Source organism: Macrotis lagotis, chromosome 4, assembly GCF_037893015.1.
Source record: "Macrotis lagotis isolate mMagLag1 chromosome 4, bilby.v1.9.chrom.fasta, whole genome shotgun sequence".
In the NCBI taxonomy this organism is placed as follows: Eukaryota; Metazoa; Chordata; class Mammalia; order Peramelemorphia; family Peramelidae; genus Macrotis; species Macrotis lagotis.
Window position 1 is genome coordinate 142494586 of NC_133661.1, and position 120117 is coordinate 142614702.

At 34.2% G+C, this 120117-nt stretch overlaps 1 protein-coding gene across 1 annotated transcript; it reads right to left on the bottom strand.

Moving 5' to 3' along the window:
* Nucleotides 1-14168: 14168 nt before the first annotated feature.
* On the bottom strand, nucleotides 14169-83964 carry CHSY1 (chondroitin sulfate synthase 1). Its single transcript, XM_074234235.1, has 3 exons — nucleotides 83521-83964; nucleotides 72655-73150; nucleotides 14169-17722 (listed from the first exon to the last, which is right to left on the bottom strand). The coding sequence occupies exons 1-3, from the start codon at nucleotides 83919-83921 to the stop codon at nucleotides 16130-16132; spliced, it is 2490 nt and encodes an 829-aa protein (XP_074090336.1). The 5' UTR covers nucleotides 83922-83964; the 3' UTR covers nucleotides 14169-16129.
* Nucleotides 83965-120117: the final 36153 nt, after the last annotated feature.

A 120117-nucleotide genomic window follows, 5' to 3' on the forward strand; every position in this document is an offset into this window, starting at 1 on the left:
AAACCATCAATAAGTTCCCTAAGAAGAAGTCTCCAGGTCCAGCAGTATTTACAAGTGAATTCTACCAAACATCTAAGGAATTCCAATTCGACATAAATGTGCATTAGTTCCACAAAAATTTAGCCCCTATGTAGTAAAAACTAGGGTGCTTGGGATGTGAAGACAAAAAACCCAAACATAATCTCTGTTCTCAAAGATCTTAAATTGCCAACAATCAGTAGGATTACAAGAAACTTTTCCTGCCAGAACTCATGGGCACAAAAATTTTATTTTAAAAATAGGAGGAGTTCTGCCAAATTCCTTTTATGACACCAATGTAGTACCAATACCTAAACCAGGAAGAGTCAAAACAAGACAAAGAAAATTATAGACCAATCTCCCTGATGCTCATTGAAGTCAAAATCTTAAAATAAAATTTAAATATAATCGCAAGAAGTTATTACTAGGATAATACACAATGATTGGGTAGGATTTATACCAGGTAGGCAGGGATAATTCAATATTAGGAAAACATTCAACATGATTAAACATATCAATAACAAATATAACAGAAATTTTATGATTATCCCAATAGATGCTGAAAACATTTTTGACAAAATATATCCACTCAAAATCTTTGACAAATTACATGCATTCCTATTAAAAACACTAGAGAGTATATGAACAAATGGGAGTTTTCCTTAAAATAATAGCAGTATCTATCTAAAACCATAAATAAACATTATATGTAATGGGGATAAACTAGGATCATTTCCAGTAAGATCAGGGGTAAAACAAGAACTCCCATTATTATCATTACTATTCAATGTAGTATTGGAAATGTTAGTTTTAGCAATAAGAGAAGAAAAAGAAATTGAAGGCATTGGAATTGGCAGTGAAGTTAAGCTCTCACTCTTTGCAGATGATTTGATAGCATACTTAGAGAACCCTAGAAAAGCAACTAAAAAACTACTTGAAACAATTAACAACTTCAGCAAAGTATCAGGATATAAAATAAACACGTAAGACATCAACATTTTTATATATGAACAACAAAACCCAGGGCAAGAGATAGAAAGAGAAATTCCATTTAAAGTAGCTGTAGACAACATGAAATACTTGGAAATCTGTCCCAAGACAAACTCAGAAACTGTATGAACACAATTAAAAAACACTTTTCACACAAATAAAGTCAGATCTAAATAACTGGAAAAATAATCAATTGGTCATGGTTAGGCCAAGCCAATATGATAAAAATGTCAATTCTACCCAAATTAAACTACTTATTCAGTGCCATACCAATCAAACTACCAAATAACTACTTCACATAGCTAGGAAAAATAGCAGTAAAATTCATCTGGAGCAGCAAAAGATCAAGAATATCATGGTGGGAACTGATAAAAAAATGTAAAAGAAGATGGTCTAGCTGAACCAGATCTAAACCTATAGTATAAAGTTGCTGTCATCAAAACTGCCTGGTATTGGTTAAGAAAAAAGTTATAGACCAGTGGATTAGGATAGGTACAAAAGAAACAGGAATAAGTGACTATATTGATTTATTATTTGACAAACCAAATGGTATTAGCTTCTGGGATAAGAATTCATTATTTGAGAAAAACTGCTGGGAAAACTTGAAAATAGTATGGCAAAAACTAAGCATAGACCCACATCTGACAAAAAAAAAGGTCAAAAATGGGTACAGGATTTAGATATAAAAGGCAAAATAGCCTAATTACCCTAAATAGCCCATAGATAATTAACAGATCAAGAAATATTCTATCTGTTGGACCTAGGGAAATTGTTGGGAAACTGGAAATTAATATAGAAAAACTAGGCATTGGCCCATATCTCATACCCTAAATCAAAATAAGGCCAAAATGAATACAAGATTTAGATATAAAAGGTGATTCCATAATCAAATTAATAGATCAAGAAATAATCTATATGTTGGATCTATGGAAAGTGGAGAAATTTATGACCAAACAAGAAATAGAGTACATCATAAATTGCAAAATGGATGATTTTGACTATATTAAGTTTAAAAGATTTTGCGTTAATGAAACCAATGCTGCCAAGATTAGAAGGAAAACAAAGGAGAAGATAGGTGGTGCAGTGGATAACCAGCCCTAGAATCGGGAAGGACCTTTGTTCCAATCCAATATCAGTCACTTAATAATTAATTATCTAGCTGTGTGACCTTGGGTAAGTCACTTGATCCCATTGCCTTAAATAAAATTTTAAAACAAAGGAAAAGGAAAATAGAAAGTTGAGAAACAAATTTTCACAGCTAGGGGTTCTGATAAAGGTCTCATTTCTAAAATATATAGAGAATTGAATCAAATGTATAAGATTGAAAGTCGTTCCCCACTTGAAAAAATGGCCTAAGAATATAAACAGGCAATTTTCAAATGAAGAAATTAAAGTTATATATAAACATATGAAAAAATTCTCCAAATCATTATTGATTAAAGAAATGCAAATTAAAACAACTATGAGGGACCACCTCACACCTAGGTTAAGATGACTAAAAGGGAAAATGATCAATGTTGGAGAGGTTGTGGAAAGATTGTGACATTGATGCACTACTGGTGAAATTGTGAACTGATCCAACTACTCTAGAGAATAAAACGGAACTAGCAATAAAACTGATTAGACCTTTTGACCCAGCAATACCAAGACTAGGTCTTTGTCCAAAAGAAACCATTAAAAAATGGGAAAAGTCCCACATGTTCAAAAATATTTATGGTAGCTATTTTTGTAGTGGTAAAGAATTGGAAGTGTAAGGGATGCCAATCAATTGGGGAATGGTTGACCAAGTTATAGTAGATGAATATAATAGAGTACTATTGTTCTATAAGAAACAATGAGTGGTCTAACTTTAGAGAAGAATTGTTAAGAATGTCATGAAATGATGCTCAGCAAAGGGCATAGAACCAAGAAATCATTGTACAGATTAATAGCAACACTGTGAATTACTCAACTATGATGGATGCTTCTCCCAGTAGTTCAGAGAGCTAGCTAGGTCAACCATAGGAGACTTTGTATGGAAAACACCAGCCACATCTAGAGGGTAACTGCCCCCCATCTGTCAAAAAAAAAAAAAAAAACAACACAGAATCTGAATGAATGGTATGTTCTTTTTAAAAACTGCTCTTATATTTTTTCTTCCTACCTCATGGCTTTCTTTCTTTTCCCTTAGTCCTAATTCCTGATACACAAAATGACTAATATGTAAACATGTTAAACACAAATGTCTATGTACAACTTTTATGAGATTGGGTGCCCCGAGGGGAGGGAGGTGGCAAGGGAAGAGGGTAGAAAATGTGTAACATAAAAATGTAAGTGGATGAATGTCGAAAAACTTTCATAACATATAATTAGGAAAAATAAATTTAAACAATACATTAAAATGATAATCATTATTTGATATTAAAAATAATCTTTCTGAGAAATCTTCCCAGCTAGTTGAATGGTATCAGGGACACTTACACAATGTATATGCCCTTTGTGTGTTCATATGGCAGTATAATTTATGAGCATATTCTTATGGAATGTGACTCCATATTCATATTCTGCCATGCAGGCACATTATAACTCTATAACCCTTATTGAATAATTTCTTACTACTCTGAATAGGATTTCACTGTGCTGAGCTCCTAATGAATAATAGTCCCCTACTTGTCCTATATATTTAATATTCTTGAATTACAGAGCTTGATGAATAATAGGAAATTTCTGTATATTGGATGGATGCTTTTTGAGTTGCATAAGAAAATCCACACAACTTATGTTCAATTTATCCACTGGACTGTTTCTCTGGATTTTACTAGCAAAAGGCTAAAAGCTTTTAAAATTTTCTAACAGCTTCCAACTTTACTATACAATCAGATACAGAACATGACAAAAAATCAGAGCCAAGTAAAACAGAAGACACACTGTTCAAGTGTAGTTATGTTTTGAATGATTTCTTTTTGGTTTGAGATTTACATTAGAGAATATATTGACCACATTCCTGAATGACAAATATTGAAATGTTCATTATTTTAAAGTTTATTTTCTTATCTGCAATCCAAAGTTATACTCAAGTAGACAACTGTGGTGAAGGATGGCAGAGTAGAGAAAGAATATGTGGATAAAGGAGATTAATATAATCTTATTCTACAAATGTTTGAACATTGCATCTGTGTATTTATGGAAAAAACTGGGCTCTCAATGGCAACATTTAACCCAATTGTCCCCCTATCCAATTATTAGTAACAAGTTCACTGGCAACATACATTAACAGAGTCCACCAATGATAGAAAGGATAGGAAGAGGGTGAAAAGTAAAGTTATACTTATCTTGAGACCCACCAGTATAAACATCTTGCAATCAGCTAAATTGGTTTTTTTGTTTTGTTTTTGGCAAGGCCATGGGGTTAAGTGGCTTGCCCAAGGCTACACAGCTAGGTAATTATTAAGTGTCAGGCTGGATTTGAACTCAGGTACTCCTGACTCCAGGGCCAGCGCTCTATCCACTGTGCCACCTAGCTGCCTAACTACATTCTTAATGATTATTTTTATCTCCTTTCTTTCCCCTACTGTGGTTCCAAAAACATTTTAAGTCAGAAGATATGAGTTCTAGTTCCTAACTCCATCAAATACTAATTACGTTCACTTGGACAACTCATCTCTTTAGCTGAGCTTCAGTTTCATCTGAAAAAATGAGAGGGTTGATGATCTTGAAATATAAAATACATATTTATTTATAATGTACAATACAATCAAAGAAGGTGGAAGAACTCAAATCCTGATATATGAACAAGTAATTTAACCTCTACTGGTCTCAATTTATTTATATGTAAAATAATAATGTCTCAAAGAGTTGTTGGGGATAAGGATCAAACCAAGTATTTGTAAACTGCTTTGAACACCTTAAAATCCTGTATAAATATTCACTATTATTATTATATGAGACAAGACCCTGCTTCTTGGATTCACTATATGAACAAGTAAATAATATTCTGCATTAGTCATCTAGAAATATATAGAATTCCAGATACTTTCCATTTGTAACAGAGCCAACCTCAGGAAAAATCACAAACCATATACAATCACAGGCTCACATAACTAGAGATTTCAGAGACCCTTGAGTCCAAATCCTTTCATTTTAAAGATGAAGAAATCAGTCTCAGTCCTAACTTCATCACTTACATCCTATGTGACCTTGAGCATATCACAGCCTCCTTGAGCTTCCATTTCTTTATTATGTCCCTCTCAGCTCTATATCAATAATCCAAGAATTGTATCTTAAAGAGGAATAGAGTTAAAGCCATAGGCCCTGGTTTCAGATCCTGGTTATGCTACTTGCTACAGATTCCTTAGTCATTCTGCTTCCCAGTTTTCATCATCTGAAAGATGAGGTTTTCACTATTTCAGAGAACTATTGAGGAAGCATGTTGCCAACCATTTTTCGGAAAAGTGTGACATTGATTTAAATGTACAATGTGTGAAGTAGTTTTGTTTTGCTTGACTATGCTTATTTGTTACAAAGGAGGTTTTATTTTTTAATTGGGAGCTTGAGATTGGGAAGGAAGTTGGGACTAGCAAAAGGGAAAAGGAGAAAGAAAAATAGGAAGGGAGGAAGGAAAGAAGGAATAAATAAAGGGAAAAAAGGAAGAAAGGAGGGAAGGAAGGAAAGGGGGCAGCTAGGTGATGCAGTGGATAGAGCACTAGCCCTAGAGTCAGGACCTGAGTTCAAATCCAACCTCAGACACTTAATAATAACCTAGCTGTTTGACCTTGGGCAAGTCATTGCCTTAAAATAAATAACTCCATTGCCTTAGAGAAATAATTTTTTTTAAAAAATAGAAAAATTAAAAAAAACATGAGAAAAGTTCAGGAGACACCGATAAGCAGGGCAACTTAAAACTAATAAACAGGAGGCAACAATTTAAAAAGCACTGAAGTATAGATTTTCAAGATATTTGAAAGAAGGACTGATACTTAGCAATTAGAAAAAGCCACAGATGATATGAACATGCAAATGAGTGAATAAAAAAGATGGCATTAACTACCAATTCACATGGCAAATTTGTTTATCTCTACGAAATATTTATTAGAAGAATCTCAAAAGCATTAGACACTTTTACTGAAGAAAATGAGGAAAGAGGCAAACTTTCGTAAAATGATATTTTTATACCACCCTATGTTTACACTAAAACAACTGACCCAAAAGTGAAAAAAGATCTATTGATTCTTGATGGTTAAAGGGCATTTTACTTGATTAAGTAGAGCAAAATATAGTCTAAAAGATTCTTACTATAAAGAGTTTACATTTTAGGGCAGGACCACACAACATTCATTAATTAAATTACCAAGATGACTTTGTTTTATTCACCCTCTAACAATATTATGAAACCAAAAAAACAAAACAAAACAAGGCAACATATGTTAGTGGTCTAAAGGTGCTTTTCCCCTGTGATGGAAATTGTTTCATGGAGTCAAAGGAAGTGTATTGCCTACAGATATCTTCCAGATATTTGTTTGCTAATAATATTGGCCTGACTTCATCAGGCCCTAGAGTACTATAGGACCTTTTCAATCAAATTTCTGACTGCTCAAAAGAGTAAAACAATTCATGTAGGGGAAAAGTAATAAATATATCAAGAAAACCCAGACAACATTACATGGCTGCATAGTAAATCCATTCAGTTAAGTCAGTAAATTTATCTTGGGTAGTCACTAGGAGAATAAATGAACTAGGTCACAGAATTAAGCAGGAGGGAAAGAGTGGGGTAGCTTGTTCAGAAAATTGTCTACTTATGAGAAAAAAATCCTATCTTTTTAGCAGCATTATTTTTCTGGTGATGCCATATGGCAGTGAATTATAAACACCACAATCTCAAAAACACCAAAATTAAGGTGTCTCCAAGGACAATGGAGATAGATGCATGATAGAAAATATTTACAATGATGACTTACATGCCATAAGTAGCATAAGTTATTATGGAGGATATATTTAATTAGGAAAGGAGAGAGACCATTTAGAATGAAACTGAAAGATTAATAGGTTAAAAGTTTGGATATTGCATTGGAATCCATCTTGTAAAAAGACCTAGAGAAAACCTTCCAGTTCACTGAGCAACTTCTTCTCTGGGGAGTATTTATGGGAGGAAATAAAGAATCATATGGAAGGAAAAAACACATGGAAAAGTTGGGATCACTATCGTGAATGTCCTCACTGATGAGATCACAAATCCACTAAAATATTGGAGTATAATTGCAAAATATTATGCTAGATATTTTGAGAAAGCAAAACTTTAATAAAAACAGTGACTGCCCTCAGGGATTTGCAATCTAGTAGGTGGATAATGTGTTAACATACTCAAATATTCAAGAATTTGATGATATATATAAAGCACAAATATTTATATATTATGTAAGAAAAATGCAAAAAAGGATCAGAAAGAATCAGAGAAAATTGAAGAGATCAGAGGAGGTTTAATAGAGAAAGTACCTTTTGGACTGGGTTTTAAAGAGTGAGTAAGATTTTTAAGGTTGATGAGGATGGATAAGTAAGCTGCATTGGTTATGTCCTGCATAACCATTTCTTTTTTTTTATTAAAGATTTTATTTATTTTGTTTTACAATTTTTCCCCTAATCTTACTTCCCTCCCCCACCCTCCACAGAAAGCAATTTGTCAGTCTTTATATTGTTTCCATGTTGTACAATGATCCAAATTGAGTGTGATGAGAGAGAAATTTTATCCTTCAGGAAGAAACATAAGGTATAAGAGATAACAAGATCAGACAATAAGATATCAGTTTTTTTTTTCTAAATTAAAGGAAATAGTCCTTGGACTTTGTTCAAACTCCACGGTTCTTTATCTGGATACAGATGGTATTCTCCATGCATAACCATTTCTTAAAGAAATGATCTTAATATAGTATGTATTGCAAATCAGTTTTTCCTCTTAAAAATTAGAATTTGATGACACAGAAACATTAACCTGCTTAATGAAGTTAATATTTCTGAAGATCCATGCTTGTAGAATTGTTCCAACTGAAAATCTGTGAGAGTCAGAATGTGTAGTGCAACTATCATTTTGTGCTCAGCAAAAGTTACTATTGCTTCTCTGCAGAGGCAGTACCACAGAATGTTATTTTTCATTATTAAAAACATTTTAAAAAGCTTTGTCTGCAAAATAGAGCTAACTAAATGTAAATTTAATATGGTTCTGAGTATGTTGCATTTCAAAGAACAGCTTTTACACTAAAGAAAGCATCCTTTCTTCCCATGATTTTTACCCAAATAGCAAAAGACTCTCCTCTCCTAAGCTATTTTTTAAATAGAAGGGCCAGTGACTCATGAGAGAAAACAACTACCACTTAACAAAGTGATATTTTCTTGCCTCAAATATTTATCTATATTAATTTTTTAATGTTAAAGTTTGTTGAATTCTTGCTGGTTAACTCCTATGTATCTATGCAATTATCTACCACCATCAAAATTAATTAGTCATTTTCTATAGCATCAATTATATTTTCCTTTATTTCTCCCCTCTGTAGAATTGCTTTTATATATAGCAACACACTTTGTTTTCAAGTCATAAGATTAATTTTTCATTCTAAATGTATATCTTATGTACACATATATATATTTCATTATACATATATTTTTATTATCACTTACAAAACAGGTCATGTCAATACCCATTAAACTATGAAATTGTTTGAACTGATTTCTCCTTTCAGAATGGAAGAGGGGAAAAGATTAAGACCTACTTCTAATGAGAAGTGCCCAAGTTTGGATTTCTTAACTATTAAGAAAATATGACTGATTTGGAGATAATCTGATTTCTTATCAAATCAACTGCATAAAGAGATCCTAATGGGAACAAAAATCACATTCAATATCTCCTTCTGCATCCTCATCCTCTTTGCCATTATCATTTATGATAGCATACATAAACCTAAAGGGTTGTTTTTGAATCCTTGAGGGAGAGGCAAGAGTGTGATAGAGAATAAAGTACCTAATAAATATCCAGATAATACCTTATTGGCTAGCCATAAGTTCTCTCTCTGAAGAAATATATATTCCAATAGTTAGCAAGTACACCAATCAGGTGACTATATTTTCCATCCCTATGGTAGAACAGTGTTAGCTTGTCATGAAAAATAATGATCAAATGAGAATAGTGAGTGGATCAACATTAATAGATTACTAATACTTGGCAAACTGGTGGGCGCTTAGTTATGTCTCTAATTAGAATACTCAGTGGGATAACATAAGATTATTGTAGGAGGGCATTCAAATTTTCCGTTGCTGATAATTATTTACAGATGTTCTAATGCCAAGGTTTTAAACAAACAGTGACAGGCAAATATCATTATTTTAAAATTCAATAAGATCCACACAACCTGTTTAGAAAATGCAAATCAACCTTAAGACACATGTAGATGGATAGAGCTGGGCGAGTGAAAACTCATCTTCCTAAATTCAAATTTGGCCTCAGATTCTTACAAGTTGTGTGACCCTGGGCAAGTCTTTTAATCCTGCTTGTCTCACTTTCATCATCTGTAAAATGAGATGGAGAAGATGGCAAACCATTTTAATGTTTTTTGCCAATCCTAAATGAAGTCATGAAGAGTAAGATATAATTGAAAAATGACTTTCAACAACAAAAGATAAATATAACTTTAATGCCTTCACCTCTGAAAATGACAACACATATACCTACAGGAAAGTCTATATGTATTTTCATACATACACACATTAGGAATCAGAATTACTTCCAACATTATTGAAGGAATTCTTTTTGTAATTTAGTCCTTCCATTATAATATATCTACTTCCTTATTATCATTTTCTCAACTCCAGAATGGCAATCCTTTCATGTTGATTTAACATTTCTGTAATTTCATGATTTGGAATTCAGCTTGGCTTCAAAGTCTCTCCTCCAATTCTTTCTCTGCAGTTCTCCATGATTAAGTGCTTCTGGCATGGAGAGAAAGATGTATATGCATCTCATTCTTATATAGTCCCATCTAACTAGAAGTTGCTTCTTTTCATTCATTGGGTTATCAATGTATTCATTTGCTTTTCTCTTGCTTTATACTGATGGAAATGTGATAAGTTAATCAATTTGCAGAGTCTTCTCTTTAAAGATCTGATGTAATTAACTGAAATTCTCTGCATGGATTCTCATGATTTCACTTGAAGGCATTTACCTAAGTTGTCTATGGAACAAAAAAATGTATCACTAAAATATTCTGGAACAAATATATATTGTCATGTGCAATCAAGTTAAATATCAGAGGATTCAACTTGACAAGAATTACCACATGTCAAATTCTCTCCATCCTACCACTAATTTTGGGATTTAGGATAAAAGGTCTGTGTTGCCCTCAAAACAGTAATGTGCTTACTCTTATGTGAACTGACAAAAGTGGTTAATTCCTAGTTCTAGAATGATATGTTATAGACATTCCACAGGGCATCACTGAAATTTTTTTAATGAGCTTTTTGGGTTTGCCTTAAGAAGTGAACTCTCATCACCAAGAAATAAATATCAACCAAGAAAGAAGCATCCATGGTTCAGAGTGCATGAATTGTGGAATCACTCTAGATTTAACTAAATTTATTTTTTCTAAAAATAAACTTCAGTTTACAATATACAACCAGTTTTGGTACCCAAGATTAACTATGAATCATCCACAATGCACCAAATTTAAATTTTTTGATGATGAACTACTTACCAGATAAATTAATTCAAGATAAAAAATTAATTCCATAGTAAACAGATTCCAGGGTTTGACAAATTTTTAGTACAGAGTAGTATGTTCAACTTTCTCTCACATTTATTAATTTAAAAATTAGTTAGGAATAACAAATAGTATGTGAGATGCAGAATGGAACAGTGTAAGATCTAGGTACTGTCTTTGAGACAATCTCTTAGTTCTCCCAAGCAACTCTCTTAAGATTAAGTTACATAGAGCTGGCCATCTGTATTGGTGTAGGAAGTTTCTACACAAATAAAATCGTGGTTTTGGGGGGAAAAGGGTCAATATTAACACATCATTTTAAGGAAGTAATACTAAAATATTAAAAACAAAAAATTATGGGGATTAAATTAGGAAATGATGAACCTGACAATTGCAATAATTAACTTTCAATTTAATGTAATACTTTTAATACCAAATAACAGATGTTTATATTGTTTTATTGCATTAATTACATGCAAACCCCTAATTTGCTTTGAATGTGTATTTTCATTTCTCATACAGATAATGAAAAAAATCCCACCCACCCTTATCCCCAACAAATATTAAACAAGTCTTTCAAAAAATTGTTAAGCCATTAACAGAGTGGCCACACAGTGAAGCACTTTTCTACTGCTAGTCATGCAAAATGATTTGATTTAATCTAATTTACTACATAGCAATGTGAGGTTACGTTGATAAAAAAATATCTCAGACTAAGTAGATTTTGTTTAAGCAACATATTTAACTCCAGTAGAAAGGAATTTTCTTTTCTGTGGGTACTAAAAAACTGAGGGAACCCAAGTAGGTCATTTCTTGAAATAAAGAAAATACAATTCACTTTGTGTCATCACATAAAGCGACATTGTAATGTGACTTCAAGAATTTTAGCACATAACCTACTTTACCAATCTATGATGTCAGTTATCAATTTATAACATTAATATAGTTTAATTCCTCAGGACAATATTTAATGAAGTTAAGAGGAGGTATTACAATTCCAGTTAGCCAAAAAAAAAAAAGTATAAAGGGGAATCTTATTCATAGTTCTGAATCCACATCAACTCTCAACATCGTGACATCTAGCCACCAGTGATCAGTCCTGTGAAAAGGCAGGTCTAGTAAGATTCAGAGTTTTGGTTCTCCAATTTCCATTGTGGATGGAATTCTTGTTTCATAAGTTAACAAATCCAAACTTCAGGGATAAGTTTGGAAACATCTGTTCAGTCCTCAAAAATATCCTTAAGAGAAATGTTGTTTTTTGATGGAAAGGGGAAAGACTCTTAACCCCCCCCCCCCTTTTTTTACTGAAATGCACATCTTATTCAAGGGAATGCAAAAGAATTGGTTGCATAGAGGAAAAAGACCAACATCTGTATAATCTCATCAAGAATGCAAGATTAAGGGGAAAAACAAGGAAAGTGAGATCAGATAAATACCACAATAAAATTAGGGACATAGAACTCAACATTCTATTTATGACAAAAAAATCCTTTATTAGAAATATCCCTACTTCCTTATCTGCTATTCAGAAAGAGAGAAATAGCCTCACTGTACATTATTGCCCTGTCTCAGCCATGTGGATTGGAAAGTTTGGTTGAGATGGGGTAAGAAGGTTGGGCAGTAAGGATATTTTGTTTAGATGTTAGAAAAAAAAATTTGTCAGTTTGACTGATAAATAAGATGGTTGATTAGTCCAGAGAAAGAAAATATTTGTATTATTTCAATCTACAATTTTTCCTTAGTTTCAAAATTTATACTGCCACAAGGCACATAAAGTAATTTTCTTCTTCTCTCCTTTTCCTATCTCTGAACCTCCTAACACTCTTGAAACCCTATAAGTTACTCAAAATGCTGTTTCCTAAGGCACAAGTCTGGAGAGAGGTATATTTAATTCATTATCTTTTCTCCTGGACGTGAACTGTTTTTTCAGTTATTGTTCTCTAACACATTAAGGTAAAGGAACATATTTTCCACAGTTCCACCATCTGCTTTCATAGTTAGATGGGAGGATGACCAGACATTTTCAATGATGTTTAGACATGTAAGATTTAGGGTGACTAAGTCTTGATCTGAGCTTAAGTGTTGATCTTGGCCCTCTGCAAAAGAGAAAAGGGGTCACTTCTACAGGAAATAATAGATTACTAATGTCTGTCTGGAATTTGCTTACTACAAAATTCATGATTCCATTTTCTATTTTGCAATAATGGCACTACTACACATCATACCACATGTCCATAGGAAACAGGAGCTTAAGAGTTGAAAAGATTAGCTATCAAATATAATCCTCTCATTTAACAGATGAAGAAACTGAAAAGAACAGAGGGGAAGGGACTGGCTTAAGGTCATAATCTCCTTACTCCCAATGCAGTATTGAACATTGCCATTGTGCCTCTAGGGAAAATTCATTCATGCTCAATTCTGGACAGAATGTCACATAAACCACTTCAAAGAAATCATTGCTTAACATTCTCTAAAAGCATTATTTAGTAGGAGCTGGACAGGTTACAAGGGAGAGTGACAGAGCACAGTTTGAGACTTGAAGCTCAGAAAAGCCCTCCTAGCTCCCTTCTATAATGAGTTTTGCAGAGTTGAAGATGACAAGGAGTTCATTATAGTAGCTACCTGAGAAGTGTTTTAGGGTTGATGTGCTATTTAAGTGTCTCCTATGCTAACCAGTGGCACAGATGTTGGTGAACTGTGGTCCAGATGTAAAAGAAGAAAAACCAAGCCTGAGATTTACTAGTTATAGAATTTTAGAAAGCCTCAGGTCCTGATGAGGGTTTCTGTAAGAATTCTAATCTATCTTGAGAGGCAGTGAAATTAGAAAGCACTAATTCTGGTATTTGATGAGGATAACATCTGATAATGATAATAGCAATTCCCTAAATAGTACCTTAATGCCCTGCCCCCCCCAGCTGCTAAACCAGATTAAAATGCAATTGAAAAATATTTAACAAAATAAATAAAAATAAAATATAGTTATGATATGGTTTTCTAAGTCAAACTATAGACTACAGAGAGGTTAATAGTCCTGTTTCAATTTGAGTTTGATGCCACTTTGGGAGGAAACAATTTCTAGGTCACAAGGAACAAGACTTAGTTATATCTTCTCCAAATTAACTGAATCTGCATCTGATGTTAAAGTTCCCCCCCCCTAGAATTGTGTGTGCAAGAGAAGTACATATTAACTTAAGTTTATAAGAATGTTTATCTTGTAACTTTCACTTATGGAAGACTAAATTTTTAGAAATTTCAAACACAAGTTATCAAGGTGAATGTGATTTAATTCTTACCTAGATTGGCAAAATTTAACATCTCAAATTATAAATCAATTTTAAAAAGAACAAAATATAACTATCAAAAAAAATCTCATTTCCTCAAAGTTCTACAATTTATTATGAAGAGGAAGGGAAGAGAGGAATTAAACTACTTTGTCAGAATGAATAACAATAAGTAGTTCTTTTATTTGTTAAGGGATTTTTTTAATCTATTCTTTCCCCTGGAAAGGCTAAAATTTGCCATAAAAAACTCAATTATATTGAATTATAGCAATTCCTATTGAAAGTACAATATCATTATCTTGGGACTTGATGGTAATTATGCTATAAATACCTATTCTTGGAGTTTAATACTCTACGACAAAAGTTTACTGAGCCTGGGCACCAAAGGTCTCACTGTGTATGTTATTTTATTATTGGATTATATATGCCAACAATATGTAATTTTTCCTACAGCTCTATTCTAAAACTCTCAAGAACACAGAGTTAACTAGATAGTATGGGGAAGAGACAAAGGGAGAGTTCATGCAATGAATAAATGCATGGATAAGTACTTATAAGTTAGTTTAACACAAAAACTTTAGCTCAAAGAACCATTTTATTATTGGTTAGTCTTTTAAAATAAATATGCTATTCCCTCTTCCTCTTCTTCCTCCTCCTCCTCCTCCTCCTCCTCTCCAAATGTTAATAGCATTCTTCATTTAAATGAGGAATAATGAGACTAAATGGTGCCAAAAAGTAAAAAAAAAATATCATTCACTAATTTATTTTTCCATCTGAGCAATCGACTATTTACACATAGGTAGGTAGGTTTCAAATAATGTATTAAGATGGCAATTCTATCAATGTCTGAACTCTAAATGAAAAAAAGGTTTCCTTTCATTAAGGCACATTCAACCTGTAATTTTAAAACAAATTGAAATTTTCTCATGTAATCTTATACAGATCCATTTGACTTGTTTTCCTTTAATGTGTGAGCACCAAAAATGTTCAAAATCACTTAATTTGTAAAATGGAAAGGCTAGAAATTATAGGTAGAAAGGAAAAAAAAACTTTTCAAAAAGAACTCTTTGGAGATCAGTTTACTGCAAAGAAGACATATACTAACAGTGATTTTTTTTAAACTCCTAATACACACAAATATTAATGACTAACAGGCATTCAAAAATAGGACAGGAATCTATGCCATGGTTATTAAATAAATTAAAAAGTATAACAGATACAGAAAAATAAAGCAGTTTTCAAAGAATGAGATAATCATCTTCAACATAACACAAATGGGATAAAGTGAATGCAGTTAGAAATACAGAACACTGTATATTTTTCCCCCAATATCCTCATTAGGGAGGGAATTTTTTTAAAGTTTACTTATATACTTTAGATTTGCAATAATAATTCTGCTTTGCCAGACTAAATATTAACATATTGCCTTTTAGCTTTAAAGTAAAGGACCAGGGAAGGAGAAATACTAAATTCCCCTTGGAATATGATTCAAATCCAATTAGGGACTTAATGCCAAACAAATTGCTATGAATAACCACATAACATATTGTGCTTTTCCCACTTCCCCTTCCCCTAAAGTTACATGATCACAACAAAATTATAATTTGGGTGAAATAATCTTTGAAAGTAATTTTGAAGATAATGACATAACTATCATACTTCCTTATTTTATAAACTTGAACATGTAATGGGTTTTTTAAAAAATAAAATTTTTGAAAAAAAAAGGTAGAATCTGTGCAATGTTAACAGTCACAACAGAACATTTGCCAAAGGTACAGTGTTTTGTTACAATAATACTTTGCATTAATGTTCATGTTCTCTACTATAGAACCATAGCAAAGAAGTCTGGAATGAAAAGGTTAAAAAAAAGGGATTTTTGTTCATCATTGTTCTATTTCAAGTCACAATTATGCAGGATTGCTACATAATGTTCAACAAGATGTGTTCAAAGGCAAATATTGATCACATTTTTGTTCAAAAAGCTCGGTCTCTAAGGAGTTCTTTGTAAGAAAATCACTTCTAAAATATATCCTTGTGTGGACTTCAAAAATGACCTATCATATTAAAATTTTTAAAAATAAATTAGATAATTAAAAAAAGAGTCTTATCCAGCAGAGCTGGACATCAGGCTGTCCTCACTGAGCCATTATTATTGCTGCTTTTCCCATAACTTGGGTCATTCTTTTCTAGCCATAATTCAGCCAGTTGTTGCGTAGATCCATATGTTGATGCTTTAGACCCTAAGCACATTTTGTACTGTTTGGGATCAAGATTAGGATCACAAAAGACAGGATGGTGAACGTGGACTACTCCAACTTCTTGGCTTCTAAAAGTCTTCAAACCAGCTTGAACCACTTTGTTGAAAAGGTCCACATCTTCAAGTCCCCAACCTTGAATAGAAACATCAAAGCCACCTACTCTAACAAGATCTCCCTTATAAATACAAGTAATGCCAAACCCATAGTTTCTCCAGAAGCCAGTTTTTTGAGTGAAGGCAAAATGGTTGTCACTGGGAACTGTCCCACTATAAACAATCTTTGGATCATACTGGCTGAAGATGATTGGAAAATATATTTGTTGGCCCAAAACTGTATTTGCTCGACATCGTTGGAGGAATTCTGTAGTAAACACCAGGTCAACATCACAGAAGAACAGCAAAGATTCATTATTAAACTGAGAAGATCCAACTTCAAGAGCCAGGGCTCTTGAGAATTCTCCAGAAACTGGCAAAATTTGCATATCAGCTTTAGGATATTTAACTCGATAATCTCTCATCAATTCTATTTGTTTTGCTTTGTCAGGGTTAGAGTCAGAATTGAAAAGAAGGACAACAAGCTTGACACTTTGATTTGGAATGAGACATGTCTTTTCAAAATTCCCCATAAATCTCACAAACATATCAAATCGTCCAGACAAAGGAATCAAAATATTTATCTTTGTATCTTTGGGTTCTTTATTTTCATTTTTTGATCCAGGAAGCTGAAAAGGAACAAACATCTTCAGGGAATTTGAGAGAAAAGATAAGGATCCAGATTCCTGGTTAATTTTGTTGGCCAATTCTTTGGCATCCATTTCTTCATGCTCCATAAACTGGATCTTGCTAAAGGTCTGCTGCAAATAGGCATGTCTTCTCACAGGAACAGTCATTTTTTTTCCTTTATGTTTTTTGTACAGGAGGAGAAGGTCAAGAATGTATTCAGCCCCATACATAGGATTGACTCTGCGATAACCATACTGTATTTCCTTGAAATCGATAATTCGTCCCCTAGTTTTAGCATTTGCATTGATCATTTCCATGACTTGCATAACAATGTCTTCCAAAGCTTCTCTCTGAGAAGAGTCCATCCCTCTCCTGGGGGGCTGACCATCAGTAGCTGAATACAAATATTTTCCAGTAAGAAACTCCCATTCTAAAATCTCTTCACGCTGTCGGGGCTGAAACCTCATAAAAGAAGGTGGAATTCCCAACTGGAGATCTTCTTTGTGAATCTCTGTGTTACTGTATTTGCTCATTAGAACAATTTCTCTGTGGAGCTGTATGGTTCGGTGACGCAGTTCTGCTATTTTGCGACTTAACATGTAGCTGTGAAGTCTATATTGGTAAGGAGGGTTTTTGTTGGGATGTAAAGTTATAGCTCGGTGGATTTTGCTGTTGTGCAGGTCTCGGATGTAACCTTTTTTGTTCTGTTCATAATTTTCATAAAACAGCTGTTGCATCTAGTTTAAAAAAGATAAACAAAGTTATTATTTTAGTATCATATAATTTAAATATATCTATTATATAAAAATTTAAATATATAATAAGTCAAGCAATTGTTGATCTTTATGTTAATCTACTCTAAAGATCTTTAAGAGTCTTTCTGAATAAATCACAACATAAGAAAGACATTGGTTATAACTTGTAAGAGGACTAGAAAGCTATTGAAGAAAGCAACAAATAATAATTTTTAACAGTAGTCTGGAGACTTAGTATCCAAAGATTGAGCTTAACATAATATTTAGTCAACAGTGGAATCTCCAGAAAATTGTTCTTGAATGTTTCATAAGGAGATGATCAAGTACCTGCTGATATAACCACATAGACATTACCCTTAAGTTAGCATTCTTGAGACAAATGTCCACCATTAGCTAAAGAGTCTCAAGGGCTACAATTATCAAACTGAGGAAGTTAAACAGCATGATAGTATTAGTCTTCTTTCTTTCCCTAGTCCCTCAAAATTACAGGGTTAGCAGAAACTCTCACTATGCCTCTTATAATAATAAGCATGGAACCCTGGCAAAATCTTTAGGATGAGAGAGCATATGGTAATGCCTTGAAATATCTTAAAGACCCTTGTTCTTTCCTCCAAAGAATCTCACATATTGCAGCTACAGTCTTTTAGATCACTGACCCCCCTCCCAAAAAAGAAACTCCCCATATTGAAGCTGCTTTGAAGCAGTAGGCAACAACTTTCACCTCCTTTAGATTTTCATGCTTTAAAAGGGTTATATTAAAGGACAAAGAAAATGAGTTCACAATCTTCAAATCCTTCTTATGAAACAAGACTCTAAGTAAAACAAACTTGGAGTCCATCTCCTCAAAGAATAAAGTCTAAATCATTATGCTTTATTCCTCAGTAAAAATGAATAAGTAAATAAAAAATTTTACATCTTTAGAAAAAACATCTAAAAACCATTTAAAAAGATAAAGAGCACTGTCACAAATTAAATTGCTAATTTATATACGTAAATATAACTGATAGGGAAAATTTAAAATAGATGTTCAATAACAAAAGCAAACAGCAAAAGTAGTAATAAGGAGACCTGATTATAGGTATTATTGTAATATTATAATTTTTGTATTCCATTCATTCACCAGTATTTCTGTGATACAGATAAAAATTTATCTAATAATGCCTGTATCTGAAAACTAGTATACTGAAGAGGTAAAAAATGTCTCCATTTTCATACAGTTTATATCATAGTTAAAATTTTTCTGAATTATTTCAAAATAAACCAAGGATAACATTTTAGCTCCAATTGCTGCTGTTTCTTAAAGTTACAATTTTAACTACTCTTTAGAACTCTCGCAGCTTGATGGGATAGCAGCCAGATGAAACTTAGTTCAAGTTAATTATATTAGGCAAAGAAATAAAACACCTATAATTTGGCACCTCAAAAATCAGATTAATGCAATAATGAGAACTTAACAAATACAGTCTTCAATCAGGTATAGAATACTATCTCCTAATCAAACACTACTCTGGGCAATTCTCAATTATCCATTGTACTAGAAAGCACAAAAACAAGTTTGAATCAGAAATTTGTAGGATTTTTTTGTTTTGTTTTTTTCCTTACCATAAGTAGCATCGGAGTCCCAAAGTCAAATAATAGGCATTCAACTGTTAGCCTGGTTATACGTGTAATACCAAGAGATCTAAAAGATGCTTACTTGTGAAGGAAAACATTGTAGTTTTAAGGGAACAGTTTCAGTACAGTCATTACCATCCTTAACACAAAAAATCAGAAATAGGTTAGTACTCTAGGAATTTCACAATTAAGCCTCACTCATGTCTTCTCAAGGGGCATTAAAATGTCAAAAAAAAAAAAATGAAAAACCACCATTTGTTCATAAAGTCGATACCACCATTGGAAGCTGCTCTGTCCAAGGTTATCAATAATCTCTTAACTACTAAATCTGGCTGCCTCTTTTTGGTTCTCATTCTTCTTGACCTCTCTATCACTGGACACTTTTGGTCAGTCTTCTCCTTGCTTTTTACTGGATGTCACTGCTTTTTCCTGCTTCTTATTCTATTTGTTTTACTGTTCCTCCTCAGTTTTCCTTGCTGGACCATCATCTATGTTCTGTCCTATTATGGTTGTCTTTTAGCTCTGACTTCTAGGACATCTCCAGTCCTAACTCACCAACTGCTGTGTGGTATCCTTCCATAGAATGTCCTCTAGGCATCTCATGCAAGAGACTGTACCTTAATCTCTTAGAATTACTATTCCCTCAAACTTGAATGAAAAGAGAATTTCTTAAGTACTATGCCAAGCACTGAGCTAAACACCAGGGAATAAAATCCAAATGCAAAGACAGTGCCTACCATCAAAGAGTTTCCCTGCTCATGGTCAGAAACAACACATACAGGTTGGGAAGTAGAGAAAATCACAGAGATGGTGAGCAGGGGAATAACTATGCAGGAGCAATGACAGAGGTGATAAAATCACCCTTCACAGTCCCAGAACTTGAAAGGGAAAAAGTAGGGAGCTGGGGAAGGGTACTTGCTCATCGGTGAAGCATTTAGTGAGAAGGCTGTGGAGGAAGGGGCCTTGGAGAGCACCCCATCCTTCCAGGTTCACAACCTCTGAATCATCTTCCACTCATCCCTCTCCTACATCATTCTCCTTCCCCCTTATGTAATCAGATACCAAGTTTTACTGATTATATTTTTGTAATAAATCCCACATCTATCATATTGTCTCTTTTCACACAACTGCAATCCACAATCAGACTTTCAATACAAAATCACCACTCTCCTGGACTCTTGTATTGTAATAGTTTCCTAATTGTTTCTTTCACTCTCTCCCTTCTCCAAACCATCTTCTACACAGTCACCAAACTAATAACATTTCTAAAATGCAGGTCATACCATCTAACTGCTTAGAAATCTATAGATTTCATTTTGCCTCCAAGATAAAGCAGAATTATAATTGGACATTTAAAATCCTTCACAATCTAGCTCCAGCCTGTGTTTTGGGGTTAATTTTCATACCACTTTCTTTTAAATATTGCACATTCTAGTCAAATTGAACTAAGTGCTGTTATCTAAATTCTATATTACATCTCCCTCCTTTTTGTTTTTGCATGAGGTGCCCTGCTATTACCCAGAATGCATTCTGTCTTGACCTGTGGCTCTCCCTAGCTTCCCTCAAGGTTCAGCTTATATCCTACTCTCCTACAGGAAATCTTTCCTGATCTTCTTAAACAGTATAGACACAACTCATTTTATTAAGTTTCACAGTTAATGTGTTTTTTTTTAACAAATTGAAGGTTGGTGCCATCAAGCAAATCTATTGGTGCCATTTTTCAACAGTATATGCTGTGTCACATTTTTGTAATTCTCATAATATTCCAAACTTTTATGTCTGCTATAGTGTTATTATATCTGTTATAGTGATCTGTAATTAGTGATTTTTGGTGTTGCTATTTTAATTGTTTTGGGGCAACACAACTTGCACTGACATAGAACAGCAAATATCAATATCAATGACTAGTCATGGCCCCATCTCTCTCCCTTTCCTTGAGACTCCCACCACTGAGACACAGCAATATTGAAAACAGGTCAATTAATACCTTTAAAATAGTCTCTAAGTGTTCCAGTGAAAGGAAGAATCAATGTAGCAAACTTCATCATCTTATTTTAAGAAACTGCCTCAGCAACCACCATCTTGATCAATCATCAAGATCATCAAGATTTATGTGACAAGACCCTCTACCAGCAAAAAAGATTATGACTTACTAAAGGCTCATATAATAGTCTGCATTTTAATTTTTGCCGTAAGTATATTTTAGATAAGGTATTAGACATAAATATAACTTTTATATGTTCTGAGAAACCAAAAAAGTTCATGTGACTTGCTTTCTTGCAATACTCACTTTATTGCAGATCTGGAACTGAACCTGAAAATTCTCCAAGGTATGCCCGTATTGCAACTCCCTCTTTATATTTTCATGAATGTACTTAGCTCTTTATTGCTTAGATTTCACCAGTAGAAAATAAGCTCCTCAAAGAAAGTGTCTAATTTTGTTACATAATAGGTGTTGTTATAAAGCTTACTGGATTGACTTGAACACAGAACAGTATAACAAGATAGTTATATCAAACCTATTAAGTCATGGGAGTATTGCAATTTGCATCTATGCATACCAATAAAAATATACATTGCTAAAGAATTTCCACAGAATTATGAGTGAAAAGAAAATATCCTATAGGCTACTGGGTACCATCACTAGAATTATGTAACTTCTGTACTTGATATAACTTTGCAATAATTAATAAGCATACACTATACTCAAGGTAAGATTTCTTGGTTATAGACATTTTTCACTTTTTTGCACAGTCAGACAATAAATATTTATTAAGTCCTTACTTTGTGACAGGTGTTCTGTGAGGTGTTGGGAATACAAAGGAAAATTAAAGATGATTTCTGTTCTAAAGAAACTCAGAGTGTAATGAGATGACACGAACTCAACTTTATACAAACTATATTCAGGATAAATTGGCAATGATCACTAAAAGGAAGGCTCTAGAAGTAATGGAGATCATGAAAGGCTCCCTGTAAGGAAGAATTTTAATTGGGACATGAAGAAGTCAGAGAAGTCACTAGGCAGTGAAAATGCCTAGAGTTGAAAGATGAAGGGTATTGCCTGAGTAATGGAAGAAAGTCAATCACTGAAAACTAGAATCTGTAGCTGGGTGGAAAGTATAAGAAGGTGTAAAAAGATTAGGTAGGTGGCTGGAGGACAGGAAGGTTATTAAGAGTTCTGGATACCAAACAGATGATTTGGACATTTGATTGTCCTGGATGTAATAGGGAGCCATTGGAATTTTATTAAGTAGAGAGATGACATGGTCAGACTTTTGCTTTAGAAAGCTCACTTTAACAAATGACTGGAGAACAGACTGAGTGACAGGTCGACCAACTAATAAATTTTTGCAATAGCCCAGTTGTAATGGCAGTGTCTGCAGTGATTTTATACACACACACACACACACACATTAAAAAGAGCTGAATTTGGAAATAATAGCTTTAGGTAAATTTAACAACTAAAAAATTAAGTAATTGTATAAAAATATCTAAAAACTCATTCCAACTCCAGAAAAGTGTATACACTAGATGTTGTGAAGGTAAAATTGATAGACCTTGGCAACATTGTCCATGTGGAGGGTGAGAGAGAGAGAAGAGTTGAGGATGACACCTAGGTTGTGGACTTGGGCAACTGGAAGAAGGGTGTGTCTCCAACAGTAATAAGAAAATCAGGAAGAGGGGAAGGATTCTTTTTGGGAGGAGAAAGATAAGTTGAGTTTTGAACATATTAATGTCTACAGGACTTCCAGTTTGTCTAATAAATAACTGGAAAGGAAACAGAGAAAGCAGTTGGAGCTGCAAGAAAAATTAGGGTTATATATCTGAAAATCACCAGCATTAAGATGATAATTGAATCAAGTGAAATAGTATAGAGGAAGAGAAGACAGCCCAGGACAGAGCAGTTAACAAAAGAATGAGAAAGAAGAGTGAGATAGATAGATAGGATCAGAACCAATAGAGTAGTGTTCTGAAAATCTAGAGAGAATAAAGTGTCAAAGAGAGGAGGATCAACAGCATCAAAGACTCCAGAGGTCAAGAGTGATGAAAACTGAGAAAAGACCATTAGATTTGGCAATTATGAGATCTTATAGTAACTCTGGATAGGAGGTTTTTTGTTTGTTTTTTAGGTTTTTGCAAGGCAATTGGGTTAAGTGACTTGCCCAAGGTCACACAGCTAGGTAATTATTAAGTGTCTGAGGCCAGATTTGAACCCAGGTACTCCTGATTCCAGGGCTGGTGCTCTATCCACTGCTCCACCTAGCCACCCTGGATAGCAGTTTTGACCAAATGATGAAATATGAAGTTTGACTGTGGAGTTAAAATGAGAATAATGGAAACAGAAGCACCTATTGCTGACAGTCTTCTCAAGGATTTTATCCATAAAAAGCAGGAGAGATATAAGATGATGGTAGGGATAGAAGAATCAAATGGAGGTTTTCTCTCTCTCTCTTATAATATTTTATTTTTTCAATTACATGTAAAGGTAGTTTTCAACCTTCATTTTTTAGTAAGATTTTGAGTTCCAACTTTTTCTCCCCCCCCCCCCAAGAAAGCAAGCAATTTGATACAGGTTATATGTGTACAGCCAAGTTAAACATATTTCTATATTAGTCTTTTTGTGGAAGAAGAATCAGAAAAGGAAAACACCATGAGAACCCCCCCCCCAAAAAAAGTGAAAATAATTTGCTCTAATATATATTCAGACTCCATAGTTCTTTCTCCAGTTTTGGAAGACAGTTTCCCTCATGAGTCTTTTAGAATTGTCTTTGATCATTGTGTTGCTGAAAAGAACTAGTTCTATCATAGTTGATCATAGTACAATGTTGTTGTTACTGTGTACAAAACTCTCTTCATTCTGCAAGTGAGGAATTTTTGAGAATGAGAGAAATTTGAACTTGCTTTTAAACAGCAGGGAAATAGTAACAGAAAAGGACTGAGGTTACAGTGAGGCTGATAAAGAAAGCAATCCTACTAAAGATGATGGGATATAAAGAGATCACTGGGCATGCAGGAGTTTGCTTTGGAAGAAGGGTCACATCTTTATGTGAGTCAGAGGTCAAGAGCAATCTGGATATATATTTTAAAAAGAGGAGCTAAATGTGGAAATAATAGTTTTAGGTAAACTTAACAACTGAAAAATTAAGTAATTATATGAAAATATCTAAAAACTCACTCCAATTACAAAATACTCCCTTGGAGTCCTACCAAACCTCCATTGATAAGTTTCACATAATATTAATTTATTTGTAAAATGCTTGGCACAGTGCCTAGCCTGGCTCATAGTAAGCACTTAAAAAATCCCTCCCCTTCCCTTCCCTACCTCCCTTCTTCCCTTCCTGTTTTCTTGTTATTAAGTTCATACTACCACATTGCTAGTTCAGAGTTTGGGAGGCTCCAAAGAAAAATGTGGGAGAGGAGGTTCTCTACCTAATTGTATTCAGGTGCCCACCAAACTGAAGGCCTACAGAGCTGCTGGGCTGATCTCACTCCTATATGCCTATAAATGCCTGGATAGTCTACCAACACCAGGCCAGGAAATGGAATCATTTCCATTTGAAGTGTCTTAGGAAGATTCTGAGGATCACCTGGCAGGAGAAGATACCAGATACTGAGGTCCTTTTTTTTTTTAATTTTTAAAAATTCATTTATTTTGAATTTTACAATTTTTCCCCTATTCTTGCTTCCCTACTACCCCTACCCCCTACAGAAGCAGTCTGTTAGTATTTACATTGTTTCCATAGTATACATTGATCTAAGTTGAATGTGATGAGAAAGAAATCATATCCTTAAAGAAGAAAAATAAAGTATAAAGAGACAGCAAAATGACATAAGATAATAGGTTTTTTTTTTAATTAAAGGTAATAGTCTTTGGTCTTTGTTTAAACTCCACAATTCTTTCTACAGGATACAGATGGTATTCTCCATCACAGATACCCCAAAATTGTGCCTGACTGTTGCACTGATGAAGCAAGTCCATTAAGGTTGATCATCATCCCCATGTTGCTGTTAAGGGTGTACAGTGTTTTTCTGGTTGTGCTCATCTCACTCAGCATCAGTTCATGTAGATCCTCCAGGCTTCCCTGAATTCCCATCCCTCCTGATTTCTAATACAACAATAGTGTTCCATCACATACATATACCACAGTTTATTAAACCATTTCCTAATTGATGGACATTCACTCAATTTCCAATTCTTTGCCACCATAACAGGGCTACTATGAATATTTTTTGTACAAGTGATGTTTTTACCCTTTTACATGAACTCTTCAGGGTATAGACCAAGTAGTGGTATTTCTGGATCAAAGGGTATGCACATTTTTGTTGCCTTTGGGGGGTAATTCCAAATTGCTCTCCAGAAAGGTTGGATGACTTTACAGCTCCACCAGCAATGCATTAGTGTCCCAGATTTCCCACATCTGTTCCAACACTGATCACTTTCCTTTCTGGTCATACTGGCCAGTCTGAGAAGTATGAAGAGGTACACTGAGGTCCTTTCTTAAACAGAATAACAAATTATGAAAATACTTTCATCTTTAGCACACTCAAAACAAGATACCAAGTAGGAAAAAGGATTAGCTTTGGACCTTACTCAGTATATTATACTGATTATAGGGTATGTACAAGCCTCAACCCTAGTCCCACGCTGTATCCACCAGCACCACCAATGCCCTGATAACCCAAGAAGCAAAAGGGGGGGGGGAAGAGGCAAAAGAGCAAGTGGTGTTAGGGGAGAATCATTTTTTTTAAAAAAAGTTACTCCCCAGATTATCTGTTCACTTATATTTTAATTTTGGCTTAAAGATAAACTTCCTAAGTTGTGTCCAAAACAATCTAAAACAAGTAACATTCAGTTTAAAAGGAGGAATTTATAATAAGAGTTTAAAGAGTAAAATTATAAGTAAATTTTTAAGAGTTTACTAGTATTACTCAAAAGAAGAGCTGATTTTCTTGCTACATTACCTCCATTGATATACATCACAACTATTTTAAATTTAAGAAGACAATTTCAAGAGTGGTTTGTTTTGTGCTGAGAAAAGAGAAAGGAAAGAAAAGAAAGGAGGAAAGAACAAAATTTTCTTTTGTCCTTTTGTCCTTCTTTTCGAAGGAAGGGAGGCGAGAAAGAGAGAGGGAAGAACAAAGGAATGGAAGGAACAAAAACAAAACAAAAAATTCACCTGGTAATGAGAATAGTAATTAGATAAAGGCTAAATTCTTAAATTAAATGCTCAGGGTTCTGGAAGTCATTTCTTTAAAAATGCTAAAGTGATATATGAAGGAATGGTATTAATAATTTTATTCAGGAGAATCATTTCCTACACATGAATAATCATATCTCCCACTTGGTCCATTCTATTAGAAAGTATTCTGAAATTATAAAGAAACTTAAATTATATTTCACCTAGGTATATTAGGTTTACAGTAATAAAGCACTTCTGCCAATTTCTTCCCCTCCTGGTTCTTGATAATTAATATAAACACATATACATATATTTGCAGCTTGACTATAAATAATGTATAAACAGAAGATAGGCAATAATTCAAATAATAGAAATGAATATTATTCTATTAATGGTTTTCCTTTAAAAGTTAAAGCTTATTAACATGACAAATTGAGTATTTGCTAGGAAAATTTGTCTTCAAACTCTTAACAATGATTTTATAGTTTTTTAAAAAAGATTCCATGGTCAATATTAATTTCATTGAGACTGTTTTGAGTACTCCAAAGGTCATGTTATGAAGAAGAATAAATTTTTATTGACTAATATTCATTTTAAAGCTATTGAAACTTTTGAAAATGTTAATGTTCCTTATTCTGCTACAGATTGACTATTTAAACTATGGTATAGTTGTTATGTGTACCATTGGCTAAATCCCAAGAATTTTGAGTAAAAACAATGTTGTATTTATATATATATATATATATATATATATATACACACACATATATATATGTATGTATATTTAAAAAGAAAATTTTTATGGGGGGGGAGGCAGCACCTGGAAAAAAAAGAGATTTAAAAATAAGGCAATTTATGTGTAATCTGACCAGCAGCCACCAAACAGACCCTAAGGAATTACTAATAGCTCTAGATTAAACTGCTACTACATCTTAAAAGATACAATTGACACCTTTCAGTTTAATTCTTCTCAGCATTCTAGGTATTGGGAATACAGAGAAAATATCATATAAGCTCTGTTTTCAAGAAGTTTACAATCTAGAATGTGAGTGTGTATGAATATATGCACATATACATATATATGTATATATGTGTTTCCCACTATGATAAAACTACAAGTGAGATAAGTGGAAAAGGAGAGGTTCAGGTATAATGAGAAATTGGAGAAGGTGCCACCTGAATTTTGACCTGGTAGAAAGAGCAACAGATAAATGTATTTGTGTAGGGGGAATATAGAAAACAAGTCCAATTCTAGTGCTGGGGGACAGAAGTAAACATGAAACAAGAAGAATGAAAATGGGGAATGGGGAAAAGTCAAGTTTGGATAAAAAATGGATCACACAAAGGAAAGTAGTATCAAATAAAGCTGGAAAAGTAGATAGACAACAAATTATGAAGGACCCTGAACAATAAATTTATATTTGCTCAGCATGTCAGGTAGGTACAGTCACAGATGATTTCTGAGTATGAGTGACATAAACGGAACAGTACTAGGAAGATTACTTGGATAGTACTCTGAAGAATAGATCAGCAAGATAAACTGGACACAATGTGACCAGCTAGATGGCTACTACAATAATATATCTGAGAGAGAGGGATAAAAGTCAAAAGTAGTGGGGCAACAGATTGAGTAGCAAGGAAAGGATATGAGAAAAATGAATGAGATATATCCTTAGGCCTAATGTGAATACACATCAGAAATGAAGAAGAGAGAATCCAAAGAGGGGAATATAGGTGGGAGGAAGCCCACCTAGTTGCCCCAAATGTTTATTTTCTTGAAGAATGTGTCTGCAGAAATATCTCTGAACTCTTCTCCAACCCTTCTTCCCAAGGGACAGTTCTTCAGGGGCAGGTTAATTACCTACAGGCAACAATAACAATTGCTTTAACTATTATTTGTCCCCTCCAGGATATCTAATCTCATAGATTCTTAGGCATATTAACTCTCTCTTGAAAGTTAGCTCACTTTGGACCTTCTGTGAACCAAGGACACAGGGATACAAACTTTTCTTCCTCTTTTCCCCTCTTGCCACAGCTCCCCCCTTAAGAAATGAATGAGTAATTGTGCTAATAATCACCTCCACTGCATGGACTTAAAACTATGAATTGAAATGCAACAAACAAAGTTTCTTTTTAAAGACTAAAAAAAGTTAATGTTAAATTTATTATAAACTCTGAAAGAAAAGCAACCGGTACATAATAAGCAGATTTTTATATACATGTGTACATGTAATAAAAGCATATATGAAAATGCTAATTTTACTTGGTTTAATCTCAGAATAAAACTTTAAAACTAAAGGTTAAAAAAAAGGATGACTCCAAAACCATGGACATGGGAGACTAAGAAAATGATGTTGCACCTAACAGGAAAAAAAAAAGAGGGAGGGTCAGATTTTGTTGGGGAATGGAGGGAAGAAATGGGAAGGAGTGTGAACAATAATTCAGTTGTTAAATTTGGACACTGGTAGGATATTGACATAGAGTTACCCAGAAGGCTTCTGGAATTACAATATTAAGATTCTTGAGAGAGACCTTTTATATATATGTGGAAAACATGTGTATAGAGGCAGAGCCTTACCTAGCAAAAAGTGAAGTAAAGAGGGCCTTTGCACCAAGATACTGACATCTTGGGGAATTTTGATTCTTCTCATCATTTCTCATGAGCCTTTCGGGCACACTAAAGAGTTGTGATTAGCAGACAAGAGTCCCTCTTTACTTTTATTCCTTAGAATTCTTAGTTTCCTTCAACACTCTGCTCAAGTACCATCTCCTATATCATCTTTCTAGCATTTTTCTCAATTCTCTACAGAACATATAATGTTCTTATATTTACCTTTTTCATATTTTGCATTGATTTATCTGTGTGCATGTTGTTAGACCAGAGAGAGAGCAATCTTCCTTAAGAGAAGGAGTTTCATTTTTGTCTGTGTTCCTACAACCTAGAATAGTGACTAGCACATATGACACTGACTGACTGGAGAGCCTTAAAGGATCCTTCTAAATCTAAAAGGGAAAAAAAAACTGAAAAAAGTATTACTTTTCTAAAAGAACTGGCAATAACTCTCTAACTCTAGTACTGGTTTTCCTATGGGTCTTTTGAGCAACTTCTTTGTACCTCCATTTCCTCATTTATAAAATGAGGGAATTGGACTATATGTTCTCAGTATCTTCCAACTCCAAAATTCTATGAATCTACACGAAATAATAAAAAGTTTGCTATATATTTCATTTTATGATTATAAGTCTCTGTTCTTCCATCACCACTAGTGTGGCTAAGTTACTAGAATATTACAGGATTCTGTCTTCACTGGGGAAAACTATATTTGGAGTATTAAAGGGTAACAATGCATTCCTAAGAACTGTTCCCACCCTGTAAAAACCAAGTCTCCAACTCTACCATAAAATAAGAATGGTTATGGAAAGAATGTGCAATTCATAATAGTGCATTTTAATAACTTCTGGGGCAATAAATATAACATAATGACTCTTTCATAAAAGTCTTTTCAGAAACTTCCAAATTTAGAACTTAAAGCATTGCCAATAATATATTTAAGTTATCTATATTCTGATGCTGCTATGCTGAAATATGCCTTAAAAGTAGTATATCAAAAAAGTACTAAAGAACAGAATTTGGTTTGGCAAGTTTTTAGGAAATTGATAAATAACAACAAATTTCTCTGAAGAAGTGATATTTGGTTGAAAGTTTTACTTTTTAAAGGTATGTACAAACAGTGGTTTTACTTAGTTTCCTATAATCTGTCAAACCCGATTCTTCAATGCCTTCCATGTTCTTGAATTCCAAACAATGTTGCCTACTATATGAAAAAAAGTTTCAGGAACACAAACTCTTCTCCAACAAATGTAAAAGGTTACTGAATTCCTAAGTAATTTGGAATCCAGATGTGAATAAAAACCAATTATCTCAAATTTAATCTTTAGTTTAAAAATACTGTGCAGCGTGTCTTCATCAGATGTCCTCATTGTCACAATACAAAAACAGGGCAAATCAAACAATAGGTTTGACGTTGTCATTAATTTCTAAACCACTGTCTACTATTTCAAACCTTCTTGAAATTATACATTTACAGATTTAACTTTATGTGTCAAATGTGCTTTCAGCCTTTTTAATAGGTTCAAGGAATTATTTGGTCATTTAAGTATCATTGTGATAAGACATCTTGTAGAACTGAGATTCTACTAGTTTGAAGTTTGCCAAGAGTCAGAGTCATTCATATTTTGTCCTACTGTGACCTCTGGTTTAATTTCTGTATGTTTAGAAATAAATTAGCACTACTTACTCCATTGGTATCATAGAGGGTGCTCTAACAACTGGCTGCCATATTTGACAGTACAATTGAGAGGAAACTGGAAACAACCAGACATGGTCAAAGTGATCTCAGAGACCTGCCTTTTTTTGTTATAGCAATAAAATTTTTTTCTTTGAGAGCCAGTGTGATACAGTGGAAAGACCACTGATTCAAGAATAGGAGACTGGGATAAAATCCAACCCCTGATATTTACTATGTGTGAACTTAGATTAGTAACTTAACTTCCCTAGGTCTCAGGGATTCCTTCTAGCTCTAAGTCTATGGTCCTAGCACTAATATAGACAAGGTAATTTAGAACAATCTAGGACCTGTCTGATTCATTTTTAAGCAATTCAGAATTAAATCCAGCACAAAAATGTTAAAAACAAAAATATATAAAAACTTTATTTGAGACTTCTTATGGAGCAACAAAAAAAATCAAACATGGCAGCTCCACGCCAGTAAGTTTTTCTTATGCTTCAATTATCCTATCCTACTAGCAGACACTTACTAAACATCTCCTACAGAAAAACTCTAGGCTAAGCATTGTATTATAAACCCAGTTTCCTTACAAAGAGTTTCTACACAATTAGGAAAAACAAATCCATTTAAAAAAAAATATGTAACAAGACAAACATAACAAAAATGGTCTGTGCATTTTGAGTAAAGGACACTGTGGCCTGTAACAACCTGAAGAATCCTTCATAGAAGAGAGGACTTGAGTGAGATGCTGAAGGACAGGTAGGTAGGCCTTAGCTAAATTGTAAGGTGGAACAGAATACAGTACGGCTAAGAAGCAATACGTAAAAAGAAAGAGACAGGAATGAAAATACTATATTGGGAGACATTATTTCACTATGTCCCCCCCTAGATGGTTCACACATAGAAATCACCATACCAAAACTGTCTTAAAATCTCAAAAATATTAATAACCATTGTTCCATGGTCATGGGTTCAAGCTACTAACCTCAGAGGAATCAACAGAAAACTACTTCTAATCTCTCTAGTCTTCCCTTTTATATTTTTTACATTTTAAATCTAATCCCATGAGAGCTCTGCAAGATAAAATATTTCAAAACCTAAATATTTATTTGAAGAAATGTTCAATATTTGAATTGATTTTTATCATATCACTCACTTTAAGCATGCTTGTTTTTCTTTTTTCAATATATCATATATTAAAATTCATTTTATAGAACTGCAGAATTTAAAATTCTAAGAGGCAAGTGTTATATAATTTATGTAGAGAGAGACAATGCGGAATCATGGGATGAAAAATGAAGTCAGAAGACCAAGATTTGAATTCCAATTTACTAGCTGAATGATCTCTGACAAGTCATTTAAAGAATCTCAAAGAGATTATCTGTTAAATGAAGGGATCAGAATAGATGATCTCTATACTTCTAGAGCTAACATTTTGATTCTATTCTTTAGCAGTATCTTTAAGGAAAAGTGTGATGTTGTGCTACAATGCAGCCCTAATAAATAGCGCAAATTCTTAGATAAATTAAAGAAAGGTTCCAAATCAGAAATAAGTGAGGAGTATAACCAGACCTAGAAATTTTCTATAATCTGAGAAAGATCTAAGGTCCAAAGCAGAATAGAATAGCAAAGAAGAGTTCAAAGAATCACTAAAGTGTTTTTTTTAAATTACAAAGTACTCAGTATAACAATACTTTCCATCCCAAGGTCATGATCTAATTGTTCTTTTCCAATCAAGGACTCTTATCTGTTAGAGTTTATTTTTTTAAATTGATATATTGTGTTTTGAAACAATAATTTTATAATACCTTCAATCTCTCTTTTTTTAGATTTTTGCAAGGCAATGGGGTTAAATGGCTTGCCCAAGGCCACACACTAGGTAATTATTAAGCGTCTGAGACCAGATTTGAACTCAGGTATTCCTGACTCCAGGACTGGTGCTCTATCCACTGCACCACCTAGCCACCCCCCAATACCATCAGTCTCTAACCAATCCTTATTAAAAAAAAAAATGAAGGAAAGTCATTTAATTTTAAGAATCTAGAGACTATTCTGACAAAATTCTGTGTGCCACTTTAAATGTAGTTACTATATATTAGGATTTTCCTTAATTATTTTTCTTTATTTCAAGTGATGGTTCAAAAGAGAAAAAGCATGAGGGAGAGGCAGGATATTTCCCCAAAAATGATTAATATAATGAGAAAAGACTCCAATAAAATGAATTTTCAAAAATCAATAGTTTACTAGGTCTTAACAGAAAGAAAGTAAAATCTATTTTAAACACAATAATCTGAAACCAACATTGGTCATAATATTTGACCTGACTTTTGCTGTCTTTCAATGTTGTCTTCATTTATACTATTGTATATATGGTTCTTCTAGTTCTCTTTGCTCTTTGAGGCTTAAAAAAATGAGAACTTTAATAATAAAAATTCATTTTACTTTAGCTTCATATTATAGCCTTCATATTATAACTTTGTTGGAAGATATCAATTTCATAAAATTAGACAAGATAAAATTTTTGACTTTTAGTCAGAAAAAACAAAAGGCAAACATGGTAGAAGGGCACTTAACCCCAATGCCTTGCAAAAATCTAAGAAAAGAGAGATTGATGGTATTATAAAGTTATTGTTTCAAAATAAAATATATCAATTTTAAGCATCCAAGTTATAGAAAGTTTTGAAGGAATCTTTACAAAGGTGCAAACAGTGAAATGAACATATTTGACCATTGTACTGGTGGGCAATGGCCTCACTTCTGTCTTATTTCTTAAATTCTTCTAATTGAACAGAGAGAGAGAGAGAGAGAGAGAGAGAGAGAGAGAGAGATGTCCAATTCCATGATTCCAAAAGTCAGCAGTACAAAAGAAAGTAGTTCTCCACCATGGTAATGACTAGTAATGCAACCTCTTTTCTTTTTATTTCATTTTCTTCTAGGCATGCTTATTAACAATTTTTAAAAAAGATTTTCCTATAAGGTAAAATTGCATTTCTGGCAAAGTCAATTGTTATTCATCTCCTTCTACTCCATTTATTCTGTCAGTGTCAATTAAAATAGTAAACTTTTCTTCTTAATCTTAGAATGGCTCTGATCTCGTGTGTGTGTATTTATTTTACAATAAGTATGCACAGTAACAATAATTTCAATGAATACAAAACATGTCCCAGTATTTTTTTAAAAGAAAAATTTACCCTTTACAGATTTTAGTGGGGTTTTTTATGTGTATGTTATTTGACTAATATACCAGACCAACTTATATTCTGAATAGATTCACCCTTCCAATCTACATGTCCCCAAGTAACTAATCCTTCTGAAAGGAAGTCAGATGAAGGACAGATGATAAAGGGGGGGCATCTTAGAAAGCATTCCCAGTGGAAAAAAGGAATGGGCACAGCACCATGAAACTGATTTTCCATTCATTAGCTGACAATTTTGTTTCGTCAAAAAATTAGTATTCAAAAATAAAAAAAGGGACATAAGTTCTTCTTAATAAAAATCAGAAAAATCAGCAGTCTTCCCAAAAGAGAGTAAACACCAACTAGGTTTTTGATGGCAAACATCAATTCCCAAAAGGAAGACTTCCTTCCCCACACAAATACCCAAGAAATCAGGATGCAAATTAGAATTTTAAGCTGAGGCTAAAATACATTTTTTTTACCAGAGTGAAAGGTGGTCATGGGATTAAAATCATTTGAGATAATAATCATCAGACTCAATATGTTCCTTGATTAATGTCAGTTTCTTTTGGATATTTTCCCCTTCTTTCAATTTATATTAGAATGGTCATTAAAAATTATTTAAATTATGACCACTGGGCTTCTTAATTTCCTAAAAAGGAAACTGATTTGAAAATGGTACCATAGCAGAATGCTCTATTAGAGATAATGCCTAAAAAGACAGCAGTCAAAAAATATTTAGAGCAAAATCCAGAGTCTGACTGCTAATATTCGAATGAATAGCCTTTGAAAGGTATTTAAAGGCTTTAAATATCAAAAACAGATTTATATAACAAATAGATACACAAAATTATAGAGATCATACAGTTAGTATAATAGGTATTTTGTTACATAAAAAGAATAAAAAGGTAATAGAGTATCAAAAAGAGGAATAAATTTTTTAAATAATTTAAATAATAAAGCTAATTCAAGAAAACTGCATGCCTAAAAGAAAATGAAATAAAAAGAAAAGAGATTGCATTACTAGGTGAAATGAACATATTAAAGTTCTCTTTGCATACAGTGGATTTGGCACTGAAGGGCCTGAGTGCAAATTCTGTTTCTGCTATTTACAACTTATATCACTTAGGGCAACTGATATTTTGGGTTTTGGGAACAGTAAAGGGTGTGAAATGAACACATTAAAGTTCTCTTTGCACGCAAATTTGATTTCTATTAGATAAAGTGTAAAGTTACAATTGGCTTCTTTATTCCTTATTAAGGTAGTTTCTTTTTTCACTGACTTTTGGGGTTTTTTTTTAGGTTGGGGTTTTTTTTTTTGTAAGGCAAATGGGGTTAAGTGGCTTGCCTAAGGCTACACAACTAGGTAATTGTTAAGTGTCTGAGACAGGATTTGAACCCAGGTACTCCTGACTCCAGGGCCTGTGCTTTATCCACTGTACCACCTAGCTGCCCCCTTTCACGATAGAAATGCAAAGATCACTAGGATCCCTCAATACTTCCACCAATAATCAATGGTTGTAATAAAAGCATCTAACCATTCATTTTGCATCTGTCATCAGAATGAACTTAAGTTCCCTAATAATAAAAGTCTTGGGATAGTTCCTGGGCATCTTATGTGATGCCTGACATTTTTCAAAGAAGTTATAAAGGATAGTTATTTTAGAAAACTGATTAGCTCCCCAATTTTATATATTTCACAGTTTCACTTTTAATGTTTTTTAAATAAAACTGTCAATATTACTGTAACAAGTACTATTTGAAAGTGCACACAAGAGAGGGTAAGAAGACAATGTTCTGATTGTCCCTTGTTGAGTTCTAACGGTGTCCTTTGTGGCATTAAATACCTGTAAACATCTATTGCTTGCTTCAATATAATAAATTTAACAGTAGCTGTCATTTTGTAACTAATATAGAAAGGCATGACTTTTGTGAAATGTTTATAATGAAATATTTAATTAACCCTCAGAAATGTCTTGTTCACTGGTTGCTTTTATTTTAGCTTCTGATTATAAGGCATTGGTTCTCAGTGAAATAATTCAACTTTTTCAAGACATGCAACCAATAAAGTAAAAAATAAAATTTAAAAATATAGCTTCAAAAATATGGTTCAGTAAAATGTATATGACTATGACTGGATATGAACCATGTTTGAATCTTAGTTCTGCTACAGCTACTTATGACTTAGAGAAAGTCTTCTGTCCTTTCTGGTCTTTATTAAATGAATTCTATTTAAATTTGGACTTGCGACTTATGTTACTAAAATAGTTCTTTATCAAAACATAGAAAATGAAATGATTATTTTTTCTTTATTATTCTCTTTTCCAAACAGCTCCATTTTTAAGAAAATCCAACTCAAAAAGAGTCTTGACTTCCACAAAATCAATTGGGAGGCAATTTTCACTTTAAAAAGGACTCTTTGAAATAACTATGTTATGAGTACTTAAAATAATTGGATTTTCAAAAATCTAGTTAGCATACACCTGACCAGTATATATACCTATTACATAAAATAAGGTATATCAATGCAAGCTAAAATTACAAATTTAAAGTTAATACTTTGAATATTATATATTATTAAATATTCTCATAAAGATTTTAAGATTTAATCTATTGCAGGTGGTTCGAAAGACAATAGAATGACACGAATAGATTACAATACATTATCAGTGGTAATTGATGTTCAAAAAGTGGCAAGATGGATAACCCAAACTGAATTTGTTGCAAGATAACATACAGATTAGGACAGGTAAAGTGCTCCAATGGAAAACAAAATGTAAAAAGGACCCAGGGAGGGGCGGCTAGGTGGCCCGATGGATAAAGCACCAGCCCTGGAGTCAGGAGTACCTGGGTTCAAATCCAGCCTCAGATACTTAATAATTACCTAGCTGTGTGGCCTTGGGAAAAGCCCCTTAACCCCATTTGCCTTGCAAAAACCTAACCAAAAAAAAAAAAAAAGGACCCAGGGTAAGGCTTCTTTCTAGTGATTTATAAAATAACTCTTGACTAGAACCATAGTTTTTTTTTCTTTAAAAAAAAAAGCATAGACAGACCATTATCTATAACAGAAAAAAAGAATACCCATATGGATGAAAGGTCTTCCCTTAAGTGTTGTTTAGTGGTAAGAACATTGAATTTGGCACTGAAGGACCAGAGTGCAAATTCTATTTCTGCTGTTTACAACTTGTAACATTTAGGGCAACTGATTCAACCTTTCTGGGTCTCAGCTTCCTCATCTATAAAATTAAGAGGGTACATAAGATGACCTCAAAGGTCCCTTTTAGTTTTACATCTTCCTATGACTAAACACATTATAGCTAGTATTTACATTAGAAACTTTTAAAATCTGGACCTGTGAACTATCTTTGCTGCTGCTCCACTGAACTATATATTATTTACAGTATTCAAGAGCTGCCTGGACCATTGAGAGGTCATAACTTTCCCAAAGTCTTTTTAACTCTAAACCTTTAAACTGCTGTCTCTTTAGTGATATCTAGACCAAGTGGCCAAAGCCCTAGAAAATATCAAGTCTCAATAATGAGAAGAAATTATGAAAAAAAAAACTTTTAGTTTTACATTTAAAAATAATTTTCAAAGAACCATAGAACAACTATGGACTTTAAGGGGTCATTGGTCCAGTTGTGTAACTTCTAGCAAGGTTATTATTCATTTTTCTTTCTGACATCAGAAGACAACTTACCTATATAAGAACCCTTGAGGTGACCAATCACTCTAAGACTCCCATGCACTTTTGAATTTTAGTTACAGAATTTTCTTTACATAAAGTTGTAAGGGTGGTATCCTTAAATAAAATTCTTTTATCCCCAGCACAAAGCACAGTGATTTATACATAGAAAGTGTTTAAAAATGAAAATGAAAGATGACATAATGGTTAATGTCAATAGAAAGTTATCCTTTAATAATTCTGTGAAACAGCAATGCATTGATACCACAATATCCAAAATTGAATGATACTGAATAAATTAAGTTAATAATCTGCAACTAATAAAGTTATTTTAAAACCAAAATAGGAAAAACAATACAAAGCAAAACTGCAAAGAAACCATTCCAATGTTAAAGAAATTTTCTAATTTTTACCAATGAAGATATTTAGAATTCTGAATTTCAGCCAAATTAATAATAGAATACAGAAGTTAGGTTATTAAAGTATTGAAACAATGTTCTGAAAAAATTTAAGACATTTAATCCCAAAACAAAAGCTAACATTATTCTTTAGAGTTGAAAATGTATTTTGTTTTAATTTAAATTAAATGTTTTAATCAACTAGAATGCGAATCCACTTGAATTTTGAATTATTAAACCTAAGATTAACTACCTTACTATACAGTACTTCAGAAATTATTTTCATACTAAGATGCTATGGATTGTGAAAGTATTTATCTTGCAGACAATATTATCCAATAAATTTTTTTAAGGATAATACCATCTTTAAAAAATAACCATTTTAAGCATCCTTGAATACACTATGTATGGGTAAAGTTCATGTGATTTTTCTTTCCAATATTTGTTCAAATATGTCAGTTCCATATAACTAATTGATTACAATATTTTAAAGGTTCCTCTTCTATTATAAAATACAACAATCTGATAAATTCAAATTATTGAATTTGTACATTATTTGCAATAGAACTAACTGATGATATCAGGATATAATGCAAACTGATACTTCCTATACAAAAAAGAGGAAGCCTGATCCTTTCCTATGTAGAAGTGTCTCAGCTCTCTGAAACACCATGCTGTAAGCTTTTTTGTTTGCTTGTTTGTTTTTGCAAGGCAATGAAGTTAAAGAGACTTGCCCAAGATCACACAGCTATGTAATTATTAAGTGTCTGAGTCACATTTGAACTCAGGTTCTGTAAGAAATCATGAGTAGATGGATTTCAGAAAAACCTGCAAAGACTTACATGAACTGATATAGAGTGAAGTGAGCAGAACCAAGAGAACATTGTACACATTTAACAGCACAATTGTGTGATGATCAACTAGGACAGACCTAGATCCACTCAGCAGTTTAATAAGCAATGACAATTCTAAAAGATCTGTGATGGAAAATGCCATCCACATGCAAAGAAAAATTTTGGAATCTGAATGCACATCAAAGCATACTATTTTCACTCTTTTAAAATTGCTTTATGTTTTTTTTTCTTTCTCATACTTCTTTTCCCTTTTGTTCTGATTCTTCTTTCACAACATGACTAATAAGGAAATGTGATAAACATGATAGTACATGTTTATGTACAGCTGTCATGGCAGGGGAGAGAAAGGAGATATGCAGAAAAATGTAGAACTCAAATCCTATAAAAAGTGAAATTTGAAAACTATCTTTATATGAATGAAGAATTTAAAAAAGAAAAGTGTTTCATATCCAAGTATATAAGTAACTGAATTAAATAATATAAGTTGAAGAGTCATTCCCAATAGATAAATGGTCAAAGAATATGATTAGGCAGTTTTCAAAGGAAGACATTCAAGGTATCAACAAATATAAAAAGTGTCATTAATAATTAAGGAAATGTACATTTAAGTCACTGCTGTTCCCCCTCAAAATTATCAGACAGGTAGAGATGGCAAAAGATATAAATGACAAATGTTGGAGGGGCTGTGGATAAACAGGTACATAAGTATACTACTGGTGGAAAATATATATTTTTCTAGACATTAAGGAAAACAATTTGAAATTATGCTCAGAAAATTACCAAATTATAAATACCTCCTGCACAAAAAAATCTTCTCAATCCTAAACGACTATGAGTCCCATACTTTAAAAGAAATCAAAGAAAGGGGGGAAAAAGTATCTATAGTTAAAGAAACTTTTTTCATGGTAGCTCCAAATTCGATCTTTGTGCTTTGGTTTCTATATTTGTAAAACAAGGAAACAGAACTAGATGACCTTTGAGGCCCCTGCTCTAAATATATGTTCTGTAAGTTCAGTTACTAGGAAAAAAATTTTTCAGAAGAAAAGAAGGTTTTACATAAAATATTGTACAATGGGAAAATAATCATGAAAACTATCTAATTTTTAAAATGATTCTTAACAATTCAATTTTAATGATCCAATTTTTAAAAATAATTTAAAACAAAACTAAAATTTAACTGAATAACTTTGAAGTCAGAAAAAAATACATGTTGTGGATTCCCCCCAGCATTATAATTTGTGGTATACTAAATTTGATGTCTTGAACACTACCTTTTTAGCCCAAAACTAAAGACAGATAAAATGTCTAGATTATAACTTTTAAAGAACATGGAAAACATAAATTAAAATTTTTAGGAAGCTAAAAACATTTAGAATGTAAGGGAGGGAAAGAGAGAATAATATAAATTGTTAGTAATATGATTTAAACAATTATTTTATATTCTCAAGATACATAAATAGTATCCTTCAAAGTCAAGTGACACCAAGATAAAAACCTACTTAAATAGAAATTTTGACCAAAGGTAATTACTGCATAAGATTATATTATTACTTATGGAAGTTCAAACTCATTTTCTTTAAGACTTCATGGAGAAGTTTCAAAACTGAATTTATCAAGACATCTAGGGAGAAAAAAAAAACCTGTTTAAAAATGATTGCTTCTTTATTTTTTCCCCTGACTATGAAATATCCAGCATAGAAGGAGGCTGTGACCCTCTAGTAACCAGGCCATAAGCAACTCAGCTTCCTTGACCACTGGGCAATTCATGGTTTACTAGTCTAGGTCTGCCCTAAGGGACCAAGAACTGGTCCCAGCAGTATGCTGCACTCTCTTCCCCAGGTTTAGTTCGGTGTTACATCGCAACCCCTGCAATCTGTACTCCCACACAGTCTTTTTCTCCTCTCTCTTTCTTTCTTTCTTAGTTTTTTGCTGCAACACCAGCAATTCCAAGCTTTGCAACATTGATGATGCTAGTAGGGCTGTAGCTACTGGATCTCTCTCAGGCTGGTCAAGAGGAAAAAGGAACTAGGGTGTGGGTTTTGTTGAAAGCCTTTGTCAGGTCTCTGAGTCTCCTACTTATAGCCTCACTTTGGTATTACAGGAGGTGAGGGAGGGGTGCCGAGTGAGCTCTGGGTCATGGGGTTATCAGTTCTTGGAAGTTTTCTTTTTTAAACTTCTTTCGGATCATGAGTGTCCTTCAGTAATGACCAGAAACTCTGAGGGTCTTCCCCTCTCAGACTGATTCTTTTGTGGAAGTGAACTAGACCATTTTTTTGTCTCAATTCTTACCTAGCTTTAATCACTTGAGGCCTGGGAAAGATCTTAATTTAAAAAGATCAAGGTTTCCCTTTGCATCTGGGGCCATTGTCAGTTGTCTTGACCTATAGTGCTACTGGACTCTGATGACTCTGGAGGAGAGAGTGAGGCTGATGACTCTGCACTTCCTAGACTCACTTAAATCCAATTCATATTCAAGTCAAGACATCACCCTCCTGATGTTATTCTTCTTAGAGAATAAAAGAAAACAACAGCATGGAGACCATGGAGACAGTTAGAAATAGCTTTACCTTTAGAATATAATTTCTGTTTTATTAGGGCATGAGAAATTGTGGGGAATCAGGAAAAAAAAACTCTTTAGTTCTCCATCTTATTTCACATGTGACCCAAAAATATCCTACAAATACTTGTAGCTAAATAATTACCTTATTCTCACAAAAATACCATCTCACCCCCCCAAAGCAAAACCCAACCCCCTCCAACCTATATAGGGGTGAAAGAAATGTTACAAAAAGGAGAAAAAAACTTGCAAAACTGTCAGTGGAGCAAATTTAGCCATTATTGTAAGTTCTCTAATTACTGACTTAAATCCCCTTCATTTCCAAGGCTGTATGAGAAAACTTCCTATCTTCCCTGGGAGATTTTAGGAATTTTATCTCCTGAAAATGCTTGGAAATGCTATCCTATTCTAACTTCTTATCTTTACTTAGGGTCAATCAAGGCAAGACTGAAAAGACTAGGAGCTTAGGAACAAAGAAAAAGTAAACTCCTCAAGGCACTGACTCTATGATCCTTTCTTAGAAAGTTTAACTGATTCAAAACAGAAATCATTATAGTAAAGGACCTCAGTCAGCAAATTCTTGAGTTACTTGTCAAATGAAAATACTACCCAGACAACTGTGACATTGATTTTGTGTGTAAATGCATTTGTAAAACATCATATAGGCAAAGATATAAAATCACAGACATCATTTCCTTAAACAGAGATGAAAAGTCACAATGGGAAAAATAGGAAAGTCATCTAAGCCAAAGCATTCTGAGAGTATTTGTTGTAATGGGGGAAACCTGGAAGGAAGACAACAAGCAGATGGGAACTGGGATTTTGTAACAGTAGCACATGTGGTAAGAAGTTCACAGCTACTGGCATAACTAGTGTTAGAGTTGACACCAATTCATATTTAAGTTTAAAAATGTTAATTTATGATATGTATTAATTTATATGCTTAGGGATTTTTTTTTAAAGAAATAAGGAATAAAATGACTCCTCATAGGATCATAGATTTAGAGCTAGAAGACATCTTAGAATGCCATTAAAAGCAACTCCCTTATTTTACAGAAGAGGAAACTGAGTGACAGAGCAATTATGTGATCTCCCATGTGTAAAATCACTAGAAACATTGTGAGAAAGGATTTTAACCCAGGTTTTCTCCTGACTCCACGTCCAGTACCCTACCAACTGTGACTGCTGCTTCTCATAATGTTCCCACTGGACTTTCAATAAAGATTATTTGACAATGGTGATATCCATCCCTAAATGACTAGAGAAATTTTATTGATTCACACTTAGAAAACAAGTCAGTTAGCAAAATGGAGGTTATTTTTTTTAATTTTCCCCTTCTGGTCTGACCTTAGGAATAACTACCTTCAAGCAAGTAGAACAATCAAGACTTTAAAAAATTAGAGAAAATGAACATCTCATAGCAGAAACAGTGACTTGTAAAATAGATTGAGAAGAAAAGATATAAGAACCCATCAGAGTATCTGAATGCCATGAACCAGATGACTTAGAATCAAAGGGCGAAGTAGAAACAGAAGAAATCTACTTGTCACAGGCATATTATAACTAAAAACCAGAGCTTTCTGGTCAAAGAGGCAAGATTAGATATGATTTAGGAGAGTTTGGAATATCATATTCCAGAAGTCAAAGGATATAGACTTAAGAGTCAACAATGACTAACTTGGGAAAACTAAGTATAATCCCACAGGGGGAAAATTAGAACTTTAATGAAAAAGAAGACCTCCAAACATACCTGATGGAAAGTTCAGAACTGCAGAGAAATTTACAATTTCAAAGGAAAGGGAAGAAGAAGAATTTGGTGCGGGAGGGATGGTTAGGGGGAAGGGAATAATCTTGGAAAGCTATCTTACATAATCATACATGCAAATAGAGAATGGCACTGGGCACTGTTATCTGAATTGATCAAAGGAGGGAATATATACATACACACACATGAAGAGTTGGGTACAAAAATATATTTTACTTGATAGAGAAATTGAAGAGAAAAGAGAAACAGAAAGAAGGAATAGAGGGATGGCAGATTAAGGGAGGGATTATCCTAAATCAAATCCCTAAGGAGGCACAAAAATATTTATTGGTTTTTTTTTTTGAAGTAGCAAAGTATGAGACTTTGAGAGGAGGCTTATAAAACAGTGAATAACTGAACAAGTTCTGCTACAAAAATATGACTATAACATTATATATAATATTTAAGAAATAATGAAGGGGATGGTTTCAAAGATACCTGGGAAGTCATATGAACTAATGCAGAGGGAAGTGAACAAAATCAGGAAAATAATTTATATAAAAACAACAATATGTAACAACAAACAACTTCAAAAGAATTAGGAATTCCAATCAATGTAAAACTCAAACATGATTCCTGATAAGGTGAAATATTTTTTGGACAAGGTCAATGTAAAACTTTGTTTGATTACATGTTTGTAACAAGGGTATTATTTTTCCTTCATTCTTAATGGGGAAGGGACTGAGAGAAAGAATGGAAGGGAGAGAGGATAGATTTTTAGTGATTGAAAAATATTTTTTAAAAGAAAAATCAATATTTTATAGGCAAAACTACTGCTGAATGAAGGACAAGTAAGAAGTGTTTGAGTGGAAATCAAGATACTTTATGCCTCTTTTTTTGTAAGAGAGAAGTCTTTTAAAAAGGAACAATTTTTCTTCAATAAGTTTTAGAAAACAGAAGATCCAAACCTTTGTTCTAGAAGTTATTTTTATTATTGGCACTATCATAAAGCTTGAGGTTTTCTAATTTTATCTTTTGGTTAAAAAATTTTATAAAGTAATCAGCATGGCAATAGCACATTATATCCTTTGAGGTTTCCTGAACAAAAAAAAAAAAATCTGTTACTATTTCTGTCTCTAATTCATCCTTTTTGCTTGCTATGCTATGGGCATGACATCAAATTATAACCAATAATTTACTGTGCCTTCTAGTCACTAAATTACTGTACTCTAACCACTGATGATTCAGTCAAAGCAAATGAGATGCACTACGTAGGAAGGAGAATATTCATTTATCCAAGCAAATGTTTGGTAGTTATATTGATATAGACCACCATGTCTGTGTATATTCAACACATTCAGAATAATAAGAAAACACAGATATCTAATAAAAATGTTTAAAGATTATCTGTGGAAAAAAACTCATATTAGAAAGTTAACATTTCATCCTCACAGAAATCTTACAAAATTTTATATCTTGTATCAATGACAGGTTTTTTAATAACAAAATCTTTGTGTTCTCCATAAAAATCAAGTATTAATTTAAATAATTTTAGTTTTGAAATTGGCTAGAAAAAATGCATGAATTCTTCTTATTAAAGTACTGTATTTGTATGAGTAAACAAATAATCACAGCAATTCTGCCAAATTCTAAAACTAAGGGTTGTTGTTTTTTTTTTTTTTGCAAGACGATGGGGTTAAGTGGCTTGCCCAAGGCCACACAGCTAGGTAATTATTAAGTGTCTGAGGCTGGATTTGAACTCAGGTACTCCTGACTCCAAGGCCGGTGCTCTATCCACTGCACCACCTAGCCACCCCTAATACTAAGAGTTTTTAAATAACTTAATAAACTTATACTAAATCAAAACTACTGAAATATTTTATCTGACAACTACTTTATTTAAAGACTGATAAATTCATTTCTGATTTTAAAGCCTCATGCTATATCTGTGAATCCTTTTTATATCTATGATAGTCTTTTAAGATACAGAAAAAAAATTCATCAAAAGAAAGGTAAATTAAAATGGTTTTATGTGGAACTAATGACCAAGATCAAAAACATTCACAAAAACCACAAAGTTCTTAGCTCTCAAATCATTAGTCTTCACCATTGATTAAGAATGAGAATTAAGCAGAGGTATTACTATAGAGAACTAAAGTTTAGAATGTATGAAATGAGAACTTGACATAATAGATCTTTTTCTTTTTTGGTTTTTGCAAGGCAATGCGGTTAAGTGACTTGCCCAAGGTCACATTGCTAGGTAACTATTAAGAGACTGCATTTGCACTCAAGTCCTCCTGACTCCAAGGCCGGTGCTCTATCCACAGCGTCACCTAACTATGTATTGGTTTCTCACCAATTAAATCACTAATCCCTGATGAAGTGGTTGCTTATTTGACCAACTTCAGGGGAAAAGTGAATAAAGGTAAATTATTTCTGCAAAGAAGAAAAATATATGGAGAGAATTATTCAATGAAAGAAGACAACTGTGTTACCAAATACCAAGAATAATGTTATAAAATGAATAGTTTTGTTAGTTGGTAATAGTGAGAGGCATGGGGAGAATAGAAATCATATTTCTTAAAAATTTTATATGTATGCGTACTAACATGCATACTAACAATATGAGATGAAAGTTATTAGAAAAGAAATGTATTTACTAAAGGTTTCCCAGACCTATAAATTATTCTTTGTATTTGTATTTTATCAAAGCATTTAATGTTATAAAAGAAAAAAAACATTACTGAAAAGGGCTTCTATATGCTACTGAGAATAGAAATGTTTGGCTGAAAGAAGAGGAAAGAATATACCCATAAATTTTCACTTAGGAAGAATATCACTATCTACAGTACCTTAACAATTAAGAGGAGTATTCAAAATATTATTCATTAATTTTTTTTATAAATGAAAAGTAAGTTTTAGCTATGTGTTAAGTGAAATACCATCCATTAAGAATACCTAGGAGCGGCTGGGTGATGCAGTGGATACAGCACCGGCCCTGGAGTCAGGAGTACCTGAGTTCAAATCCAGCCTCAGACACTTAATAATTACCTAGCTGTTGTGGCCTTGGGCAAGCCACTTAACCCGATTGTCTTGCCAAAAAAAAAAAAATACCTACACCAAGATGATCAACCTTAATGGACTTGTTCATTACAGTGCAATAATTAGAGACAATTTCAGGATATCTGAGAAGAATACCATCAGTATTAAAAGAAATAACTATAGAGTTTACACAAAGCCCAAAGACTATTTCCTTCAACGTAAAAATAAGTTGCTGTATGTTACATAGTTTTGCTCTTATATTTTACTTTTTACTTAAGAATATGATTTCTCTCTCAACACATTCAATTTTGATTTATATATAGCATGGAAACAATGTAAAGATTATCAGACTTCCTTCTGTCGGGGTGGGGAGAGGTAAGCAAGGTTGGGGGGAAAATTGTAAAATTCAAAATAATACAAAAAAATACAGGTAGAAACTACTATTGTTATCTAATTGGAACACAAATAAAATATTTATATTAAAAAAAGAATACCTACCCCAGTGGTGTCATACTCAAATAAAAATAGATCTCTGAAGTTGCATACTAGCTTTAAAAAATTACAAATTTATATAGTACCCATGTTTCTAATGTTTTTATTATGTTAAACATTTCTTGATTACATTTTAACCCAGAAGACGTTTTCCTGGGATTTGCTCTTTGAGAGTTGGTGAAATATTTTTCTTTGAGTCTTTAGGACAGTTTCCCCTCATATTCTAAACTATATAATAAAACAATAAAGCCAAGCATTGAAAGCATAACCCTTTGGCATATAGACTTTTCTTCAAAAACATATATGCATGCACAGAAATAGTGGTCATCTAACAGGAACAATCCCACTATTTTCGTAAATAAATTTGACAAGGTTCTTCTTAAAAAAAATTAAGGCTAAAAATTCACTTTGAAATGTATTATTACCTAAGATCAACAAACCAAAAATGTTTTTAAAAATCATATTGCCCAACTTTTGATGCTTACAACTTCTTCTGCTTACTATCTATGTGAATCAAGTAAATAAGGAAATATTGGGAATCAGTTTCCTAATATGTAGGATTGAGTTCAATTATAAATGACCTCTTAAGATCCCTTACAGCTTATAGCAGTATGTCTGATTCTAAGGAAAGTTAAACTATTTTTAGTTCATTTCCTTTTATGATAGGGATACTAAACTAGAAACAGAAGAATGATATAGCTACAGATGACATAAATTCATAATCTTTCAAAAAAAATTTGTGGATGATATATGGGAGAGATGATAGTTTGATAAATTCATTACTAATTTAATAGTTAACTCCAAAAGAAGTTAAATTAATGATTTAATACAAACTTGTTAGAAAGACTAATGAAATGAACATTTTTGGAAAGGAGAAGGAAAGATAAGAAATTCCCACAAAGATTGGCAATTGTTATATTACACAGCTAAATGTTTAAGAAAATAAGACAAACAATGAGAGTTGCTATGCAATATTAATGTTAAATGTTTATAAGGATTCAACAGGGAGGGAGAAATAAAAAAAAGAAAAAATCAATAATTACATGTTCTATGTTGTGATATAAACAGGAAGAAGAGAAGATACTCTTTTGACTGAGTGGAAGGAATTTTTAAAGAAAAATTAAAAGTACACACTGGCATTCTCATGTATAAGAAATAAAAAGGGAAGACAATATGAATATTAAAGACAAATCTTTTGAATGATATGGTGACAAGCTCTATAAATGCCCAAAGTTCTGAAAAGTATGTATATCCTAAGTAACTATTATAAAAGTATCATAAGAGTAACATGGCTCTTAAAGAGCTACCCAAATTCACATATGTAGTTATTGTAGTTGATTTTGTAACATCTGCCATGATCTTCAGGACTGGCTTTGAGGTTTTCTTGGCAAAGATACTGGAATGGTTTGCCATTTTTTTTCCTCTAACTCATTTTACAGATAAGGAAACTAAGGCACATTTTATCCACTGTTCCACCTAGCTGCCCCAATTAATATTTAAGGTCTGAAATTTCACCTTTACTTTAGGCATTGCTTTTCCAGAATTTATAGTCAGAGAAGATTAAACTCTGTTTCAGGCCTCTTCTCTTCTCTTGCTCCCAAAGTGTATGTAGCATGTGGGGGGGGGGGGGGGGGGGGACACACCCTGTCAGATTTCCCAGACAGTAATTATGTCAGGTTCAAAATATTCTGAATTCTCATACCAAAATCTATAGCCTCACATCTCATACAGCTATCCATCCAGACCATTTTGCCATGAGCTTTACACTGTGCATATAATCACCCCCACCTTAACTGCTAGAGTATTTTTTATCAAAAATTTCAGAAACAGGATAGTTCAATAAAAATAATATTCTTACTAGAGACACCATGCTCTTGGGGAGGAGGTATAGCATTGCGAAAAAGGACTAGATTTGAATCCTTATTCTGATATTTATTGCCTTTGTGCTACTAAGCAAGTCGCTTTACCTTTTCAAGCCTCATTTTATCTTATCTATAAAGTTCAGGAGGTGAACCAAATAATTTATAAGCTCTATTCCAATTTTAAATCCAATGGAAATCTTAATCTTCATTTTAATGAGTTTTATAACAGCTGAACAATAAGCAAAGAAATTATTAATAAATTCTTTTTATTTTCTTAGTAATTTACAAAATTGCTTAGGGGGAAAAAATTACAATCCACAAACAAATATATATACAGTTGTTGAATCCTTGGAAAACTACTTTTTAAAAAAAAATTTTAAAGAATTTATTTCCAAAAGAATCAAATTTCTCAAACTGACTAGAGAAATAGTTTTAAATTCCAAAAAGAGGAAATCTAACTAATCTGAGAAGCAACATGGACCTCCTAGAGTTAACTGAGTAATGATGTGGTTAAATCAGTGATTTAGGAAAAATCACAAGTGTTACATGATCAGACCTATGAGTTTGGAAAATCACTTTTGGCAGCTAAGTGAGTGGAGAACAGATTGGGAGGGATTTGATCAAGGGAGACCAATTTAGAAACTACTAACAATAGTCAAAGTAAGAGGTGATAAGAGCCTAAACTACTATAGTAAAGTAGTAGTAGACTGGATACTTACTTCCTATGTGACCATAAGCAAATATTCTCTCAGAACCTTGTTTTTTCTCAAATATAAAATGAGAATATGATTTTTTAAAGATATCTATGGAATTTACCATATAGAGAGGTGTTAGCCTCAAAATGCTGATAAGACATATTTTCAATTACAGGCAATGCGAGAATTTATTTTGCTTGATTATGCATTTGTTACAAGGATCTTTTTTCTTTTTCATTTGAGCTTTGGGAAGCAAGGAGGTTAGAGAAAGGGTAGAGTCCCCCCCCCCAAAAAAAAAGAAAGGAAAGGAAAAGGGGTCATCAAACCATTTTCTAATGCTTAAAGAGAAGGGAGGGAAGGCCAGAAAGAATCACAATCATGCAAGAGTAAAGTTACAACTGGGTTTATTATATTTTTAAAAAAACCAAGTTAAATATATAATGTATAATTCCATATAAAATCTTTTTTCCATTCTATGTATATGGAAATGCCCATTTATTTTGTTTTTATTAGTTCAGAATAAAAATAAATACATTTTCAAAAGATATCCCATAACCCAACAATTCTTGAGGCTCTACCTAATCTAGAGAGAGAAGAATAGATAGAAAGGAAAGAGTTTAGGGTTAAAAAGGGAAATGTTAAAAGAACAGTTCAAAGTTTTGATACAATTTGATTGGGAAGGTCCTCAAGGGATGATTATGTCCTTCTGGCACTTGCCTTCTCTCTCCCCCACTATATACCATGAGCCTATGTTATGTATAAAATAATAGTTTCAACTGGCAGGAGTACCTATCAATGAATCCTTGAATATTTTCATAACACACATCTGGAGGCCAAGAAATAGATATGCATGTAGAAAACAAGGTCCTTGAGAGGAAGGATTCTTTTCCATTTGTCTCTGTCTCAACTCATAACACAGTTCCATAAGGAGTACATAACTCACTATTGCTATTGTTTTCCTTAATAGTGAAGATAAAGTACTTTAAAGCCAAGTCAAGTAGACTTAGAGCCAAACCTAGGACAGATACAATCTAGCTGTGTGGTCTTGGGCAAGTCATTTATTATCCATGCCTTGGGCAACTCCCTAGATTTTATCTATTAAGTCAGAGCGCTGTGATCTGTCCTGGTAAAAAGAGCTCAACACTAATGTAAATAAGGTCATTAGAGAAAAAAGATGGTAGGATGAAAAAAATAGGTTCTTTCTATACTTTAATCTTCTTAAAATTAGAGATCATTATAGAAAGTTATTCTGAACTATATCAGAAAGTCACTAAACTGTCAATACACTTTAATCTAGGAATATCACTGCTGAGGATGAAGGAGGAAGGATGGCACCATGATAAACATTTTTTATTTTTTACAAATATCTCATTTCATACTCAAAACAACTCTAGGGGGTAGGTGGAGTAGTGTATTTATTCTAAAGTTGAGGAAGACACATTAAGGGATTGCCTGCCCAGGGTCACAAAGCTACTAAGTATCTGAGTATACATTTGAACTCAAGTCTCTAACTCTAGGTCCAGCTCTCTGACCATTGCAGATTGCAGATTGCAGATTGCAATTCTCTTAAAGCAGGCAGAACTAAGCATATACTATAAAGAGATCAGACAGCAGAAAAGGAATCATAGGTACAAAAATATTTACAGTAGCACTTTCTGTTGCAGAAAAAAACTAGAAAGTAAGGAAGTGAATGGTAAACAGTGAAAAGAACAAGTAAACAAATTATGTGACAGTGATATAGAATAATATGACGGTGCAACAAGAAATGATACTGACAGATTCAAAGAAAATGCTCAAGACTAAATGACTGCAACATTGTAAAGGAAAACAAATGTGGAAAAATTGAGAACCCTGAAAAATGCAGTAACCAGGACTCCAGAAGGCTGATAATTATGCCTCCAACTTCCAACAACCAATATGTACATTTTTTTACTTAATAGTAATTATTTATTACAAGGAAGTACTTATTTTTTCCTAGGTGAAGAGAAAAATGGGGGAGCAAAGAACTGATAATTATGTCCCCAAAAGAAAAATAGTGTCAGTAAAATGCTTAAGAATTACACAAAGAAGAAAAGGAAATTCATATAATGGCACAGACAAGCAAGGCAGTGTTAGAAATTTTGTACTGTTTATCATATACTTAAAGAAATCAAGCTGCATGTGATAATTTCTTGATTTCATATGCAATTATCTTTTTATGATCTTTGCACGTGGACATATTTGTGTTTATTAATAAAATTCAAAATAATTTTTTAAAAAGGAAAGAAAAAATAACAGTTCAATATACCAGATAGAAAACTAGTGTTGAAGTCAAAAAGTGGGCACCATAGAAGGAAGCTGTAGTCATGGAAGCTGATTTCATAGGCTGTCTCTTCTACAAGTTAAGACCTTTAGTAAAGTCACTAAACTTTTCTAGACATTAAGTTTCCATATTTGTAAATGACAGGATTGACTAAGACAATTCCTAAAGGTTCCTTTAAGTTCTAGATCCATAATCCCATACACACCTCCTAACCCTGTGACCCTGGGCTAAATCTCTGAGCCTTTAAATTATATATGAATTGATAGTCTTCTGAACTAGTGGAAGGAATCTGCACAATAGATGTCTGACAAAACAAAGCTGAACTTTTACATGTCATACAGAAGAGATGATAAAATCTATCTCCCTCTTCTCAATAAAGGGATAGGAGATATGACAAGCAGAAAAACTAATGTTGAGTCTAGAATGATTCAGAGGAATGATTAAAAGCAAAGCTTAGTCATTAACTGGTCAGCATGGAAGAAGGTCTTATATTCCACTGTCTCTTTACTGTTCAACATTTTAATCAAGACTTTAACAACAGAAAAAAATTGAACTTTCCAAATACAGGATCATGGGGGGGGGGGGGGAGGAAACAGGGGAAGTCACTGAATCTGAACTTAAAGGAATCTCAAATGAGATTTGATCCAATCTGGAAATGAACAAATCCCTTCACCAGGCTTCTACTGATGCAATTCTCTAAAACCTCTGTCTTTATTAAACAAATGACATGGCCATAAATACTCCAATTTATACTCAAAATATGTTTAGTCCAAGTTTAAGACTACATTTATCATTATTAAATTTCATCTTTAGGTGTTCCTACTTATAAATGACACTGCATTACACATTGCAAAGGCCTGGGAACACTGCAGAGCCCCCTAAATAAAATATACAATCACTCAAAATACACAGAAAAATTAGGTGAATATATGTTTATTGTCTAGACAGACTGTGATATGCAGTTGGATTATATATATATATATATATGTGTGTGTGTGTGTGTTGTGTGTGTGTGTGTTTAGTTTTTAGGTCTGCAAAATAAAGACATGTATCACTTTGATCTTCACAATCCTTTTCTGGTGGTGTTACTATCATTATCCCTGTTTTTACAGATGCACAAACTGAGAGTAAGATAGACAATCCATATAGCTACTCCTTTAGGACATACATCATGGCAGCTCCATGGTATGATTGGATAAGAATGCTGTATTTGAGGGTCAGGAAGACCTGAGTTCAAATCCGGTCTCAGATAATGAAACTATGTAACTTTTGGCCATTTCTTCAATTTCTTTAATCTCTCCCACACTTAAATTATTCCTTCTCTACAAGGTGAGAAGTTTTTTGTGAGGCTCAAATGAGATGATATGTAAAGAAAGCACTTTAAAAAAATCTTCATTATGTAAGTTCTTTATTATGTTCCTATGATGTCTTGGCTGATGGTCACAGAATGCCACTAACTCAGTTGCAGATGCTAAAGAAAATGGAAATGCTTATGTTGGAGACAAGTTGATGAAGAATTATATAGGAGAAGATGTGGTCAGTGTCTGCCCTTCTCCAGAACTGTGGTCTTTTTTTTTTCTCACTTTCCTACTCTCATAGCTTATCAAAGACTGATAATGGCTCAGCAATCATACCAGACATTTTCAGCATTTCAAGAAATGTTTTTTTCTAAGGAAGGCATAGTTGCTGTGAAAAAGAGCTAATAGAGAACTACAAGTTCATTGCAAGGCTAAAATATTCCAGGGAAGCTGCCACTCCCCACCCCCAACCCCCTGAAAAGTCTCTATTTTGCCCTGGTCAAAACAAATCTGGAATATTGATAAAAGGAGTATAGTAGTGGGGAAACACCAGGAGTAAACCAGGAGTTTCTCTGAGGTTCAATTTTCTCATGAGGGACTAGAAATGTAAAATATAGTACAGTCTTTCAAGGTGATTATGAAGCTCAAACAAAGCAATCTATGTAAAGCATTTGCAAACCCTTAAGGGCTATGTAAATGTCAGCTCTAATTATTATTGTGTTTAGTTTTGAGTGTCCCTCTTTAGCTTGTCCAGAGCTTTAGTGTGTATAAAGGAAGGTGATGAGGAAGGTAGATTTGGAATCATATATTAACTCTGCCTAAAGGAACTTGGAATGCTTAAGCTGGCGAAGAGGAAAATTTAGGAGGTACATGACCTCCATCTTCAAATATTTCAATGGACAGAGATGGGCAAGAAGAATCAAAAATGGGAAAAACTTTCTACCAACTATAGATCTGCAAAAGATCCTCAATGGATTACTATAGTAAAATCTCTTAACATTGGATCTTCTGTAGAAGTGATTCTTGAACAGTTATTATGGATATTACCCCTGAGGTTCATTTTTAACTAAAAGTTTCTAAGATAGTACATTTTAAAACTCACCAGGACTGAAAATCTTCAAGTTACTCTGAAACAAGGGATAATTAAATTTATTTCAATGAAAGTAATCTTCAACATAATTTCTGGAAACTTTATTCTACTTTAAAAGAATAGGTCAGAAATCCAAACACAAATTTTTAGCACAATGCTTGCCTAGGCTTGAATTAAGAAAAAAGAGAAAACAGTAATTTCGGTTAAACTGTTTGCATCCTGGCTAAGATGAATTTGGGTGGTCTCAACAACAGTTACTAATTAACTACAAAGCTAAAAAGTGATTTGCCTTACAAGCCTGTATATGTTTCTGGGGGAGGTGTGTGTGTGTGGGGGGTACCATAATTAAGAAGAGGAATACCTCTATCATAGTGGTAGTGGATAGTTTGTATAGTGATTTTATTTGAGAAAATGGCTGTCACTTCATTCTAAAATGGCTGGTGAAATCTCTCTAATGCTTTTGGTTGAGGTGTGGATGATGTTTTGTCCTTCTTTCTTGAAAAAGACCTTGATGTTAGGGAGGTGATGACATGACAAGCACATAAATTGGATTTGACCAGGGGTGAGGGATAGCGCTAAATCACCAGTCTCACTTTCTCCTCCAGAGCTAAATTGATTCAGAGGCCAGAGATGAATCAGGACAACTGCAAGACAGCCTTGGAAACTAGGCAATCAGGGTTAAGTGATTTGCCCAAGGTCACACGATAAGTGTCAAATGTTTGGGGATAATTCGAACTCCCAATCTCTTGACTCCAAGTACAGTGCTCTATTACTGTGCCTCTTTAGCTGAGGTGTAGATGACAGAGCTGAACAGTGTTCAAAGAGTTTGGTTAAATGAGCTGTCCCCATGACAAAGACACAAGGTACTTTTCCCACATCATTGTCCTTCTTTTAAACTTTCTTCTAAAATTCTTATTTTATCAATATCCATGAATTGTGGTTTCACCAGTATAGATGTTCCACCATGATAATGAAATGGCAGTCCCTTATAATTCTTATCATAGCAGCAAAAAAATCTTTGTATGAGAAGACTCCAAATAACAGATATACAATACATCAGAAGTCTAGCAAATAGATTCAAAACTGTAATCTTGTCAGAAAAAAAATCCTGTATAATGATTTAATAACAAGGAACCTTAAGATGAAAATAATTCAAGTAACATTTAATTAGTCTTTTAAATCTCAGTGTCTACAATTTTTTTTTAAACCCTGAGTATCTAATTAGCTATATGTTCTTGTCAAAGTTTCCAAATGATGAACTGTTTAGTATGTGCAATGTGAAAGAATGAGAATAAGATTCTGCTGGTAATATACATATATAGCATGATTTATGTAATATTAGATCCTGCAACTTTGCTGAAATTGTTAATAATTTCAATTAGTTGATTCTCTAAGATTATCTAAGTAAACCACCTACCTATGTTTATTCCCTTTAATTTCTTTTTTTTTTTTTGGTCACTGCAAGAATTAGTAATTCTAGATCTACAATGAAATGAAATGGTGATAATGGAAATGTTTACTCGCTTTTATTCCACCATCTTGACTTCCTGGCCAATTTGCTTTTCTTTCCTTTAGGCAGTATATTTGGGACTAGCATTCATAACTGAAGAAAATGCTAAATTTCAGTTAGTCATTAGTGAAAATTAAGATGTAATTTTTCCTCATTCAAATTCACAAACTTCTCCAACCCAAGATTAAGAGTTCCTTTTCCTGGTCCAATCATTCTAGAAAATAATTTGGAACTTTGCCCAAAGGCTATAAAATTGAAATAGTCCTTGACCCTAGTTTCTCTGGGATACTAGGTTTGTATCTTTAAAAGATTTTAAAAAAATAGAAAGGACTTCTATGAGGATTGAAGGAATGAAGACCCAAGTTCAAATTACACCAAATACTTAGTAGTTATGTGATCCTGAGCTATATCACTTAATAGTTCTCAAACTCAGTTTCGCCATCTATAAAATGAAGATTAATGGTACCTATTGACAGCATTGGGAGGATTAAATATAGTATTCTACAAACCTTAAAGCACTTTTTTTGGTTATTACTATTACTAAAGCATGTCAGATTTGTACCCAACTATTGGCATTTAAGGAAAAAGTTCTTAACTTGGAATCCTTAGACTGCCCCCCATAAAGGGATCCATGTATAGATTTCTAGGGGTTAGTGAACCTGAATGGGGAAAAACTGCAGCTTTATTTTAATATAATTGTTTTCCTTTGCGATCCTATGTACTTTATTTTATGTATTTAAAAATACTATTTCTGAGAGGGGGTTGATAAGGTTCACCAGGCTGTCAAGTGTCCATGACACACTACATTATTCTGTATTCAAAATTCTCTCTCTCTTTAAGAGTCATATTTGGTTCACAGCAATCTGAACTTCATTCACTTAAATCTTGGTAAAAGTAAACAGAATTCTTTCTGTTCAGTCTGCTTCAAAGACAAATACATTGCAACTAGCAAGGATTATTTGGAATCAGACAAAAAATTCATAAGGATATAAGTTCTTTCAAAATATTTTAGATCTTCCATGTGAAAGGGTAAAAACATCACTTAATACAAAAATATTCATAGCAGCCCTGTTTATGGTAGCAGAGTTGGAAATCAAGTGAATGTCCATCATTTGGAGAATGGCTGAACAAAATGTGGTATGTGTGTGTTTGAGTGTGTGTGTGTGTGTGTGTGTGTGTGTGTGTGTGTGTTATAGAACACTATTGTTTTATTAGAAACCAAGAAGGATGGAATTTCTGAGAAGCCTGGAAAGACTTGCACGAACTGATGCTGAGTGAGATGAGCAGAACCAGAAGAACATTCTACACCATAACAGCAACATGGGGGTGATGATCAACCTTAATGGACTTGCTCATTCCATCAATGAAATAATCACTTTTTTTAAAAGTGTCTTATGTACTACATAAATTTGCTATCTCTGATATTTTATTTTTTCCTCAAGGATATGATTTCTCTCCCAACACATTCAGTTTTGATCACTATATAGCATGGAAACAATGTAAAGATTATCAGACTGCCTTCTGTGGGGGGATGGGGTGAGAAGGGAGGGTGGAGGAAAAATTGTAAAATTCAAAACCTTACAGAAAATGATACGTAGAAACTACTATTGTATATAAATAGGAAAACAAAAAAAATTTTAAGGAAAAGAAAAATAGTTTAGCTCTTCACTTGAGGTCACTCATTTTAACTCGGATTATTTTAGTATTAGTACATTTCACATTTTTGTCTTACTTAAGGCAGTTTGTCTAGTTTTAGCAATGGCAAAAAAAAAAAAAATACTTTGCAGTAAGAGGCCAGATGCTAAAAGCACACATTTATTCATAAGTCAAATCTCCAAACTCAGTTTAGTTTATGATTTTTTCCATATCCTAATTATAGTAAAACATAAATATGTTCAGCTTATAGTATTATTAAAATACAAAATAAAGAGAAGGGTGTAGTGAGAGGGAAGAGAAGTAAAACAAGAGAAAAAGGACAATTACTACACTAAGTAAACCACCTGAATCTGAGGAACCTTGCTCATTTTCTAAAGTGGCAATCAGAATTGGTGAGCAGGCAAGTGCCTGAAGACTTCCTAGTATAATTTGCAAGGACTACAAATGTTTAACTGGGTCCCCACTAGGAGTGTAGAGAGGGTATGACAGGAGAAGCCTGAAAGTGGACAACTGCAGTGAAATAAAAGAGGTCAACTGGAAAATTCTTTTCTATGAGGTCTAGACAGGAGTTATTTTCTGCCATTCCCTGAGAAAACTGGGAAAAATGAGGCAAATTCAGAGGTTTCCAAAAATGATTTGTTTACAAGTCCCCATGACTGAGTCCAGAATTCAAGGTGTTTGGATAGAGAACTGTTAAGGTTCATTTGCTAGACCTTTGGGTATAGGATGCTCCCACTAGAAGCTTTTGCAAATGCACAGCTGTAATTTCTTTGAGTTGCTTGCAGCACTGAAAGATTAAGTGGCTAATCCAAGGACATAGCGAGGATATTTGTTGGAGGTCAGACTTGAACTCAGATCTTCCTGACTCACTGCTACCTCTATATTTAATCAAAATGTTCAGTTATACAATTTATTCCTTCAGAGAGACGCGCGTGCACACGCACACACACACACAAACACACACAAATACAAATCCTTTGCCAAGAAAGTGGCTATCTTTTCTTGCCTTTCATCAAAAGTTATGAAGGTTATACATCTTAATCAAATGCATTATCTTTTGCAAAATAGAAAAACTCATTATCTCCTAAAAAGTACATTACTGAACTTTTAATATTCATACTATGTGCTTAGATTAATAAAACTGGAGTCTAATTTTGGTCAAGGATTTTTGTGCATGGTCTAGATCTATGATTTCTAAGTATTTCAAAAAAATATATATATATATAAAATTTATTTTTATGTCACCTACATTTCCAAATATATCTCTCTCCTAATTGCCCTCCTCCAAAAATCACTCATAAAACAATAAAAGAGGAAAGAGAAAAACAAAACTAAGCAAACATATTAAATGAATCTAACAATAAACGTCTCACACCCATAGCCCTGAGACTCTGTATTGTAGCCTAAATATTGTTTTCTAGCTTCTGCTTAGTTCAGTCTTCATTCAGTTCAATTATGTCTTTCCCATGTTAGGAATGTGAGTCTTACTTTCTAATGTTAAGCATAAAAAAAGTTTTCTCCAAAGAAAAAATGACTCCTGTAAAACAACCTTACAAAAATTCATTTGTGCAATCAGGTATTCAAGGAGAAAAATAATATCATTTTAGTTTACTTTATGGTTTGTATACAATAGATTTCAAGTCTTAATTTGTCTGAAGACATAATTTAGAGTAGGGGAGGAAAAAAGATATATTTGGCCATAAAGGTGATGTAAAAGTAAAATATATCAATAAGTTTCTAAAAATAATCCTTTAAGATAGTATTTGCAAATGGCATTTTGGAATTGAATGTGACTCCTATTTAACAGAAGTAGAGGATCTGATACAATTCAAGTGACTTGTGACAAATTTATAGAACAGGTCAGAACCAGGATTAGAATTCATATTTCCTTATTCCTAGTACTGTGACTGTTAAAAACTAATCATTATTTATCTTTAAAGATATTTTCCACAACAGTAAAAGCAAAAAGAAAATGTTTATGTTTTACTGTAAGCAAATAATTATTTTAAATTGAAGTCAACAATTCAATGAAAATCAGTTTAATATTTTCTTGAAGAGATCCCTAAAAGGTGATTATAGTTGTTGGGTACTATTAACAATTAAGTTTAAAAAGGTATAGTTTTTTAAAAAAATCAACTCTCAATTCTCGTACATAATTTATCTAAGATGAATCTGTAACACTGGGTTTAAACATTACCAAGCAGACCTCTGGATTGACTTCCCCTACTGCCCAAATATATTATGTGTACAATTTAATATATTTCTTTAATTTATCTGAGCATAACATAACTGGAAAAATAGGTTACTAAATGATTACATATTACAAAGCATAAGACCACACCTCTTGTGACTATAATTTCCTTATTTTTGATGGGGCATGAGAAGAGTAGATATTAGACTGGAATAATCTCTAAAGTTCCTCCTAGTTCAAAAGTTTAATGCATCTGGGTACAATCAAAAGTTTATGCACTCTGAAATTAAAATATAAATTTTTATGCTATTAGGATTTTTAAAAAATTATCTCTCCTAATAAGGCATCTAAATCAAGAGCTGGCAGTAGTTACAAATTCTAAATTATTGTAATAACATTTACTTTAGAGATACCATATTGATTTGAATGCAGATTATGACCCTAAAAAATGAACTATCTTTTAAAGGGAAAAAAATTGTATATGCTCTAGAAAATGGTACTAATTGTAGGTCATATTTAAGTTTTATATAGCAGATGTGGGAGTAGAGGTAAAAAATGTGCAAATGTGAACCTACACGACAAGTAGAATATTAAATAAATTTAAAATATCTACACATTTCGTGTACCTTATCGAGAAGGCGTCTTATAATTATAAATTAACAAAAAAGATAAAAAATAATAAGCCTGTTTTTCTTTATCTCAAAAACAAATCATATCATGTTTTATAAAAATAGAAACCAAATTAATAATTAGGGCTTTATCTTTAAAACCTATATTCTTTTTAAGAAACAAAACATTTGTTATATAAATGTGTTTAAATTTTTTTGCCTTTTTATCCACCAAGGGTTCACAGAAAAAGCAGAGAAACAAAATACTACTGGATTAACCTTGATGACGTTAGCAATAAAATTAGCATTAAATTGCTAACTGAACATTGAAAGATCCTTTTTAGCCAGGGACAAATTTTGCTCTAGTAGTGCTGTTACAAACTTCTTACAGCAATAACATGGTACATTATAAGCTTGCTTACATGATAAACTCTTTAAAAGGGTCAGGATTCTGTAGCCCCCTAAAACAAAGAACTTTCTGTGCTACATTTCCTAGAAGTCAGTTAGCTAAAACTGACATATTGCCAGTATCCATTTTCAATTTTAGATCTAACCCTTCTACCACCCCTCCCCCCAAACATATTAAGTTAACAATCAACTTTTGATACACTACCCCAAGAAATAACTTTTTTTATTCAATTAATGGTATTTTCATGTTCTATTTGCTTATTTCTTCATTTTTGTTGAATATAAATCCAGAATTAATTACTCAAAAAAGTTTGTTGAGTTAGTGACAGATTTGTAATCAAGACATTTATAAAGAGACTCTTTGGAATTGCAGAGACAAAAAGAAGTATATTGAATATCACTTATTAATTTTACCATATCTTTAAGTTGATCACCAATCACCTTTCTTTTCAATATGGCATTTGCTATAAAATTATACTCCCCTTTCTCCCCATCCCCATTCCCCTAATGTCTCTGCAAGTCCATTTAATACCATCTGAATCTCAGTTTTCTCTAATATAAAACAAAAATACTTCTGAAACCTATTTCACAATGCTTTTTCACAAAGCCTTTGTAGCTATAAAAAACATCACACAAAGATAGTACTCTTCTATACTATGAACTTGCAAAGGGACAACTCTTGCCTAAACTTTTGTCTTCCTCATCATTATGTATAGCATTTCACTAGAGACCTTTAATGTCAGTTCACTTCCATGTAAGAAAAGGCACAAAATAACAAACTTACTAAGTGTTGTAGGCATACCTAGTCTCCCCAGTATAGAATAACCAACATATACCTTCCATTTCTTTTCTATTTGCCCAAAATTGTACCTCTGCATTCCACATACATTTCAAATATTGATTAACCTGCAATTTTGGTTTCTGGATAAAATCTTTAATACCAAAACAAACAGGAAGAAATGCTTCCAGAACATGACATAAAGTGATGCAAACTAATGTAACATGTCTTTAACAAACCTTCTAAAAAAAAACAAACAAAACTATTTTACTTCCTGTTATTACAATACTGAAACCGAAATTTCACTAGTTTGTACTAATTTTATCCTCACTTTCATTTCTCTTCATCATCACCAGAAACTTTTTTTCAACCAGACCAATTTCCTTTCTTATTCATTATTGCCTCCCCTTCCTTCAAATATTCAGAGTATTTTAAAAAAATGACAAAACAGATTACTTTAGGTGATAATTTCGTTTTTACCCTTAAAATATTATCAAGGAAAGAAAAGGGAAAACCTGTCAGACAATAGAAAGTTAGATCAGATGATGATCACTTCTTTTCAACTCTTTGCTTTAAATTATGATCCAGAAAGTCTTTAAGAATATTGAGTTCAAACTGATATCTCTTATTGTCTGATCTTGCTATCTTTGATACTTTATGTTTCTTCCTTAAGGATATGATTTCTCTCTCATCACACTCAATTTGGATCAATGTATACCATGGAAACAATGTAAAGATTGACAAATTGCCTCCTGTGGGGGGTGGGGGGAGGGAAGTAAGATTGGGGAAAAGTAGTAAAACTCAAAATAAATAAAATCTTAAAAAAATAAATAAAAATTTAAGAATATTGAGTTCAAATTACTCTATATTTTCTCCATAATTATACTTTCTTTGTCATGATTTATGTGTTTCTTGATAATGAAAGTATATTTTCATGTAAATTCTTTAAAGGTAGGAAATTTGTCTCTTTCTTTTTTTATCTTCTCCTATTGTCTAATGCAAGGTAGCTTAGCATAATGGATAGAGACCTGGCCCAGGAGCTATGATGAAATCCATTAAATATTGCTCTGGGCAGACCACTTCACCTTCCCAGTGCCACAGGTGACTCTAAAGACTATAAGTTGAATTAAAAAGTGTCTACCCTTCACAGATAGGAGTTTTATATAACCAATGAAATATTCCAAAGTATATTTTCATGTAAATTCTTTAAAGGTAGGAAATTTGTCTCTTTTTTTTTATCTTCTCCTATTGTCTAATGCAAGGTAGCTTAGCATAATGGATAGAGACCTGGCCCAGGAGCTATGATGAAATCCATTAAATATTGCTCTGGACAGACCACTTCACCTTCCCAGTGCCACAGGTGACTCTAAAGACTATAAGTTGAATTAAAAATGTCTACCCTTCACAGATAGGAGTTTTATATAACCAATGAAATATTCCAAAGTATATTTTCATGTAAATTCTTTAAAGGTAGGAAATTTGTCTCTTTCTTTTTTTTTATCTTCTCCTATTGTCCAATGCAAGGTAGCTTAGCATAATGGATAGAGACCTGGCCCAGGAGCTATGATGAAATCCATTAAATATTGCTCTGGGCAGACCACTTCACCTTCCCAGTGCCACAGGTGACTCTAAAGACTATAAGTTGAATTAAAAAGTGTCTACCCTTCACAGATAGGAGTTTTATATAACCAATGAAATATTCCTCTGCACAATGTTAATAAAAGGAGGCTCCAAGGGGTGGCTAGGTGGCAGTGGATAGAGCACCGGCCCTGGAGTCAGGAGGACCTGAGTTCAAATCTGACCTCAAATACTTAAATAATTACCTAGCTGTGTGGCCTTGGGCAAGCCACTTAACCCATTGCCTTGCAAAAAAAAAACCCAACAAAAACAAAAACTAACTAAATAAATAAATTAAATAAAAGGAGGCTCCAGCCAGCATGCAACTTCAGATCAAGTAACAGAAATTCAAGTTACTCATGAGCAAAAACAGTGTTCATAAGGTTTTTTTTTGAAGATGAAGGAATACAAAAATGGTAGCTTTAGAAGCTCCTATTCATTTGGATAATAAGTCAATTTTTTTCCCAATTATTTCGTACTGATCTCTACCACCTTAAAATCAAGGAAATTCCTACATCCATTCTGTAAACAAAATTAAACAAAATTAACTGAAATGTTTATAGTACTAAACATTTACAAATAACTCTCAGGAATATCAAGTTATTTTTGAGACAATTCAGAGTTTGCAAATACTTTCAACTTCTATCAAATGTCAATTCATTGAATATATATGTACTGTTTAACATTCAGATTATTATTTCTCATGCTGCCAAAATTACAATATTGCCTGAGTATCTAAGTGAAATTGTTTAGTCAACTTCAGTAATAACTGTTCAAAACATGGGCCAATATTGTTTTTTAATAACACCACCATTCACCAGTTAAAACCAGGAATGAAGATTTGAATACCTTTGTTTCCAAGATAGCTCTTTGAACCACAAGACTTTCAAGGGAAAAAAACTAACTTGGAAAAGAGAAAGACACAAGGAGACAGAGAAACAATTGTCTCTGTAGAGGTGATGAGAGGGACAGACCGCTGAAAAAGAAAAAACTGCCAGGAGGATTTGGGTATCATTTTAAAGGACCTGGGAAGAAGTCCGCAAGGAAGCAAAAAAAAAAATAGTACAGACATTTATAGAAAGAGATGAAGAGAATCAGGCAAATGGAGCATAACAAAGCAAGGGAGGAGATATAAATGAGTGAATGGTCAATAATATCAAATTTTTCAGAGATGTCAGGGAAGACAATGGTAGGAAAAGACAAAAGACAAAAAGGTAGATTGTAAGATCGTGACTGATCTTGGTTTCAGTATCACGTTAACAGTAGGAGCTGAGGGACAAAAGACAGGAGAAAGCAGATGGTAAAAGAGTAGAATTGTCACATACTGGCATCTTTTTAAGAAAATTGCCAGTAAAAAGGGAGGAAAATATTTTAGGGAGATAGGTCAAAGGAAGTAATTTTCAGGACTGGAAAGAAAGATGAATTCATGATCAATCAGGGAGGACACCTAGAGCAAGGCTCTAGAAGAGGTAGGAAATGATGGGATTCAAAAGCATGAGTAATTAGCCTAATTAGAAAGTAGAAATACTTTGTTGTCTATGATACAGAAGTAAAGAGCAAAGAGCATGATTAAACTTGAGAAATTTTAAAGTTGGAAAAGGAGAGTTGTAATAACTCCTTTCACATGGACTAAACCTGAAGTGGGAAAAGGAGGTTACAGCAAGAGGCTTGAGAAATGAGGAAAAGGTTTCTGATATGTGCCAGGATCAATAAAGATATAGAATCCAAAAGTGTAATGACTATTGGACAGCAGTGAAACCCCAACTGAATATACATATCCATAAATTTGTAGTGGTCAAAACCCCCCACTTAGTGATTTTTTTTCTAGCAATACTCAACAATCTAATAAAAGAAAAAAAATCATGTTTGTTATTATCAATGGATGAGGATTAGCAAGTCTGGAGTAATGAAAGACCCAAAGGATGAGGAATTCTCTGGTGTGAATTGATAAGCTATTGAAATTTAGCATGGCACAATTCTGTGAAATGGTGTGATCTAAGTTGTATAAAGATGTCATTGGAATAGAAAAGACAGTATGGAAGATGAAAATGTGAAGGCAGAGGTCAAGATGCTTAAAGGGCTGTGAACTATAAATAGATCAAATGAAGAGTTCAATTCAATAAACACTTGTTTAAAAAACTATCCTACTCTGGTTAACACTACGCACTGGGAATATAAAGAAACAAATTAAGTACCCCAAGGAACTTACATTCTCGGATACAACATATACATAAAATTAATTTTCACAGTACAACATTGTAAATAGTCCTAGACCTACAGCATTACTTCAAACACTGAGGTGAAGTGACTTGCCCAGAGTCATAGGACAAGTCATGGACACAGAGTAGAACTCAAACCCAGGTCTTCCTGACTCCAAAGTCAGCTGTCTATCCACTAAATTCATGCTACTCCTAGATACAAAATATACACAAAATAAATTATAAAGGAATTATGTAGGATTGGGAAGCACTGGGTAAAATTCAATGTTTATCTTTAAAGGAACTAAGAATTTCAAGAGGAAAAATATGGTAAGAATTGGGGTTCCGTGTCAGTCTAGGCAAGGCATCAAGGTGGGTGATGGAATGTTGTGTAAGCAGATACAGTAAGCAAATCAGTCTGCCTAAAATGTAGGATGCTATTGGATTATGATGGCTAAATTCAACAGAATAACTGAAAATCTGATGGGGGAAGCTCAGTAGACAAAAACAACAAAGATAAAGGGCAGAATAAACATGGACTTCAGAAGAGGTAAGGACACTACATGATATTAAATAGAAGAATGTTCTAGAAATAACCCCTCCAACTGGCGCTAGAGTTAAGGACAATGGGAGATGGAGTAGGCTCCAGCTAAAAGGGTTCTGGGGAATGTAGTTTCCCTAGGGAAAGCCAAGTTTCACTTAAGAATTGAGGAGAAGAAATGTCCAGGAACACAGAGGAGTTAAGAGAAAAGAGTATCACAAAAGATCCAAAGGGCACCAGGGCACCAGCAAGTCTGACTGAAACAATCCTTTCCCTTATCTCTAATGTGTTGCTTCTCATTTGCCCTGGACTTGGAAAACAGATAATCAAGCTCATTATAATTAAATATGTACAGTATAGGTAAAATATTCTCTGAGTAAGGGCCTGAGGGGTTGCCTTATAAATTAAAAGTGAGTTTCAGTCAACAGACTTTGTTGCATCTATTTTGGCTGCTCTGAGGTCCTTTTTCCCTCCTTCCTTTCTGGATCCTAGCTTTGCTTTAGATACAGCTCTTGAATCATCTATAAGTAAGTCTTGAACCAATAAATTTTTTTTTAAAATTCTAGGCTACTGAAGCAAGTGAGAACACAACCTCCCTTTATAATCTATTTTAACCACATAAAAAGCATTGGTTTTTACATTCTACTTCATTCTGTTTTGTTTTGCTTCCTTCCCCTGGGGTATCCCCTACCAAAGGATTATCCTCCTCACCCTCCTCTGAACAACCTCCTTACAATCCAGGCCACAGAGATTAGGCCTTAATTTGGTATCCAGTTTTCCATATGTACATGCTTTATTTCCCCAAAGAAACCATAAAAGCTCAAGAGGTAAGGGCCACCTTTTACGCTGCCTTTTCCCACAAGACCTACCACAGGTTAGGACACACAATACAGATGCAATGGATGTTTGTTCACTGACTGATTAGTGTTTTTATCTCCAAGTATCACTTCAAGATATCTTAAGAAAACATACTGCTTTTCACACATATAAATGACCTTAATTACTTTCCAAAACGTAGGAGATGCAATGATATCTAAAAGGGTAAAACAAGATTAAACTCCACATATACCCTTCTACTAACTACTGAGTACTTTATGATAATTGGCTTTACATAAAACAAAGTGCTATGAGTTCAGATCTTAAGACAGCTTTTCCTCTAATTGGGGAGTTTCAAAAGAACTATTTCTATCTTTAAAATCATCAAGATTTTTGGTAAGATTTAAAAGAGAACTCCAGTAATAAGACTTATGTAGAAAATTGGAACTAAATGTATGGCTTTTTTTTTTAAAAAAAGATTATTTAAAAACATTTCAGGAGAAATACCAGTCCATTTAAAAAATGATAATTTAAAAAAGTTTTGTCACAAAGAAATCTTATAAAATTAAGAGGTGTTTAAAATGTCACAGTATTGGTCATTTAAAAGGTCACTTAGTTAAGGTAACATGACAGGTCAGTAATCTATAGTGTTCATGACTGTTCAGAATGGCACAGTAGTAAATAGTGTGGTTTAAGATGTTTATCATAGGGAGTTAGAACAAAGTAAACCTCTCCTCATTTTCTTTAACCCTACTTTGCCTACTATCTTAGCCAGAAGGGTTTTCCAAGCATGGAGCTGACTAATGCCACAGGGGCTTTATACACATACCACTGGAGCTGGACATCTATTACCAGATCACTTAGTTGAGTTAAACACATTGAGATTGGGAGAAAATTGAAGCTCAGAGACTACTTGCTTATGTTCTCACAGTCAGAAAGTGTCAAGAAGCAGGAATTGAACATACATCTTGATTCTACATACCAAAATGCCCTCCAATTTCCATTTCCCTTCTTCCCAGGTACTGCTTTCATGGGAAAGAAGGGATAGCATAACTATTCTCTTTCTCTTGGAGCATTCCCAAGATAGTTCTCAGAGTTATGATGAAGAATCTGTCACAAATGCCTGTTGCTATAAAATTAGTGTTAAAATATCACAATCACTTTGGAATTTAACCTGAAATCAAGTCTTCCTCTATGAAAATTAAGTCAGGTCTGTATTGGAGAAACATTACAAATACTAACACAAGTAGTTTAGAATTTGCTTTGACTCTCTAATGTTATTAGCCTTACACAATGTATTTCAGTTATAGGAAAATAATCTTCAGGTCATGATTTGTCTTTGGTAAAGCAATATATTCTATAGTCTTTACAGAAGAGCTTAAAAAATCTTCAAGGTCCTTAATTTTTATAAAACCAACTATATGGAAAATATAATTCAGGTCTACATATGAAATAATTATCTAAATTAAGGTGCTAGGCATGAGTAGTCTTTTTGATAAATGTTATGCCATGAAAACTAACTCTTCTTAATTTCTGGCAAACATATAACTAATCCTTATTGAACCTTAAAGTCAAGTACTTATTATTACACCAGAGATTTTCTGATAAAAACTGTTAAAGAGTATTCTAAAAGGTATAATTCTTTAAACATATAGCCCTAAAATGTTGTCATTTTCTGCAAAAAACTAAGTCCTTGCCCTTTGGAAGCACGCCATTGAAATAGTATCACTGTGACCATTGCAATCCCCTTACTAAAGAGGTGAAAGGAAGAGGAAGACATTTTTTTCTGATAATACAGATTAAAAATTTTTTTTAACGGTGCATGTAATGTCCTCCAGAGATGACAAAGGCTTGAATACCACATCTCAATTAAAATAAGAACTCTATAAACAGCAAGTCACCATATCTATCCACTCTAACTCTATAGTTTTTTCCTAGATATCTTAAAAATACAATACACATCAAGTGACAAAAGATGTCAAGAAAATAAATGTGAAAATGCTTCCCTAAGTGCCACATTTCATACCAAGAAATTAGGGGTTTGGAGCAGCTAGATGGGGCAATAGAAAGAGCACTGGCCTTGGAGTCAGGAGGACCTGGGTTCAAATCTAGTCTCAGACACAATAATTGCCTAGCTGTGTGACCATGGGCAAGTTACTTACCCCACTGCCTTCAATAAATAAAATTAAAAAGAAAAGAAAAGAAATTAGGGTTTGCTCTATGGTCTCTGGTCACCAGAATGCTGAAAAGGTTCTCAAACATAGTATTGTGCTGCTAGTCCCAATGCCATCAACTTCTAGATACCCAAGAAGCAACAATGGAAATGCTAGTTAACCCAGACTGCAAGGAAAATCTGATTCAGCTGCTTTCACTCTTGGGTCTTCATATCTGATAACGTAACCCCCCAATGTCATATCAAGTTTAAGGAGAAAACTGATAGTGAATCTTTCTTCCAGGTTTCCAGAAATGATAGTCAAAGTTAATTCTCAGGCACTAGGGAGCTACTAAAAAATGAGGATCTCTCAACACTCAACACTGAGAAATGGAGGGTCTAGATGACCTCTACTAGTTTTGGGATCAACTCCTTTGCTAATGTAACAAAGAAGGAAAACATAAGCTCTGGCATTACATGGTGTCCAACTTTTTAGTTTTTCCTGGGCCACATTGCCCAACAAAAACTTGCCAAGGGTCAAATATAGAATTTAATATTTATTTAAGATAACAATGTAACCCAATGAGTCTGATATTACCAATGAGTCTAATAATGTCATATGAATGAGCTTTGAGGGTCAAATGTGGCCCAAGGAACATGGGTGGGACACAACTGAAACAAAGTGGCCACAAGTACACTAGCCTTTAAAGTGAACATCAAAAGAAACAAAGATGACAGATACTACAAAAGGGTACATTTATAATAACCCTAAGAAGGGTGAATTCTTAACCAGAAAAGTTGAGCTGTTTACAGAAAATAAAATAATTTTAATTACATGAAATTTAAAAGCTTTTGGTATCAGAAAAAATAATGAAACTAAGACAAGAGAAGCAAGAGATTGGGCTAAATATTTTTATCAAATATCTCTAACAAGGGTCTGACATTCAAGGTAAATAAGCAACTAACAGAAAAATATATGAACAAAAGTCAATCCCCCCCCACCCCCCAAAGATTAGAGGTCAAAGAACGTGAATACACAGTACTTACAAGGATCTGAAACTATTAACTATTAAATAAAATAATGCTCCAAATAATTAGCAAAAAGAGAAATGATTAATTTAAATAATCTAGGGGTCAGCTAGGTAGCTTAGTGGATAGAGTACCAGCCCTGGAGTCAGGAGTACCTGAGTTCAAATCCAGCCTCAGGCACTTAATTTCCTAGCTGTGTGGCCTTTGGCAAGTCACTTAACCTCACTGCCTTGTAAAAACAAAAGGGAGAAAAAAAAATAATTAATTAAATAATTCAGAAATTTCATGTTACATTGAGACAATAGTCAAAGGTGACAATTTAGTTTCTGTTGGAAGGGTTGGGAAAAAACAGGCCCACATATGACTTCTTGATAAAGCTATGAATTGGACTAATAGTTTGCTAATGCAATTTGGAACTAAGTTAAGAAAGTGGCTAATTTTTTTAATTCAAAGATTCCTCCACTGACCCCCCCAAGGAGGTCAGTGACAGAAAGAAATAATTTACAAAGACACCAAAATAGTCATAGTAGCAAAGAGCTGGAAACAATGCCAGTTGGGGAAAGGTCAAACAATATGAATAAGAGAATATGTTAAATAAAAGAAGCACAGAAAGACCTTTAAGAACTGATGCAAAGTCAAATAAGAAGAATCAGGAATATAATATGAACTATAACAAGAATAATTTAAGTGGGAAAGAACAGCAACAACACAAACTAAATGTTGAAAACTAATGACCAAAGTTATTCTCAAAGGAGAGATATGAGAAGATACTTACCCTTAATTCTTTATAGTTATGAAGGAGAATGTGAAAAACATCACATTTCAATATCAGTTTTGCTAAGTTAATTTTCCCATTTGTAAATTCTGTGTTATAAGAGATTCTTTGGGGGTGGAGGGGCAGAGAATGGAGAGATAGCTACATGAGGAAATATGAAGGTGACATAAAAACATAAGACAAAAATTAGTTGAATATTTTTACTTAAGAATGGCCATCAAAGAATGGCTGAACAAGTTGTGATATGTGAATGTAATGGAATAATAATAATAATATGTTAATATAATGGAATAATATAAGAAATGATGAGCAGAAAAACCCAGATGCTGAGTGGAGTGGAGTGAGCAGAACTCGGAAGAACATTGTACACAATAACAACAACACTTCATCTATCCCTTCTCACCAAGCAGTGATCAAACACAATTCTAAAAGATATGTAATGGAAAATGCCATGCACATCTAGAGAAAGAATTTTGGAATATGACTGTAAATCATATTATTTTCACTTTTCTAAATTTGTTCTTTCCTTCTCACAGTTCCCCTGTCCTTTTCTATTTCTTCTTTCACAACATGATACAGCATGAAAATATGTGTAACATGATTGTGCATGTTAGGTGAGGGGTAGGAAGGATGGGGGGGAGAAAAAACTTCACAAAAAATGAATACTGAAAATTATCTTTACATATAATTGTAAAAATAAATAAATTGAAAAATAAAATTATATAAAATTTCAGAATATTACATATCCTGAGCTTCTATTCACATAATAAAAGCATGAGAAATACTTGTTAGAAAGCCAGAAATATAAAATTTATAAGACAGCTCTATAAAATTCTCAAAACAGCTGTGTTTTCTCATGGATTCCTTTAGCTCTCTTTTATCTTTGAAAAATAAGATCCTTTACACATATCTAGGTTAATGCCAATGCAATTTAAGGGAGAAGAGATCAAAGTGTGCACTCTGATCAAGTCTTGTCCTTATTACCTAACTTTGTGATTTTAGAACTTGAAATGACAACAAAAGCTACTTCCTGCAGCACTAAAAATGTACATATCTCTAAAATTTCAAGCAGAAGAAACTCTGATGAAAAGAAATTCTAAATATGCATGGGCAAGAATAAAATGTTTCCAATATCAATGATTTGGGCAGATTTATCTCAAATGAAAATCAACTGTTACATATTATGTATCTTTCATTATGTAATTTCCTTTGCTAGCATGTTACTAATGGGAGAAAAGTATTCTATTTTTCAAAAATACTCTTAGTAAAATAGTTATCTCTGAACTGGAAGTACAAACATAAAAGTTTTCATGTTTTAAAGGTTGTTTCAGTTCAGTTTATATCTGAAGGAAAGAGAAATGTATTAGAGAGCAAATGACCATCTACTTCATTATTAGCAACAATTTTCATTGGCTACTTCTGAAGAAAAAAATTTAATCTTAGTCTTACAGTCACTCCCTCCAGTCTGACTTCAACTTTCCCCAGACTTATTCTAGTCATTGATTCTTCAAACTACATCATTCATTCATTCTCCAAATTTACCTAGAAATTTTCTAAGTTTGTGTCTTCTCCAATGTCTAGAATGAATTCTGATTTCTTCTCAGCAACCTCAACTTCCCTCATCTCAATATAAAAATCTTATCCTATCTAACAAGGCCCAAAGTAAACTCCACCCTTTTTGCATACCCTATGCTTCCATACCTGAAAGGAATAGCATTTTTCACAGATCTTATTTCCTTTGATTTATCCCTCCAATTTCTATTACCTATTCATAAGTATTCCTTCTCCCCTGCTAAACTATAAGACATTTGAATTCAGGAAATGTGCCTTTTAACTTTGTATTTCTTCTTGCCTAGAAGAATGTCATATATATAGCAGTATAATTTTAAAAATATTTAATTGAATTATGATGATCTCTTGATATGATCATGACTTTAGACAAACCATTTAGCTAGTTTGGGTCTCAAGATTTTTTTATCTGTAAAAATGCAATGGTTTGACTATACAAATTTAAAGATTCCCTTCTCATTCGTGTTCTACTGCTTGTTAACTGTAGGCTGGAAACAATTACAGTGGATTAATTTCTTTTTCAGGATTCAGTAACAAAACTAAGTATCATCATTAAAAACATTATTTGTGGAAAAAAGCCAGAAGATCCTTTAACCTTAAATCTAAGAAAAAGAAATTTAAAACTTGTTGGGGGGGGTGAAACAGAAATGAAAAACAAAAATATAAGGGGCATATGATAACTTTCTGACAAGATCTTTTAACATGGAAATGATATATGAGTTTCCCATATTAATTCAATACTAAAAGTCAAAAATGCTTACAAACTATTAAATAACTTTATTCTTACCTCATAAGACCAGACACACTGTACTCCTGCAAATCTTCGGACACATCGTCCCACCTCCACATCTTCATGTGTCGTATACATTTCTCTCAAGCATTCTCCAATGTGTGGTACCATTCTTCGAAGCACTTCTCGGCTCATAATCACACCAGGGCCACCCATGCAAAAGTTCTCACCAGGTTCAAGAGCCAATTTTCCCATCTCTTCTGTTGTGCCCAGTCCTGTCTGCCCAAGAAAAAGGGGTTCACTACTATTCAAACTCCTTAGAAAATTCTCCAGACGATCTCCTTTGATGTAAACATCATCATCAGCTCTCATAAACCATTCATATTTGTCCAAGTAGTGGTCGTGCATGTACTTGAGCATCATAAAGGACTTCTTCTGGGGTGGATAGGAATCATCCACACCTTGTAGTGGCACTATAGGAATTGGTATGGATGTATCTGAACCCTCACTAGAGAAGAATTCAACTTTTCCAGGAATTGTCTTGGACCATGTTCTAGAATTAAAATAAATTCCAATTAGATATCAAATCAGAAAGAAATTTCATTTTTAATAATCTTTAATACTTCATGTACTCAAGAGTTTTAGTAGCTATCTGCTCATTCTGAAAAATTAATGCTTTTCATAAGAATGAAAAATAAATTGCTTTCTTCCTTTGTTATTTCTAAATGGAAAACTTACTGATGCCAAAGATCAACTCCAGTTAAGAATACCATGGTGTAAAGAGTTCAGTATCAAAATGCTCCCTTCATACTTAAATTTTACTGAATGACTATAATTAGAAATCAGATTTACAAGTCACCAAGAACCATTACTCACAGATTTAGGTAACTAGAGGAATTGCTATTTATGGGGCCTAAGCAAGGGAATTCTCTTTGAGCTCTGAATTTCCCTATCCTCAAAAGAATTAAGGCCTGAATTTCCACATCTGTGAATCACTTTTTCTCTTTAATCAAGTATACAGCTTTGAAAACCAACTCACATACAATATCTTATTTGCTCTTCACAATTGACTTTTAAGGTGGGCAGGCAAATGTTTTCTCCTCATCCTCTATTACACTATGTATCTCACTGCTATCCAGTAATACAAAACATGGACTTAATAAGACTGGGGAGAAGGTAGGAATCGAAAAATATCTTAATTCATTATCTTATCTTTCAGTTCCAGGATTGTAGCAAAAACCAAAGTCCCCTGGTTTTTCTAATACTTACTGGGAACATGAATTTATAATGACTGATCAAAGTGTATAACATTTTAAGTGAGAAGCAACTTTGAATAACCGTTTTACTATTACATTACAATATAAGATTGATTAAATTAGTAGTTTAGTATATGTCAAAGTTATATTTTCTATTTCAAATAAAATTTAAAATTTTTGTCTTATATTCTCTCCAAGGAAGAGTCAAAGAAGATGGCAATTGAACTCGTTTCGTCTTAAACTTGCAATTTCTTCTAAATTTCCTTTTCTTCCATTAACTTTCCAACTACCCAGGTTTGAAATCAGATTTATTTTTGACTCTCTCTTCTTCCACCTTTTGCCAAATCCAGATTTTATACTCATACCACCACCATCATCCAAGATCAGAAGTCCCATCACCTCTTGCCTAGTCTAAGATAACTAAAATTTGCCTTCTTGACTTCTATCTCTCCCCTTTTCAATTTATCTTTCACACAGCTGGCAAAATAAATATTCCTAGCTATAGAAGAGAGTTGACCATGTTAATTCCCTACTCAAAAACTTTTTGTGGATACCAACTGCCTATTAAAAAAATACAAATCTCATTAACCTGTGATTTAATATTTTCCACCATCTGGTACCCACCCAATTTTTATGGCTGCATCACATTACTCCTATCTCTTCTTATTTCCCTGCATTTGCCCATACCTCTTTCTACCTCTGTCTGCCTAAATACCTTTTATTTCTAAGTTCAGAAACTCTACCTCTTATTTGAAAGCTTATCCTTCAAAGTCCTTCTCTACTTCAAGTTTTTCTATAGTACCTTGAATTTTCCTTTGCCCATATCACACTCAACTTTGCATTATACTGATCTATAAACATATCACCATCTTATACTGTCAACTCCTTGAGGGAAAGATTATGTTATTTTTCATTTTACCAACTCCAGAATATGGCACTATGCCCAGAAACACAGCTATGGCCTTATATGTTTGACTGAATAGTACAAAGTCTGGGAAAAGATACAAGCCCCTTTAAGCTACAGGTCCTCACAGCAATACTCCCTATACAAATCCTATTTGCTGGCAACCCAGCAACTAAAAAAACAAGGAGTAATTACTTAGTGGAGCAAGTAAGAGGGTTAAGGGGGAAAAAATGATGAAGTCCCTTGATTTTCAATACCAATACTACAAGCTTTTTGTTCATGGTGCTTTTAGAAATAAATTCTAGGAATTTATGTGACAGAGTTATTGGGGAGGGGGGGAAATCAGCTGTTAGGTTGTTAATGAACATGTATATTTAAATTAAGGCATAAACTAGCAAGCTTTTGGGGTTAATTTTGAGGCATTGGGGCTAAAATAAGAAAAAATCCTTTTATTTCCTCTTCTTTATAGGGCAAGGACTGTTATTCCTAAAAAACTGGAATACATTTTTATAATTTAAGATTTTCCCTTCTTTGAAAAGTGAGGTTCATTCACAGAATGTGATTTATGTATTTTTTAAAAAAGTCATTAGGCACTCACTAACTTCTCTAAAGTTCAAAACCAAACAAATTTTACTGTATTGTTTTCACCGAGACCTAGACATAGCTGTAAAGCTTGCTAAATAACAAGATTCTAGGAGTGATTTTTTTTAATCCCCAGGAGTATTTAATAAATATCCACAGTACATGAACAAAACAATGTCCCTAGCAGGGAAAACTATACTAAAAGCATTTTGACTAAAAAAAAAAATCTTTCTCTGCTAGCCAATCATAGAGCTAAAACCCTATCCCAAATTATTTTTCCAACTTTTTTTCTAGGAAATGTGAAGAGAATGGTATAAGGGAGATAATTCAATTTGTGAAAATACTATCTGTTTTGTATCAGGCCCCAGAAATAACATGGTACATTGATTAGGTGCTGATAATAGCCAAAGTTTTGTAGCACTCTGCATTAAATACATACATGTTAACCTCACATCCTCATTACATGTCCAGCCCATCTTCTTTCCTGATATCACATTTACTGGATAATTTTTACATCACAAATAAAATGATTTTTATAAATTCATTATTAGTAACATGCAGTATCCTATTTATCCTTACCATTTGTTTCTCTCCATTGCCCTTTGCAATAGACATTGCAGGTGAGCAATGAAAGAGCTAAATCCAGAAACAAATGGGATAAAGAGCAGGTCTAGATTCTATCTAAGTATACAATGCTATCAATGATCCTAAGGTGCTTACTGATACAAAAATGTTCTTCCAGTGATACCATATGGCTGTAAATTATAGAAAAGCACAATGCCTGAATAATCAAAATTGTGAAGGAAGATATTACAAAGCATTATTAAATTAACTTTATCAAATTGAGGATCAGAGTGGTTAAGTAAAATTTGCCTTTGGTTACAAAGTTACTACGTGTCCATGGCACAAATCAAGTAAGATCTCTGACCCCAACTTCATCACTTCCAATTATGCCAGTTGATGTAAAGGCTTACTTTGAAATAAAACCATATTTTCATTTTTTTATATTTGAAAAATATTTTCTCTATTTACATCAATTATCACAACAAATTATGCACATGAGAAATAGACTACTTTTCTCTCCAAAACAAAAATCCATCAATATTCTTATATAACACAACATAGCTAAGAATCATGGAATATCACAATCTCTAAAGAATAAAACTATATTACCCAAGAGACAATGTATAAGCATGTATAAGACATGTATAATGTATAAGACAAGGTATAAGCAGACCTTAGCCTACTTTACTGATTATGAATTACATGAAAAAAATATTGCATAAAAGATATCACCAAAAAAGGGCAAGGGGGAAAATGGAAGAATTTCCCATATAAAGTTAAGAAACCTAGAGGAAGTTTTTAAGCACATTGTGTAGTTCCTTATGGATAATTTATAGTTATATGGTACAAGTCACACAGGTTAAAAAATAAAAGTTCAACCAACTTAATAACTTTTTAAATGACATAAAAAGAAAATATAAGGTAGTTAAGAAAGCCACAGCAAATTAACTTCACTTCCTTCAGAAAGGATTATAGATTGGTATTTAACAAAGTAGTTACCAAAGTCTCAAGCTAACTTTGATGAAATGCTGTGGGACAGACAATAACATACCCAAATGAATTCAGAACTGGTTGAATGGTCAGATCCAAAGGAAAGTAAATAATACCTCAATTTAAGAAAAGTTCTTGGTGTCCCAAGAATCTATGCTTAATCCTATGCTGTGGAACATTCTTAATCAGTGACTAGATTTAAGGCATAGATAGTACTCATCAATTTGCAGATTTCACCTAGCTGTTTGGCATAACCTTAGTTTTCTCACCTACAAAACTGGGACAATATTATATGCACTACTTATATTCACAAAATTGTTGTGAGGTAAATTATTTAGTGAAGTGCAAAATACCATATAAAAATGATCTAATATTACTACCTATTTAAGTCATGTTGATATATATTGATCCTACCCTATATCGCAAACCCTTTCTCTACTCACACCACAACCACACTTATTCAGGGACCTCACATCACCTCTTACCTAGACTTCTACAACAACCTAATTTGTTTCCTTGAATCTTTCTCTCCCCTTTCCATTAAAACTCCATTCAGCTATACAAAATTGATTTTGCTTAAGCACAAGCTGGAAAATGTCTCTCCCTTATTCTAATGCCTCTGGGGGAGAGGGGTTCTTAACATTTTTGGTTGTTTCATTAACTCCTGGTAAAGCCTATGGATGCCTTTTCAGAATAACATTAAAATATGGAAAATAAAATATACACATTTAGAAAAGAAATTGATTGCCTTGAAATACAGTTATCACAATATGAAAAAGAAACAAGTTTAGGGACCCCAGGTTAAAAATCCCTTGCTCAAGGACAAAATATAAACTCCCCCATCTAGTATTTAAAGCCCTTTACAGCTTGACTCTATCTAACCTTTCTGGGTTTACTGCATGTCATTCTTTCAGGTACTCACTGGTCCAAACATGCCCATTGGCTGTCATTCTGTGTACACCACTTTTCCTCTCCTTGTCCATACCTTTGCATGGACTATCCTTCAATAATGGAATGCTCTCTTTCACCTCTATCTCTTAAATTATCTCCATCCATCTCTGTAGATCCTTTCAAAGTTCATCTCAAGCACTACCTCCTTTTCTAATACTGTTTCTTAGATGTCTAACACCCCATCCACCCTGTAAAATCACTTGTTTTTTAATATATATATATATATATATGTCATAAATATTTTGTATTTACTTATCTGTGTACAGGTTGTTTTCCACCAGAGGTGTATAAACTCCTTCAGTGGAAGAACTATTTGGTTTTTCTATTTCTAACACCCATGTCTAACAAGTATGGATACAATTTTGAAGTGAACTATAGAACAAATGTTAACAAGTAGTGAAGAGAAAAAAAAAGCCCAAAGACTGTCTTCCCTTGTTTTCCTCTTCTTCCAAAATCTCCAAATAACCCATAGCTGATAATCAACATGTGAGGGGGGGATATTCCGATCTCTGGATCCAAGTTTTCAAAAATCCACCCCCCCCTTATTTTAATGTTGTATCCCAGTTAATGAAATACATTTTATTGGTGTCTTTTTTCTTTTTACATTCAACTTATTGTGGGGGAATATCAGCTGTGGGGCTAAACCTCATATTTGACAAATTGCTTTTCTATTTTTTTTTCCAGTCATTCTTGTGGAGAGAAAAAAATTCTTATCTCAGTGATTTATATTCTTGAGTTTATCTTCACTGCACCGTTTCTGACTCAACTTCAGTTGATAAAGCAAGTGATGGACCAATAAGGCTTCCTCTGCCAATAAGTAGAAAAAAGTCTGGTCAAGTCATGAACTTCAACATGTGATACATTTAAGACTCAAATAATGTTACCTAAAAAATACATACCCTTCAAATATAAATAGAAAATACAATAGACTCCATTCCTTTTAGGACCTTCTACGGATGAGTCATTACAAATGGTCAAGTTTTCTGAATACAGCTGAAGAAGTGTTTTTTTAATACAGTTTGAATAGTCTTTTTAAAAATGTATTATACACTTTCTTAGCATAATGAATTTAACCTTTTCTTGATGACTCAAAGTCCATCGTTGTGAATACATGTTATAAACATCTCATTTATACAGAAGCTTTGTAACAATTACATTTATCTCATTTAAGCTCCATAAAACTATGAAGCAAATAGACCATTTTAATCTAAATTAATAAATGAGAAAACTGAATTTTAGAGTTTGAATGTTAGCCCAAACAACATCAGAAGCAGGTAGAAAAGCTGAGAGAGATTTCAGGCTTTTCATACTATAATACAAGAGCCTTCAATAATTGTACAATAAGGCTTCTACATTCAAATTCTTAAGTTTACTTTCTAATTTCATGTTTATTTGTTGTCAGACTATTGGATTACTTTTCACTGTACCTGCATATAATAGCTCCCCCCCTTCTAATTTACTTCTTTTGACTAGAAAACCAGATAATTAAACTTAGAATTATGTGAAAGGGGATAGTTAGGTGGAGCAGTGGATAGACCACCAGCCCTGAATTCAAATCCAGTATCAGATACTTAATAGTTATTTGGCTGTGTGACTTTGGGCAAGTCACTTATTCCCACTGCCTTGCAAAATAAAAAAAAAAAAAAGAATTGTGTAAAGCAAGAGCAAGCAGAGAGAATCTAAAGACCCCAGTCAAAAGAGAAGCTTTTATTCTTTTGACTTTGTGAGATTCATTATGGCTGCTCCAGTCTTTGACTTTTGGATAATTTTTTTTTTCATCATTAGTAAAGAAAGGAGAATGGTATGTATAGTTTAAAAAAACACACACTGGAGTTGTTATCAGAGAATCCCAACTCTGCTATTCCTTATGTGTGTGTCTTTGAAAAAAATCCATCCCACTTCTTGGGGGCCCCAAGTCTCTTCATCTATAAAACAAAAGAACTGAATATGGTGATCTCCAAGTTTCCTTCCAACCCTATATCCTATGATCCTATTATACAAAATGACTTCAAGAGTGTTACTGCAAAAAGTAACTGTAAGAGTGTCATGGTACACAGTAACATTATAATGTAGTTTCAAGTACATCCAAGTCTACCAACCATCTTTTCATACATCAAAAGTTTTAAGCCTAAATTTCTACCAGAATGATTCTATAAAGTATTATTTAAGGACCAAACGTTGACTTTCAGCTGAAAAATGGCCAAACCTAATTCTAAAGTATATGAAGTCTGTTTGGTAATCAAAATCCTTCAAACTCTAGGACTCTTTCCCTACTCCCACACCAGTCTTTCCAGACTTCTTAAACCTTACTTTCTTCCATGTGCCCTTCCATCAAGAAACACAGGCCTCATTGCTGTTTTATGAATGAGATACCCCTTGTCTGGGTTAAGTATGTTCTCTGATTGCACCCCCATGCCTGAAAATATTCTATCTCATATGGCTTCCTACAAGTTCCAACTAAAATTTCCTCTAAAAAACTTTTTCCAACCCCTCTTATTTTAGCATCTTCCCCTATTTCCCATGTATCCTGTACATAGTCTATTTGTGTATATTTTTGCTAGGCATTTTGTGCTCATGTTTGCACTAGATTGCAAGTTGCACAGACTATCTTTTGCAGCCTCAATGCTGAGCATTGGGACATAAGGTACAAGTTAAGTACTTAAAGCATGTTTAATGACTGAATAACTTGTCTGTAATCATCAAATCCAAGTCAAGCCTTGGGTTAAAAATTACTTAGACAAATGATGACTCAGAGGTAGTCAAAACTATCTTTACATTACGGAGAATGTTAGACTGCAAGGTGTCAAAGCCCAACCAATGAGGAGAGTTCACCTCACAAGACCTCTGACTCCCAATTGCTTTGTCGATAGGCAAATAAAGTCCTAGAAAAAGTTCTTTGTTTTGTTTTAAAGGAACCAAGCAAAGTGAATGGAAAAAGGAAGGAATGAATAGTGATAACACTCCAAAAAAAAAAAAAAAAAAGGTGATAAAGAAACTGAAGGTCAAATGATTGATATTTCTACCTTTCTCAAAATATTCCAAGAATATCCATTAACAGAGAAAGGAAGACAACGCATTAGGGTCAACATTAACATCCAAAAGAAAAGGGCTTTTACTTTTTAGAAGTAAAGGGTGAGCCAAAGTCAAGATGTGAAATATGACAGCCCAGTTTCTAGGAAAATATAAATCATACTGATCGGACTTCAAAATAACACTGGATCTATATGTCACACAACTGATAACCTAACCACAGGGTAGCTTGATATTATGAATGCCATAAGCTATATTCAAAAAAGATTGATGTCAACAATAAGTTATAATGAAGTTACACATGGGTTCTCATTTGAACATACAATATTTTTGCAATCAAACTGAATAAGTTGAGTTTATATATTACTTTGAAATATGTAAGGCATTTAGCTTACTTTCTCTCATTTAAGATTCCCAACATTACTGTGAAACAGTTAGGACAGGTATTATCACTGGCAAGAGTGGTGCAGTGGGTATAGTCAATGCAGGGCTTGTAGTCTAGTTCAAATCTCATCTCAGATACTATTTACTGTTATGACCCTGCACAAAAACACTTAAACCTGTCTGCTTCAGTTTCCTCATCTGTAAAATGGGGATAATAATAGCTCCTACCCGCCAGTGTTGTTGAGGATCAAATAAGATTTGTAAAGCACTTAGTATGTGTGACATAAAGTTTGTGTATTTTTCCTTCTTTCTTTTCCCAGGCACAAGGATTAAATGACTCACCGATGGCTGTACAGTTATTGTCTGAGGCAAGATTTGAACCTAGGCCCTAGACAGCACTCTGTCATGCTGAAAATCTTATATTCATTTTATGATGGAGTTGCTCCAAGAAAATTTAAGTAACTCAGACATGTAAAGACAATCAACTTATTCCGGAATAGAGTAGCTCTTCTGATGCTCAGCCCAATCTACTAGCCACTAATCTCCACTATATGTTTCTCTGGCTTACTAATCAGTAACTTTGAAGTTTAAATCTGAACTCTGAACGTATGTAAAATAATGGAAACCTTAAAGATCAAATACATATAGGTAAATCAGATCAGCATGAATTACTGTGCTTCCCCACTATCACTGCTGAGTCTTCCTAACTCTTTTTTTCTTCCCTTCTGGTATATTCAGTCCCAGACACCTTTTTGATCCTCCTACTATTTGGAAGAAAAAATGGAGAGTGAGATTAAAAATGAGTAAGATGTGATCCAATAAGATATAAATCTGAACTCAGCACTTTCATATTCTGGAAACTAAGTTTTCTCATGTATTTGTACTGTGGTGATACAAGTAAATAAACCAACTTTTCTGCTATTTGTCTTGAAAACTCTCACATATAACCAATAAAACTTTTTTAACGATTCAATTTCAGAAAAATGGATTATTATCTTTCTCCTACCATGTAAATCCATGGCAGAATTAATTCAGTTTCAGTCATAATTTAACAAAGTCTGCCATTATTCCAGAACATCTCTTTATAAAGCCTATTTAGCTAACACCTAGTGCTCATTCTGAACATGAACCCATTTGATTTTCTAACTAAGGCTGATTATGGCAATAGGTAATGATTACTAACTCTATTGATTAATATTTAGAATACTCCTTCAATCTTATGTATGTAGATATTATGCCCTCCTCCACACACTCGATATTCTACTACAAAAAAAGGAAGATTTAAGAATTTTAAAATAGATATTAATATCTGAGTATTTATTGAAAACCATTACCTTTTATTATTATTATTTTCATTTTTTTAAAGGTTTTGCAGGGCAATGGGGTTAAGTGACTTGCCCAAGGCCACACTGCTAGGTAATTAATAAGTGTCTGAAGCTGATTTGAACCCAGGTACTCCTGACTGCAGGGCCGGTGCTGTATCCACTGCACCGCCTAGCTGCCCCAAAAACCATTCTCTTTTAATTGTGTTTCGGTTATTAAAAAAATATGTATCCACATAAGATTCCTTTTCTTTTCCTCTCCCTGTTCTCCTATTTATGAGAATCCGTTTACAAGGATTAAAAACCAGGCTATTAGTCTAGCCATCTTAACTGACAACAAAGACACCTCTTTTTTGGCTATTAGATGCCGGGAAGTTATAAGTGCTTTAGAAAATAGCAGCTGTTTTGGACAAATTCAGTTCGGAGTGGCAGAATTCCTCCCAGGCATCACTCGATTTTTAAGTCGGGTGCTCATTCCAAGAGGAATGTGTGTGCCTGCGCCAGGCCGTGATGGGCATTTCTCGGAATAAAGCATTCCCGTGGGTGAGGGAAATGCTGAATTTCGGTTAGAGATGAATGAAAACTGGGATGCCGTTTCCAGTGAAAGGGGGCTCGGTGGGCCCGAGCGAGGGCAAGGCTCCGGCCTAATAAAAGATGCATGCACCTCCGCGTGCCCGTGGCATCCTAGAGAGGGCATCGGTCCGGAGAAGCGCGGGGGGGGGGGGGGGCTGCCCCGGCTGCCGGACACCCGATAGCCTGTCCGGGCTGGGTGTCCGCGAAGAGCCCCCGCCCCCCGCCGCGCCCGGAGCGGGGCCGGAGCTCTCCTCCGGCTCAAGCGCGCCCCACCGACCCGGGGAAGGGCAGGGCAGCCCGGGTGGCCGCCGCCCGGCGCGGACATGGATGGGCCCGGGCCGCGGAGGCCGAGGCGGGCGGCACTCACTTGTAGGCGGCCACGGCTCGGCTCTCCAGGTACTTCTGGGCCGTCATGACTCCCACGAAGAGAAAGTTCTTGGCCCGGGGCAGGTCGTCCGGGTGGCCGCCGGCGGCCAGCTCGGGAGGCCAGAGCAGCGCGCCCCGCGCGTCCTCGCGCCCGGCGCCCAGCGCCAGCACGGGGGGCTGCGGCGGCTGCTGCTGCGGCGGCGGCGGCGGGTCCCGGGGCGGCGGCGGGTCCCGGGGCGGCGGCGGCGGCGGCGGGCGGCAGCCCTCCGGGCTGGCTTGGCGCCGCTGGCCCGCCTTCTTCAGCTCCGAGGCGCGGGGCAGGATCAGCCGCGACGCCAGGATGAAGCCCAGGATGAGCCCGAGCAACACACTGAGCCAGGAGCGGCGGCTTCTCCCGGCCATTCCCCAAGTGCCCGCCGGCCGCACAGCCTCCCTCGCCCCCGGAAAAACAGCCAGCTCCCCCGGGGCGGCTCCCGCGGGCCGGCCCGGCCCCCCGCGCGCTCCCTTCACCGGCCGGCGGCGGAGAGCGGGCCCGCGGCGGCGCGCGTCCTAGCGGCCCCGGGCCCGGGACAGGCAGCGCGGCCGCCGCTGCGGCCGGCCCCGCATGCCCATGGCCGCTGGGCTCCGGCTAATCCGCCCGCAGGCCCCCGGCTGGCCCGGCGCGCGCCGCGGCTTTGTTCCGCCCGCGTGCCCCCTCCCGCCCCCGCCGCGCTCCTGCGCCTTTAAGAGGGGACCATGCCCGGCGCGCGGCGGCGGCGGCGCCGGAGGAGGAGGAACGGGCCGAGCGCGGCCGCGAGGGCTCCCGCCCGGCTGCTCGGGGCCCGAGTGGCGGCGCGGCCGGCGGCGGGGCGCTGCCCTCCGCGCCTCCGCCTCCGCCTCCGCCTCCGCGCCGCGCCTGGCACCGGCCGCGCTCCGCTACACTAGCGCCACCCCCGCCCTCGTAGTCGCCGGCGGCGCCGCCGCTGCCGCTGCACATCCTCCGGCTCAGCTCGCCATTGCAACAGGAGCCCCCGGCGTCACGCACGGCGCGTTATGAAGCGGCCGCCGCGGCCGCGGTCCCGTGGCCTCGCTCGGGATCCGTCCCCGCCGCCCCATTGGCGCAAAAGTGAATGGGGGGCGGTTCACGTGGCCAAAGTTTCGCCAAAAAGAAAAAAAAAAAGCGAGCGAGGCGCGGGGAGGAGAGGGCGCCCTCCCCGCCCCGCCCCGCCCCCGCCCCTCCCCCCCGCGGGCGGCCGGGCCGCGGGCGGCTAACGGTCTCGGGGCCCGGGGGGCCGGGCCCGCGCCGCGCCCTCCCCTCGGGCCCGCCTCGGAGCCCGTTATCCTCCCGGCCCGGGGCCGCCAGGGCGCGCCGCCGGGGCCCCTCCCGCCACACCCGCGCCCCGGCTAACCGCGGCGGCCTCGCCTCCCCAGAAACCTGACGTGGAAGAGGAAAGGGAGGGGTCGGGGCCCCGGCCACGCCGGGCCGCCGGGGCAGCTGCCCACGTCTGCACTGGTCGGGCTCGGGGCTACGTCAGCCCTGCCCGCGCGGCCGCTACCTGCGGGGCGGCCCCGCCCGAGGCGGCCGAAGGGCCGCTGCCGCCCGGGGAGCCGGGGACGTGAGGCCGAGCATGGCGTGCGGCGCGGGGCGGGCTCCGGGGGCCCCTGCGTTGGCACGAGGAGGAAAAGTGGGAACGGGTCTTGGTGCCAAGCTTCTGGAGACTAGTTTTCCGTTTCTTTTCCTTTTTTTTTTTTTAATGTTCCTTTCCAAAATCCCTTGGTTTTGTTTTTTAAATCTATGCCTGGGCCTGTCCCTGTTCTGACAGCCACCACCTGCTTGCTGGGGCGGGGGGATTCCTCTGATGCCTTGCTTGTCTTTACGTACCCCGAGGGTTTCAGAATCCTCCTCTTCACCCTAATCTTTCTGAGGGAGGGGGAGAGCTCTTCATTCTCACATCTAAATCCGACCCCTTTGCTAGAGCAGCCTATTTGACAAATCATGAATTTTCTTACCACTTTCCTTAGAGCCTTTTAGAGCAAACATCTCTCTCAACCTTATTTTCTTTCCACATCCCTATCAAGATCTTTCTGCAAAGAATCAGAAACTCTGCAAGGACTGACAAGCTTTATGGATATTACCCCACCCCCACCCCTCCCAGCGGTTTATATTTTAGGTTTTTTTTTTCTTTGATGGGGGAAGACCAAGAGAATACATCCTGATAAAATTTTTGGAGATTGCTTATCTAAGTCATGCAATAAAATGGGGTTGGAGTGAAGCTTTACTGACGCCTGTCAAACCACACACTATAGCTGCCTACTCCACCATTGGTCTTCAGAGAAATCACAACTACTGTTTCCTCCACTCTGACTAGATAACTTTTCTCACCACCATTGCCCAGATATGTTATCAGTATTCTAGACTATGTTAATCAACCTTGCCATTCTCCCTTTGTATGGCCCTTAATTTAGTGACCAATTCATTCTGCCAAGTATTTATTACATGACAAGGACACAAGGTTAAAATGGTTCTGCTTTCAAAGAGCTTAAAGCTCTTAATGATAAATATTCCTTTTAATTACTATAAGATAGGGACTGGAATTTAGATTTCCTTGATATAGAGAACACAAGTGAAGAAACTCCTACCTTCTCTGCAATTTGTAGTCTAAAAATTAGAATAGGTGAGTGACTTGCACAGGGGCCACACATCCTGAGCATGTTAGAGGCAAGATTTTTGCACCCAGGTTTTCCTGGCTTTAATACCAGCTAGACCATGCTTTAGCTCTCTTCATTACAATGTGGACATATTTTCAGAATTACTAGGGACCTTAGAGTTCATCTAGTCCAACCTCCTCATTTTTCAAATGAGGAAATTGAAACTTACATAGGCTAACAACCTTATGACACTCTGCCATACCTCAGTATGGAAGGTGGATAGGGAGCTGGAGTTGGAATGAGAAGAGGCCTTCATTTTTATTTTGCCTCTAATAACCCGTGACTAGGCACCTAATTTAACCTCTCACCTGTAGTTTCCTCATTTATAAAATGGAGGTAATATTGACTTCTATATAGCTCACAAGACAGTATGTAAAGGATTTTGCAAACTTTAAAGTGTTAAGTAAATGTCTAAAATTGTTACTGAAATAATCTGTTTACAAACAGAACTCTGGATTGCCAAAAGATAGGCTTTCTGGGAGAAAGTGGGTCTTTTTTAATTTTAAAATTTACATATTCAGAAAAAAATTAAAAACTAAGAAGTACACAAAGCTGTATTTAACTGCCAGCATATCATTATTCTCAAATGAAAGTAATATGGGGTGCAAATATTTCCAGGACAAAGATAGATGCCTTTCTTTTTTCAACCTACTTTTTTCCTAAAAGCAAGCAAGCAATACAATGCCAGAGGCATGAGGTGATCATGTACTCCCATATGAGAAAGGGGGAAAAAGTTTACAAGCATCAGAAAACTAGTTTTGAAATATTTCCTTCGATATTATATTGGATCAGCTTTTTAATCAGAAAAAAAGTAGCAGATAGAATTCAAAACATTTTCGCTGAGGGGAAGGTAGAAAGAAGGGAGAGTGAATACTACATTTCTCCGTTGACTGACAGGTGATTTTCTTTAAATAAAAATTATTTGGGAAATAAAAGACAGAATGAATAATAAACCTTGTGTCTTTTTTCAGTGAAGATAAGCTAAAGGTGATCTAAGCAAAGAAAATCCTTGAATCCTTTACATTTTACCCCAGATTAAAAGTATCAAAAGTATCAAGATGCATGTGATATAAAAAGATATTTAAGATAACCATGGGTGGGGCAGTTAGAGCACCAGCCCTGAAGTCAGGAGTACCTGAGCTCAAGTCTGCCCTCAGACAATAATTACCTGTGTGGACTTGGGCAAGCCACTTAACCCCACTGCCTTGCAAAAAAAAACAAAAAAAAAAAAGGTAACCATGGACTTTTGGTTGCAGGAGGCCACTCTTGCTTATTCAGAATTACTGCTTTCCATTGCTATTTGTGATATATGTTAAAGAATAGTTCATTACCCATTATTCTACAGACTTTCCCCCTCTCTTAAGTGGTGATCCACATCTAAAAATAATACATTAATTGTGCAATGAATATATTACAACAGTGGTCTTCAGAAGAAAATAGAAGACATAACCATGAATTAAAGGTTCAAATTCTGTTGAAGGACATTTTCAGGAAGGCCATAAGCCACAAACATGGAATAAATCATTAGACCTTTCAAACTCAGTTATAGTCTCATAATTCAGTGTCAGTCCAGTTTTATGTAATATACAAATCTAGCTGCATCTGGATGGACTCAATGTAATACCAATAAAGACAAACATTTTTTACCCTATTCTGAGGAAGAAGATTCTTAGCACAGATGGGTAAACTAGAAGTTCAGAATTAAGACATATTCAGACAAAATATGTTTTGCTTGGCTAAGATAAAGGGTTTCCATTTTGGGGGAAATGTTAGTGAAATAGAAAAAAAATGAAACATTTCAATATTAAAACCACAGAGAAAAAATTTTAAAGTATACAAATAGGAAAGTATTGATTCTATAGTGTTAAATTTAATATATTCTTTAAAAAAAGAGGATTGAGTAATGATTCATGATTTCATAGAACTTTCTACTCTTTTAAAATGAAAATGTTTCTGTTTATCAAGTTTATAATTAAGACATTAAAAAAAAAGGCTAGTCAGCAAGCATTAAGTACTACCCTGACCAGCCGATACTGTGCTAAGTATGGAGTATATAAAGAAAGGCAAAAAAAAAAAAAAAAAAAAAAATCAGCTCAACAAGGAGTTTTAAAGAGGAAGACTGTAAATAACCACATTCAACTAGGATATAGAGTACAGAGACCATGAATGGTAACAGATATAGGGACTAGGAAAAAAACTCCTGCAGAAGATGGTATTGGAGTTGAATCTTGAAAAAAAGCTAGGGAAAATAAGAGATGAAAGTGGGAGGGAAAAAACATTCCAGTCTTGGGGCACAGGCCATGGAAAGATGGAAGAAGCAACATGAGGAATGACAAGGCCAATATAGTAGGAATATAATTTGTGAAGGAGAGTAAAGGGAATAAGATAAGAAAGATCCAGATTTATGAAAATCTTTAAACATCTAAGGAAGTTTATATTCATTGGAGTTCATAGAGCAGGAGAATGACATGGTTAGAACTAACTTTGGGGAAAAAAAAAACCACTCTAGTAGCTGAGAGGATTGGAGTAGGAAGACACTGGGGGGCAGAGAGACCAGTTAGAAGACTATTGGGAATAATCCAATCTATAGGCTATGGGGCCTGAACTAAGGTGAGTGAATGGGATATTTGGGAAAGACGGTATGAAAGCAGAATTTACAAGATCAAGCAACAGAATGGATATGTGAGGTGAGTAAGAATGAGGAGGAGCTGAGAATGACAACAAGGTTCTAGCCTGGGTGACTAACTGGGGGAGTGTTGGTACCCAATTAATAGTATGGAAGTTCAGATAAGGGGAGGATTTGAGAGGAGAGATAATGAGTTCTCCTTTCATACATTTAAGTTTGAGATTTTCAAAAGCAGGTGGGGATGCTTGACTATAGCTTAGAAGGAAGAAAGAAAAGCATTTATTAGATGCCTATTGTATCAAATATAACATATCCATATCCATAACATATACATGCTTACAAAATATCTCATTTAATTCTCAATACAACCCTAAGAAGTAAATTGTATTATTTATTATTATTATTATTATTATTATTATTATTTTATGCTCAGAAGAGAAACTAGGGTTGACTATGAAGGTGTATAAATCATTTAGAGATGACAAACTGATTTGATTTCAGGAGAATCTTTAAAGAGTGAACTATAACTAAGCATATTTCTTTAAAAACAAAACAGTTCAATAGTAATTCTTATTTTTGGATGTGGAAAAAATGTTTGAACAGATTGCTCATTGCATTAAGGAAAGAATTTGGACTAGGAAATCTAATTTCTAATTTAACTGCACTAGTAACTTACTTTGCTAACCTAAGGCAATAATTACATTTCATTTCTTCACTCTGAAAAAAAAATTGGCATAATCAGACATTTTTCCAAGTGTGTCATATAACTGCAAAGCAATCTTCAATTATAAGATGTATACAACTATCTTATTAATTCTTCTTTTTACTCAGCTGATATGATACACTGGATTGGAAACTATGGCTCAGCTCTAGCAAGTTGTGTCCCTAGAGACAAGTCAACTTAACCTTTTAGACCTGGGTTCCTTTACTTGTAAAGTGAAAATTTTGAAGCACATGATCTCTAAATTCACTTCCATAGCTAGAATTCTAAGGTCTTTATGCAGGTTTTTAAAAGTATGTTCTTAAAATTCTATGTTAAATAATTTCCTTTAGTTAAAAGTAATTGAGTATACATTCAAGCCCTAGCTTATATTATTAAATTTATATTGTACTATTTTTTTTGCTCAGTAATCTTCATTGTCACCCCTTATTACCTCTAGAATCAAATTTTTTTTTTAAAAAAGAAAGAACTTATACTCTCTGGACACAGTTAAACAACCAAACTGGTCTTTTTTTTTTTGCTGTTCTTAATAGCACAACATTCCATCTTCCATCTCCATGCATTTGAACAGGCTGCCCCACCTCTAGAATTTCTTTCCCCCTCACTGCCAGCTCTTAGAATTCCTACCACTTTGCTATATACATTACCTCTTTCCTAGAATCACCCCACTAATCAATGATTTTCCCACCAAACTTTGGAAATTGTTGTCTTCACCTATAGAATATAAACTTTTTGAGGGCAGGGAAGTTTCTTTTTTATCTTTGTTTCTCCATTAGCTAACACAATTCCTGGTGCCTAATTGGTTAGTTGTTGTTCTTGGTTCTCAAAGAGCATCAAAACAATATCACTATGTTATGGGTCCAAAAATGGCTAATCAGACCAGCATGCTCTACCATAGTTTGGGCACAAATAGTCTATATGAACACATGGGGTGAATTCTCTAAACTTGTGCATCTCACATTTCCTTTGAGCAGCTTCCTTATACCTTGCACAGCATAGAGCACAGCACACCCTCTCCAAAGAAGGCACACCATACTGGGCAGTCCTGTGCCAGTATGTCCCATGCTGCATAATCAATTCAAAAGTTAGGAGTGACCTTTAGAGTATCCTTGTAATATTTTTTCTGATGCCCCTGTGCCTCATGTGAGTTCTCTGAAAAAAAAACCCTTTTTTGGCAAGCATACATTTGGTATTCAAAGAAAAAACAGTAAAATGATATGGGTAATATTTTTTGTTTTTATGCATAAAGTAGACTTTACTGAGGCAGAGTTACACAAAGTTGTCAACCTCACTCTTTTCCAGAGTCATCACAGTCCAATGGGAAGACAGAGACTGGTCTAGATGTATTGGATTACCTTGGATTACCTTGGGGGTCTAGCACTACACAACTATTGCTTCAGCTGCCTTCATGATTGTTGGAAAAAATTGTTCTGATCCACCTATTCCACCAGGAGAAGATTTCACAGTCTTGGGGTAGACACCCCCTAGCTCACTGATGGGTTACCCTCAACCTTGTCAAGTCTGTCTTCATGCTACAGCTTCTATGAGCCATAGATGATAGATGGATCAGGTAGACAACTAAAAGGTACAAAGGTAGAAATCAGCCCTGAAAAGGGCTTGGTAGCCCTAACACCAGAGGTACTAGTCTTCCCTGAACACCCCTTTTGTAAGGTAATCAAAGGTTAAGTGGCTTGCCCAGATATAATACTTACCTTGAAGCCAGACTTGAACTTGGGTCTTCTTGACTGCAGGCCCAGCTCTTTATCCACAAAGCCATCTAGTTGCCCTGACTGGAACATAGTCAGTGCTTTATAAATTCTTGTTGTTGACTAGTTTTACCCATAATTTACACCTTTCCAGACTCTTTACATTTATAATGTTAATAACTCATAGAATTCTATGTAGTATACATTGCATTTCTTATCATTTACAGTTATTTCTAAGAAATGCTTGGTCAGCATCCATCTTTAATGTTTTCTAGCAACTAATTAAGTATATCTAGAGACCCTATTGAAATCCTGTAGACAAAGATGCCTGGCTTGCTCAGTGCTTTTATAAAGGACCCCTGTAAGGCAAAGGAGGGAGACTTAAAAAGATACTTTTTAGAAGATTTTGTTAAGTTTTTGAATATGAAGATGTATGATCACTTTATGTGAATGATAGACATCATAGTTAACCTTTATATAGTAAAGTTATTTTGATATTTTGCAAATCATTATCTCTACTTTATAGAAGAGAAAACTAAGACTGAGAAAAGTTAAATGATCTTCCCAGGATCACATCTGAGCTGAGGTCTTTATGACCCCAAATCCAGCACTCTAGTCACTCTGCAAAAGCACTGCTCTCCTAATTGCAATTTTTTAGGACTCTTTTTTTGTAATTAAATTCTGAGAAGCAATATCCTAATTAGTTTATTCATTTCCCTGTTTTCTAATTTTTGCAGTATTTGTACCCATTCTCCTCAAAAAACATAGAAAAGATAATATACTATATAATAGTGAATGTTCTTGCATTTAGATATGTGTAAACTGCCTATCTTTCTATACAATAAGTGACTATATCTTGAATGAAGCATTTAATTATAGTACCAAAAATAACAGTTCTTTACCTAAAAGATACAGTAACCTTAATTGTAACCAAACCAAAACATATAAAGTTACAGATCTCATAGGTGGGGCGGGTGGTGGGGAGCATTTTAAAACAATTTGCATATTAAAAGCAGATTTTTTTTTTGAAACAACACTTCCTGAAATGAAATGGCTTTTATTCAACAATAAGAATGGAACCATGTTGAAATTATTTTTCCAATTCAATACATATGCTCAAAATACCAGTCATAGCACATATTCTTTTAAAAGAAACATTTTAAAAAGATGTAGAACAGAAGCCATAAAGAAAGCAGATGAAGGATGCTTTCATTGTACAGTGGCAATAGCTTCAGAGTGAAAGGTAATGAATTGAGTCTCAATTTTACCATAAACTTTAGGCAAATCTATTAAACCTCTCTTATTCACATTCTATTTACCCATAAAATGAAGATGATATTTCCTAATAATGGTGAAAATAAAAATTAAATAAATGATATAAAGTCTTCAGAAAAGTAAAACATTACACAAAGGAGTGGAACAATATACTTCTTATCCAGGACTTAATTCTCATAGAGTGGGCAGTTTACTTTACCTATATACTATATTTGTTGAAGTTGTATGTGATGATAGGACTAGGAGTAACTCGGGCAAGTCAACTAACCTCTCAACCTCCATTTTCCACATCTACAAAAGGGGAATAAAATAGCCATCTTGATTATCCACAGCTATATGTAAATATGCATATGTATACAAATGTGTTAGTATAGTAACTGCCTCTACATATGCAGATCAGAAATAATAGTGTCATTACTTTTTTTTTTTAGTTTTTGCAGGGCAAATGGGGTTAAGTGACTTGTCCAAGGCCACACAGCTAGGTAATTATTAAGTGTCTGAGGCCGGATTTGAACTCAGGTACTCCTGACTCCAGGGCCAGTGTTCTAGCCACTGCACCACCTAGCCGCCCCAATAGTATCATTATTTTTTTAAAAAGTTCTACTACTAATAATAATGATTAGTTTAAAAATTAGATTATAATTAATAAGCACATACTTGACCAATGCTTTTCCTCTAATTTCAGGAGTGAATATACTTATCTACCTGTCAGTTTCCATAGCAAACAGTATACTCAGAGTCAAAAATTTATAACAATTCTAATTATTTTAAGAAGTGAATATTTAATTCCTTTATAAAGAACCAAATTATATTTGATTTATTGTCACTATACCATAGTCATGGGAAATTGCCTGAGACAGAGATTACATAACTATCTCATGGTCACATAACTAATAAATGTCAGAGACAAGATTTAAACCCAATCTCTCTGATTCTAGTTCTAGTCCACAATTCACCAAGCCACACTACTTTGCCAACCTTTAGCTGAGGTCATATATACAACTAGTTGTAGTGCCTTTTTGAAAGTATAGGAATTTAACCTTACCTTAACCAAGATGTCTTGTGAGAAAAGGAGAGAAGAGAGGAAGAGAAGGGGCTAAAAAGTGGAAAGGGGGGGTAAGGAGAACAAGACAGATAATCAGACAGAGACAGAGGAACAGAGGAGGAGAGGGAGAAAACAGGAAGGGAGGGAGAGAGGGAGAGAGAGAGAGAGAGAGAGAGAGAGAGAGAGAGAGAGAGAGAGAGACTGGATTTAAATAGTATTGACTAGATTGGTTATGATCTCACTAAGTAGGACAAAGTTGGCTGCTGTTACATAGACTGTGCAGTGAAACTACTTGTGAGTTCTTTGGGAGATAACCTTAAAGCAAAAGGCATGGGACAGACATTTCCTGTCTCTAACTTAACCCTTATATAGTAAAATCATTTGCTTTTTCCATCTGCTACACAGAAGTAGCATTTAATCTTTCAAATATTTCCAAATTCTCTAAAGATAGCATTGGTATAGACAAAGGAACTCAGTCAAATGTTTAGATATATTAATGCCTTTTTGTATAAAATACAGTATTTTTCAGATTAATGTGCTATGAGAAAACAAGCTCCTAAACTTTGACTATCTCAATTTTTGCCTAATGAAAGATAAAATGCTTCAAGAAGGAAAAAAAAATCAAACTGCCTATTCAATTTGTATATTTGAAATACAAAGAAACATAAATTTAACTGTTAAAAATATGAAAAGTAAAATGGCTAAGATAAATGACTAACAAAATATGTGTGTACTCTAAATGTACTCTAAATAACCTTAAATTCAGGGCTTAGATTCCATTCTTTTAAATCCTTTATTATTATTATTATTATTATTATTATTCTCTTGTTAATATAACCATAAATATATGTTCAGAAAGACTTTTATAACACATTTGATAGTTTTTAATGGATTTCTTCAAGTTGTGGCATATTCAACCAATATTTTAGACACCTATAGTAACTGAAAAACAATAGGAGACTTTATATCCTCCCAATTACTAACTCTAAAAAAAGATTATTTGTAGATCATAGAGATATAGAAAGCTTATCATCTTTCTCAATCCATTTATTTTATAGAAAGGAAAAAATGCTACCTTGAGAGGTGAAATGACGTAATTAGTTAGCAACAGAGCTGGGAGCAGAACCCAGAATTTGTCATATGCTAGATTAAATATTCCCCAATTATTTTCTGTTAATAACCCCCTGTTTCTTTCCTCCATATGTCATCCATCACTATGCAACTGATTAAGACCTAAAAAATTCATTAGCTTTCAAGTTCCTTGACAGTCCCCTTGCAGGGACAGTCTTTTGCCTGTCTTTATATGCTCTATGCTTAGTACAATGTCTGGCATATACTAGGTACTTACTAAGTGCTTATTGATTGACAAAATTCATTGACCTCCATTCAAGAGTTACCAATGTGATTTTTTTTTGCTCCAGATTAGAAATTTTCCTTGACCTTGGAGATAGTTTTATCTCATCTATATTGTTCTACTTTTTTTCCAAAATATTCCTCAATTTCTTTTTCTTCTTTCTCTCTCCATTGTATTTATGGATTCCCCAGTCTCCTGTGTGATGTTGAGGCAGTCACTTTACCCACTTATAAATCACAAATACTAGCAACAAATTGAAAGTAATAAAATTGTTGTAAAAATTAAAAGAGACAATGTATACAAAAATTATGTAACCATAATGTTATATGTAAGGCCTGTTATCATTATTTACCATGTACATTCTCCCAGCTGGTGGTAGAGGGTGGTACATTTTTGTAGTCTGGATTCTCCTTATGGAACATTAAAAACTCTTTGTGCCTGGAACATCAAAGATCTTTGTGCCTTAAGAGAGTGGTTGTGTTTTTTCTCACACATTTTAATCCTGACTACCTTTGGGAAATTTTGTGTGTATGTTTGTGTGTGTGTGTGTGTGTGTGTGTGTGTGTGTGTGTGTGTGTGTATGTGTATGTGTTTTGGACCCCTCTGGTGAAACCCACGAACATTTATCAGAATATTTTTTAATATTTTTATATATTAAAAATACATTAGATTAAAAAGAAAATTATATTGAAAAGCAAATATCAAAAAATATCGAGAATTTCAAGCTCATAGACTTCTTGAAATCTAGGGGGAAAGGGTTCCATGGACCCAGGTTAAGATCTTTTGCTCTAGATTTATCTTTTTTTTAAAACCATATAATCCTGGTAGTCCAGTGATGGTGAACCTTTTTTTACTTCTCTTTCCCTCCCCCATCTTGTTTGATCAAAAAAGGGACAGTGTCATTCCTAGAAAATTTACAGATGACTTTAATAGATAATTATTATTTAAAACAAAGAGTTGAGCAGAAGCTATGAAACTTTAGAACAATAGCGCCCTCTTTTGGTTAGAATGCTATACCTAAAAAGCAAATACTAATGGAACCAAAGGCGTACACCAATTTATTTTTTATTATACTGTTTCAATCCACAGTTCTTTGGGGATGGAAAAGCTTATTCTTAGTAAGTTCTAAACAACTTAGTAACTGACAACTTATTTTCATTCTGATTTTCTTCAACCCCAATAGTTTAATATGAATTTGCTTTTTCTTTTTTGTTAATAATCTACAGAAAACATTCCTGTAGTACAGCATCCATAAAAGAATCTTGAAAAATTTGATACAAAATTTTAGCTCTAATAATGTTCTATGATATATGCAACTATATATCATGAGCTCAAATATGGCTAACAACTCTTGTGTCAATACAGAGAAATAGCAAATACAGGTAATAAACTTGAACTCTGGGGAAAAAAGGCAGGGATTCAACTAAGATCTTCCAAAATCCTCTCCAAACAATTTTAAATACTGCCTTAAAATAAATTCTGGAGTAACAGAACACAAAAATGATGAGATGAAACAATTTTTCAGCCCAAGACAAATTAGAAGGTTGTCAAAAAGTCTATTGCATTCATATGAGAGTGGAATGCAGTCTAGTGCAGGCTTGCCCCAGTCTAGCTGTGCCACAGCCAGCAACAGACCTTGGGAACTACTGACTCAATGGTGGCTACTTCCAGAGCTCTCAGCCTACAGATAGTAAGAATGTTAGACAACTGGTCAAAAGAAATTTACTTTTCTGGTGCCTTTGTTGGCACTGAGTGTAGGACTATGTTACCCTACTTGCATCCAGTTCACAGTCTTAGGTCTCAGTCTTGGGTTTCAATTCCAAGGCTAATCGCAATCTAGAATTTTGCCAGAAGGGAGCAAGAGATAGTAGTTACAGTTCCAGGGCAAAGAAAAGTGATTATGAGCAATCACAGATTAAAGCACAGGCCAGGAAAAACTAAAAACTTGCAACTCCTCAGAACCAGCTGTGAAAATAGTTGCACAAAAAAACCCCAGAAGCATAGACCAATTTTAATATAAAAGTATGTCAAGAAATGGTCTGGAAAAATGAGCAAACAACAAAAAAGGACCCTAACCATAGAAGTCTATTATGGTGACAGGAAAGTTCAAAACAAAATCAGAAAACAATGAAGTCAAAACTGTTGTATCCAAAGTCTCAATTTAAAATTTTAATTGTTCTTAGGTGCAAAAAAAATTCCTGGAAGAGCTCAAAAAAGAATTTAAAAAAACAGTATTTTATTTTTTTTTTACCAATTATATGTAAATAACAATTTTAAGATTTATTTTTAAATAAGATTTTGTGGTTCAAATTTTCTCCTTCCCTATTCTCCCCTCTCTCTCTCTAAGACAGTAAGGAATTTTATGGTGATTATATATTTGCAATCATGTAAAACCTATTTCCATAAACATGTTGGGAAAGAAGAAACAGTTTACAAAAAGAAAAAATCATGAAAAAAGTTGCTGATAATAGTTATCTTCAATCTGCATTCAGATCCCATAAGTTTTTTCTCTGGATGTGAATAACATTTTCCATCATGAGTCTTTTGGAATTGTCTTGGATCATTGTATTGCTAAGAAAAACTAAGTCAATCATAGTTGATCAGAACACAATGTTGCTTCTGCCCACTTTACTTTGTATTAGTTCATGTAAGTCCAGATTCAAAAAAGATTTAAAATCAAAGAGGTAAAGGAAAAATGGAGGAAAAAATGACATTGATACCAGAAAATCATGAAAAAAGTCAACAATTTGGTAAAGGAAATGCAAAAAAATGAAGAAAATAAATTAAAAATAGTCCAAATGGTAAAAGAGGCACAAAAATTCACTGAGAACTCTTTTTAAAAACAGTGTTGGAAAAAAGGGGAGAAATGTACAAAAATTCACTGAAGCAAAGAATTCTTTAAAAATTAGAATTGGGTTAAGAGGAAGTTAATGAAGCCATGAGACACTAAGAAGCAATAAAATAAAATCAAAGAACAAAAAGCAGATGAAAATGTAAAATATCTCAATGAAAAAACAGGTGACCTGAAAAATAGGCTTGGACTACTTGAAAGCCACGATCAAAAAAAAATAACCTAGACATCATCTTTCAAGAAATTATCAAGGCAAACTGCCCTACTATTCTAGAACCAGAGAGTAAAATAGAAATGTAAAGACTTCACCAATCACCTCCTGAAAGAGATCCCAAAATGAACATTCCCAGGGTTATAGCCAAATTCCAGAGCTCCCAATTGGAAGCAGCCAGAAACAATGCAAATATTGTGGACAAGATTTAACAGCTTCCACATTAAAGGAGCAGAGGACTTGGAATATGATACTGCAAAGGACAAAAGAGCTAGGACTACAACCAAGAATTGCCTACTCGACAAAACTGAGCATAATCTTTCATGGAGGGGAAAATGGGCAGACATTCAATGAAAGAGAGGTCTTTCAAAAATTCCTGATGAAAAGACCAGAGCTGAATAGTAAATTTGACTTTCAAATAAAATATTGAAGAAAAATATAAAAAGGGAAGAGAAACCATAATGGTTCCAATAAGGTTAAACTGTTTACCTTCTCATATGAGAAGATAGAAAGAGGACATGGGTATGAATTGAACATGATGGGATGCTCTCCTAAAAATAAAATTAAGAAGAAAGAAAGAGGATTGCTCTGGGAGAAGGGAGATGGTACAAGTAGAAAGAGGTAAGTTATTTCATTTTTTTAAAAAAAAGACAAAACAAGAGGCTTTTACAGTAGAGGAAAAAACAGGAAGGTTGGGTAGGAACTCTTGAAATTTACTCTCATTGGATTTGACTCAAAGAGGGAATAACATAATGCTAAGTTGAGAGATTAGAAAAAGGAGGAAGAAGGATAGAAGGCAGGACAGTTTGGGGGAGGTGGTTGTCAGAAGGAGGACAGGGTAAAAGGAGAGAAATTAGGATAAACAGGGAAAATAGAACAGAGAAAAATAGAGTTAGCAACCTTAACTATGGAAAAAATTGCAGCAAGTATTTCTGATAAAGACCTCATTTCATACATATATATATATATATATATATATATATGTATATATGTATATATCTGAATCAAATTTATAAAAATAAAAGCCATTCCCCAATTTATAGGTGTCAAAGCACATGATCAGGCAGTTTTAAGAAAAAAATAATCAAAATTATCTATAATCATTTGAAAAACTGTTCTAAATCACTATTGATTAGAGAGATACAAGTTAAAATAACCCTAAGGTACCACCCTTCACAAATCAGATTGACTATTATGACAGAAAAGGAAAATTACAAAGGTTGGATGGGATGTAGGAAAATTGAAATAATAATAAAAAACTAGTAGTGGAGTTGTGAACTGATTCAACCATTCTGGAGAAAAATTTGGAGCTATGTTCTAAGGGCTATAAATCCATGCATAGACTTTGAACCAACAATACTACTATAAGGTCTATATCACAAAAAGATAAACAACAAAAAAGAAAAGGACCTATATGGTCAAAAATATTTATAGCAACTTTTTCTGTGGTATGATATTTCCAGAATGGGAATGGTACTAAACAACAATAAAGAAAACAAAATAAAGCAAAAATAATCTCACCGCATCTACCTCTTATATTCATTTTATCATATAAGGAATGGAGGAGAAAGGGAAAGTAAAAATAGTGATACACAGTGTAATTTTCCAAACCTTTTTGTCCTTGACTTTCCTTCTTTACTTGTTTAGGGATGTTCCTGCACAGGAAGACATGGACAACTAAATTATACCTGGCCAATATATATGTTGTCAGGAATGAATGAATGAATAATTTAAAACAATCATAATTATCAGAATTTTTGTGACTATTTCTGCTTGAAAATATCTTGGAATATGATAAATAATGAAATGCAGTTTCTAGTGAAGCACACATTGAGGCCTATCACATCAATTCTATTACCAAATGGGAAACGCGCAATCTTCACAGATTGTTGGATACCCCTCACTCTACTTAGCCCAATTGTGAGTAAGTGGCCTCTCAGGCAAACCTATTTTGAGCACTGTTTGTATCTTTTTTCCTTTGTTATAAGGCTTTGTGAAATCTTGAAAGTTTGCTAGTGTTTTCCTTTCTCCCCCTTTCTGGGGCACTGGATCATTTATAATGAGAGAAACAGCAGCAGAGACAGCAGACTCAGGGGAGAGAAGAAAAGAATTGCCTATAGAGAAAAAGATCACTGGAAAGAAAACTCACTTATCATTTATCTGACTGTACTCAATAAAGGCAAAATGCAAAAGAGCTAATAATCAACTCATGTAAATATCCTAGTGAGACTTGCATTTCAATTTAAAGTAATAATTCTATGATTCCTTTTTAAAATTAAATTTTATTTTCCATTACATTCATATATCATAATTGGTTCAGCCTTTCCTTAATTTATGGACACTCCCTCAAATTTAATCACAACAAAAAAGATGTTGTAAATGTTTTTGTACATGTAGAATCTTTACTTCTTTCTTTAATTCCTTTTAGCTATAGATAGTAGTATTGGAAGTTTAGTGATTTTTGAAGGAGTTACAAATTGCTTTCCAGAATGGTTGTATCAATTCATCATTCCAATAGTGTATCAGTGTACCTGCCCCCCCCCAGTCTTTCCTAACATTTGGGATGCAAATTTTTGTCAATATTTTCAATATAATGAAAATGATATGGAACTTCAGAGCAGTCTTGATTTGTATTTTCATAATTATTAGTGATCTGATACATGTTTTTACATAACTATAGATAATTTAGATTTATTTCCTTGAAAACTGCCATTTCATATCCTACTACCATTTATCATTGGGGAATGAATTTAATTTTACAAATTTGAATCAGTTTCTTACACATGGATGAAATTTTTAGCAAAGACTCTTGCTGCAAATTCCACTCCCTCCTGCCCCCACAGTTGTTTCCCTTCTAATAATAGTTACATTAGGTTGATTTGTGCAAAAGTTTTTAAATTTTGTGTAATCAGAGCTGTCCACTTATTCTCCATAATTCTCTCAGTAACTAACTAAAGATTTGTACTTCATTAGACAGGTTTAGCACTTGCTTTAAACTTCAAACTTCTGGAAGCTGTCATTTTCTATTACTTTCCCCAACCCTCATTATCTCTTACTTTGCAATTGTCTTTCATTTTTCAAGATTATGATTAGTGTTATGTAGTTATATAGTTATATAACTTCAGAGAATAGTGTGATATTCTGAAATGGTCAGATTCTATGAAAAAAGCACTTGTTAAGTGAAAAAAAGGAAGTATTACTAAAACGGTTTCAGTATTTCTTCCAACAACTTGTTCCTCCAGCTATGGAAATCAGCAAAGAATGCAGAAATCCTCCATCTAAACAGTGTTGAAACATGTTGCTAATGGAGGAGATAATTATAATTACAGAACACTCCCACAGTATTTCAACATATTCTATATGAATTGGTAAAAGGTTAAAGGGAACCTAAGTATTTAGAAGGTGAATTGTTCTTGGAACAGAGCATTGGGTAACTAAGAATGAGTCATTCTTTTACATACTGCAGTAAAACTGGGACATTTTTACAGTATTTGAAGAAGCTCCTAAGCTTCTAAATTTATTGTAACCTGATTCACTAATAATCCTATCAAAAATTATTATAGACACAAAACCCTATTATGAAAGTTATGACAGTCCTATGTAGCTAAATATGCCACAGAAGGTCATTTGGTGGGTAATATTTAAATGTTATAATTTTAAATTGCATTATTAAGTTGGGCATTTCAAATTGGACATTCAAAAACTAAACCAATCTGGAATAATAAGATAAACCTCAAATCCAAAGAAAACCATGAAAAGTCAAAAACTAAAAAAATCACTTAATAAACATTTATTAAACATTTATTTTGAGACACTCTGTCAAGCACTGAGAATATAAAGGGGTAAAAAATTTCCTGCTTTCAAGGAGTTTACATTTTAATAGGGGAGAGGGTAAAAATAATCATTGCAAGCACATGCAGAGCTAATGGAAGAAAGGTACTAATAGGAAAAAGGCCTTCAGTAGAAGGTAACTTTGAGCTAAGTCTTTAAGGAAGCCAAGAATTTCAAGAAGCCAGGACAAAGCAGGAAAATATTCTAACCATGAGGAACATCCAGTGCAAAGAAAGATACAGGGATGTCGTCATGTGTGAGGATAATTGTATAGGCCAGTATGACTGGACTGTAGGATATACGGAAGGGAAGGTGAGTAACATGAAGAAAATATGGAAAAATGAGAAAAGCAAAGATGCAAAAAATTACAAACAAAAAGTATATTTGATTATAATGGTAATAAGGAGTCATTAGAGGTTACTGAGTGGGGAGTGACCATGATCAGACCTATACTTTCATTAGATAAGAAAGAGTTTGGCATTACATATTTATAAAGAGTTTAGAAATTAATTCTGCATGCAGCCTGTTGAAAAATAATTATATCTCAGCTATGCACACAGTAGTTTGCTCAGTGAGTTGAGTTTAATAATTTAATCTATTTAAAGATGCACATAATAGTAAGATATATATATATATATGTATATATATATATATATATATATATATATATACTAAGACTAGGGTATGTGAGATATTTTATGGAATTTGTACTATATCTATTAGTTGTGTATAGACTCTCAAATAGATTTTTATGATGATTGACACTCATTCCATTTATAATAAGTTCCTAAGATGTTTAACTTCCATTACTCCTAGGAGTATTAAAATCAAAGGTAGTATAGGAAAGACATGTGAGCCTCATAAAATAATTTGCTATTACATGAATTTGTATAAACTTGGGGTCAGATTATATCCTCTAAGATATTGCAACTACTTGTGGACAGATATAGCACAAGCATTAGTTCAGTCTCCTGGTATAATTATTTTAATATATTATACTGAATTCATAGGAATTAATTTTGTATTTTTAGAGAGGCTTTGGTCGAAAGGTACTGATTTTTTCATTATGCTTGGAAAGGGAAACTATTATTTTTCTGATAACTCCCCTCCCCGCCAAAATGTGTTTCATATCAGAAGATTTCCCAGCAACAAAATTCAGCAGTCAATCTGAATTCATTAAGTAACTCAGGAAGACTAACTACATAGAATAGTTTGAAAGACAACAAATTATGTTGCTTTCTTAGCCAATATTTTTAAATAACTGATAGGAAAATGTAAGAGACTTAGAATGAGAATCTTAGAGTTCATTTAATCTAATCTTCTACCTAATATAAGGATCCTCTCTACAACACCAGTAGTGAATATTCTTCCAATCTCTGCTTGGCTTTTGATAGCTGCTTCTTGACCAACTAACTAATAGGGAGTTCACTTTTAACAAAATAGCATTATATATTGGAGCACTTTTAATTTATTAGAAAGTTGCTTACTTATAAAAGAAATTTATTCTGTTGTTGTGTCTTTGAGTTCTTGGATCTTCACTAAGGCATACAGGTTCTTAGTCATTAGAGAAGACACAAGCCACATGCTATAAATTTGTAGGTGAATTATTGTATATATATTATCAATATCATTTTTCAGGTTAATATCTTATAGCTATAGAAAATGTGTCATGTCTTTCCATATCTTTCTCTTCTGCCTGATGAAATTTAAAATGAATTATATTTAAAAATATTAGATGCCATTCCAAATCCTCATAATTCCTTTTGGGGTTTTCTTGGCAAGGATACTGGGATAGTTTACCTTTTCCTTCTTTAGTCCATTTTACAGATGAGGAACCAAGGCAAACTGGGTTAAGTGACTTGCCCAAGGTTATACAATCTGTATCTAAGAGAGGATTTGAATTTATGATCAGTCTTTCTGACTCTAAGCTCAGTGCTCTCTCTACTGAATCATCTCACTGCCAGGTAAGTTGTACATACAATTATTATTACTATGTTAAAGTCTAAATATTTACTCAAGAATAACTGTCAACAATGGAAATACAATTTTGGAGTAAAAGTTTGGAGTAAAGTTGCTTATTAAAGTTCATTTCTTTACAGAGGATGAAATAGATTTTTTACCTTTTTTTTAAAACCAGAAACTGTAAACTAGCATTCAATATGACTTCTTTAGTAAATTGGATCTCAAGGTGAGATCTGATCAATCTGTGTTTATCACAGCTACCTGTTCCTCTTTAAGGAAACATCTACAATTTTTTTAATTAAAATATAGGAATGAGTCTGTTCTTGCATCTGGGTCTTGATGCATACTATTCATGCTATTAGAGAAGTGCCGTGAACAATAATTCACTAGCTGTGTAGAAGAATTAATTTTCATACTTCAAATTCTTGTGTTTTCTCCTATCAACTGTTCAAAGCACAAATCCCCAATGGGATTCCTATATGAACCTCCTTTCCTTAGTTATTTCCCCTATTATTCATCTACTCAGCACCTATTTGTAGGTGCTAGGTGGGCAGCTAGGTGGTGCAGTAGATAGAGCACTGCCCTTGAAAACAGGACAGGAGTTCAAATCCAACCTCAGATATTTGACACTTACTAAAGGTAGGGAAAGTCACTTAACCCTGATTGCCTTACATCCAGGGCCATCTCCAGTTGTCCTGATTCACACCTAGCCACTGGACCCAGATGGTTCTGGAGGAGAAAGTGAGGCTGGTGACTTAGTACTGTCTACCTTCAATTCACGTGCCTGTCATGACATCACCTATCTGATGTCATGATCTTCTTTGAGAATGAAGGACAAACAACAAGACGTATTACTTGAATTTGCTGCAGGACTCTCTCTTGTCATTCTTTATTCCCTTAGGACTAAACTCCTCCTAACTTTCAAGTCAATAATTAGCCAAACGGATGACCACAAGGAATTAATTTACCAAAGTGAGAAGACCATTGGAGTTTCTTAGAATCCTTCTTCTAGGAATTCATTTTGTTTGATTCTGCATTTTCATTATGAGGGTTTTATTTTTTGTTTATTTAATCAGGGTGGGGTGGATACCACCAGAAAATGAGAGAGGAATTAATACTTTTTAATTATTAATAAAGCTTAAAATATTTTTATTCAAAAAAATGTGGATTTTTTATGTATCAAATATCATGGAGGTAGAAATGTAAAGGTTTGGCAATTGATCATATATGTGGGGGTGAGAGTATCAAGTCAAGGATGACACAGAGGAGTGTACGCAGGTAAAAGGAAGGATGATAATGTCATCTACAGAAATAAGGAAGTTTTAAAGAAGGGTGGGTTTGGGGACAAAGATAATGTTTTGAACATGTTGAATATGAGATGACTATAGGTCATCCAGTTAAAATGTCTAGTAGATAGTTTGTCATATGGTTGCAACTTAGTAGATTAAACTTGAGTTGAATAGATCTGATTGTTGTCAGCAGAAAGATCACAATTAAATCCATGTGACTTGAGAAGGCAAGCCAGTGTATATAGAAAAATGTTTAAGACAGAGCCTTGAAGTAGACTCACAGTTTGGGGCCATATATAGATGATAATCCAGTAAAAGAGTCTAGATAAAAGTAGTCAGGCAGAGAAATATATCGTGAGAACCAAGAGAAAAATATCATGAATATGTGAATTGAGAAAGGGCTACCAGATTTTGGTGATTATGGAGAGAGCTCTATCAAGTGATAAGGTTGGAATCCTGATTGCAAAGGGCTAAGAAGAGAGCAAGAACAGAAGAGAAAGCAATGCATATACATAGCTATTTCTAGAAGTTTCACTGACAAAGAAGAGATATTGAGGATTTTATAAAGCTTGAGGGAGTGATAAGGTTTAGAAGATTTTTTTAAAGTAAAAAAATATAATAGACTCATGATGTGTTTACAGGCAGTAGGGAAAAAACCAAGACTGTAGGGAGACACTGAAGATAAGAAAGAAAGGGTATAATTGTGGAGACAATTTGCTGGGGAAGGCTGGAGGGAATGAGATCATGAGATTACATACGTAGGGACTGATCCTGATGAGAAGCTTGACCTCTTTACCAGAGACTACAGTAAGAAGAGAATGAGGAATATGAGATGTAGACAACAAGGGTCTCTTTTTTTTTCTTTTTTAGGATTTTGTGAAGGAAATTTGAGAGTGGAAGAAAGAATTGGTTAGAGTGGAAAGGTAGCTATGGAACAGTGGGTAGAATCCGTTGGAGGCAGAAAGATCTGAGTTCATACCCACTTTGACTTCTATTTCCTCATCTGTAAGGTGGGGATAACAATAGCACTTGCCTCCCAGGATTGTGAGGATCAAATGAGACAATTTTTAAAAGCACTTGAAAAACTTTAAAGTGCTATTTAAATGTTAGCCATTATCATTATTATGAAAATATTGCCTTGCTGCAGTGTTACTAGTTGAGATTAGATTACATAAAGGATCTGTGTGCCATTGACAGAACATTTCACTTTTAAAAGACCTCAAGCTGATTTCACTTAATTGGGCTCTTGCTGAGTTTTCTAACATATTTCTCTTCATTGATTCTCACTATTTAATGAGGCAATACTATTCATAATCTTCCACCATTCTCCTCAATAAGATTTTTGTTTTTGTTAATTTTTAAAAGTTAACTGATCATAACAAAACCTAGAAAATGTAACTAAAGTCCAATAAGATTTAAAAACCCAGAGCTAAGGAGAGATATGATACCATGCTACCCAGAGGACAAAGTGACAAATTGGAGGGGGGGAGAAGAGATAAAAAGGGAGAGAGAGTAAAACTGAGAGAAAGGAGAGGGAGAGGGAGAAAGAGAGGGGAATGAGGTTGGGAAAGGGCTACATAAATGTTATCTTAATTGCTGGACAATGACAGGATTGAGCAGGTTGCCCTAATTCTCTTTATTTGGAAAGATGGCCATAAGGACAAAGCTCACATCCGTCATCATTACCTGAGCATTGACAATAAAAAACTGGATATCACTGATCCTATGCTAGTGGTTAAATTTTGGGTCCTGTTTTCTTTCCAGATTTGGATTTGGTCATGAGCTTTAAATCATTTATCACAGATGAACTGATTTTGGATTCATTTTCTGCCTGACAGATTTAGAGAACTTGGGTTCAATAGCTGAAGGATCATGCTGTCTCATATTGATCTTTATCAATGAAAGCTTTGGAAAAATCTCGTTTCACAAATTCTCTTCTTCGCACTCTCCAAGATAACCTGTCCTTCATGTGATAACTTTTTTAGCTTTTTAGTTATTTCCTTTCTACAGATATATTAGAAACTGGGCATGTGATGGGTATTGGTAGCTTCTCAGTTCACCACTTAAGTGGCTGGCACCACCTGAAAAAAGCTATTCTGGAATCTACTCTTTCATTTTCAATTACTACTTGGCTTGACCATATTGACATTCTCCTGCTAAATAGAGAGAGTCTTTTTTCAGTCTTCCCTGAGATGGCACTGCCCCTTCAAATGATTTTGGTTTGCAAATATCATCAGGGCTTTTGACCATTTGACCTACAGCTTCTGCTTCACATTCTTTGACACCCTTGAAGAGGCATCACACTATCTCATGGGTCTTTTCTTTTCTGGGAAGCAGGGAGTTGAGAATTTGCTGTCTATCTTTCTGAGCTCCTAGGATAAAATCTGAACATAACAAAAATCTCTTTGACATTCCTCATCTTCATCATCTTCTTGAACCTGAACAAAGCTTCTCAATGATGTGTCCCATATTGCATCTGGACACTGAATTATGTGCTAACTGGAAAATGATAAGATCTTGATCACTTCTATCCACAAAAAAAATCTCTCTAGGGTAATTTGCTTGCCCCCCCCCCGCAGCTGATCTGAGGAAGAAGCAGGTCCTGATCTCCTGGGCCTTGGTCACTTCCACAAATTCTTTAAGCACCTTCTGCTATTTCAACCTCCACAAGATTTTGTAACCAATTTTATACTCCATATTAGTGTTACCTTTGGCCATCACATCTCTCTACTTGACAAGATCAAATTTTTTATAACTAACAGTGCTAAGAGTTCTTTTGATCTTATTGTACTGATTGATTTACACTGATTAAAGTAGTTCCTAAAGTAATAGTGATAGTGCATATTGATATTTGTATTGATTTTTTTATCTATTTCTTTTTTTTTATTAAGCAACTAATTTAACTAGATTAGGTTGAAATTGCCTGAATTAAATACTACATATTTTTCTCATTTTCATTCTTTCAATTTGGAATTGGTTCTGATCTTTGCTCTAAGAAATTAATAATATGAATATACATAAAGAGTTGGCTTACAAATACTTCATCATCAATAGCCAGTTATTTTTGTTGCTAGAATACAATTAATTTCATTTTATGCTGTTTGCTATGATAAATCTTATTTCTGCAACTTCAGGATCTATAATAAATTATTTCTTCTATGAATATGGTTTTTATTTTTTGTGATATTATTTGCTGCTTATCATTCCAACTTTTTTTATAGGTGAGACTCACAACTGCCCTCAATCACCACAAAAAAAAGAGTACATGAGGTTGATTACTACTACCTCAACAAGAATTCACCAGATTCACTTGGTAAATAAAGTGTTTCCATATCCCATCAAGTCATGGACAGTCAACACCAGGACAAGCTAATTATCCTGGAGCTTTACTTAGCAATACTAGAAGAAACAAAATACAAAAGGTGACTTTGTACTGCATTCCTCTAACAGGTCCCAAATCACTGCCATCTTTACACATTAGATATGGGGAAGGTGGTACACTATAGCTAGAAATTAATGAATACAAGGTGATTTCAGGGAAGAGAACACTAATAATTGGGAAATTTGGGAATACAACAGAGAAGAGATGGCTTAGGATCTGATGCTTAAAAAGAAGACAAGGATTTGAGGAAACAGGGATGAGAAAGGAACTGTATGGTTTTTATGAATGCATGGAAATAAGAGATGGGCTTTCAATTTAGGAAAAGCAATAGTTGAGTTTCACTAAAACACAGTATGTGAAGGAGAGTAACATGAAATAAAACTAGAAATGTAGGTGGAAGCTAGTTTTTGGAAGATTTAAATACTAGAATAAAGAATTTATATTTTATTCTAGAGACAACATAGAGTTACTGAAGGGTCTTGTACATAGAAATGACATTGTCAGTGTCATATCATCTGGACAATGTTAATCACATGCTTTACTTAGCTGGGAATACTGGAAGAAAAAAGACAGGTAGAGCAAGAGAGGATAGTAATTTCCACAAAAATCCTGTGCTTGTGCCTCATTTTATTATGAAGATGATGCTGGGTTGATAAAGAGCCATGTCAGGGGAGCCAGACTATGCAGGTTCTATCAAGTGCAAAAAAGTTTTGGATAAGGTCTGACCAACAGAGCAGCTGCTATTTGAGGACCAAATAGGCAAACAGGATGAGATTTATCACCAACAATTGAGAAAGGGGGTGATGAAAAATTTATTAATATGGTTCTCAGTGGGACTCCTTTCCACTTTTTGCTGAGATGACAGTGTATTTTTTTAAAAGCTGAAAACAAAAAGAAGCAAAGAATAAAAAATTTAAAGTTGTCCTGTGAGCATTAATTTGGGCAGCTAGGTGGTGAAGTGTGGATAGAGCTCTGGGCTTGAAATCAGGAAGACTCCCCTTGAGTTCAAATCCAGCTTTAGACACTTATGAGTGGTGTGACCTTGGGCCATTAATTAAACAATATTTGTCTCAGTTCTTCCTCTGTAAAAATAGACTGGAAAAGGATATGACAAACCAATCCAGTATCTTTGCTAAGAAAAACCACCAAAAGGGTCAAAAAGAGTAGGACATGACTGAAACTACAAAAACATAAGCATTAATTTATCTCTAAATGTAAATTCTCTATTCAATAAGATAATTGAAATAAAAGAATATTAGATTTGGAATCAATGGACTTTGATTTGAATCCCATTTGCCACTTATTCCCTACCTTGTTATCTTTGGGAAAGTCATTTAACCTGGCCAGGCATCATGCTTTTTTAATTGCTAAAATAAATAGATTGGTCTTAATGATCTCTAAAGTTCCTTACAGCTCTATATAATCTATAAATACAGAATTAAATTATATTTCAGAATACTGAAAGAACAAATAAATATGATTAGTGAACTACCCACAATGATCTTTTGAGAAACTGTGGAGAATAGGAGAAAAAGTACCAAAAATGGAGAAAGGTGAATGTTGATCAAATTTTCAAAAAAAAGGAATGAGAATAGACTCTGTAAATTATAAGCCAATACATTTATCTTTTATTCATGAAAAAAATATGAGTTTTTCTTTTTTTGTTCTAAAATTTTTTTTCCGATTACATGCAAAGATAGTTTTCAACATTCACCTCTCCCTGCAACCTCATGGCAGCAAGTAATCTGATATAAGTTGTATCTGTACAATCACACTAAACATTTCCATATTAGTCATGTTGTGAAAGAAGAATTAGAACTAAGGAGAAAACCTGTGAGAAAGAAAAAACCATAGAAGTTTTAAAAAGTGAACATGGTATCCTTTGTTCTGAATTCAGACTCTATAGTTTTTCTCTGGATATGGATGATATTTTTCATAACAGGTCTTTTAGGATTGTCCTTGATCTGTATTATGCTTTAAAGGAACGGTTTGTGAACATATTGAAAAGGAAACAGTAATCACAAAGAACCAGCATGACTTTATTAAGAAAAGGACAAGCCCAGTGAACATAAAGACATTTTGTAGGCAGGGATACTAAAGTGGTAGAGGATGCCACAAATACATAGATTACCTATATTTTTTTTAAAAGCCTTTATTTTTATTTATTTATTTAGGTTTTTGCAAGGCAATGGGGTTAAGTGGCTTGCCCAAGGCCACACAGCTAGATAATTATTAAGTGTCTTAGGTCAGATTTGAACTCAGGTACTCCTGACTCTAGGACCATACTCTGTCCACTGTGCCACCTAGCTGCCCCTTAAAACCTTTGTTGATGTGGTTTGTTTTAACAACAGTTATTCTACCTCTGCTTACTCCACTCTGCATTAGTTCATACATCATCCCATGTTTTTCTAAATTCTTCATACTCATTTTAATGGCACATTTTCATTCCATTATATTAACATACCAGAATTTATCCACCTGTTGCCAATCAGTGGACAACTATTTTATTTCACATTAGCTATTTTTTTAAAAAAAACTACTAGGAACATTTTGGCAAATGAAAAGTCTATCATTTTTTTCCTTTGACGTACTTGGGTTTTGTCTCTAGTATTAATCACTATTTCAAGGGATATGAAAAGGTTACTGACTAACATAATTTCAAACTTTATGGAATGATAGTTTATATTTTGACCAACAGTGAATTAGTGTGCCTGTCTTCCACAAATCCCTCTAACACTATATCTTTTATCTTCTCTACAATCTTGAAAGATATGAAGTGATACTCCAGAACACAATTGGCAATTCTTTTAAAAATACTTTTATTGATTTTTTTACATCACCTGAATTTCACACCTCAAAATAAATATTTTGAAAAAAAGAGGAAGCAAAAATCATGAAAATATCTGAAAATATATGCAATATACCACACCCATGCATCTCCCATTCCTACAAAAATGGGCTCTAGGTGTCCTGTTATATGTTTATTTCACTTTGCATCAGATCTTTCCATGTTTCTCTGTACTCAACATACTTTTCATTTCTTACAGCTCTGTAATATTAACGTATCCCAATTTGTTTAGCCACTTGCAAAAAGATAGGCATCTGAGGCAGCTAGGTGGTGCAGTGGATAAAGCACTGGCCCTGGAGTCAGGAGTACCTGGGTTCAAATCCAGTCTCAGACACTTAATAATTACCTAGCTGTGTGGCCTTGGGCAAGCCACTTAACCCAATTTGCCTTGCAAAAACCTAAAAAAAAAAAAGATAGGCAGCTACTCTGCTTCCAATTCTTTGCAATAACAAAAAGTGAAGTCATTGACCTATTTGAGACATGAGTTTAGTAGTGTTAATTCAGTTGTTTCAGTCAACATCTGATTTTTTTTTCTGACCCTATTTGGTGTTTTCTTGGCAAAAATACTGGAGTGGTTTGTCATTTCCTTCTCCAGCTCATTTTATAGATGAGGAAACAAGGCAAACAAGGTTAAGTAACTTATCCAGAATCAGATTAATTCATCAGTGTTTGAGACCAGATTTGAACTCAAAAAGATGAGTGATCTGAACAGCAGGCCAATTACTGCTCTACCTACCTAGTCCTTGTCTAGTTTTAGAATTTATAAGCCAAAGGGGATTTGGACATTTTAATAATTTAATCTGTATAATACTAAAGTGCTTTCTAAAATGTTTGTTCTAATTCATAGCTCCTAACTAAATCTTCCCTGTTGTTAGAGGGGAACAATATTCCCTTCCCTAAGGAACTACTTATCTTCACATCCTTTCTCCAACATTGATTATTGCTATTTTTTATCCTCTTTGAAAATTTGCTGGGTGTATAGTGAAACCCAGGAGTTGTTTCAGTTTGCATTTCTCTTATTATTGATGATTTTAAGTATTGATTCACATGATTATTAATAGTGTTACAATTCTTTTGAGAATTGTTATCTTTAGACCACTTATCAGGGAATGAATTTGTTGGTATAAATACATAAACAAATCTCTTTGTTAATTATATATCTTAGATATAAAACCTTTCTCTAAGAAATGTAATAATTTTTCCCCATTCATTGAATAACTGTTTCTTTTTTTTATTCTTCCTGTATTTTGTTTGAATAGGAGCTTTTAAGTTTCGTGTAATCAGATTTATCTACTTTATATTTTGCATATAATTACTTCTATCCCTTGTTTGCTTAAAAATATATCTCCTATTCATAGTTATGAAAAGTATATGATCTGTTCTTCTACTTCTTTAATATTAAGATCCCATGTAGATTTCAAATTTTTGTGGAATATAGCATATGTTGGTGCAAGCCTAATTTCTTCCAGACTATTTTCCAACTATTTTATCAAATAGTTTTCTGATTTATTGAACAGTTATTGAGTTGTTATTTCTTATTCTTCCTTGCTTAATCTATTTCTTTGATCTAATTCTCTAGCTTTTAACCAATAACAAATTTAATTATTGCTTCTTTATAATTTGAGGCCTACAAATACTATATTCCTTCTTTATATCTATCTTTTTGATTCTCTTGATGTTCTAGATCTTCTGCTTCTTCAAATGAATTATAGTATTTAATTGAGTTATGCAAAATAAATCTCTGATAGTTACATAGAATTATACAATATTTATGTAGCATTAAAACTGTAAATTAACTGTGGTAGTTTGGCCATTTTTGACAATTTGGAATATCCCAACCATGAACACTGAGTATTCCTTCAAATACTTATTGTTTAAACAATCATTTCTTTAAGAGGCACTTTGAAATTGAATCTATATAAGCACTTTGTTTAATAGACTGACACATATTATGTATTCTCTAGTTATTTTGTATGGTAGTACCCTTTCTATTTTTGTGCCTCTTGGATTTAGTTTTTACTATATAAAGATGTTGATTTTTATGGATTTTATAGCCTAACTTTGCCAAAGTTATTGTCTCAATCATGTCATTAATAAATGGGATGCCTTTGCCTCCTCTTTGCCTATCTTTATGCCCTTAATTACTTTCTTTTAGCTAATTGCATTTGCTAGCATTTCTAGAACTACATCAAATAACAAAAAGAATAAACATCCTTGCTTTACTCCTCTATTTACTGGAGCAACTTCTAATGTGTTCATTTTTTATACGATACTTTCTTTTGGTTTTATTATATCATTTATATTCCATTTTATCACTTTTACATATTTATACATAATAAATATTTATATAATTACATTAAAATATATTTTATTATTTATATTTAAAATTTCTTCAATTCCTCTACTTTATAATTTTATTATGATTATTGGATTTTGTCAAAGATTTTTTTATGCAACTATAGAAAATATGGAATGTTTGGTTTTCATATGATTGTAATTTTTTTCCCTAATGTTAAACCATCCATGCATCCCTGACATAAATATAACTTGATCATAATGAAGCTTTTTCTTGAATAATTTGCTGTAGTTCATTTAAAAGGATTTTATTTAAAATTTATATTCACTAATGATTTTGTTATATATGTCACCTTGGTTTAACCTTCCATGGTTTAGGTATCAGAACTACACTTGTCCCATAGGAGTAACAGTGCTTTCTCTTCTTCAGTTCCTTGCCACCCCTCCAACTACCCCCACTTTGGTAATTTATTTAATGGTAATTACATTTTTCATATATTGAATTAATTAAAATCTTTATTTGGTCTTCTGTTTAGAATTTTTATGTTTCTGAAGATATTCTATTTTTCTTGCTCTCAGTTTTCATAATATAAAACTGTTACAGAAGTTTCTGATATTTCTTTTAATTTTCTCTAGTTTTGCTGTGATTTCACTTTGTTTCTTTGCAATTTTGTGGATCTGATTTCCTTCTCTCTTCTATTTAATCAAGTTATCAATTTGTTAGTGTGTGGGTTATATCCCCCTTAAATAAATTTCAGAGATTTCTCAAGGTATGAAGAGAAAAAGTCTTTTTTTCGATTCTCAAGAAGTAAACCTCTACTCAACCATATAGATGGGAGAGTAAGGTAACAAGACAGGAACAGGAACAATATATATAGTTCCTAATGTGATTCCCCACCCCCATCCTCATTAGTTAAGAATGTAGTCTTCACAATCTAAGCATAAGCTAACTTAAAGAAAAGCATATAATCCAAACAGAGACATATAACTCCTCCAGCCCTGAGGAATGTATGGATGTCTGGACTCAGTGATAAGGAGTCAGATTAGTTTGCTCTTTACATTCTGGTCATGATAACATCCACTGACATCCCAAAAGTTACTTGTCAGGGGAGGAGGGTCAGAAGAGACATAACCAATAGCTCGCCTTATTCTAATCTATAATATTCTCCTGAAGAAATATCAAACTTTATCCCATTCATTAGTCTATTCAAATTTTTTAGTCTATTCGAAGAATCACTTAACATTACCATTTCTGTAGTCTTAATTTTTTTATTTCTCCTTTAACTTTCACATCTCATCTTTTTGTACTTATTTGAAGTTTATTTTTTGTTTCCTACTTTTATTTTTTAATTTTTAATTTTATTAGTTTTTGCTAGACAATGGGGTTAAGTGGCTTACCCAAGGCCACACAGCTAGGTAATTATTAAATGTCTGAGGCCGGATTTGAACTCAGGTACTACTGACTCCAGGGCCAGTGCTCTATCCACTGCGCCACCTAGCTGCCCCGTTTCCTACTTTTAAAAAACATATTCAGTTTATGAATCTTTTCTAGTTTGTGTTTTTAGGAATATCTCTTTTCCCCAGAAAACAGTTTTAGCTGCATTCCAGAAATTTTGGTATGTTTTTGCATGATTATCATTTTATTTCACATCATTTCTTCTATGATTTGCTATTTGACCCATTCTGTTTGGGTCTGTGTCTTTTGTTTCTGCTCCCTGAATTACCTCCTTTGTTGTATTCAGATCTTTCAAGTATATTTACTATGTCTGCTTTTTAACTTGAATTCATAATATCTTTATGCCCTAAAACATTGATCATATTTTATAAATTTCATGTGGTGCTTGGAAATATATTCTTTAGCAGTCCTATATAGAAGACTTCTATGTCTATTAGCTCCTTTCTCCAATAATTTGTTCAGTTTCATATTTTCCAGTGTATCTTTGTTAAATTTATTTTTGTTATTCAGTTTTATCCTTTATGAATTGTACTAAGGCATAATTTGGTGCCCTTGCTAATCTTTTTATAGTGTGAAATGTTTTTACTTTTATAACATGATCACAATTTCTGTTTTGGACTTGCATAAAAAAATTTGTTTCAGCCCTTAATGTTTATCTTATATATACATACATATGTATATACATAGATATATCTTTTTAGGTGCTTCTTTTAAACATTTTATCAACTTTGTCACTCACAAAATTTTTATTGTGCTGAAGGGATCAGCAACTATGAAGGGGGTCCAAATCCCAAAGGACAGCTCTGAGCTAAGAATATTTTTTACATTTTTAAATAGTTTTATTTTATTTAAAAATATAAAAAATCATTCATAGCTTAAGCCCTACAAAGACAGCTTGGGTCTTCAACTGGAGTTGGCTGATCCTTTTAATTGATTTTAACTTGTGAGTTATGCTTTCCTTCATTTGTATTTACTATTGCTTTATTTTCCCTCAATTAGAATTTTCTTCCTTTATATTTTCTTTAGTTATTTTTGCTTAATCTACTTTATAGCTACTCTAATTCCCATAAGACTTCCTTCTTCTCCTCATGTACTCTACTCTTATTTGTCATTCTTTCCTTGGTGTTTTATTCACTTTTCATCCTAATTCTTTTTCAGTCAACAGCAGTAATAAAAGTTCTCTCCCGTCTTTTTTTTTTAATTCTTGGTTTTTTTCTAAAAAGAAACTCCATCCTCTTTATTATTTATCCTTTTTTAATCTTTTATTCTTTCTTTGGTCTTTTTCTCATGTATCCAAAGCTTCCAAAGTACTTTGCCTTCAGATCTTGCTCTGGCTCCATTTTTTTCCTACCATGCTTCACTTAGAAGACTCAGTTCATAGAGATAGATAGATATAAGTATTGTCCTATGGTACAAATTTTTCTATGATGCTGATTATGTAATTGAAATCTCTTTTCGGGTCCATGTTTCTAGATGTTAGTTGCCCCTAGTACCTGATTCCTTTGCTGTTTATGGAGGCACAATACTCTCAAAGGTAATGGATTGTAGGCAGCAAATTCCCATGATTTATTCCCATTTCAGGTCTTCTCCTATTAAAAAAAAACTCTCCCCCCTCCAGCCCCCAGGCCATCCTTATAGGAGCATTCTTCAGCAGAACCCCCTCCCACCATTGGATTAACATTTTTCCTTTTTTCCCCATTTCAATCCCTGTCACCTCCCTTATCCTGTAGTTACTCTCTTCCTGACTATAGGGATCATTTTCTTTGTTTCATATGGATTCAAGATTATATCACATCTTGTCATCTTCCCATTTATACACTTTCCCAATCTGCCATTTAGTACCATACTTTCACACAATTTAAAAAAAAACACTGATACATCCTGAAATAGTAGGTGGTGGTTTAGGTCATACTGCTTCAGATCTGTTTCAAAACCATTACTTCTATTCAAGTTCTGCTTTTACCCATTTTTTTATTGTATTTTTTTTCTAGAAATAATCTCTCAATTATCTCTCTCTATGGTCTGTTTTTAACCCTATAGGGCTCCCTTTTTTTTCTAGTGCTGTTTAAAAACTTAGTGCTGCCTTGGTTATTGTATTTGTATAACTTGTCTGGGGTTATGCCAAAGTCTGCTAATGGGTTTTGTTTTTTGGTTGTTTAGGATGACTTTGTGAGCCTATGTGAGGTTTTTCTTGGCAAAGATACTAGTTTATTTCTTCTCCAATGGATGATGGCAAACAGAGGTTAAGTGACTAAGAAATAGCTAGTACCTGAGTCAGAATTTAAACTCAGAGGTCTTCTGATTCCAATGCTCTATCCACTAAGTCACCTAGATGCCTTTGTTTATGAATGCCTATGGTTTTTCAATGATGAATGAATGGTATGTCATTTTGGATTGAGTTGAGCTATTTTGCTCTTAGGAATACACTATTCCATTCCCTTTGTTAATTTCTGATTTTTTTTTTAGTTTTTTTTTGTAAGGCAAACGGGGTTAAGTGGCTTGCCCAAGGCCACACAGCTAGGTAATTATTAAGTGTCTGAGACCCAATTTGAACTCAGGTACTCCTGACTCCAGGGCTGGTACTTTATCCACTAGCCACCCCTCTGATTTTTTTGTTAAAGGGAATTTGGCTAAAATAGTAAGGAAAGATAAGTTGAGTGGGTGAAGTGATTTTTTGTTTGAGAATGGGGAACACTTGAACTAGGGTTTAAGTAATAAAAAAGGAGAAGGGTACCAAAAGACAGGGAGAGTTTTGAAGTTTTGAGAGGGTAATGAAGGATCCAATCTGCTGGAAAATTTAAGTCAAAGGCACAAATAGATGCATTGACCTTGGCAAGGAGAAAGGTCACCCCTTTGTCAGAGACTGAGAAAGGAATGGGATATTATGTCAATGAGTTTTGAGATGAAGAAAATGGTTGAGTAGGGAGATCACACCTAATATCCTGTTTGCTCAGTAAAGAGCTGAAGTCCTTAGCTGAGGGGGAAGGTAAGCTGTGACAGGATTAGGAAGGGAAGAAAAGGTTTGGAAGACCTTTTGTGAGAAGTAGGGTTTCAATTGTTCTTGAGTTTGACCCCAAGATTGTAAACTCAGGTGACTAGAGGAAGGTGGTACTCTTAAAAGTTTGGAGTAAGTTTATAGGGGAAGATAAATAGTTCTATTTCGGACATGCCAAATTTGGAATGCCCATAGAACATGGAACTAGAAAACAGGTGGCCATATTGGATAAAAATTCAGACAGGAGGATTTCCAGTGATATTTTCAAGCCCGAGTGGAAATCTAACTTTAATTCCCTCCATCACCTCAAAACACAGAAATACTAAAGAGGAGAAGATTGTCTACCCCAATTGAGGGCAAAAAATCTCCTGAATGAGAAAACAATTTTGTAATAACTACCCACAAAGGATAATAGAATGGCCATAAGAAACTGATTATATTTGAAAGATCTAACAAAATCATAGAAGTACTAAATAAAAAGAACTGATACGCTTAGCACTGGAAAAAAAGAAAAACTTAACAAGAAATTGAACACATGGAAAAAGAAGAAAAATATGGAACTAAAAATCTGAATATAATTTTTGGAATAAAGATAAAAAAACATAAAAATTGGAAAAATGTGTGAGGTCTCTACAATCAATGTAGACTTTGACTTAGAAGACATAGAATAGAGAGACAATCCTAAGGATAATTACCCTTCAAGAAAAAATGAACAAAAATATCTGAACACCATATCTTGGAAAATCGTAAAAGAAAAATTGTCCCAAAGTGTTAGAACCAGAATACAAAGTATTAATGAATAGAATCAATAGTTTGTCACTGGACAGCAACCTCAGCATGCTTGCTAAGTTATATGGATCTCAGGTCAAAAGAAAATGCCATAAAGCAATAAAGCAGAGTCAGAACACATAACCAAGTAATTCTAGTCAGAATCACTCAGGACTACTACCTACCAATGAGAAGGGAAATAAAAATTGCCATTTGGGAACTGTTCCTTGTCCAAGATACACAGAGGGAAAAGGGACAAGCTCTGAGCTTAAATATTTTTTAAAAAAAGAGTTCTAGGAGAAATAGAGGGGAGGAAATTCCTATTTCTAAAAAAAGGTGTACTTCATGTCAAAGTAATTTAAACACATTGATGGGACATAAGGGAAGGATAATAGGGGACACACAAACTATGCTTTGTAGACTGACAAGGGAAGGTTAAAAGTTCTAGTAATAGAAGTATAATAGATTAGGGGAGGAGGCTAGGAATAGGAAGCAGAAAGTGAGGTTTCTGGCCCAGAAAGTAAGAATGAGGAAGGGGAATGTTTAAAGCAAAACAGAGTGTAGCTATGGAGGGCTAATTATTAAAAAAAAAAAAAGGAGCTGAAGGGAATGGAATAAAATTCAGTGATTTGGGTTTTGACTGGGAAAGGTTAAGGAATGGAAGTATTCTAAATAATATAAACAGAAAAAACTCAATGCTAAGTTTTTAAAATAAATCATGATATGAAAGAAAAAAAAGTTAACACTGTGAAAGTTAATGAAAAGAACTTGCCCATAATGAAAAGGGAAGGCAAAAAGGATTGAAGGTCAGAAGAAATACTAGGACTGGACACACAGTAAGCATTTTATAAATGCTGGAAGACTGTAATAATAAAACTAGTTTTAAAAAATAATTTTAAAAAGATTGGTATATGAAAAGAACATTAGTATATTGTGATTTTTGATTAGACGTGCCTCAAAATTCCCAGCTCTTGCTTCAAGGTTTAGTTTGTGGCTTGTTCTTCTCAGCTTGACTTCAGAGAATGATACTACCTCTTCCTGGAAAACTAATCAAAAGGGAGTGGGAAGCAAGGAGTATTAATAGACAGAGGAATCTGAAGGACTTGGTCAAGGCTTGGAGACCTGATGGGTCTTGAGACTTGACTGCCTGAGAAGCCTTCTTGGTTGCTGTTGAAATCCCTTTTGACAAAAAATACTATGCATAACTAAAAATAGGTTTGAGAACCTGTTTTCTAGTGTGCATCTAATTTTCTGATTTTTCTGAGATAGCGGTAGCAGATGACTGTAACATAGTT

What these genes read in the sequence shown, in the direction of transcription:
- CHSY1 (XM_074234235.1), bottom strand. Translation starts at nt 83,921, where the DNA reads ATGGCCGGGAGAAGCCGCCGCTCCTGGCTCAGTGTGTTGCTCGGGCTC. An exon ending in CGAGCCGTGGCCGCCTACAA is followed by an intron (nt 73,151 to 83,520) that starts GTGAGTGCCGCC and finishes TTTTAATTCTAG; the next exon opens with AACATGGTCCAAGACAATTC. An exon ending in AGTGTGTCTGGTCTTATGAG is followed by an intron (nt 17,723 to 72,654) that starts GTAAGAATAAAG and finishes TTTTTAAACTAG; the next exon opens with ATGCAACAGCTGTTTTATGA.